At 39.2% G+C, this 134,837-nt stretch overlaps 3 protein-coding genes across 15 annotated transcripts; 2 read left to right on the forward strand and 1 right to left on the reverse strand.

Moving 5' to 3' along the window:
* Positions 1-934: 934 nt before the first annotated feature.
* On the reverse strand, positions 935-62,809 carry IDE (insulin degrading enzyme). Of its 10 annotated transcripts, none has more exons than XM_086899536.1 (26): positions 62,237-62,809; positions 55,936-56,131; positions 47,000-47,184; positions 45,396-45,603; positions 44,410-44,579; positions 42,141-42,263; positions 40,639-40,751; positions 40,079-40,241; positions 39,362-39,454; positions 38,740-38,831; positions 37,085-37,165; positions 34,957-35,060; positions 28,143-28,245; positions 27,047-27,169; positions 26,355-26,437; positions 21,507-21,651; positions 18,770-18,880; positions 17,375-17,495; positions 15,792-15,883; positions 13,383-13,494; positions 12,105-12,272; positions 9,118-9,390; positions 7,175-7,236; positions 5,728-5,800; positions 4,634-4,701; positions 935-3,620 (listed from the first exon to the last, which is right to left on the reverse strand). In XM_086899536.1, the coding sequence occupies exons 3-26, from the start codon at positions 47,157-47,159 to the stop codon at positions 3,525-3,527; spliced, it is 2,937 nt and encodes a 978-aa protein (XP_086755662.1). In that variant the 5' UTR covers positions 47,160-47,184; positions 55,936-56,131; positions 62,237-62,809; the 3' UTR covers positions 935-3,524. The 10 variants fall into 10 exon arrangements, with proteins under 10 accessions (XP_086755662.1, XP_023785426.1, XP_086755659.1 ...); XM_023929658.2 differs by lacking the exon at positions 21,507-21,651 and adding an exon at positions 20,842-20,986 and having other exon boundaries at positions 62,237-62,316; XM_086899533.1 differs by lacking the exons at positions 21,507-21,651; positions 62,237-62,809 and adding exons at positions 20,842-20,986; positions 61,677-61,899.
* On the forward strand, positions 55,639-80,867 carry KIF11 (kinesin family member 11). 4 transcript variants are annotated; one of them, XM_086899541.1, is made up of 26 exons: positions 55,639-55,775; positions 56,372-56,576; positions 57,001-57,144; positions 59,951-60,017; positions 60,592-60,744; positions 65,498-65,630; positions 65,740-65,837; positions 65,919-65,997; positions 66,306-66,491; positions 66,573-66,697; positions 69,228-69,318; positions 69,577-69,819; positions 69,930-70,025; positions 70,636-70,724; positions 71,243-71,330; positions 72,092-72,280; positions 73,473-73,680; positions 73,933-74,105; positions 74,394-74,516; positions 75,506-75,664; positions 76,059-76,198; positions 76,843-77,122; positions 78,239-78,461; positions 78,694-78,848; positions 79,164-79,280; positions 79,970-80,867. In XM_086899541.1, the coding sequence occupies exons 5-26, from the start codon at positions 60,611-60,613 to the stop codon at positions 80,090-80,092; spliced, it is 3,252 nt and encodes a 1,083-aa protein (XP_086755667.1). In that variant the 5' UTR covers positions 55,639-55,775; positions 56,372-56,576; positions 57,001-57,144; positions 59,951-60,017; positions 60,592-60,610; the 3' UTR covers positions 80,093-80,867. The 4 variants fall into 4 exon arrangements, with proteins under 4 accessions (XP_086755667.1, XP_023785422.2, XP_023785423.2 ...); XM_023929654.2 differs by lacking the exons at positions 56,372-56,576; positions 57,001-57,144 and having other exon boundaries at positions 55,693-55,775; XM_023929655.2 differs by lacking the exons at positions 55,639-55,775; positions 56,372-56,576; positions 57,001-57,144; positions 59,951-60,017; positions 60,592-60,744 and adding an exon at positions 62,295-62,519.
* A 17,746-nt stretch (positions 80,868-98,613) lies between these two features.
* On the forward strand, positions 98,614-104,001 carry HHEX (hematopoietically expressed homeobox). The gene is made up of 4 exons (XM_086900050.1): positions 98,614-99,091; positions 100,677-100,855; positions 101,082-101,132; positions 102,722-104,001. The coding sequence occupies exons 1-4, from the start codon at positions 98,713-98,715 to the stop codon at positions 102,953-102,955; spliced, it is 843 nt and encodes a 280-aa protein (XP_086756176.1). The 5' UTR covers positions 98,614-98,712; the 3' UTR covers positions 102,956-104,001.
* The last annotated feature ends 30,836 nt before the right edge of the window (positions 104,002-134,837 follow it).

Consider the following 134,837-nt stretch of genomic DNA (forward strand, 5'->3'; position numbering starts at 1 on the left):
TGTTTTAAAACAAGAGCTAGATAATAATAGAGTTTACAAGGTGTGTAATGCTTTCTCCAGATGCTATGATTGCACTGTAGAACACATTATCAATAAGGGCTGCTCACATCCAAGAACTTAAATAATCTGAATACGCTCAAGCAAGTTTTATGGCTAATAGTATTAGTTAAAGTAGATTAAGGATAACTTAATTTTTTGCAGGACAGTAAAGTCAGTAAGTCAAGATCTACACTGACCCCTAACAACTGGAAGTGGACAAAGCCTTGATGTTGGGGACAAGTAATTTTCCAGGTGGGCTGCTGGTGTTTTCTTTCTCCCCTGAGAGTACCAGCCACTCTTCCCAATGCCAAGGAGAAAACCTGTCTCTCTTAATGCTGCTCACTGTCAAGTATTACTTCAAGGAGCCCCCTCAGAAGAGTAAGAGGACCTGCTGACTTGCATCTTTATGCTGTCAGAATTGGCATTATTTACTACTTTAACAATAACACACTTCTAACCTTTTGAAAGGTAGTCTTTTGGTGTGCATAGAACAAAGAAAATGACCAGGCAAAGTAATTTTTCAAAAGCAACACTGTAAAGCTGCACTGGACAAGATTCAGTCTGGCTGCAGTCATGCCCTAAATGTACAGTTTCAGATTTGATAATTAAAATTCTGTCTTGTGCAAATATTTCTACCTTTATATTACTAAATTTTCATACACTTAAGAGGGCAACAGAGATGGATCTATATAAGAGAAGATCTTCCATGGGGAAGTCCTCTGAAACTTCCCAAGAAGTACCTGGTAGTGCTTCTGCAGCAATGCTATTTGGCCTAACTAGTCCAACTGGACAGCAGAAAATCACATTTAACATGTCTAATAAAAAACATGCACTGATAGATGTAACATTACCAGTATGCAAAAATTAAAATGAAACAAATTAAGAACTCCAAACATTAAATTCAGATTGTTTATTGTAAACAGAATAACTCTAGCACTCTGTCATACTGGCTGTGTCACATGCACCCAATTCCACATCAACTGCTTAAAATAGCACTTGCAAAAATTACAGTTATGTAATAATAATTTATGGTTTCTTACATAAACTAATTAACAAGCACTAAAATTGAATTACAGTGTATTCTAGGTAGTTCTTTATTGCTTGTAGACACTGCAGCTTTGGATCCATTAAAATGAACCCATTAGTATGCCTGAGTTTATCAAAATTTACTGCTATATCAAACTCAGAAACTGTAAAATGCTGGAGAACACTTAAAAGCAATTAAGGGTTGTTGGAAAACTACATGGGTTTCCACATCCAGTCACAGAACTTTGAAGGTATACATTTTTTCCCTCTGGAAAACATGATTTGTGAGCTTGTGTTAGATACACTGCTATTCCAATTTATTTATTTATATAATCTGTTAAGAGTTGATAGTACTTCCATGAATATATATATATATTTATTTTTACACACAATAGGAGCCATTTCATTGTATTCACCATAGGAGTGGTATGTTTAAATACTAAATCCCAAAATATATATTTTTATAATATGTTGACAAAACTTTTAATATATAATACAAATACTTTTATTAAAGGAAAACTATAAACAAAAGTGAAATGCAAGAGGGCAAAATGCCTCCTGTGAAGGATCCATCAAAAATGTGAGCAGAGACACCTTCTGACTGGTTTTGTTTAGACTGTATTTATTTCTTTCTCCTCTTCACCAGGCTAAAAAAAGATGCTAGTGGCCTTCCTTGGCAACAGGTTACATCACAAACTGTCATCAAATTTATTAAAGATACTGAAACATGTACCATTAACCTTTAAAAGACCTCTTAAATGCACCATATTTATTCAGTTAGAAGAGACTCTCAAATAAACCCAACTTAAGGCCCTTGCCCTGTCAAGCACTCCTTTAATTTGGCCTTAGAGCCAATATAAGAAAAACATTGATTCTAAGAACAGCCCCTACTGACTATACCAGGATTCTGATGCTTGCAACACATGCTTGTCACATCAGGGCATTACTTTCAGGCTCTTTTTAGTAAGAAGCAAATTTTCACTAACACCTCTGATGAGCAGATTTTATATCTTCAGTGCTTTACATACTCTCCTGTCTGAGTAAGTGCCATCTCCTCTATGTATCACAGAGGTAGGAGAACTTAATACTCCTTGCCTTTTGCTATTTGGGTGCTGTCCCAAGCAAAAGACCACTCTGCAGAAGTCAGTAAAGTTGGTGAGGATGAGCCACCTTATATTGTTTTATCATTTTACTACATAATGGAATATATATATATATATATGTATCTATACATATATAAACATTATTTCAGCAGAGTTCTTGATCCTTTTGAGTTCTGCACAGCCTTCTTCCCAGAAGTAGGAGCAAACACTTTGTGATGTAACCTGAAGCACGGGCTGTGCTGTGGCACTGCTACCCCAGCACTGCACTGTCCCAAACACCTTCCTGAAGGACAAGAAGGACCCATACACATATCAAAATAGTAAATGCATCTGACTCATCAGAGAGTCCCTATTTGACATGCACCTGTTCTTGAGAAAAGAACTAGTATGTGTTTAAAGTTATTTGCATTAATGAGTGCTTTGCTGGACTGAGACCCAACATAACAGGTGAGGCAAAACAGACCGAGTTCTCCATCAGCACATATGCAACTGAAAACAAAAAATGACACCAAATAAAGTATTTGGTATACCAAATGGACAGTTCACAGTAATGCTGTAAAACTGAACAGGATGTTGACAGTATCAAGAGACTGGGATGACACTTTTGGTAACAAAAATAAGATGCACTAATAAAGTGTTTCCAGCATTTTACTAGTTTTAATATAAAATGTCCCCAAATTTATATAGAAAGATTAAAATCATGCCCTTATCTTCAATTATTCTCATTAACACAATTCTCTCACCTATTACTGTGTTGTCAAATTTCCTTTTTTTCAGCCCCACTGGTCTTCATAAAACTTAAATAGAAAATATGTTGGTTGCATTAAGGATCAATTAAAAAAGTATCATTCAACACGTCACTTCAAAAAAATGTGAAAGTCTCTATTTTTAAGAAAAATTGTTGACCCCATCCCAAAAAGGACTTACATATCTCACCCCCTCCAACTCCCAATAAAATAATTATTGGGATACTAAACGGTGTTTTTCAGGAGAAACAAGCCCATTTCAAGCAACTTCGTTTGCTCTGGAGGGTTATTTCATCAAAATTAAAATCTGAAGGGATATGTTATTTTAAAAATATACTGCATCTACAAGTTTTTTATTATTATCATGTCAGTTGATTTTGGTTTTTAACAGGTTTTCTGTAATATAAATGATACATGACCACAACTGATTTTTATATACTCTATCCCTAACACACAGCTAATGTCAAATGAACCAAGAAGGAATTTCTTGGGACTTTCATAATGAACAGAACCATTTATCCCAATGATATTTAATAATTTTGTTCATCACGAAGTCCCCCGAAACCATGTCAGTACTGATCATTTGCATTTCTTCATCCATTGGGGTTCTTCACAGTTTTGCAGCCATGAAATTGATATGTGGTTTCACCAGTGGGAAGAGCGGTAGACTGCGCTTGAATTCTGTCATATTTTCAATCACACTTGGCTGCAAAGAAGCGCATGCAAGAAAAAGTCTGCTCAGTATCTTCAATCAGAAAAGTGACACATTCCTTGCTTTTAATTGTTGCAACATAAAAATACACCTGTCTTGCTCTTTTCTACAATATTAGTGATTCATACTTCATTATTACAGGAACCTCCAAAATACAATGTTATTTCTTATGAAACAACCAGTTTCACGTTTACATCATTTCTAACAGCTATAATGCAGTAACTGCATTGTTAATAATGTCAGAATCTCCAATAAATGCAGAGATGATCTTTCCATTTTCATTCTACTTCAGAGCACCCCAACTGTCCTTTGAACATCAGAGTAAGATCAGAACCACAACAGCTATTCTGTGCACTGTTATTTTTAGATGTAGTAACAAAGTAAGGTTCTACTACACCAGTAATAATGGCTAATATATCCCCATACCATTCATACAGAAATGTTTACCCATGCCAATTATTTCACCTGCAAGGTCTGATGAAGACAACACAGACCTACCACACTGTGAAAAGTTAATTAGCTGGGACAAACACTGCTATCTTTCAAGAAAATTCACTGAAGGTCCAGTAAGTGCTGTCCTATCTAACCACAGTGAACTATGCAATAATTGTATGAACAGAATTTTCCAAATTGTTTCCTCCACAATTAAACACATTGACAAGAATGTTCATTAATATCTGATCAAATACAATCAGTATTTTCAGACAATAATCATCTGTATATATTCCATATAGTGCAGATACCCAGTGGAGTTTACTACTACTAATAGCTTGTGTTTCAGGGGACTAAAAAGAATTGAGGTAAATGGACAAACTGACAAAAAGAAAAATCAGGAAAATCCCAGTTACTGAGGACAAAAATGCACATAGAAAAGAGCTAAAACATCAGCCCTATGACAGCAGGAATTTCCAGAGGTCTGTTTCTCCCTGTAAATTTGTATTTAATAATACAAAACCTCTAGATTAAGAATGCAGGTTAGGATTTTTTTATATACTGTGTTTTTTTACCTGTGGTAGTGGTGGTGCTGGTGCCAGGTTCACATCATTTTGGCATGGAAATTCTCCAACAACAGGGCCTATTTAACATCAGCAAAATTAATTTGGGACCATAATTTAATGACTATCTTTTAAATAACTGATTCACTGTTTTCTCTTGTAAGACTGATATCTAAATAAAGCACCTTGATTTAAATATTGAAAATTAAAAATCTTAAATATTTCAATTTTAGAGTATCACCAAATAAGGTTTTATAAACATTTTGCTTTTATATTCCACATCTGTCTTTAGAAATACAGATATTAGTCCATTATTTTATCTGAAAACATGAGCTGAGGCAGTGGCTTCTATTCATTTAACTTACACATAAAGAGAATGTAGAAATAAAAATTGCTAATCTGTTGATCAATCAATACTTAAAACTGCTTCTCAATACAAATTATGAGAACAGTAGCAAATGCCGGTGGTACATACAAGAGCAGTGCAAGAACAGCACATCATTTGATAAGGACATGCCTATAGAAGTGTAGAGGTTTCTACAGGTACCAAAAATCTGGACAGCAACCCCAAGTTTTCCCTTCCTATCACCATGAATGTCCTATTTCAATTTCTCCAGAACTTATTCTTGCACTTCTAATCTCTTTTTTTTTATCATGGCATAAGAGAGGCCAAATGGCAGATTAAAAATTACGGACTGGGCTGTTGTTTTAGGACTTACTATAATTTCTGTAAGTGACCATTTGTTAGGCTGTCTTGCAAGCTCACTCTTGTCTTGGGAAGATACAATTCCAAGCAAATAATACCCAATCTGGCAACACAGGTACTACATTTTAGGAAGTCTTCTCTAGATAGGAGAAGTTTTAGAACTATTTCTATTTAGCAATTACCAGTCATGAAAACTGGAAAGGTACTTTGAAGCAAGTCATCCTTACTCAGCTGCAAAGCTACAATTTCTACACTACCATAAAAATCAATCCTTCTGAGGCAGAAGGGAGTTTCATAACATGCATGCAGTATCTGCTTCTCTCTGTACTACAGACAAGCGTGTAACTATGACTTGCTGGAACAGGAATTGATTAAATGTTATATTCAGCACAATACTTACAGGAATCCATTTCCCTTGCAAGGACATGTACTGATACCTTGTGTCTTCTGGGAGCATCTATTGCCAACAGCACCTACAGTAAAAAATTAAAGTCCTTCAGGTGTAGGAAGTATTCCTTAGACAACATAAAATAGTAAAAGGAATGAGAGCATTTAAATTTTAATTTTAGCCCTAAAATGAGGGACAAATTTTGGGATGTGCCTTCAAATATTATTAAAAGTCATCCATACAGTACTTCTGAATTATTTTACAATCAAGTTAAGCAGTTAATGTACTGTTTGGAACTCAGAAAAACTGTGAGAAACAGAAATTTAGCCATTAACTATCATAGTATCAGTAATGCCACCTAAAATCTGCAGAATCTTCAATCCCTAGCAGCCTTCTGGAAGCACACCACCCTGAACACAATCATTAAATCCAGCTGGACTAGCACACCAATCCAGCCTGTTACTTCTGCTCTGGAATACTGGATCATCATGTATTGAGCACTGGTTTATGCAAAACAGTATAGATTCCTACAAACCCAGAATATGCATCTTCATTCAAGTTACCATTTATTAAACAACACGTACTGAAATTCCATTTACTAACTTTGCATTTGCTGCATAACTTCATGTATGCTATAGTACTATTAAAAAATTAAAAGTAACCAACCTCCTCTGCCCAAGAGAGGAAAAAACAAGACAGACACACATGCCCATGCTTCTTCATGGGCAGAATTTTTTCCATCCAATAATAAATTCTGAAGACATTAAGTTGATCTTATTTTCCAAAGAACTCCCTGAGCTGCCAGCTGTTCCATAAGTAATAAAGCTCCATGAGCACTTTGCAATATAGGGAAATACCAGAGTCTATTACACATCACAAAAAAGAAAGGATGGTGCCCAATATTTTTTTTTTAAACTGGTTGGGAGGTGACAGGGACAGGACAGGAACACTTCAATCACTTATACTGGATATCCGAGTTAAAATGTACAACTACTGCATCACTATGCTGTTCCTGTGCTCTGCCTAAGCATTAGAGGAAGAAAAAACCCTACTGATTTACAGTTAATAAAGCTTTAAAAATATCTGTTTCATTCACAATTCATACCCATAAAATAAGCTGAATCACTGACTGGTTGAGAAAAAGACAAAAGAACAAATGTGCAATTTTGGCCAGGTTTGGTCATAGAGCAGCATGTTTTATATCCATAAAGAAAAGATAAATGAAGCAAGAAGAAAAAGAGCTGGCAAGGAAAAAAACCACAACAAAACCCTATCATTCTGTGCAATTTTTGCAGTTGCTATTAAACTACATAATATTCAGGAAATAAAAGATATTTTCATCCATTTTAACATCTACCTAAAACAGGTGTCAGTATACCCCTTCAGAGCATGCACAAGTAAGATTCAGTTGTACCTTCATCTCATTCTAAGTAAAATTTTAGCTGCATGATTAACTCACCTTGTAGAACTGTATAATGTCATCCTTGGTCAGGGTCTTTAGATAAGCCACTTCAATGTTATCTGCACAACAATAGTACAAATTAGAGTAAGTCTGCAGATCACAGCTGGTTATTAGCACACTGCTTATACAAAGTATACTTCTTTCAAATTCAGATGCTGTAATTGACTGCAAATGAAAAGCTTTTCATTGTTATCTTCCAAGTTAATACTTGCTTCACTAAAAGTGTCAGTAGAACCTCTGCAGTAAATTATACTTCAATAAGTCTACTTGATTGGACTTACCAAAAAATGCATGCTTGAAGAATACTGATTGCACTGTCGGATATTCAGTAGCTAAAATAGATATGCCTACTCTTGTATATTATCTTCAAATCAGTTACACATTTTTAATGAAGATTGGTTATAGATGGCTTTTATTCACAGGGAACAGGATGGTAGGAGATACTTCTACAGAAATGTTAAGGAATGGTGCCTACATACTCCTTTAAGTAGTCACACCTTTTAAGATATCTGGGGACAACTGTTTCAGTTGCTACATTCCTTCATATTAATTAAACTGTCATGGACTAATCACCTAATATCATTGCTGCTTAAGCAGAAAGGTTTCTTGTAGGCGTGCTTGCTTTTCTAACGATTAGCAAGAAGATCAAGGAAGAAACGCGTGCAAGAGAACAGGCAGCAAACAAGACTAATGCAGGCTATAAGTAATATGAAGTTCTGTATGGAGGAAATTAAAAAATCAAAAATACAGTTTTCAAAACTAGGTAAGACTTGGGAGCAAACAGTAAAAGCAGTACTGTTAAAAATGTGCAAACAAAAAAATCCTTCCAACTTCTTAAGGCTTGAAAATGAATTTCTGATTTTGACAATTCTCAAATCATTAATGATATAAAATTACTAGTGGGCAGAGGGGAATTAAAGATATAGAAGTCAAGGGAAATAAGTGGATTTAGATATAAAAAATATGGTTACACTTAGCAGTAAAACATTCCAGAGAGATAATATTGATCCAATTGTGGTATAAACAGAAACACTTAATGCAGAGAAAGATCAGATTATTTTTATCAGACGCAAAACAAGAAGTTCTTGAAGTGGTAAGTTTCCATGCCACTTCCTATGCTCAGGCATGAAACCCTGTCAAAAGCTCTTATTTTCTCTAGACCAAGCTATATGACAAGTCAAAACTCTTCATTATTAAACAGCTCAGTGAGTCATCATGAAGGAAAAAGACTGTATTTGCTATAATGGAAAGCCAATACGGTGCACACAAAGCAGAAGAGAAGTCACAGAATACAAAATGAGTTTTATGGAGGAAGCATATTATGCATGAAGACGGAAAATTACAGCTGTAAGAGTCGAGACATGAAAATGTCAGGAAAAACTGATCTGTACCTAAACTAAAAATTTTATTTTTTTTTTTAATGTTAGAAACTGTATTACTAATGTATCTCAGTATATTTTTTTAAAAATTAAAATACATTTTAAAAGTACTTTAAAAAATACAATTCAAATATTATGTAGGACCACACAGTAAACAATTGTCAGTCCATTTTCAGTAATAACACTAGAAGCTGAATCTCATTTGTTTCTACAAACCTATAACCTTCAAAGCATCATAGATGAAAAACAAAAAAAAATTAGTATTTCTTCAAATCCACTCTAAGCTGATACAGACTGCAAATTAGTTAAGATACCTGCTATTGCCTCTGCCAGCACTCCCTCAAAACAACTACACAATGCAAAGAGAAACAGGGTTCATATGAATGTGTGTACTCTCAGGAATGGCAGTGTGTATCTGACTGCATCTCAGGGAAATAGACAGTAAATTATGTATAGGCTATGTGAAAGTTTAAGCTGTTCCCAAATGAATATGACACTCAACAGTCACAAATGCAGCCAAACTAGAGCATTCAGTTTTAAAGGAATTACCATTTGTCTTACCTCTGTCAAAGTTATACTGCTGGGAAATGATTTCTCCCCAGTATTTAGCACATTCTGCAGACAGCTTCTTTGGTTTGTCTAGACGACGAATTGCTAAAGCTTGGATGTGTTTTTGGAAGGCCTCTTCTGTCATGTCTTCTATGCATTTCTCCATAGTTTTTAAGAACGCTTCAACTCTGCTCTCTAAATAGTGTGGCGGCTTTTCAGATTGGATAATAAATCGCAGTCCTTGGATGCCATTTGCCCGACGTGGGCCACTGAACACAATGTAACCTTGGCAAAACAAGAACAGCCACAAATTAAAAGAAACCCTTTGTCACAGCACTGAACTCCCCAAATGTGGCATGTTTTAATTCTGTGTTATAAATAAAATAATGCAGGTTTTCAAAATGTGCCACTGTATTTTTTTATAACATCTTTATTACACTGAGGTCAGTATCAGTTTAGGGGAGGAGCAAGAAGAAGATGAGGAAGACAAAACAAAAGTAATTCTGTCATCAGGATCAGGCTACCAGAAATGAAGTTGTACTCTCATGCTTCATTAGACTCAACATTAGAAACTTACTATTTTTTCATAATGTCTAATCTGAATTCTTTTTGCTGCAATGTAAGATCACTACTTCCCATTTCATCAGTTAGATAAAAAGTATTACTCCCTTCCTTTTTGTTGCAGGGCCTTCTAATCTGAACAACTAATCCTTTCTTCTATTTTCCTCCATCCTTTTAATAACAAATCTATCACATTTCAGTTTTTGAAATGTTGTTTTATAGTTTTCTTATAGTTTCCTGATGCTCATGTCCAAACTGGTTACAGTATTTCAGAATTTTTATCTGAAAATTTAGGAATGTTTAGGAGTTTGCTGTATCTTGAATGCTTCCATTTATATATCCCAGCATTTTACACAGCAGCATGACACTGCTGATTTATATCCTACTTCTGATCCACTGTACCCTGCAGAGTTTTCTACAAAATTGCTACCTAGCCAGTTGCTTCTCGGCTTGTATCTGTGCCATTGGTTGTTCCTGCCAAACTGTTCCTAACAAATTGCATCTTATCTTCATTCAAGTCATGTTTCCAAAATGTCAAACTAATTTTAAATTCTAACTCTATCTTCCCACACACTTACAGCCTCTCCCAAATTAGTATTATCTGAAGATTCAGTGACTATCCTCACTCTTCTATCATCCAGGATTTACCATGAATATACCATGGAACGCTGGATCACAGGAGAGCTCTGTAGAACACCACTTTCCAAATCAACTATTCTCTCTTCTCCAGCCATGACCTTCAAAAGTCCTGTACCCAAATGTGTAGTTCTTCCACCTAGGTACTTCAGTAACAGTCTCAGAGTTACCTTCTACGAATTTAGAACTAGGATGAAAATTTATTCTGTATTTTCCTGGAATTAGAATTAAACTGACTGATCCACAATTTCCCTGCTTCTTCTCTTTCCTTTGTTTTTTAAGGAAACATGCAGCATTTAGCTGTGTCTATCCTTCCAGTACCTTATCATCCACAAATTTTCTATTATAAGACTTCTAATTGCAGGATTTTCTAATTTCATTATTTGGAAAAGGACGCAGAGTTCGCCACACTTTGAACTTTTTAAAAGCTTGTAATTTAATCTGATTAATCTGTTATTTTCCTGTTCAAAGGTAAGACATGAACTTTGATCACCAGTGTTTATTTTGGAAGTCATCTGGCCATAGCTGACATTTTAAGTGAAAACTAAGTAAGCCATCCTGAATTTTCTGATGAACATTCTGATTTTAAAGATTTGAACACTTTGATTTTACCCCATCATTTCCAACTTTTCTCCTGCAGTTTCTCATACAGCTTAACCAATCATTGAAACAATTCTTGTTGTACTACTTGTACTACTTCTACTGTTTAGCAAACTTCTAATTCTTGAGCTTCTTTTTCCCTAAGCTTTCTCAGAAATCTTACTAACAATTTCATGAAGTTTACTGGATTTTGATGGTACTTCTACAGTCTCCCCCATCTTAAGTCTTATGAGCTCTATTATTTGGCAATCATGAACTGCTGGACTAAACCAGTTCTTCCTCAGTTCCTCTCTTTCTCTTCAGCTGTTACTCCCAACTCCTATACAAAACCTGCCATCAGCACATTTCAAAAACCTGTTAAATAACCTGGGTTCTAGCCTATTTTCAGCAGGTGTACACACAGTTGAAATTCCTATGATGAATATTGTATGGCTGGTTCTGCCAGTTGCTCACGAAAAGCTTAATCTTGCCTGACATCCCTGGCAGTCATCACACTGAAATACTTGTCTGCTTCTCACCTTTGGAAAACCTTTACTTCTCCTCACCAGTATTTCAATCATGTGAGCTGTCACGCAAAGTCTCTGTCTCTCCTTCTTAGTCTGTTTGAAATAACCTTACCAGTCCTCAGCCTTACTGGTTCAGGTAACAATTATTTGTACTTACTGGTGAACAGCTATAGTCTTAAAAAGTCTGAAGTGTATTTAGGTGTTCACGAACATGGTAGCTTACCATTACCCACACAGCAGTATTTCTAAGACAGGGCTTATAATTTAACAGTTGGACTCAGTTAGAGGTCTTTTACAACCTAAGTGATTCTATGAATCATGAAGTGCACCTAGAAGTAGGATCAAAAGCAGGAAACATCAAACTACTACTGATTCTTTAGGAAGATCTAGAAATTTAGGGAACTGATCCAATTTCCTTTTGGTAAATTCTAATAAGAAGTTTTCTGTAGAGTAATAGCACTTTTTTGAGTTGGAGTTGATTTCAGATATCTTAAAAATCATGCCTGCTTGTTCTTATTTTAGACTCTGTGCACAGTAAAATTTCTTTGAGTCATCAGCAGTTAAGATGATTTACAATTATCAAATGCCCTTTAAGTGGCATTCACTAAAAAGGGAGAGAACACCTCCTCATGTCTCGTGTGAGCGCGTGACCATGACAGCTCGTGTGTACAGACACAACCACTCCTGAGATCTCACCTAGCTGCTCCTGGGTGCGCAGGGTATTGAAGCATGGCTCCGAGATAATCTGGCAAAAGAGCTCCAAAAACATATTCTCAGAAGTGCTCTGCATGTCTGTCTGGTAATATATTTCAATGCCACAATTGTTATGAACTTCATTTCGCTGTTGATATACAAACCAACCTCCTAAAAGACAAAGTTAAAACGCTTGAAATTTAATTTTAAATAAAATAAAATTTAAAATAAAATTTAAAAATAAGTTCATTTTTAAGACATTCTTACTGTCCACAATTAAAACAATAATGGTCTAAGGTTTGTGAAATGGAATTATAAGTGGTTTAGGACTGTTAAAGCAAAATTCCCACTAAGAGCATACTTTTCATGAGACAAGAAAAGAATGTATTATTTTACCATCAAAATGTTGCTACTTGGAAATATCAGCAACTAAATTGAAACTGGCTGCTTCTCTTCAAGCAAATATATTTTGGAACTGCAGTGAAATTCTGCATTGCCTCTACTGTGTAAACAGTTTCTAAAGACAATCTGCCAGAAATTATTATGAATATTAAAAATAATTCAGCACTGAATACCAACAACTTCTTTTGTACATGGTAGCTTCCACAGACGATCAGCTATGGGTAATTTATCTTGTCTGTATAGCTACATATGTCACCACTCCATGCAATACCTTGAACCTCCTTTCTTAGTTTTTTTTTTAGTTTTTTCACTTTGGAAGTAAAAGCATATAAGCACTACAAGACCAAAAGAATTTGTATAAGAAAAAAAAAGTTATTTGTGTAACAGTTTTTCGTTTTTCTAAAGAGTCATTACATGCAATTCTTAATGGTCAATTAATACTCAGAAATGCTCAAAGAATGGTGTTTATTCAAATGTATATACTATGTGTAGCAGAGAGTGGGACAGAGCTCTTATTTCCAAAAATTTTAACAAGTGACTTAGAACTGAAGTGCAGAATTGTATGATCATAGAAGGCTTTGGGTTGGCAGTCGCCAAAAGATCATCCAAGTCATCCCAAGAAGTCCAATTTACACACACAAATTTAAAAGGATATCACATTAATTGTCAAGTATCCTAGAAAGGTCATGTATTAGTACATAATCTTATTAGTAAAACTACATGCTGTTTTTCTGAATTTTAAGTTTAAAATAACTTGAAGTAAGTTTGACTCCAAAACACACTCCTTGCAACACAGTAATATGCATTTTAAAATGCTGTTAACTAAGAGAACCTCAATTTAATGTGCCTTAGATATCATAAATAAATAATTTAACTTACTGTCAGGAAGTTGCACTTCTCTGTACCTCACTAGCTGACTGGGAAGGAGTGGCTTTGTATGAGCATGCTCAATGAGAGTGTCCTCAACCATCTGTGTAATCCCTAATGCAGCCTAGAAAAGAATACATAAGAGGATCTTTAATGATCGCTAGTTACTCAGTATTTAACAGGAGCATAAGACTTCCCAATTATTGATGGCGCCATGAGAAAAAAGGAAAAAAAACCAGAAATAAAAAGTAAGGATATTGTAATTCAATACAAATACAGTAAAAGTAGATGAGAGGAAGTGGGAGTGTGGAGAGCAAGAAGTTTTTTTGTGTCTTCTTGATGTTTTAATTGTCTGCATGTTTAACTACTACATGTTTTACTACTTCTCCCCAGCACTTCTGAAATTAAAGCTCAATGGGCTTTTTTTTCCTTTCACCTTCCCCCCAACACTTGATGTGCTCATCTTTCAAAGTGAAAATGAGATACCTGAAACGTATGTCTGGCAAAGCAAATGGCATTTCAGTAGATGATAATTTTCAGAAAACAAAAATGGTTAAGGTCAAGGATGCATTTCATTGATGTGCTGGTAGTGTTAAGACTCAGTTCCAAAATACTTTCTTTTCTTTGATGGATTAGAGTAATAATTAAAAAATATATAAAGAATGAAAAAAAATCAAAAGTCATTACTTTCACTCAAGGATTTAACCTCAATATTTAAGCTCAATAGCTTCATTTCTTAAAGGTTATGTGTTCTTGTAGCCTGCACACTGGAAATTACAGGAACTTGCTACAAAGTAGTTTTGGCTGAAAGCTAAGATCTCTCACTCTGCACTGCTATAAACTCACCACACAAGTTATTTTATCAAAAACATGCAAAAGGTTTGAAAACTTAAGAAACATACACATGCTACCAACACCTCCCAAGCCCCCCTGAAGTATCAAAGACAAAAAGACTGAGGTCTAAAAACAACAGTTTAAAAAGCTAGAGAAAAAGACTATTTATTCTCTCAGTCAAGTCATCATATTAAAATATTGACAAGAGTGCTCAGACAGATGTTCTGAACAGGATTACTTCACTTTTCATCCACTTACAGCAGATAAATAAAAGAAATTGTCAAAAAAAACTTAAGTATCAGAATGAAACTAAAGAAAAACATAGCATTTTCAAGCAGCTTGATAAATCTGATTTAAAGTCCAGATCCACTGAATTTTTTTTTCATGATTGAAAGGTAACACAAGACAATGTATATTTTGATTTAATTTTAAATGGAAAAAATTTGTAGGTCCAGGTTAAAACTGCTGTGTTTTATCAGTGATTACCGCATCATGGGTAGTGAAAGACTGATGACTTTTTCTACTTGCATCTATTCAGGGAGGTTTGCAGATAATTTCTAAACATTATACAGCTATGGGTGTACAAGGACATCCTTCCCAGTTCTTTAGCTGTAGGACTTTCAACAGTCACTCATTATGCCAAGTAAAGAACACACTTGTCTGACACAACAGCATCATCATGGAAATCTAGAAAAATCTGCACATTCAGTTCTATTTCCAGCAGCAACTGACTTTCGTATACAAACATGGGAAGAAGTGAGGAAGGAAAAAGAGACTATTTTTTAATTTCTCTGCAAGAAGAACATAACATTTTTAACAAATACTTTAGAGACATTCTTGACGAAGAAAAGTTTGTGTCTCCATCCTATTAGCTCCTTCCCATCCTGTTTTTCCTTACAAGTTAACTTTCTCCTCCATACATTCAGCAGTCACTAGCAGTGTCTATAACAGCTGCTGCTAGTAAACTACCCCAGAACTGTTCTAACACAAAATATTGTAAACAAGCCTTATAAAAAAGGAATGCAAAAACATACAAGAAAAATACTGTTGTTTGTATTGGTACATATATTCAAGTATTTCTTAACATTTTGTATCCAAATACAAACTGTTAGTATTTTAATGGAAGACAAACCAAACATTTTTCTGAGTTTTACTCCCCTCAGAGCTGACAGTTGGCTTTTTATGGTTCACCATTCCTGTTTAGCTATGTAAAAACTACTTAATTTCGAAGGATACTGGATTCTTAATTCCTTGCTAGTTATTCTGAAAGTTTTCAATGGAAAAAAGCAAGGTTTGCAGCACATCATTCCTTCTGCAGCTTAATCACAGTAATGACATACAACACAGACTTTCAAATACTTAGATCCTAAATTGTTTTTATTAAATTTCCAAGAACAATATAGAGGCAGCACTTAGCCTAATAAAGTGAAAAAAATTGCACTCTCATACTCCTAAGATAAAAGAAGTACATAGTTAAATTATGAAATCACATTCGGCAAAACTGTTTCAAGATCTGCAAAAATTAAACAAGTGCTCCATTTTTATGCTGCTTTTAAATAAAAAATGTTTTAATAACAACAGACCAACCTGTTTTGTTATATTGCCATGGAGAAGAGCTTCGATGTGTAACCGTGACAACAGCTGTGCTATGAAGGCCTTGAGACGGGGAAGGGTGACATCTACAATAGATATTTAGACAGTTAAATCACTCAAATACATTTTTAAATTATGAAGGACCTAAGCCTAAGTCATCATTAGATACAGTGCATTTCTCAGAGGAGGAGAAATTTGTCATTATGAAGAAGTGAATCTCTCCTTAAAAATGCAACATTGGAATTCTTCCAGGTCTAAATAGCAGCACTCATCATATAGCTTATTTCATTTAGAATTCACATGCTGTCTTGACCCAGATTCAAAAAAAAAAAAAAAAGCTGACTTTCCAATCATGCTGAACAAACACTCATTCTCTAGAGAAAACACTTGAAATCATTCAGGTGGTGTTCCAAGGAAAAGCCTTAGCTATATACTAAACAAGCAGCATGTAGTTTATAATGCTCAAGACATTGTGCATTTACCATCCAGACTGAAAAAAGAACCTCAACTCAAATATAGTGTTTTGATACTAACTTTGGAACAAATGATACACAAAAACAGTATTTTGGCAATATATCCTAGAGGACACATGCACAACACATACACACACATTCTATCCAGCCTGTCCTTGCAAAGCAGTTTTCATATACAGTGCAAAATACACTGTAACATATAGAATCAATGGAGGTTGGCTTGATGGGGTGTTCATGGATATGTGTTCTGAATCAAACCCCTCAAATAAATACAAAAGCCATGTATTATTCTTGAAAAGAATGTTGATGCATTCCAAGAAGCTATTACAAGACATTAACTGTCCCAGCAACAGACTTTCAATACAACACTGTAAAATACAAGTAGGGAAGAGTCTTTCAGCTATTACTCTATTACTACAAACAGAGAATTACTACAGAATGGCTTGGGTTGAAAGGGACCTTAAAGATCACCTAGTTCCAACATCCCTGCCATGGGCAGGGACACCTTCCACTAGGCTGGCTGCTCAGAACCCCACTCCATCTGGACTTGAAAAATCACTTAAATCTCTTCAATTTCTTCTTTCTTTCAAATATACTGGGGCAACTACTTTGTGCTAAGAGCCAAAATGTTCTTTATTATTGTTGTCATTATCTACAGAAAGTCCATCTTTCTTCTTTATTAGATACAGTTCTTTACTATCTACAGAAATATAAGCTAAGATTCCCCAATAACAGAAAAAACAAAATAGTTTGCACATTAAGAAGTACAATGCAGATACACTCCACTGGGCCTGTAAGATGTCAGCTAGAGCCAAATGATTTTACCAGTGTTGATTAAGTATTGGATTCACCATATCCATGTTCATATATCCCCATACTTAGTAAAGTTTTGCCTGAACTTTTACCTGCAGGTTTTGCCATTTGAGGCTTTTTCCATGAACTACTCTACTTTATTGAAACTGGAGGGCAAGTGCAGCATGACCAGCATCAGCTCAGGCCTGGCACTGCAGGGGCTTCCCTTGAATAGTGAGCAGAGTTCAAAACAGGTATCCTCAATAGTTAAGTAACATAAGAAAAAAAAATAATAAAATGGCAGAACATTACCATCTAGAGCTTCTTTTAATTCATCTTTGGTCCAAGCAACTTCTGTCATCAGGAGTCGGAGATAATACATTGCATGCTGGTGAGGCTGTTCAGCCCTGAAGTTGTTAAGTGACCGCATGTACTAAACCAAAATAATCATGTTCAAGTTAGAAATTTAGAAATAGAGTTCTAAACATGTTAACATTGTACTCTCAACTTTGTATCAAAAAGATACAGTTCAGATACTGAGAACACTCTCTTGCTTGTTAGGACTCTTAAAAAAATTGTGCTACAAGACTTTAGTAATAATGTGGGCTTCTGAGCCTTGGATTAAGCAGAAACTGTTAAGATGGCTGAAATGTGCATGAAATCAAACTTGTCCATAAAATTAATGCCTAGAAAAGAAATTATTGCAGTTAAATAAGAATTTGGATCAAGTTGCTCTACCCAGGAAATCTGCATTCTATGATGACTAACCAGGGGTGAGGGAACACTGCTAATAGAAAATGTATTTTTCTCCCTGTCGCCTCCTTTGGCTGACTTGGTGAGACAAAATCTGGAGCATCTGGAAAACTCTCTGCATGTTTTGCATGGATAAAGGAGGTATGAGAGAAGAATCAAAGAGCTTCTTCAAAAAAACTACTTTCTAGTCCAGCTGCTCTTTTACAAAATAAGCAAAACCTTTTTCCTTTACCAGAGAAACTGGAAAGTGCACACTAATAGTTTTGGTAAGCTGGAAGCACTTCCAGTGCAGGAAAAAAGTAACTCATTTCAGGGCACATGACTGACTAACAGCAAGGCTCAGGTTGTTGAGGATGTATCCTTCTGTCTGCTCCAAACAGAAGCCAGAAGTTGGGATCTCCCTTATGTGTTTGGCATAAACATGTGGAGAAAACTGCAATCTCCAGCTGATATAACTTCTAGAATTCAGCATGTACTAAACCAGGTGGTTACCTCTGCACCAAAGGGTCACAGCCCAGAAGCCAAGACAAATCTGGGGAAAAGAAATGTTGCAAATATTTTCAACACTTCCTTTCCCCCTTCATCCATCTCCCACTTATTTTATGGCTAGGTCCTACTGAAGCCTTTCCAAATTGCGAAACAGGATATAAAGTTAAGATATTCCCCTCCATCCCCCTACTTCGATTTCTACTCCTACCAAAGCAAGCTGTGCTTCCTTGATACATCATAAGAAAGACTGACTAAAAAAAGATTCCAGGACCAGTTACTTTTAACCAAAGAATGTTATGTACACAACTCTGAGAAACTCACAGCCACAAAAAAGAAAAAAAGCATCTGAAGTGCCACAAACGCAGAATTTCACTCTATTTCCATGGACAGTCAGCCCTCAGATCTATCAGGTCAATGAATTCAAGTTTCAATTACTCCAGAATGTGAATTTCTCATGTAGCTTACCGCTTCCTTGATAATTTCAAATCGCTTTTCATCGATCTCAAAAGTAGCCATTTTCTCAATGATCTTCTTGAGCAAGATATGTTGCTTGTCATTATAACCTTTTACGGAGAGCTATGGAAAAAACGCATAAGTTGCTTTAAATGTGGAAGATAAAAGAATAAAACCATTACCAAGTCTTGTACAAGTCAATGAGCAATGCACTTTTCAATACTTACACTAAATTCACCATTACAGAACATTTAATCATTCTTAAGTTAAATTCCTTTACCCATCAAAAGGTAACTAACTGACAGGGATAGTATTGTGTATTTGCACAGGAGTTCTAAATGCACACAATTAATGTAATTTCATGCTGGTGTAAGTATACTGTACTCAGAATACAGATTTCTAATAATTACAGTAGTGAGTCTTGGAGTACTGAAATTGTTTTCATCTAGGTTTCTCACTTTAGTAATGAAGTCTGGATTCACAACCTTCTAAAATACTCTCTCCAATTTACTTTTATCCTTGGTTCACATCTATGTTGTTGACCAAAGAATATTTAAGTGGAAGTAAGCAATACCATAAAAAAAGGGTGCTATAAACAGCAGCATACTTTATAATCAGGATGCTACTGAGGTGAAATATCAAGGTACTCATCCTGGAATTGTAATGATATCTTGATCAGATCATACATATTTTTGAGAGTATAAATGAAATGCTCATTTAAAAAATAACATAAAACTTAGAAATTACTGTATGATTTCATCAAGCTACAAAAAATTTCTCTGGCAAAGAACGGCATTAAAAAGTGGTTTTTTTTTCAGGGAAAAACTTCAAAATTTGGTATCTTGAACCAGGAATTTGATTGGATTTGTGCAGTTTAATTAGGAGTAAAACTAAACTTTAGAACACAAACCAACATACAGAATTCCTGCTTTTCAGTAGGAAGAATTTTTTTGTTTTGTAGTTGCTGAAACATAGCTGAACAATGAATTTGACGAAAAAGTTATCATAAATGGATTTATGACAAAGGCTGGTATCCTAAATTAGCATAGGAACCCAAAGTGTTTAACAACCACCAAGGATGACTTCTCAGAGTAGCATCTGCCCTTGCTCAAAGCACCAATATAGTCATTAGTAAGTCACACTTATTAATTATAAAACTTCTCACAATATGGAAAGTAATATTACAAGTTCTCAAATAATATTTAAAATAATGGTGACTAAAAATGAAGAAAATAACACAATTTTTTTTTTAAAAAGGAATTAACCCTGATCATAGAAACATCAGCAAGTTTTGAAACTGAGGATAAGGGTGTTTACACAGTAAGTCACTTGAATGCAACCAGGAAATTAGATTTGTGTTGGATTGAAAAAAAAAAATGCAGCACTCTCTCATATAGAAAATGTAAAGACAATATACAGTACATTCTTCTACTAAAATGCTTTGGAAAATAGCACTTCTAGAGGAAATTTCAAAACATGCTCTCGTATAAGGGTGGTTAACAAAAGCTTTTAACCAAACTTCAAGAGAGACTACTAAAATCTCCTGTCATAAATCTCATAGAAGCTGAATGAGAAATAAGCATTTATCATAATACCAGTATTTATCAAGTATTGTCAGCCCTCTGTAGCAGATTACAAAACATGTGATAAAAACAAAAGAAAAAGCCATAAATATCCAGCATTGCATTCTAACGAACACATGCACAATCCATCTCCACAGCTCACGACAGCAGAATTAGAGAATTATAACAAAATCTGTAAAGTTGGGGATTCATTCAACAGAAAAGTTAATCTTTTTATACAGAAACCAGCAATAGTACTTTCCAGATTATCATGCAAGCAAGTAAAAATGTGAACCAGAATGCAACAATTGCACTACACACAAGTTCACAAGACACTGCACTCTTAAACAGGTCACTCAGTACTGATTAAAATACAGTCTTGCATTGCCTTTAATTCATGAGATATATGCAAAGGAAAAAAACATTAACCATCTCATTTAGAAATGCAGAAGTCAAATGTTTTCTCCAAGCTCAACAACTCCCAAGCTGTTTCATTTCCTCCTGTGTTCTTTTCTTACTTACAAGTATTGCATTCATTCCTGATGCAATGCCATAGACCAAACCTGAGAGGCGTGCTGCATATGTATACTCTTTTAAATCATCCTTCAATAACCTGATAAACAGGTATGTCATGTTGCAATGGAGAGGATCAGCATAAATGTAGCGACTAACAAAAAGAAAAACAAAAGAAATGCTTTGATACCTCAGGCAGTGACAAGGTAATGGATGAAGAAACATGACTGAAGAGTATGTATATGCAGCCTCATGATCAGTAGTTCTTGAACAGGAAAGCAGAAGTATACTATTTATTTAATAGCATGAAAAGGGGATCTTTTACCCCATCAGTCAGAAAGCTTTTAGTAGGTATCTGACCAATAAATATGTAAGCTTGGATTAGGGTTGTGGTTTTTTAATGGAGGAAAAAAATCTTACAAACTAATTAATTTCATGAATGATACAAAAATAAAGAAGAAAATTTGCTTGATGTGAACTAGAAGACTGTTGAAGACTTTTAACAAAATTCAACTTAAAGTTCAAATCAAAGAAAGGATGGCTAATAACCAAGATCAAAAGGACTAACAGCCTTTATTTTTGATTTAAAAGTCCTTCCAGCAAATCAATATAAAAATGTTGATGAGTGGAAGTAGTTTTAAGGCTCTAAGCTTTTGCTTGATTTGGGTACTTACATACATCCCATAGATGGTATTTTGGAGATCATAGTTCAAGCCAGCTAGTTCTGCTGCATATGCATACTCGTTGAGGGAGTCTTTGAGTAGTTCAAGGTACAAATAGGCCATGTTACAATGCAAGGGATCCACGTAAGCAAATGGGCTGGAAGAAAATGTTGAAAGTAAAATATGCAGTTTAAAATTGTTTCTCTGTTTCTTTTGGCCTTTCAAGTTTGATCTGAAGGAAACAGTATTTTCTGTGTTTTTATGCTGATGGATCCCATTCTGAAGGACTCCTATTTCAAAGTCAAATATGAACACATCTGAAAAGAGTTACTTAGCTTGCATATGGCATAATGACTAAATATACTCAAGACCCCAGAGATATTCTATTTGTGCTCATAAATCAAGACATGCTTTATTTACTTGGCTGCATAGTCAGAATTCACCAGGAGCAAAAGAAACTATATATATCAACATAAATTAATAGACCAAAATGAAGTCCATGTACTGAACATTAAATTAATTAATACTCATACTTTACCAGTTTCTATTACAAAACTTAGGAGATCAACAATTTGTGGTATGACAAGATGCAGCACATGCCACGGTCAGGTCAGAAGAGAAGTCTGGCATATCAATTTTCTTACTGCTGTAATTTTTTGTGTTATTTTATCCAGTTATTTTTGTAAAGGCAACAACTCTCCAAAACCTACTGTTGCATTAGGAGCACATGTTCACACACAACACCGTTGCAAATTTTTCAAAAAGAGAAATGCAACTCAAAGACTCAAGCCATGTTTCAACCATGCCAATTGTTAAATACCTTTCTGCTTTAAAGATTTCAAAAGGCAAGTTATTTGTACTGTATGTATTACTAAAAACTCTGAAGCGCATGTAAATTCATTACCAATTACGCAGAAATGATCAGCAGTATCTGAAGCATTTGCTGTCAGGATCTGGCTTACAATTCAAACCTGACTTTTTCCTGAAGCAGTCAGATGTTCAGGCTATTACATATGTTTACACCTACACTGCAGGGTATTTCACTGTGTATCAACATTAATGTAGTAAAACATGACCACAACATGCAAACTGATAACTGAAACAAATTGCAAAGATATTTTTAAGAAGGTTCCTTGTAGCTTTTAACTTCTCCTTCCTTTTAGATTAAGAAAAGGATACACAGAAAGATGTTTTAATAAACTAAATTAATAATTTCAAATACATATATGTTTGAGAAGCAGAGCCTGCTACAGTCTGAAATCTTGGCCCTGATTAAACAAACAGGTCAGTAAAAAAGACAAAAGAAATGGTATTTGCATTTCTCCCTGCAATGAGAATTACCCTAAACTGAGCTATTTCAACATGCCAAATGATATAAATCCAATTACTATTGAATTTTTTAATTAAGACCAAATTCAAAGCCAGATGTAGGTCAATCCTATAAACCTTTCTCCAGACTCATTATATTCTTTCCCACTTTGACACTAGAATACAGACTTAATCAGTTTGAGTGATTACTATGTCTGTATCAGTTTTAAATTCTGTACTCTCACTCAGCTGGAAAAGGCCAACTGGGAGTTTCCAAAAAAATCACAACTACTAGATCATTAATCCTTACGTGTAAAGTAACAGAACTATTACAAAAGTGTTCTGGGAGTTGCTTCCTCTCATTGACAATTTTGTAAACAAATGCTTATTTCTAGTTTACCTTTTTTTTTTTTTTGACTAGACTCAAAGAAGCAGAACAACTTATTCACAAATGGTGCATTTTAAAAAAACTGTAATGTATTTTTTCCCCCTTTCAAACATCTGTGACATAGCTGGAATTGACACTGAAGTCTTGAGCTGCTAACTACCTTTAAAGAATTTCAAAGCATCACCACACTACATGGTTGTTTTACTTCCTTTTAAAAAAGGATATTTTTTGAACTCTTAAGTCACAATTTATACAAATGCAAAAGCTTATCATCCTCTTTTAGGCTGGGCAATGAATCAGATATTTTTACTGTAATGTTTCTTTAACACAAGGATGCCTGTAAGGATTTTCAGTTTTGGAACAAGGTGATTTCAAGAGATTTATACACATATTGTTCCTGTGTGATTTGCATATTTAAGGAAGATCTCATCAACTTCCTCTTAATTTATCTACACACCAATTGCAGATTAGAATCTGGACCAGAATTCTTTCTATGCTTCATGTTGATAAGAGCTGCAGGCAGAAGAAATCCTCCTAGTTTTTTTAATCACACTGAAGCAGTCTGTCATGTGAACAAACTTCTAATCCCCTACAAGGCAGTGCAGGCTTCATACTCTGATCTAGAGCTCAGAAAGGCTCAGACTTTTTATGAACACCCCCGTCATAAAGATGGCTTTATTCACCAATTCACTAGGTCCCATGAGATATGAATGATTCTATCAAGTCTCATGAATAAACACTATATTTCAAGATTTCCTCCAATGACGATCAGCATGATCAAATAGAGACAAATTCTCCAAGAACCTTATAAGTATCAAAACTAGACAAACCTGCTTACAACATCTTTTAAAGGTGATGCACCCAATATTGTCAAAATCTCCTTGCTCCTGCTCACATACAATTACCATCTCATTTTTAAGTAAAAGGAAAACCTTGCTCCCAACCCTAAGAAAAAAGACAGCTCTCACATGGAACTGTTCCTAGGAGGAAAGAGGCAAATCATTCCATTACAGTGGTCAGCAAAGCTCAAGTACTTCTGTCTTTTTATAAGGGCTCTCTGAGATGAAAACACAAATCTAAGTGAGAAATGCCATCTCCACAGACCTAGATAAGATATCCCTGCTTCCTGCAGGAGGGCTGGACTAGACCTTTAAAGGTCGCTTCCAGCACAAGTGATTCTGATATTGTGTGTATTGCATACACTTACACCTTTGTGTGCTCTTCTGTCCTAAGGTGACTTTATGATGCCTGCATCCCCAGTTGCCTGTTCTGCTTATGCTGGATATTAAGTTCTGCACCTTAAAGACTGGTTCTGAGAGTGAAGCGGGGGAAGAAGCAGCATGCAGTTTGTCTGTAGAAACTGCACTTGCTGCCTGCCATTCCTTCTCACAGACTGTCTGCAGCACTGACAGTGACAGAGAGCTCTCCTTCTCTTTTAGTTAGTTTTTTTTCCAGTTAACTGAGGCCAGAAGGTTTTTGGAACTGCTCAGCTATTGTTCAGTCCAGGAACACCAGGACTATTGTCTGGGGGCCTCCAAGCCACACTGCGGCCGGGACACCGGACCAGAGCCCTGGAGAGACTGACAGAAAGCCCAGGACACACCCATGAAAAGGACTCTGACTGCAAGAGGACTTTCTGGATTTGCCATCTCTCCAGAACAACGAGACATTTCGTTATTTAATATTATTCATTTTTTCATGTTTGTGAGTACTCTGCTTGTCAAATAAACAGTTTTTTCCACTTTTCTCAAAGGAAATTTATGTCTCCCAAACTGGTGGGGGGAAAGGCTGATTGAATTTGCTTCTGGAGAGACCACTTCAGAAGTTTCCTCCCAAAATTTGCCCTAAACCAGGTCCATCTACATAAACCAAATCATTATTTTTTATTCACTCACGAACTGTTAGAGACTGAACCACTTATAGTTCACCTGAATTGATTTTAAAAACCACCACAACTGTGAACTCAGTGTCCATCAATGAAATCCTATTTTGGATTTTGGCCAAACATAGTACAAGGAAAAGCCACCAAGAATGAAAAAGAAGGGAAAGCACTGCAATTGTTGTTCTCTGAATAAGAGATAGGGAGTTCCCATTTTGATCCTCCATTTCCTGACACATCAAAGTTGAAACAGTTGTAACATCTAGCCTGTGGTTTCAAAAAGCAAAAAGAAAAAATGCCCAGGCAACCTATTTTCCCCAACTAGTATCAAAACCAGTATCAAGACATACATACTGAAAAAAAACTGCTGTATAATATCCTGCAAGAAAAATTTCAAGTGGTCTCTCAAAACAAGAATTCAACAGTGCATCTACAAGAGCCACCACAATGGCCCTTACAATAGTATTACCAAGTAACTTAATTAGGTAAAAGGAGAGTCCCTGAATGTTTTCTAGCTTTCAGTAATTCAGCACAGAAACAGCTGCACTTTAAAAATAGCAGTGTTTTTTTAATTCAAAAGTTAGAAATTTATTACTTAAAATAAACATTAAGAAGGTCCATCATTGTCATGCTCACTTAAAAAAGAAAGATTATCTTCCTATGATGAAAGTCATGCAAGACCAAAATTAACATTACATCATTTTATCATACATCTTGAGGTCAGAATCAAACATGCATTGATAATCTAGACAATGCTCTTCTAAAAAAAAGGTACAATCAGTTATGGGTGTCAGTTAAGTAAAACTCCAAAATTTTAAGCACTTTTTAAACTGATTTGCATTATGCAAACGAAATTGAATTTGAGCCTAAAACTATTATCAGAATAGCATTTCATAAAGAAAACACATATTAAAAGAGTGATTTAGCAATTAACTTTAAAGTACACAATTATTTTTAAAGAGGGATATTGCAAATATGTAGTGGGTTCTACTGGCAGGTGTAATCCAGGTATAGCAAACAAAATATAAAAGGAAATTTTTTAGAGTATTTTAAAGTAAAATTTTCCTTTTAATATAGAAAGAACACATTGAATTTCTTGCTACTCAATTACTGCAGATTTTTTACTGGGCCTTCCTGCACATAAGCCTTATTACATATTCAAAGTAAAGACAAAGATTCTAAAGTGCCAATACATGCAAAAAAGTGTTTGCCACACAAATGCAGATTCCCAATAAACAAGCAACTTTTGGAGACAACTTTATGTGATATATTTAACATTGCATACCTGAAAAATTCAAAGTTGAGACAGGCTTTTGGCAAAAAAAATTTGTCATCTTGCTTGAACCATAGTTTGCTCATAGCAGTGTCCTGTGTCAAGAGAAGATGTTTTGTTATGTGACTTTTAAGTGCAATATACGCCACTACTTTAAAAAAAGTCTTTTCACACTTCAAATCACTGCTTAGAATTATCCCCTTAAATTCATATTGCTTGAACTGCTATATTCAGCATATATACTAAATATAGATATATTCAATATATTAAGTATACATTCTCTATATTCTGAGATCACTAAATGACACTTCTCTCACTTTTTCCATGCAATCACAGGTGTTTTCTATACACAGTTACAAAACAATAGCCCTGCCTACACCCTCGACTTACTCAATAGTGGTCAAAAAAACATGAGTGGCAGTCACCCTTCAGCTGAAAACAGCTCTGTTGCTATTTTTATCAATTGCTGACACACTTTCAAAAGGGCAAAAAGAGTTCAAGCTGTACCTAGATTCATTTTCCTAGGAAGACAAATTGTCATAATCCAAAGTTCAGCAAGAATGAACTTTCTACTGCCTTTGCAGCAAAATACTGAAGTTATGTACTTTGGAATATGAGATGACCTGTATTTTTAAAAACAGAGGAATTGAATTCTAATTTCCCAGAAGGTTAGGCAGCAAACAGGACAAATACTGACAGTTTACCTTGATTAGGGCAGGGTACTGTGTTGCATCTTTTTCCAATGGTAAAATCTCAAAGTTTGTAGGAATAAACTCGTTCTTCATCGGAAGCTTGAATTTCCCATTCAGGTCAGCATTTTGCCATTTCTAGGCCAAGAGAAGAAACAATGAAGCTATGAAAATTTCTGCTTAATTAAAGCATATATGGGCTAATTTATTTTACCCTGAAACAAAAGATTTTAAAATGCATTCCACTACATTATGTATAAATATTATTAAGGTAACAGGGTAAGAGAGAAATAGATGGGAAAACCAGTTGGATTAGGCTATCAGCAGGATGAATTGCTCTTAGAAGGGCAGATAAAAAATTTTGAAAAGTTTACAGTAGAGAGGAAGGTGAGTTTAAATCTTATATTTTCTGCTACCATGAACTGCAAATGAAGATATTGAACTAAACACTTAACCAAGAATTTTAATCAAGAACATAGATATGGTCAATTGAGCTAAAGGAAGTGTTCCTATGCAATGTCTGTTCTGAGCACACTCAGAAGGTCAAATTCAGCCCTAAGGTAAATTTCACAGCCATCTCTTCTTAGAAGATTAGAACAATAACAAATTTCAACAGGATTTTCCCACTTATTTTTTTGAGTTTTGGTTTTCACAATCTCATTTAACTGGCAAAACATATTTGCTTTCTATGTTGCAAAAATCAACTTCAGAAACAATTACGTATGAGAGTTTTTAAAAATTCCTTCTTTAAGTACTGATCAGTTAATTAACATGTAATAGAGAGTTTTAAGTTTTTAAAAGTTAATGCTTACATTTTTACATAGCCACTGCATATTAGGGATCTTCTACAGAAAAAACAGTGTAACATTCCCTGTAGTCTCAACATGGTTTATAACCGTTAAAATATATCCAGCCTATAGAATTAATATTTGAAATCTAAAGACTAATATAACATTCTTACTTCCTTCAACATTAAACAGACTCATTGCAAAATTTTCATGCTATGAAGAGCAGTGGATTTAAGTTCCCCCTTCAACTATATGGAAATTAGACTAAGAATTTATCACTGACTTTATTTGCAGATGTTAGAACGTTAAAAATTTTAACATGCCTTAATAACTTCATCAGAAATTGCTTCTTGTTTGTACTGTGTTCCATACCACTCCTCTGTTCGATCAGTTTTTCCTTCAAAAGACTTGGAAACTATTGCAACTCTGAAAACAAAGAGATAAAGCACTTTGGCATGAATGTGTCTGAGAAAGACTGAGACATTATTCCAAGCACTGTTTCTGCTCCATCACCAGGATACCTTTATTTCTGCAAACAGTCCATAGACAATTACAGGGTACAAGAGTATGTAGAAGTACACTGAACTACATGCTAAGGTTAACCATGAAATCGGGTTACCACATCATTTAATGTCACAGTTTTTCCAAAGTGTTACAAGGTTTGGTTACACACCAGTAGTGCTGCATGCAATTTCTATTTTTAAGACTCCATTGTTGTTATAGAAAACAGTTCCTGCAGTTGTCTAGAAAACTGATGAAGCAATTACGTTTTATGTACCACCTATATGAACATCCAAATATGTGGAAATACTGATTATAGAAATTTTATTCCAGTCCTAGTGTCATAGAATCGTAGATAACCTCAAGCTGAAAGGGACTTATAAGGATCATCTCACATTCAACTCGCTGCTTCTTGCAGGACTACCTAAAACTAAACCATGTGACCAAGAGCATCATCCAGGCACTGCATGAATTAAAGAACACACCCGAAAAAGAGGAAATCCAGAATAAAGAAGATTAAAAACATACCAGTATTTTGTTAGTAGCCTACATGACAGGTATCAAGAAAATTCCCTTGATTGTATTGAACAACGCACAACACAAAAGACTATTCAATGGAATAGCTAGCTTCTAGAGTAAATGGATGTTTCTAAGAAATTTGAAATGGTCGAAAAAGGTAGCACAATCACCAGCTTGCCTGGACATGGTTGAACACCTGCCTGCTCTTAGGAAGCAGCAAATTGATACCTTGTTTTGCTTTTTCTTTTTGCTTTTGTTTTCCCTGTTAAACTGTCTGTATGTCACTCAACCCATGAGTTTTCCAGCTTTTGTCCTTGTGATTCTCTTCCAGATCCCACTGATAGGCAGGTGAACGAGTGGCTGTGTAGGGTTTGGCTGCTGGCGGTGATTAAACCACAACAGAGGTACAAAGTTGCTAAGAGACTTAGAAAGCATTAAAATTCTTTTAAAGTCTCTTAAAGTCTCTTTAGATAAAATCTCTTAGAATTTCAGAGCAACCTGCCAGGTCTTTTTGTGCAGTAAATAAATGAGAAGAAGAAAAAGAAGTAAGAGTCTTAAGTGAAAAAATTACCCTAATAAAATTCCAATAATCATATGGTTAGAGCAGCAAGACAAAGATGTTTTACGCTAGAATAGACTGTTAGAATATGTCTGTTATTCAACATCTCCTCCTCCTCCTACTGTTCTCCAACTTACTGATGCTCAAACAGTAGTGACAATCCAAGCGCCCAAACATTTCCTGCAGGAACATACTAAAATTCAAGAGCTAAAAATAACTGTCCACTCACTGTATAGAAAACAAAACTCTGGGTATCAACATTGTAATTCTTCAAGCAGTTCTGCTTCAAGAGATTCTCCTGCCTTCCCTTTATCCCAAATCACTACTGAAATGATTACTGACATTTTGAGCTGTCAGAAACATACCCACAACAGAAACAAATCAAAAGGCATTTTGTCTGCCCAAGAATTACAACTTAAGATCAAAAGGAATGAAGATCAGGACACAAAAAGAGGGGAAGAGAAGCACAGCAGGTAGAAATACTATGCCATGCAGGCATTTCAATATACTTCAATATCCATCTCTAAAGTCACCAATTATGTAACATTACTTTTGCTTTTCATTTCTCTGTTGTGCTGTATAATACTACGAACATCCGTATGTTTTAAGACAGTGTGGAAATGCACTGGAAAAGCAAGACAGACCAACAGGTAATCTTCACTAGGACCTGCTTAAAGTATATTTAAGCTTGAACCATTCATGGATATGGAACACAACAAATTATAAATGCTATTTACTTCTGTATATACATTCTTGTACATGCAAATTTCTGTGGTCCCCAATCTCAGAAACAACTCCAGTTTCTATCATGTGATACGTATTTACTAAATACTGTTTTTCACTCTACTGAAATCTAAATTGAAGCTGTGAGATATCCACAGGACAGTGTTACCTGGAAGAGAATGTGTGCTTTAAATGAATGTACCTCCACAAAAGATTATCGACTATTATACTCCAGATTTACATAACAAAACTCTAGGCTCTAAAGGTAGAAAAGTAATAGACTTAGAAAACTTCGTCAGTATTTGTGACATTAATAACAAATGTATCAAAGCAAATTTATTTTTATAAAGGATTTATTTTTTTTTGGACCTAATTTAAACATTGTCTTCCAAATTATGATATTGTCAAACAATGGAAGAAATTACTTTTATCTCATTCAAATGCATAACACAACATGACTGAGACAAAAATAAGAAAAGCCTACATTTGTTCATAAGTTCCCTCACAACCATCAGTAAAACTGATGTGAGGCAACCCATGCTACTCAAAGCCCCTCACTTATCAATCCCCTCAGAAACCAGAGAAGGGGAAACTACACACAGAGATGCTGCTGGGGTGCAGCACTCTGATCACTGCAGAAGCACAAGTTATTTCCTAGGATTCAGTAAAACTAAGTTGCTACCAAAGATTTGTGGGGGGAAATAACTGAACAAATTGCCATTTTCAAAATTGTTGCTCAGATCCAATGCAATTAAAAACAAACACAAACATTTCTAGCATGTTTAGCTTCTTGATGAAAAGGTAACCTGCACTGCACTGAGATAACTCTGCTGGGAGTCTGTGAAATTCCAGTAGTTAGAAATTTCTCTATCAATATTTTTTGTATTCATTTTCATTTTCTTCCCCCTAGGACAGAACTAGTGCTGCACTTCTGCTATCAACAGAGGAAAATAGCCCACTTACTATCCAAGGGAAAATGTTCTTTAGCTGCTTAATCTGGTGAGTCACTATCTTCTTAAATTTTAATAAGAGCATTTATTCTGCAGATGCTGAAAGGAAAAAAAGCCTTGGAAATGATAGGAAAATTACATTTTTCAGCTAAGTTTGAGACACCTGCCAAGTCTATTCCCTTATCTTCACAGATGGCTGGTAAAACCCAATACAGTTTGAACAAGTAAAAATGATACTCACATTTTAAAAAGTTTCTCTCTTAGGGAAATTAAGGCACTAAATGCAACAAGTAGTGTGCAGGGGTGGGAAGAGAATATGAACACTTTCTGCTATGGGTCAGTCAAATGGAAGAACATGCATACTTCCTACCATCTGTGAGTATGAATCTTTTTAGTACTTTTTAAACTCAAAGTTTGTTAAGAAAATAATAGTTGAAAAAATATTCTTTTGAAAAAGACACCGAATGCAGTTACTACAATACAGCTATGCCAAGAGGTCCTTAGTAGAGGTGAATGAAATTATAAATAAAACCATAATAAAAAGAAAAAATTCAAATCAATGCCAACTAAACCATCTCAAGACAGAATGTATGCAAGACACAAAAAGAAAAAAGAAATCAATAAAAACAGGAAAGAATTGCCAAACAACAGGCATAGTTAGCATGTGGCACTTAATAATTCTTTTATAAAAAGGGAGAACAGAAAGGTAAACATGAGCATACATATCAGTAAATGGGGGATAACCAAACAATACAGATATTTAAAGCAGATGTGCACAGGTTGTTTTTTTTTATTAGCATATAAAACTGCTCAAGAAAAGACAAAATAAGGGAGCAGGCTACTGAATTGGTAATTCATTTAGACACAGATGCAAATAAAAATAACATAAAGTAACATAAAGGAACCTTTTTATTAACATCATTAACATATTAACTCATTCTTTCATGAGAGCCCACTAAAAATAAAATCCACAATGGCTTTCTTTTGAATCTTTGTAATGTACCATGAAATCCCTTTTAGCAATATTCAAAGTTTCCCCTTCCCAAGATAATGTATCCTGCCAGCAGTAAAAGGTACTATAAAAGTATACCCCCTCTTATGTTATATTTTGAAGAATCTTAGCTAAGTAAAAGATTTTAAAAAATTGTAGTTCGTTTCCTTCTTCTTCTAATTTCACAGAGTAAATGCTTAAAATAGATCTAAAAGGAATACAGTACTATATATAAGTTAGTACCTTCTTTCAGTCAAACGAAAATAGAAAAGTCTGATCAGCTCAGATCTTTAAACATCTGATGCCCTGAATAAAAAATTTAATTCCCACTGAAACTGACTTATACTTTTAAATCTAAGAAACATCAGCTTCCAGTATTATAACAGAAGCTACACGGAAGCATAATCGTAACTTTTTAGTCTACACTGAAAAAAATGTATCTTCTAGAGCAGCAGGAAAAAGCAACATGACGCTTGGGAATCTAAATTTGGGCTGATGTTTTGCATTTCTTTTCGTAGTTATACTTCTTAAGAATACAAATACTCTGAACATGGAGAGAACTAAGAAGTGAGTGTACAGTTGCTGTGGCAAATACAGCACCAACACGGTCTCAGTCCACATGTAATAATACAGTTCTCATTACTCTGACCGTATACCATTCAAACTCATAGCATGCCTGCTGCTACATCATTACAGACCTCCTGCAGGTCTCATTCCATCCTCTTAGAACAGCACTGCTTTGCTGATTTTGGCTGCTAGAACTGCATTTGATCAGTCTCTGGACAGTCTCTAGTTTGTATGTATTTATATTTAAGCCTTAGTGGGACAGCTGTCAGTGTAGCTGTGGGCACTTAAACTTCAGAGAAGTAACCTGCTTATTTATCTTTAAGCCCTACTAAAATGTCTGCAACAAGGACAATAATAATTTCTTCAACAGTTAACTGAAGAGGCCATAAAACCAGGTTTATTTCAGCTCTGAAAGCCCTTTTCTTCTCCCAATATTTAGTACCTTTTTTATACAAAATTTTAAAATAACACATTTCTTCATCTATTAAATGATATCTATTTAAGTCAGGTAAAGTGAAGAGACCACATAATTAGTCCTGAAGGAAGATTAAACATAACATACAGCATCCAAAAAGCACCAGCTAGCAGAAAGCAAGGTGAGACACACAACATTTAAAGCCCATGATTACGGAGACCCACTGAAGTTACTAATGACCAATTCTGAAACACCTATCTCCATTATCTGAAGGATCAGACTATTATTAGTTGCTTAATATACTAAAGATCAACTTCAGTTCATATTTATTCCAGGTATGTTTCATCATAAAAAAAATCTATTTTTTATTTTAAATTAATCCACAATTACCAAGTGTGGACAAAATGTCCATTAACCAGAAATCACTTTGTCAAATGGGAGAAGACTGATGTAACCCTACAAAACTATTATAGGAAGATACATACCATAGTAAATTATCATCTTCTTTGGTTACTATTGTTTTAAGCATGCTACACCTAAATTCTGTATCTTTTTAGAATGACTTTTTCATCTCTAATCAGATTCTTGCTCATCTTGCTATTTTCTTGTCTGACCCCCTTTTATTTCAGCAATGGACAAAGAGGAATGCAGAACTGCAAAGTGCTGATATGGGCCTACATTACCTACAGCAAAAGAACATTTTTGCTAAGTAACTGAGAAAACCACATGACATTCTTCTAAAAACCATCAGCACTACTCTCATGCTTCTGGCCACATTCTACAGACTTGAATTTTCTCCCTCTACCAGTATTCTCTACACTTTGTCACACTAGTAACTTTTGAATTAGGTTCATTATGGCTGTCTTATGCTGAAGTACTGACAGCTGGAAAGGATGTCAAAAGACTGGCACAGGGAACAACAGGAGTAACACAGGAAAGTGGTGAGTGGTCTGTAGCACCCAACAGCATCTGACAAGCTAAAGAATCTATGAATGTAAGTACTTGTATTAATTTCCAATACCAATTTTTCAATTTTTAAGTAAGAACATGCTTTGGAAGTTCTCTGGGTAGTAACAAAGACACAATTTATATTATGAATTAGATAATATTGACTATTTTCTTGCAATGTTAAGAGCTAAACTTCAAAGCTATGTGAAGCTGTAATAAACATCACATCCCATTAGCACCTGCAGCTTCTTTAATAAATCAGCATCAGCTGAGCTTTACCTATTGCTTGTAAGCAATTCTAAAAACCAGTTAAAAGTTTGCATTCATGTGGAATTTGGTTAGGCTTTTTATAAAGAGCAAGTAATTACACATTCTCTATGTTAATTACTAAAAACTGCTTATATGTTAGAGGTATCAAATTTTCAAGAACTTGGATGTTAGAGTAACATGAAAATACATTCAAAATAGAGCAGTACTAAATACTTTAGGAAAGAGAACTGGAGATTTTCATTAAAGTATTGTTTGTTCAAAATATGATCTCTTGACATAGTCAAGCTTCAGTTGAAGTATCCCACACACATTACACACAGATGCACACCCACACACAAAGATAAAGGCCCTTCTTTAAAGGGCATTAATTACTATGGCAACTACTCTTGCTGATATAGGCAACTCCTTATTCTATCATTGCTTGCATACGCCTAGAAACACCAGAACCTCATAACATTTGCAAACACAGTTCATCATTCAAGTTTATCTGATTTTATCCAATAATTATTTGAAATATATCAACCTTTGAAAATAAATTAACATATATCTAACACTTTCTCATACAAAGAAATGTAGTTAAGATTTTTCAATCACATTTACTTTGGAGCTGCAAGAGACACCCAAGATTTCGTATTTCATTAGTTTACCTGCCTTCTGATAACTTGTGCTTGTGTTAAAACACAGTTTAACTTACCGAACATTTTCTGGTCTCAATTTATCCAGTACCATCTCTATTAAATCAGGCCTGAATTCTTCGAGCAAATATTCAGCAGCCAGTACTTCTTCTATAGGATAATACTAAAAAACAACAGCAAGGAATATGTAGATGAATTAAACAATACTAAGCATGAAAAAGCTATGGCTCAGTAGAGGAAACAAAAGCAAACACTTCTGGTCATTAAATCCATATTACCTCAGTAATTTCAAATTAGGAGAGTGTAGGATGTTTAAAAATATCTCCCAAAACTAAACAAGAGGGAGCAGCATTCTAACTGCAATCATATTTCTCAAGTATTAGGCAATTTTACATACTTTATACTTACCATTCTTCTCTCTCAGAATATTTTATGTCTCAGTATAAAAGTCACCCACCTTTAAATGGTATTTTGATTAAAGTAAAAATAATATGGTAAATGCTGACCCCTGCAGGATATTTCTCAAGATAAAAGAATATCAAGTACTCACTAGAGTGGATTTGGGGAAAACAAAACATAAATAAGCAAAATAAAACAAAGAAACAAAAAACCTAGATTTTTTTAGGACTTTCTAATAATTCAATTATTGTTTACAATAATTTAAAGGAAATTATATTTCAATATCTAAAAGCATAAGAAAAATTTAAGCACTTTTAATGCGAACATTTTTTGTTTAGGGTCAAACTGAAAATCTCTTAAGGTACATGGCAATTTAAGATTAAAATAAACTAAAACTCATCTGAAAATTAGTAACGTGGTTGACAGGAAAACTTTCTTGATAAACACCTCTTTACCAAGGGAAAATTACCAGGTGACACAAGCACCGAGTAATTCCACTTTGCCATACAGGAATACTTTTTCAACCAGAATTACTACAAAATGGCTTTCTGAATGTTATATACTATACAAAAAATTACAGTGGAATGATATCCAGAACAGAGAGTTAAGTCTCTGTAAAAAGGATTCTGGAAAAGAGAAAGGGCGGTGGTGGGTGGAGATCAAGGACAATGAACCAAACCTGTGTTACTAAAAATTCAAATGTGAATGCTAAAGATCCAGAATTTGATGCTCATTTAACTACTAAAGCAGAATGAAAAATACTATTCATACTGCAAAGGAAAGCAAAAGAAAGACAGTGGGGAAAAAAAAGAGTTCTGATTCAATACCATGCTCTTCGGAACACTGCAGGCAACTTCCTGGCCTGATTTTTGGAGATAGCAATTGTAACCAGAAATGCTCCAACAAACAGAAGCCACTGAAAGTCTGTTTCAGAAGTCAGAAGTCCATTTGTTAGAGATTTTAGGCATTTGACAGAACAAAAGCAAGAGACAGCATGCAAAGCAAGAGCTCTTTAAATATCCATTTACATGTTTTCAGCCAAGTATAATGCTTTTTAGCAAATGGAAAGAAAATTAGAAAATTAAACATAACTTTAGACTTTACAGATGAAAGGTCTATAACCAATAACAGTAATTCCTGAAAAGAAATCAAAAATTTCTCTGACTAGATGCAGACACTAGCTATGTAATGAAGAATGGCTGCCATGTATAAAAGCTGCATCATTTCACTAGACAAAAAAAAAAATTCAGCAAACACCCCTAAATCTTCCTTTAGCACAAAATGAGGGAATTTTGCAAGAACTATTAAAGACCAAGTAAAACCTACATGATGATTCTTTCAGTACCAATATGCAATCACGTAAGTAAAATCAAGCATGTGTAATTTGCAATCTTAATACAAACATTTCTGCTTCCTGCCATTATTTCAACACCATGAACTAAGGAACACAGTGTTTACGATCAAATATTATTTGTCAAGTATTTCCCTAAAGAACAGTTAGCTACCAGACAAACACAATGGCAAGGTACATATGTCTTAAGAAACACTGAAACAGATCAAATAGCACCTCCAGTTACTGTATAATCAATTCTACCAAGTAAAGAAATGTAAAATGGTAGAGTGAACAGAACTCGACTTATTGACTGCCAAAACTAAGGCCTATGCAGCACACAAGAAGCACAAAGGACCTTCATATATGCCTGTATTTATTAAGTGGCTAATCAAACACACTGCTAAATTCTTATTAGAAAAAACAATAGCCAAACAAAAACGACCCCCTCCACTTACATGCAACATTCCTCCAAGCTTTGATGTGTAACCTCGTGGTCGTTCCTTATCTTTAAATCTGAATGCCACAGCATTTAGATCCTAAAAAACAATGTATAAATTATTAAAGAGCATAAATTAAGAATTTTAAGAATATTTTAAGAATAATTACTAGCTACTTCATTCCTTCTTATAATGAAAGAAAATGAAGTACTTTTGCTGTACCCATGTTATAGCAGACAACTCTCTAACTTAAGTTTTCAGTAATACTCAAGTTGCATCAAACTCACAGGCAATTTATGATAGTTCATAATATGAAGTGTTATACAAGTCTTTTAAGTCAGATTTGACTCATCTATTTAAATTTCCTGATAATTTGAAAACACACCAGCTCTGATCCCACCAGTACACAGTGCTCCAGTGCAATGTTTGTCAGATATTAACAAACTGAATCCTCTCTCTCTTCCTTTTCTCTTTCTTTTGTTCAGTCAGCCGAGAGTAAGTTTAGAGACAGAAAAAGTGTGTTTCTTTTTACTGTCTCAGCCACATGAATAGAATACATCATTCTTAGGATACAATGGCAAGTGTGAATTAAAGAGATCTAAGACTTCTAAGCCAGTGAAAAGGACAGACCATCCTTCCATGAAACCATGCAGAGACTAATTAACAATTCAGCTGAAAGTAAACTCTGAAAGATTCTTTTCATAGTAGTTTGCCAGCTCTCTGACTCACTCCACAGTCTCAGGAGTGCTGGGGCTGAGAGAAGAGGAGCAAGGGAAAGGCACAGGGATGAGACAGAAGAATGGAATTGCCTTTTCCAGACCTTATATTTGCTTACTCTCTCAGTGAAACAAATACATGGGGACTTTCAGCAGAGGATAACAAGACCTGAGACTACTTTCACAGGTATATAGTGTCAAAATGTATGAAACAAAGCTAACCCAGCTACATAATTTCTACTTTCAGAGAAACTCCATAGCTTGGACCAAACAAAGCTGAGATAGTTTTTACCCAAGCATATGTACTGAACCAATGAGACTATATATACATAAATAACACTGGGGTTGTTTCCCACTGACACTGAGAAGACCAGTGCTATCTAACAGGACATTTTACATTTTTGCTCTGTGCACACAAAACTATCCAGACTTTTAAAAAGCACGAAGAGTTCAGCAGAGACTGATGTGTACTGCCAAAGTACTTCATGAAAAGCCTTTAGATGACTTTTCAAAAAGAAGAGGAGAACAAATAACAGATTCAATGTCCTATTGCCTTTACAATCTCAACTACACAATTTGACACATGAAAGAAGGGAGGGGTACAATTGCAGCCATTTCCATTTCCAATTCAATGTCACTCCTCACAGTAAATGTTTTTCCCCTTCTGCAATGAAGACTAAACAAAGTTATGTAAAATCCTTGTGGACAGAGCGAGATCCTTCTTCCTTCACCTCCATGATGCTATTGTAACTCCCAGCTCTATAAGAGCATTTCACACCTATGTTAAGACACTGTATTCTGAATGTACTTGCCATTGGTGTCATGTTGCATCTTAAAAATTAATAAGCTTAATTACCATGTGATTATTAAATGCTAGTAACAAAGTCAAATAATCTAATAATAAGAAAAGTTTGTAAAAAGACAACCACCACATATGGTACAGCCCCAATTACTTACCTTGCACTCTTGGAAAACCCATTCTTGAGGTCCTTCTGTACGTAGTTTTTGAATATATTGAAACATGTGCAAAATAATATCTTCAACATGCACTGAAAAGAAAAAAATACTAAATTCACTCAGATCTGCACAGAGAAGAAATTTAACAAACACAAACATGGTTTTATTTTCAATTACACTTTGATATATCAAGATCTTTAAGTACATCTGCAATCCCACCAACAAAGTTAAACTTGCTTTTCTCAAACATGAATTTAAGGTGTTTATGTCCCCAGCTAATTCCACAAACATGTCTTTATGTGAAAATATTGATTTAAAATACAATTTAACTCAGGTCTAAATAGCATGAATAAGTAGCACACAAAGGTATTAAAAGCTCTCCTTTTAAATAAGTTTATTTAAAGTATTTAATTAGCTAATTTAATATAACCTTAAATAAGTTGATTTCTTATGTTAGGGGAAGTGTGTTAGCATACTTAGAGGAACTAAACACAGAATAATAACAAGTTAATTAAAATAAACTGGCTTTCAAGCTATATAATAACAATTAGTCTCTTCAGATACAAACACAAAACCATCACATCAGCAATAACACGGAATACAGACAGAGTGCTTCACTTACAAAGTCCTTCTTCGGTCAAGTCCACATTAATGATGAAAAACATGAAACCTCTAGCACCTTCCTTCTGGCCTCCAACAAGTGTATTTACCCATCCTATGTCATTAAAAAGAAACCATTTTACATAAAAATATCTATAAAAATTTATGCAACTTTTTGCATGCTTCAACAACATCATTTTTTTAAATCCTCTTTTGATTAATTTATATGTTTTCCTTTATTTCCTTAATGTCTATACCAACAGTCCAAGTTAAACATAACACAAGTTAGGATCTATCTGATTTTGTACTCAGAGTGATATGACAAACTCAGGATCATTTGATTACTGGATAATTTACTTCTGTTTGGAACAGAATGATACAAAGTAAAACAGCAAAAGGTACACCATTGAAAACTTCCAGACACTAAGGGACCTGACAGTAATTTCAAAGTTAGTGACAGAATAGAAACAAGATCATTATGCCAAAGGTCATATAACTCTCTAAACATGGCGCATAAAGGGAAGTCCAAGAAATAATAGCCTCAGCAGCCTGAATGACTGATACCTGTTTATTCCTAGCTGCTGAGAAACATAAATAAAGCACAAAATTACTTAATAGTTCAAATCATTCAAACAGATGAAGGCTTTAACACAGAGGTCTATTCTAAGTGAAATGTAGCTAAACTTTAAAAAACTGTGTGATCAAATATTTTTCAATTCTCTACCTTCAAAGGACTTACCTTTGGCTTTAAGCTCTGATAGAAGACTCCCTGGGCCTTCATGCCCAATCAGATGGCCAAGGTAATGGCCAGGGTTTGATTTATAGTACTTCTGAAGGTCTGGTATAGGAAATGTGACATAGAGATTTCTAATGTCCTTAATGGGTACCACTTTGTAAAGTTGCTGAGGGGAAAAACAAACAAGAAGACCCATAAACAAAGGAAAACTCATTTACTGTATTCATCTCAGGAGCATGTATCATATTCCCTTCACACACACACATTACAAACACATCTCCCAAATCTCAAAACTTAGGGCAACAGTTCAGCCATTCATGATACAAACAAAGAAAATTAATTATCTCACAGTTGCTTACAACTGCAACCAAGTGTGCAACATTTACTATAAACTATACAAAACTATACTCAGCATGGAAAAGTGGGTGGAAAATAAATAAAGAAATAGGGAATTTAAAAGGGATATTGATAAAAGAGTAGTGAAGTGAGCAACATATTACTGAAACATAAAAATTAACATTTAAAATATACACTCTGGATGGGAGACATATCTCTATACGTACCCGGAGATGCTCTTCTTGGAAAGGATGTTCAGGAAACTCTGGTATAGGGACATTTTTATTTTCTACTTCTGAAAATAGCTTTACCACTAAGCAAGTCAGCTCATCCAAGGATTCTAGAACAAAGAAACATTAGGAAAAACACGGTCATTATACAAGGATTCTCACAAATTTTTTTTTATTGTTTGGGAGACTCATGAATTATACAGAAAAATGTTTTTAATGGTGTTACAGTTTTTAATTTCAGAAAGAAAATATTCACATTTAAATTCTGAACTGTAACATGCTTTAGAAGCACCATGCTTATTAAAGAAAGTCTTCAATCATTATTAATATAAGTCCTTTAACTGAAAATATATGTTTTGCAGATTAACCTAAGCTAAAACTGAAAGATACATGAGATATCAAACACTTAAAAAAATAAACATTCCACAAAAAGCTTAAGGGACATGGAATTACAGCTGCAAATTTTCTAGAGTGAAAGCAGCTTTGCCAAAACTTGAATTTTCTTTAGCCTCAGCTCATGCCCAGTACTTCAGGTACACTGTGAGCCAGGTCTATCCTTAGCACCCAAAACACACACACTTGTGACCTGTTCAAACACTTCTAATTTTACATGCATTCTAATTTCAGTCTGTGACTGCACTACTTTGCAAGAATGAGAGAAGACCTCTCACAGAAAGAATACAATGATGTACATTAACCCACCAAAATTGACCTAGACCATTTCTGTTGAAATTCTGCCTTCAAAATTGCTTTCTGCCTCAAAAATGCATTTTGGAGCACTTCTCAAAGTAAGCAAAAAGAAAGATACTACTGACAATTTTTTAGTGAAAGGCTTCCAAGGGTGGGCACTGGAAGAAACAAAACATCAGTTTCTTGGACGTCTCAAAGTACAACCTTAAATCCTGGAAGATTTATAAAAGCATTTACCTTGTTATCAAAACAATCCCAGTTAGACTGAGAAAGTAGAATCTTTCCTGCCCAATATACACATGCTCCTACAGTACACTAACAGAACTGTCCAGGGGAAAAAAACTAACAAAGCAATGGAAACTAAGAGGGTCCACTATACATTAAAATTTTGTGAACTGCAAGTTATTCTATTAAAAACCACCAATTTTTATGCATATCAGCAAAATAAACATTCATTTAATCTTGCAGGGACAGTTTTCCTTAGTACAGATTTACAGTCGCCAAGGTGATTCTTACTGAAAAAGTTCCCATGTAAAATTCCTCAGTGAACTTGCTTTTGATTACATTAAAAGCTTGTTTTCTTCCATTCGTACTCACCATCTCAACATTACTGTGAAACACCATACAAATACAAGTCTGACAGTGCATTTTCAAAAAGCAAACAGTTTTTAACACATTGTTATTAAGCTTTTGCCAAACCTATGCAAGATACCATCTCGACTGTGGAAGGTTCTAAGCAGCTGGAACCTCCATTTTATTTTCCTTAAGTATATATGTAAAGTCTTAACCAACCAACAGAACAAACTTACCTCTTCCTAAGACACAAATAGCCATTAAATTTGATGAATAATAAGTAGAATGGAACTTCAGTAGCTCTTGCCTTACATCTATTCCTTCTTGGGTTGGTCTAGTTTCCAGAGTGAATTTGTTCCCTGTAACAGAAAAACAATTAAAAATATTTGATGTTTAACAACATTTAATGTTCATTAACTTACAAATCAAAAAGAAATATATAAATTAGTCACTCTGCATTCCTTTAGATGGATAGCAATTTTAAAAATAATCAATATTCATAATAAGAAAACTAGATAAATATGGTCTTCTGTTTTAAATATTTTGTCTATATTCCTCACCATCTGCAGACAAATTAAATGGCTAAGTTCTAGACAACCTACTCTGTTTACTCCCACAGCATCAACACCTAAGTTAAAATAGAATAACATAGTTAAAGCTTCAGTCAATAACTCTACTGTTACAGTACTGGAGGACTTTAGGAAGCAACAGTCAGAAGACACCTTGCAAATGTAGGAAAACGGACAATAGCCAGTGCAGAAGTGCCTGGAAAATTACTTGACACTGAGGGTAATGATGGAGAAGAATCACCATCACAAGCATTAAATTCATGGAGATCAGTGAAGGATATCTGGGGAAAAATGCACACCCTTAAAAAGACAACTGGAAGGTGCATTTGTTTCTATGGACAGAGAAGGAATTATAGAAGGTTTGCTGACCAAACAGGGTGCATAGTAATGAGGAGTGATGTGAAGCATCAAATGGAGTAATTCCCACACTCTGCTAGATTAACATCTCAGCTGATCAAAAGGAAACAATAATGATGCCAAATGCATCACAGTTGCCATCCCTTTGGGTAAATAAAAACCAGCAAAGCTGAGCCCTACTTCTGCATAGTCATACTTACTGGAAGGCTATGTGCTGTAATTTTATTTTAGAATCAGAACCTAATCTAAGGAGATAGGAACATGACTATTACTGTTGAATTACTGTTGAATTTTGGGAAAAGTTTGGGTATTCTCCCCCTAAAACAGTTCACTTGTGTGAGCTAGACAACCTTCTTAAACTGCACAAAACTATTTCTGCAATTTCCGCTTATGTTTTCTGTGTGCTACATAAAAATTAAATAATGTCTTCAGCAGCAGAGATTACAGAATATACTTCGAACACCTGCCTACTAATTTACAGCTCCAAAGGTGTCATTTAAAAATTTACCTATTTGAAGAATGGCGTTATAGTTTCATTTTTACAGACAGCCTCTCTTTACTGGTCAACAGAGCAATACCTGCTCTTGCAGCAGGTGGCTACCAGACCCATAAATATGTTCTCCATCAACAGATGTAAAGATACATCTTGTCTTTTTAGAGACAGAGGAAGAAACCACTGCCTTAAAGCTCATTATCTGCTCTCCCATCCTCCTACTGCACACAATACTTGAGTTGATTATTCATAAAGCAAACTGACCCATCCACAAAACACATTTTTGAGCACATTATACTCAATGATTAAACAGTGCAGTCCTGTAACTTTGAAGGCTTCAAAAATAAATTCATGTAGAAAATCATGTCTATCAAAAAAACCACCCAATATTTAGACTTCTACCAAATCATCAAACATTTGTGGTTTTGTCCAGAACTATGGTATCTTAACATTAATGCTTTTTGAATTGAGGTTCTGTGGTGTTTATTTTAATTTGTTACTAAGCATTCTGTCAATAATTAAGTCCGAACAACAACAAAAAAATTAAATACAGTGGTAGGATTGGGATTTGTCCAAGATCATTTTATCTGTCCATCTTCTACTGTCATGCTCTATGGTTTAGATTTTGTTTCTATATTCCTACTCAATAATTTTCACAGTATTTTGCTGGTCTTTCTGATTTGACCTAGTCACTGTCATCTAGTCTAAATGCAATATTAAGTAACAAAAAGCATGCAGCTAACAGCAATTTAAACACAATTCATTCTCTTTGTTATACACAAAGACTCAGCAGTACCAAATTATGACAAACCCAGTAACTGGAAAACAGCACTCACTGCAGTAATTACCAGAACTGTACAGATTGATTCATCATTGTACTCACAAGTCTTGGATCACTCTTTTTCCTATGCTTTTGTCTAGCTCTGTTTAGTCTATGATGCGAAAAATGTGATAAAGCACCATAATAAACATTATGAGGAGAGGAAAATAAGAGAATTGCTGAAGTCTGTCTTTGGAAATTTCATATAAACAATAATACTATGTATGTTATACAGAACTCCACTGGATAATTATACTCTGACAAACCTGTTCCAAATTTACTGAAGGGATGGTTGGGGTTTCCAGTAGCCTTCTCCAATTGAAACAACCTCCAGGCATCATTCATCAGATTCTTCTCATGCTCAGAATCAACAGCATTCACTTCCCTATCTTTGCAACTTTCATCAAACAGGGGGCACAGGAAAAACTGGGCAAATCTAAAGAGAAAAAAATTTAGTTCAAGTCAAGAGTACTATACATAAATTGTAACAGAAAAGTATAAAGCTTGGTACCTCCTGAAAACAGATGAATACCTTATTTTTTAATGCAGAACTTACTAATTCTGTACGTTTTGATGCTAATTTAATATTATTTCTCAATTTCTTAGTTTATAAATGCAAACAACAACATGTTCATCATACAAGGTAGTACAAGAATCAGGAGCATCACAATTACCACAGTGAAAATTTCTCCTGTTCTTAGGTTTAGCTGCAAGAGGGTCTTAATTTCACCAATCAAATATATCTTGTCAGACATGCAGGGAGAAACCAAAGAGAGAACTCACTGTACTTCACTGACTATACACCTTTTAATTTCTGTCCCCTCCCCCAAAACACTGAGATTTCAGCAAGTTCTCCTTATTGAGCATCCTTAAATATTTCTAGATTTCACCCCTGTTTTGCTTTCAATAAGGATCCCATGGGATGCACAGCATTTGATTGCACCATCCCGTATTTGCACAATGTGTAAACTCATGATCATACTCTTTGTCCCACATTTCCAAAAATATTCAGTGTAAATACAACATTTAAACTTCCAAAATTGTGTCACAATGAAGAACTCTCCTAAATAAAACAAAAAATCTGAGTAAGACTTTCAAGCTGAGAAATATCTGGTTATCATATTTAACAAAAGATGGTTTTTACATTTTTTAAAATATCATAATGATAGAGTTATAAAAAAACTTTTACACTAATAAATTCAAGTAGAACCTCTGTGACAAAAAAATTAAATACTAAAAAAAATGTGTTTACCTATCCAGTGCACCTTCTAGATGTTCATGTGACACATCAAAGTAGTAGTTGGTATGTTCTCCACTCGTGAAAGCATTTGAGCTCCCGGCATGCTCACTTAGAAATTGGCTGTACTCATTTTCTTTCGGATATTTCTTGGTTCCCAGGAACAACATATGCTCACAAAAATGACTAAGCCCAGCAATGTTGGGGGGATCGGACAACGATCCTACAAGAGGAAAAATTTCATGTAACCATTCACAAAATGTAATACTAAAACATTAAATCTTTTAAAGTACTCTCTATTACAGTATGTTGCTTCAGGCAATTATATCAATTCTGTGGCTGTAAGAAGACACTTGTGCAACAACAGTCAACTAAACTTAATATTCAAAAAAATATTTTAAAAATCAGAATTAGCAACTGAACCAATTAGTGTATCAAACCGCCTCTCCAGTTCAGCTTCCAATTCCTTATACAGATGATTTTCAATTGAAGTACATGACTCATAATCTGTAAAGACCTGGCAAATCACACTGCTCTGAAATCTATACCTTGACTTTAATAAGTGCATTGTGTTAAGAGGCAGCAATTGCCAACCATAATTAAAGAGGTATTTATCCTATGGTTTATAGGACGAGTGATAACCTGTAATTGCCTGAACACATGCAGCTATGGATGACCAGCTAATAGGCATGAAGGCAAACAGATTAAAAGACAACAATGATTTGTAAGAATGGAAGACAAAGGCCGAAGTCTGAGAGTGGCAGTCCTGCCTTGGAGTGTGCAGCAATGTGTAGTGGGAGAGTGGAGATGAAGGCAACAGATACATCACCTCCAGCACACGTGCAGGAATCGGATGCTGCAGTTGGCTATCACTAACACAGGACCTAAACAAAACCACATTCAGGGTGCTCAGAACTACCTAATGATCTGGGACACCCATCTCCACAGCAAAAAAGAACAGAAGTTTTTGAAGTCCCTCTATTACTTCTGCCCTAACACAACCAGCAGCAAGAGCTCCCACTTACAGACATGGCAAGAGGGTGTTTAGATTATACACACATGAATTGTACTTTCCAATCAACTGAAAATCTACAGTTTGAGATATAGCTCAGATATAAGAAAAGACTTCCATTATTCCCAAGAGTCAAAGCAATTCCCTTCCCCTTCTATTTCCCATATTTCTGTTGCACACATAAGCACCACTAAAGTTAGGGAGTGCCTCTCTAACTTCCCTAGCACTACAGCATTTTCTCACCTCTACACATCAACAACTTAGCATGAAAAAAAAAAGTCTGACATGACAGATGGAGCTGTCTGAAATAATTGCACTTGCACCCGCCCCTTTTCTGCTTACAAAAGATCTTTCATAACATGAAACTTAATGGTTAAAGGCAGTCTTTCGACTGACTGAGCTACACTTGAGTAAACACAGAGCACAATAAGAGCATTTAGCTCTAATAATTTTCAATTTGATGTGCCAAAGAATTAAATAAACTATAAATTACAATAAAGGCTAGGCTGCCAACTGCATACCACTACTGTCAGTTTATTTGCATCAAGATACCAAAACCTGAAGCATTTTTATTAATGATGTAACGAACACAACATGAATTGAATACCTATGTGGACATCAAGTGCTGCTGAGGACTTATCTGTGGTGGGGTCACTAATGAGAAGAGCTTTAATGCCATTTGCCAGTTCCAGTCCACGATATTCTCGTTTATCTTCAGGTGATTTGATAATTTCATTTGTTATTCTCTTAATAGCTGGATTGTTCATTTTGTTGTTTGTCTCCTTTTGAAACCTTGAAGAAAACAGAAGAAATTTTTTACTATTTTCACTTAAGCCTTGCTAAAATTTTAATACTATGCTAGACAAAACAGGGTTATACGAATAGCCAGAAGTTCTATTATGCGCAAAATTCACTGAACTTGCCTAAAATTCAGATCCTGAAACATACTGCTGCTAAAACAAAAAAGAAACCTTGAAGACCAAGAAACACAATAAAGATGTATATAATTTAACTGAATGCTTCAAGTATCACATTAATTGTAATTTACACAACCCAAATTTAATAAATGTCATCCCCTTATTTGATTATTATAAAAAATAAATAAAATTAAACGTATCCTGCTATTTCAAGTATAATTTAAAATTTCAGGGAAGTATTTCACATATCTGAATTGCTGATTATATTACAAGTGTGGTAACTCTGATTGTCAAATAAACAACATTCCACTAACAAACCACTGGATTTGTACACTCAAGCAAGAAACGGTGACACTGTTTGCAATAGTGCCGTAATACGAAGACTGCAAAACTGCCATGATATACAGGAATAGATTGCCTCACATATTTAAACTTCCACCATTAGTTTAACAGATGCTACAAGACACCCTTCTTTAAAGGAATGATTCTGAAATGCTAAGGAATTAAGTGTGGCTGATTTAGAATCTGAATGTCTCCAAGCAAAAGCTATAAACAATATGAAGTAACTTTTTAAAATGTGTGGCTCAGTGCATTTTAGAAGGAAACATATAAACTAGTAAAACATGGTTTTCTCACCATTAAATTCTTTGAAAAACAGAAAGACAGTCAAATGTAATCACTAAACAGTAGCTGAAATGCTGAATTTAAATTCAAATTTGTACACTCTCATCTAAACTGGTCATTGATCCACTAGGTTAACCCTGTACTCAGGCTAATCCTGTTTGGAATATCCGTGGGTCTTCTTGCACCAAAAAAATGCAGATACCATTGAAATACAAAGATTACTCCAAGTACCACAATATCCCTGTTTCTCTGCATCAACAGCATGGATACAAACCATGCTGACAGTTAAAAGATGCCTCCATATTCAAAGTTCAGAGTCTTAACAAATACTCTACTAAAATTAATTTAAACACAATTCATTAATTGTGTTTAATTAATAAGCTACTGTGTAAAATTTGTGAAGTGAGAATAGATACTTTTCATATATGAAAATCAGTAACTAAACTGTTCCAAACTGTTTTTCACTTGCACACAAACTGGACTGACAACAAGTATGTGGGAGAACAAGATGTCCCTTAAGCTCCTGATTCTGTATCTGCTAATGAACACATATACCTTGGTATTCAGCTAGAATATTCTATCTCAATAAGATACTAGTTGCTTGTCAGAAGACACATATATATGATAAACTACTTGAGTTGTGGGGTTTTTTAAATGTTATACAATTTCCTTGTCATCTGATATTGCCTTGTTATTTCTATACCCCATCACTAAGTCACAGAAGTTTACTGTTTGTTCAGATGACTCATATTTCCAATGTGATTCATCAAATTATGTAGCTATGAAAGCTTATGAGATTTCAATTGATGTCTTATGAAGCTGTACACCTCCACTCCATTTTATTATGATTCCCTACTTCTGCCTCCTTCATAGTCTACTTCCAGCTTGGTAGTGAAATTCCAGTACAGGAGAAATCTACAATTTTCAAAAGGATGACATCAGTAATTAAGCCCTCAAATCAAGGACTGAAATTTGTATCTCCACCTTCACTGTTATTTCAATGGGCATAGTGAATATAACATTCTCTAACTTAAAATGGGTTTGCATGATTACCTACGATTATTTTGCTGCAAAGTGAATCATAGTACCAGACAACTCGAATAAAAGCAAGGGCTGATCAACTATGCAATACTCCTGGAAGGCAAATATGTCAAAAGGGCAAGACAACTCCTTTCTGCTTAAGTACTGTTCCTCCTGCTGATATGTTACTACAGTACAAAAGTGAAAAAACTTCACTTTAGAAAGAACTTTTATACCATTACGTTTTCTTAAGGAGTAAACTGTAGGACCCAATACTAAACATTCCCTCGTATGACTGTTTTCCTGTGCAGCTTTCAAGTAAGTGCAGACGCTTTATAAAAATATCACATTCCATTCCTTCACACCAGAATCCTGAAACTCTATAAATCAATTCCTGACAATAGAACTGCTTTTAACCACAGGAAAAAAAAAAAAAAAAAAAAAAAAGACAACCAGAAATTCTGTAGTTATTTTTTGAGAAGTAGCTTAATTTCTAAAGCCATGTTCAGAAGCTGTCCTAAAGTCCATGTGCTATAGCCACTTGCTGTACTGTCATTACACTGAGCACTGGATGCTGCTGCTCAGTAGCAAAACAATTCTTCCACAAAGGAGGTGCTATGTTTATTGCAGAGCTAATAGCCTAACAAAAACATTAAAAGAAATACTGCCATACTGCTTTCACAAAAGAGAAGCAACAGAGAATGATCTGATAAAAAGCTAAAATTGCATAACTATGGCAGTGGAAATTCTTCCACTCAAAAAATTACAGGTGGAAAGATGACAAAGGTAGAAAGAAAAAAATAGGGATGTCTGAACTGAGAACAGTGTCCTCAATGAATACAAAATATTCTTTCTTCTCATCAAAACTACTTCGCTTGTGCAAGAAAAGTGTCAGTTAAAACCAACACTGAATTTTCAATTACAGCACTTCTAGTGAAATTATATTCTATTCTTTGAGGTTCCATTTTTGTAATCATTTCCAGGCAGGCAGTCCCTTGGAACCAGCAAGGCTCTCTGGAGATGCCAGGTTTCACCTGCAAACAGAGTATTAGAGAGTGGGATTAAGTGATATATGAGTCTCCTTCACTATTTTAATCTCTCAGAGTTATTTTAGCAAAGTTACTTTAATTAAAAATTAGCCTGTGTAGTCAAATATAAGTCCAATGTTTGAACAATTAAAGGACCACGTTTGAAAACCAATTAACAGAAACTCCTGAGGGTTGTTTCAATGCAAGAATGTGACTAGCTAATAAAAATATGACCCCCAAGGCACAAACTCCAAAGTTCTTCTCAAGATAGTTTTTGTCATGACAGTATGCAAATACTGAAGTCAAGTGCTAGTACATAGGTCTGCTCCAGATGAAAGGCAAGTTACCATCTCAGCAGGTTTTGATGCTTGCATTCTATCAGTTGCCTTAACATTCACATGTGCTCAAAGTTTTTATGCAGCTAATTGCTTACCATTTACCAGAGTGAAGAAGTGAAACCTTCATTGAGTGAGAACCTCTATTCTGTCCTGCAAGGGAGTTACCATTGGTAACATGTTCTCTGTGTTGTTTACTAATCCAGCTTGGTTTACACGAAGGTTTCTCCAGCTGCCAAAGCGTGGAGTGAAAGAAGTGCTGTGTGCTTTGGCAGGAGGCCCAGTGCTGCAGAACTACCAGCCAGAGTTTTCTCACCTCTTACAAGGATGACAGCACCAAACTGAGCACTCTGGAGGAGTCCATGAACTTCTTTAGTTGCAAGCTCATGGCTTTGCAACAACCAAGTAAATCTGCATTCTTGCACAGCTGCACCCCTCCTCTTTGTCTCTTGCACCTAACTTCTGATCATGACAGCAATAGAATTATGTTACCAGTAAAACAACCAAGAATTTACCTACTCTCTTAGCATTTCCATTCACCTGTATGTTATAATAATAATGGGGTCTTTTAGACTAAACTGTAGGCAGGAAAGTTAAATCAATTCAGGTGAACATTACCAAAAGGGATTCTTTAAGAGACTATCCATACTCTTTCAGGTTACACATTCATCAATCGTTCTTTTAGGCACTTAGAGATTAAAATGCCTCATGATTCCACATCCATAAAACATCAATCTTGTGTGAATTTTCTTGTCATGAAGCTAGAGAACGTATGAGATCTCAACACATTCCTGATACTGATCTAAATAATTCTGATTGCATGCATAGGCAGACAGACTGCATAAGCAGACAAACTGCTAAAAATTTATCACTTTTAAACTCATCAGGAATTCAGTATACTACTTCATACACAAAAGATCCAACTACAAAGCCCCACAATGATTTAATCAGTGCTCCCAAGTTATTAAGAACAACTAATCATGCCAAATCAGGCAAGTTTGAAGATGATGAATATTTATAAGGTTTTGTTATGTAGTTCATTTTGAAGAAATTCTAAAGTCTCGCTACAATTAAAGCATTTTCAGAACCTCAGTCTGCAGCTTTTTGCCAAGTCTATAATTGACTCTGAAAATTCCCTCCTAATGATGGTGGCCAGGGCAGATGCCTGCCATGCTCTTGCCTCCCAGATTCCAGCTTATACAACTTCTAGATCACAGCAGTAAAACTTGGTCTGCCACAGGCTGCACTGCCAACGTGACAGCAGGAACACTGGTGTGTAACACCAGTGTACAGGAATTACCAGTAGCATTAATGAGACCATACCACCTTGGCAAAAACAAGCACCCTGGTAGTTTCACATATGAGATCAGGCCCCAGCTGAGTAACTCACCTGAGAAGTACAATGATGTGCTGGCCAAATGAGATGGGATATACAATCAAAACACTATAAAACTAATTTACTGCCCTAAATACAGTCCTTAATTTGACCACTTCACAGTTTCCAAAGCACTGAGTAAAAAAGTCAAACAAAAAGGCAGGACCTTATACAATTTGATGTTATTCAGAGCAATAAAGATAAGTTGTTTTTTTAATTCTAAATAACTTGAGCTTACTTTTCCTATGTCCTAAAAAATTGCCCGAACAATTCATCTAAACACAACCTCTAAAGTAAACAAGCTCTAACCACATTCACCAGAAACAGAACAATTAATCTTTCCCTAACAATTCTTTGCTTCAATATTTTACAAAATTCCAAAGGGGTTTTGAAGCCTTTGATTATTTGGAAGACCTAGGTGGGGGAACATTAAGTAAAATTATCTGGCTTTAATCTTGAGATGTCATTAATATATAGGATCATTAAAATTTCCACACATCTGGCATAGTAATTTGGCTTACATCAGTAAAATTTTCAAACTGCACGTTAATAACATGACTGATCAGACAGACTAGTTTCTGTGCTATGTGACCAACTGCTTCAAAGCATATTTTACACATTTTCTTAAGAAATATACTCATTACTTCAATTAATTACTTTATTCATTGAATACTCGCAGACCAGTGGTTCTTATTCTCTCTTCCTCCGCCCCTGACATCTTTGTTCCATCATCCTACAGTTGCAGGGCTTGCTCCACAACCCCAGGACTGTGGTGGTGTCTAGCGCATGGCCCTGCACACACTGAGGAAATGTTAAACTGGATGCTACAGGAGAGACCTCTGTGCTTTATTCAAACTGTGTTCTGATGTGCATTTCATAGACTTTATGTGCAAGTAGCACATCAGATTGCCCAAAACTCTTTGTAAAGCCAACTCACTTAATGCTTTATGCTACCATCTGTCTTACACCCTCAAAAACAAAAAACTTGTGAGGTTTGAATTAAAAAAAAAAACGAAAAACAAAACAAGATGAGACTAAAACTTCAGTTACACTGCATAACAACATGAAATTCACAGAAAGATGAGAGAACTGGCAAGAAAATCTGATCTAGCAACAAAAACACAGAGAACTTTAGAATTCTGAATCATTAAAAGTACTGTAATCCCACATTAAAAGCAACTGTTTATCCAACGCTTGAGCTTTGACATGAGCAACAAACCCATAACAATGAGCAGTTTAAAAGAGTCAGCGGTGTTTCAACAAAAGAAGTCCTGGCTGTTCACCTATTTTGTAGTTAAGTTTTTACGATTTTGGACAATTCAGTCCTGGTTCTACTGTTAAAATTATAAACAAACTCTCAGCTCTACAGCATTCTTTTCCATATCAATTGTTCAGGCAAGCTACTTCTGACTCATTCTAAAAACAAGATGTAGAAGGTAAGTTTTCAATAGAAAGCTAGAAAAGTAACTTTCAAACAGGATCCATCAAAAATTACCTTATTATATACACACAGTGCTATCTCATAAGAATATTCCAGCAACTTATGGGCATCATAAAAACTGAAAGCAAAGATACTCACTGACTGATTATGCATACACAAATACACAACCAGACACAAAACTGATTGAAGCAATTTCTCTAGATTTTTACTACGGACTTTTTCAATTCTATGCTGTTAAAAGATCAGACATCCAAAGTTCCTACAAAAGCATCTAATACAGTAAAATAATTATATCAAAAATATCAACCCCACATGCCATTTCTCAAATGGTCTGACTGCATTTTGTAGTAAATTACTTCTACAATAACACCTATAGCTAGGAGCCTAATACCTTCCTGCACAGTGAAACACCAGAGGTAATGCACTTCTTGCCCCTTCCCTCTTCTGGATCTAACAGGGGAGGGGAGTGCTTCTGTATTCACGTGCAAAGTAAGTTATATACATGACACTTTAATCCATTCCCAAGGTAACGTTTTATCCAAGGGATTAAACCACAGCCTTACACTGACTGAAGACAGAAAGAAAAAAAGCAAGCAAAAAAGGCAGGCAAACATATCAATCCCAAAAAGAATAAATAATTTTCATGTTGTACATCAGATAAAAAGGAGGTAAGTTGTAACTGAGAAATTATCTTGCTACTTGACATAGAGATGAAAGTTTAAAATGTTATGAAAAGAAAAAGTTCAAGCATGAACAAAATACAGAGATGGAAACAGGGAAGATGTAACTGAAAAAAGGATTCTTAATTTTCACATCTCAAAAAATCATCTCATGCCTGCTCTCATTTCATTATCATTTATGTAAATCCTAATTCACAATTAAAATTAAATGGATGATTAAATCATGGTTGTAGGCAGCATGAAAACATAACCGGCCTACTCACACATATAAAGTTAAGTCCAAATACTACATATATTCACACGCATAAAGAGGAGTAATCTAGCAGGAGAAACTACAGCCTGAGAAAAGCATTGACTCCGAATATACACTGTGGATTACCTTTACAATTCTGAAGCATAAATAGCAATAATGAACAGTAACAGTACATCCGAATTTTGACACACGAGCGCCGACAGTATGAGTCATCATAACTCACTTTTTTCCCCGTTAAGATGCTACTTTTGACGTCTCTAACTTATGCAGTATTAAAAATAGGTTTGGCTACTAAGGTAATAGATACACTGTTAATGAAAGAAAGAAAACAAATTAGCCTTTTCCCCTTACCCCCAGCTCCCTTCCCGGACAAACTCTGCCGAGTTTCTACGCAGTTTAAATTGCCCCTAAAAGTGAGCTATGCCAAGTCTCCCGCCCGCTCCTCCATTGATCGCGATTAGCTGCGCTCTCTGCACTGGAGCTGGTGACACTGGGAACACAAACACGCAGTAACAAGCCCCGCACAATGCCAGTGCCAGACAACTCGTCAGAAACTGAAAAGGCCACTCCCATCAAGTTTGGGTAACTGATAGCAGTTTCTTAAAGACTTTAAACTTTTTTCTTTTTTCCATAATTATGCCTTAGGAAGATATGGCAAGTTAAGTAACGCCACAATTCAAGAAGGTTTTTTGAGAGGGAAGTAGAACAACAAAGCAAGCCCCCGGGCAACGAAAGCCTGCTTTGTCAAGGGAGGTGCAGCTGCTAATACCGGAGCACGTCAGCCCGGGCTCTCCCGGCCGGCAGAGCAGACACAAGACAGGACACAAGGCATGGCTCAGGCCTCCTTGGCACACACGACCCCGCCGTCCCCATCTCGCCCACCGCCTCCCCGGAAGGCTCCGGCGCCAGCCCCGCTCCGCGGCCCGAGCTCCCCCGGCTCCCCGCCGCACTCGGGGCAGAGCGGGCGCTCCCCTGGACTCACAAGGTGCCCCCGCCCGGCCGCGCCGCCGCCTCTTACACAACACCGCCGGGGCTCTCCGGCCTCACGGCCCCGAACCACACGGCCCCGGGACCCGCGGCCCTGCCCCGGCCCCACCGCACTCGCACCGTACCCGAGAGAGCTGCGCCGCCGGCCCTGAGGGAAAGAGCGCGAGGCCGGAGCGGCCCAGGGGCGCGTCCAGCCCGGCAGAGCCCGGCTCAGCACAGGGAACAGCCACTGCCGCATATCCCTGGCGGCCCCGCCGCCAGCACTGGCCTTTCCCCGCCGCCGCCCGGCCCGGCTCCGCTCGCCTCAGCACGCGCCGCCCGCCGGCGCCATGTTCTCCGCCCGCCTCCCCCCGCCGCCCGGCCAATCCCTCCCGGCGCCCGCGGGGTCCCGTCCGCCCTCCGCGCCCGGGCCTGGCGGGACCCGTACCTGGGGGTGCCGGGAGCTGCCGCCTCTGCCGCCGGGAAGGCCGGGGCTGCGGCTGAGGAGGGGGCCGGGGGCCTCTGGGAGGAGGCGGAGGCGGTGGAGGGGGTGGGTGGCTGGGCGGGGAGCCGGGGCGACACTCGCCGCGGCGGGGGGGCCGCGCCCGGCGGAGGCGGACGGGGCTGCGGCGCGAAGGGCGGCGGGGCGGCCCCGGGCTGCACCCGCGGAGGGACCGTGTCGCGGCCCGCCCGCTTCCTGGTGGCCGCGCTCTGCGTCCCTGGCGGCGTCTGCCAAGACAAAAGGTAATTAGACTCCTCGTAATTTGAGCACAGTGGGTGCAGTGCCGTCCTGAGAGGCAGAGATTTCGGGTGTCAAAACCCTCCGTCCCCCAGGGAGAGGTCACCCTCCGGCAGCTCTCCCTGCTTTGGGCGCTCCCCTTGGAGCCCGCTGGCCACCGCTCACCTGCTGCGGAGCTCTGCGGCCTTGCCACGCCGGACACAGGATTCGCCTCGCAGGATGGGTTTACGATGTGTAGATGCTGGATAAGGTTGAACTTCTGTTATAAAACCATAGGTTTGGGGTACTAAGCCAATGGGTTTTTTTTTCTTGGTAGATTTCCTTGTGGGAAAGTCGTGGATGTGACTGGTTGCTTTAATTCCTTTATAGGAAAAAACAAAACCCCCAAATTAAAAACAAAAAACAAAACAACAACAACAAAACACAAAAACCAAAACGATCCCCCCCCCCCAAAAAAAAAAACCTAAAGAAATCACCACAAAAAGCAAACAACCAACAAGGTGTCCCCCTCAAAAAAAAAACCAAAAGAAACAACACTGTTTGTAGTTCTGGTAATAGGCTTTCTTCATGTGTATCTATTTTTCTCTGTCTTATCTTTCAGAGTTATGAAGGAGGAAAATAAAGTAAGACAAAAACAATGTGATACATTTAATGCCTGATTTTAGCTTCCCGACTGCTTGCCTTTTATAGAAGGTGGTGTCTCACAGCTGGAAATTCACAGAACCCTCCCGTCATAAAAGAGTAGAAAGTCGTGGCCAGATGAGTTACCTAAGGTTATTTCTGTACTCAAAGATGGAATTGAAGAGGTATCAGAAGTAACTTTAACCTTTAGTCAGCTTTGGTTAAAATTGGTGTTAAGAAGTGGCAGCACACAGCTTCATATGGTCAACAGAATCAAGAAAATCTGTCAGGGAATTTGGATAGACATTCATCTTCTGGTTTCCAGGGAGGTCTGTGCTGCTATAGAGATGCTTTTACCCCTACCTGAGCTACTCAGTTTAAAACATTTGTGCCTACATCAAGTACACCCACACTTCTGGCCTCAGTTTAGACATGGAACTGTCTCTCAAGTTAACTCATCCTGATTGGAGCAAGGCATTTGATAGTTTTCACCTCAATCAACTGTTTGGATTTAGAACTGTGTGGGTGCCTAATTTTAACACAGTATGTTAACTCCTGTGAAAATGTCCTCATGAGATTCTAGTTTGAGGCAGTCTGGGTTTTTTCCAGTTCCTAGTGCATGTAAAAGTGAAGACCAGGCTGGACAGAAAGAGGACAGGATAAATGGTGAGCTGTTAAATCTGAAATCCACCCTGTTGCTATTGCCATTACGTCAAAGGCTCATCCCATGGTGTCTGACAGAAGGACTGCCGGGTGAGTGCCCCTTCGCAATCTGTCTCCTTTCAGGAGCAGCTGGGGATTAAGAGTTTGTGAATTGGATTCGTTCTGTTAAATTGAATGTACAGTAGAAATACTTCTGCCTTTAGCGTTAATACAGTTATCACGTAGGGGTGAATGCTATAGAATTATACAGTTTCAGGAAATTTACTGGTTTTTTGGGTCCCAAACTTTGTTAGCCTAATGTAGTATATATTTAGCTAATGCTGGCCTGATCTATATTTAACTGCTCTAATAAATCCTGCCTTTTCCTATAAATCTTGCCTAGTGTATACAGGGGCAATCCTGGGGAATCAAGGTAGACTGTGCCAGCAAGACTGGTGGTCTGCTAAAATGTGAATCTAAAACAAGCACTTGTGTTTCTGTGATATGATGAAAGATCACACCTCCTCATGCATCTAACATAGTTAATGCAATAGTTGCAGAGGTATGCAATAGAGATCACGCCTACTGTACTCCTATGTTATCCACTGTAAGCTTATTTAGGCTATTCAGAGTCACTGGTGTGTCCTGGGTTAACTGGCAACTAAAGATCAGGCAGCCGTTTCCTCCCCTCCACCCATCCCGGTGTAATGGAGAGGAGAATCAAAGGTAGAACTTGACTGAAATACTTGACTGAAGAACTTGGCTGAAATAAAAAGAGTTTAGTCACTGAAACAAAATAAATTATAATGATATTAGTAAATAATGATAGTAATGATTAGGAAAAGAAAATCTCACCACCAGCTAACCAATGCCAGACCCTGCACCCAGGCCTGATCAGGCCCTTCTGGGTTACTGGTAATATTTATATTATATTTATATCCCAGTTTATATTCTGGGAATGATGTTTTATGGTGTGGAATATCCCTTTGTCCAGTTCAAGTCACCTGTCCTGGCTATGCTCCCTCCCAACTTTTTTTTCCCCTGCACCTCCTCACTGGCAGAGAATGAGACACAAGAAAGTCTCAGATGCAGGATAAGCATGACTTGGCAATAACCAAGACATGAGTGTGTTACCAGCATTCTTATGTTGAATCTTCAACATAGCACTGTGCCAGCTACTGAGAAGAAAAGAACTATTCCAGCCAAAACCAGGACACACTGGTGTTTATTCAAATCAGATTGTGTTCTTATACTCTGATACCCCTCCCTATGTCCATTTATACTAGCCAAAATTACAGTCATACACTGTTTTGGTTATCTTTTCTGTGTTTTAAAGATATTTTAATAGGACACCCTCAGCAAAAGTAGAGGACTTTTAGTAAAATTCCTTTCTCAGTCTGATCCTGCAACTAAGATTTCTTCCCCGTTAAACTTTAATTGGTGCTTTTGGTCCTGCCTTCTTCATCTGCCCTAGCAGAAAAATAGGTGTTGCCTAAAAGACCAATTGAGACTAAGTGTAATTTAGAGTAAGTGTGGAAATTATTCAAATGATCCCATGAAAAGAACTTACTTTTGAAGTAGCAGTGGAGAGATCCCGCTTCAGGATGTGTGACATAAATGTACAGTGAGGGAAAGTGATCTTCAAAGTAGGTAGGTTAAAAATAATTTAGAATAAACCAGTATTTTATGTATGGCCGGAAAGCTGAGAGACAGTAAGTGTGAAACTCTTTAAGTTCAGTCTTGTTAGGCTTATAATGGAAGCATGTCTTTTCCACATAGATAAAATTCTGGAATAAATTCAAATTGTAATTGTGTATAATAGAGCTTTGTAGCAAACTGGCCTCGGGCTGAAAAAGCCCCATAACTTAGGATTGTTATTTCCACTCCAAACTAAATAGCCACAATTTCATGAAAGACGGATTGTCTGTTGGTTGTTCCCAGTACAAAAATACTTAATTAATAAAATAAATTAATAAAATAAAATTAATTAATAAATATAAATAAATTAATATTACAACAATTAATTTAAAAGATAATGAGGCAAAAGAGACATTTCCTGTTGACTTCAGTCAGTGCTGTCAAGTCCGTACGCTTTAAATTTTCCCATTCATTGTTTCTTATTACGTGAAGGATGTCATCCAGCTGCACATCTTTACTGAAAATAGGTAACTGTAAGGAAAATTACTAGCTTAACTCTGAGCTATTCACACAAATGCATACATCCCCTTATGTTACTGCTAAATTTTTATTACAGTGACTATAAAAAGATTTAAAAGTGCTACCATCTGTATCGGACAATGATCTGGCACACATGCCTAAAAAATAGTCTATTATTCTGTGTATATTCCTGGTTAGTTGAAACCAGTTCTGGTTTTAATCCTGTTACATGCATTTAGTCCTTAATTTTTAACAATAAGGTAGTTATTGTATTGCATCTTCTCTTCCCTGTTAACAGTGACATAGTTATCCTTATACCTTGACTGAAGGAGAACCCTGTCCTTAGCTGACAATATACCAGTACTCTGTGTGTGTAAGTCCTTGTTGTTTAACTTACTGTACATGGACAACACAGAGTTTAGAATATTACTGGCCAACTGGTCAGGCTGTTCAAAGGCTAGAATTTGCTTAATGTTTATCTGAGGTGCAGGTGATTTCCCCTTTAATGTGAATATACAATTAATCAGCAAATTTTTACTATGTCACTGATAGTATTAAATATTAAATTCTCCACATGCTCAATACAGTTGATACATTGTGTACTATATTTGCAACCAAATTGGGTGTTACTAATCCTTGAAGAAGTCTCACTCAACCTTATAATTTGTATTAATTATATCTCTCCATTATTATACCTTTTATAACCTTTCTTCATTTGTAGGTAATTGTGTTCCATGTAAACAATTTTACTGCTTTTCAGGCCTCCATACCTACAATTCCCCAGGTGATCTGATACAAGCTCTAGGAAAACAGTGTTTGTTTTGTCTGTGAGTATCATTGTAATTCAACAACTTTTTGTTTGCAAGCCTTAGTTAAAAATTGTCTTTCTTGATCCATATGTGGGGATTAATACCCTCTTCTGAAATTGTTACATTTGTTATTCTGTGTATTATTATCTAATTTATCTAATCTAATTTATCTAATTTAGGTTTCTGTAATGTTTTTGTCTCTCTTTAAACAAAATAAAACATTTATCACAGATGAAGTGCCTGTCTTCTTAAAGGTCCTTCTCCCAACGACTGTTAAGACTGTGGCCTAAATATTCTTGTTTCCTTTTTCTCATATTTATTTTTATTGCTTGTGAAATGCTAGCTTCCTGTTACTCAGCTTGTGTTTATAGTGTATCATTATCATTAGGCTCTACCTAGTCTAAGAAAATGTACAACGTATGCTATAAACTGACCTTGTAAAACAAACTTGAAGCCATTAAACAGTAAGCTTTTTTAAGCTAGCTTGATATGCAGAAATACGTGTTTTCCACTTAGCACAGCTATAGCAAAGATAGCTATCAGCCAAATTTAACTTTCAGTAATCAAATAAATTCTTATTGTTTCAATGAAGGTTTGAATGATCTGTGTCTATGACAGATGTTAATATTTTGAGGAAAAATATGACTTTGATAGAAAAGAACAAACAAGCAGAAGTTGGAAGAATTCTTGTGTTCTGGTGCTGTCTTCTTTTGTGTGATCCATATGAAGGAGTACAGAGAAAAAGGTAAATATTTAGATTATTTGCATTCCTGCATTTGACTTTTCAGTCTAGCAGTAGCTACCACGCAATTGTCAGTACAAGTCATTTATGTTGTTAGCATAGGTGGAATACAAAAAAGCAAATAGTAAACGTGGTCTCAATGTTTGGCATGCATTATATTTATTTTCCTGCTTGGTTAAATCTTTAGTAAGCTGAAACAAAATGTGTTATTGTGATTTTTAGTGTTTATTGTTTGTTCATCATGCCTAATGTAAGATTGATTAGCTCTGACATTGCTCTAACTCTTCAGATAAATGGTGGGGGAGCATAATGGGATGTTGCTTCATGTCACTGTCAGGAAAATTACTGCAAGCCTTATGGGTTAGGATCCATTTGTTATTAACTTTAAGCACTCACAGGGGAGAGAAGTATAAGATTCAAAGCAGCTAACTTTAGGGGAAAAAAAGGGTGTGGACATCTGCAAAATTATAGATGGGTGATCAAAATTTCAGAAATTGAGGAGGCCCTAGAACAAGAGCAAAACACTGTAACACTGTAGGCCATAACAGGTAGATGACAGTCTGTAGGAGCCAGTACAAATTTAATAAAAAAAGCATATCAGACAAATTGAATCTCCTCTAGTATCTGCTACTGCCCAGAAGACCAGTTAACCTGTCCTAGATCTCCACCTAGCAAAGCATTTAATAGTGCCTCAAAGGAAGCTCTCACAGGGAAGTCAGGGTGACATAAATGGCAAAGTGGTTCACATTTTCAAAGTAAAAGGATGGATGTGGTGCAGCCCGTGATGCTTTGTGCTTAGCCTGTAACTACTTATTTCCATTCTTACATAGGACTTCCCCACTACTCGATAAGGCAATACCAACTTGTAAACCTGTAAAGCGGAAAGTTAGATGTGGAGTTCAGACTGACATAGACGAGTTGTGCTGGAGACCTGCCTGAGCTCAAGCCTACAGAAGGCGCAGAGGGACCAGAGCAGAGCTCTGCATGCATGGCCCGGAGCGCATAGGGTCGGTAGGGAGTGCCCTGTGCTGGGGCACCCCCGGCCGAGGGGACAGCAGGTTCCCTGCTGGGAACGGTGAGCGCTGTGCCTTGCTGTGTAAATAGAAACCTGATCATTGTTTCAAACAAGCGAAGGAACGTTTCAGTTCCACGAAGCATTGGCGAGCTGTGCTTATTTGTCGTGATGTTTAAGGAAGTGGTGGGCCAGCTGGAGAGCTACGAGAAGAACGGATGGCTGGAGGGCTTGACCTGTGAGAAAGGGTGGATGATTTGACTGTAGCAGACCGATGGCGGGTAGTTTGGCTGCCCTCAGACTCAGCGGCAGCCACAGAGGAGGCCAGACATTGGCCAGACATTGTCCTGCTGGCCTCTCACGGTACTGGCGGCACAGACGAGCGGTACGGCGGGTACGGGGGGACATCGGGTACCGCGTCACGGTTTAGCGGGATCAGCAGCCCAGGCGCTTGGGAAGGCCGGCCTGGTCTAACCCTCCTACCTCACGGTGCCGGGGCGGAGCAGCACCGCAGCTCCCAGCGCCGCCGCCGCCAGGATTTGAAATCCCGTCCCGTGGTGCCCCGGGGCCGCCGCTGATTGGCCGGGCCGGGCGGTGCGCGGTTCAAAGCGGCGCTGGCGGCGGCGCGCGCGGCCGACCCGAGCCGAGCTTCTGTGGCAGCGCTTCGGTCCCGTCACGGTCCCGCCATGGCTTCCTTCGGCTCCCAGGGCGGCAGCACCAAGAAGGAAGAGAAGGGCAAGAACATCCAAGTGGTGGTGCGATGCAGGTACGTGTGGCGGGCCTTCTCTGGGCGAGCGTTAGGGGCCGGTCCGCGGGCAAGCCCCAGGGAGGTCCCGCGTTGATGCCTCCGGGACCCGGGCCCAGACGGTGTCCGCACAGCACCTCGCACAGCCCGCGGGGCCGTGTGACAGGCGCTGTGCAGCCGTGGCTCTGCCGGGCCGCGGTGTCCGGCTGCGGATACGTGCTCCAGCGGATCGCTGTGTCTGCCCGCAGCGGTCGCTGCGAGGGAGCCTCCCGTGCCCCTCGGCACCGCGCTGGGAGCTGCCTGTCCCGGGCACCGGTCTGCGGTTGAGGCAGGCCCGTGTGTCCCGCGGGGAAGCGGCGCTTCCGCAGAAGTGTTTTGAGCGATTTCTTACAGCTCTAGAAGGCAAAAAGCTGCAGTTTCCGAACTTGATTCGGCGCACTCCCAGTATGAAGCTGCGTAGGAAGCTCAAGGAGAGCTACGTGGAATTAATATGACATTCAAGACGCACAAAAACTCAGGCTGAATTGTGTACTTTGTCAGCTCCTGTGGGAGGTCGTTAAGCTTTAACAGATAGATTGTTGCTACGCTCGCTGTGCCACATAACTTCATTGGTGCAGACTTTCAAGGGGACAGGCAATGGGATGGGAGTCTGCTGCTGAAGTAAAAATGACCAAATGTCTTGGTTGATGAGATGAATTTACTTTTTGGTATGAAGTGGTATATTTAATGTACCATAAAATTATGTTCTCTTTGTAATTCTGAGGTGGCTTTAAAAAGTTGCTTACTGCCACTAGATAATAATGTTAAGGCACCGTATGTTAAAACTGTAATACTGGTAATATATTATGCATGATGTTTGAAACACCTTTAGAACCTTGTTTTTTTTTTGAGCTAGATCTGCGAACATTAGTTTACATATTATGTTTTAATGTCTTTTGCAGTCATGTTCTCAAGCTTACGAGTTCTGCTTTTACAGAGGCACAATAAATATAGAAATTAAAATCAATTTAGCCTTATCTTTGCAATGCAACTACAAAGCTTCTGAAACAAATGTGGGATTGGTGAAAGTGTTGATGAGTCAAGGCTATTTCAAAAGAATAAGTTGATTTAAGCAACTGGATTTGAAATACTGTCAAGAGCAGAGCAGCTATTTTCTTTTTATGTGTGTCAATTATTCTGGAATAGCTTTATCAAGTATTTATTTTAACTAAATATAATGATCACTATGCTACTTTTAACATTAGGACTGTCCACGGTGGAATGTTCTGCTTTTGCTATAGTTCATAGACAAATTGCTATGTCAAGAGTTAGTTTCTAACCTCTTAAAACTTCCTTGCCCACTCTTGCCCTTTGTAAAGCTTGTTTGGTTTTTTTTTAATAGCTTCAGTTTATTTGAATTAGTGTTTCTTCTACGTTTCTTTTTTCTTCTACATCAAGTCTGATTCTCCTTATAGGTAGGAAGGTAGATGTAACTTTGTTCTTTGGTGTCCTAATTTGTTCCTAAAACCTGATCGGTCTGAGCATATTAAAAAAAAAAATCTTTTCAAGCAACACATTTACTGAGCTTTGGTAAAACAGAAATTTGGAAACTCAAAATGCATGCATTAGCATTGTTAATTATGTCCTTCATACCTAAGGGGCTGAACCCAAGATCAAATATCTCCGTGGCACACCAGGCAGCTGTTTGTGTAGTGGTGATGGTGATGATTTGTACTCCTGTTCCAGCCCAGCTAAATGGTTCTCCTAATATGACAGCTGTGGGGTCTTGCACCTCCTGCCATGGACTGGTTCAGTATTACATGGTTGCACAGCAGAATATGTTCACTGTTCTGTTACTTTAACAGTCATTAAACTGAAGCTGTAACTTGCTGCTGTGAACAAGGTTTTAGTGATCTTCTGTTGTCATCAGTTGATCTTGCACCCAGGTGTCCCATGGCCTGTTTAGAATCTGACAGTTCAGCCTTGGTGATGTATTGAGGGAGAAATGTTAGCCACAAGGTTCAGGAAACTCGAGGTGCTATGTGCTTGTGGTTTTCTTGTATTTTGTGGGTTTTTTTTCTTTAACATTATAATTCAAGGAGCATCTGAAGTGTCTCTAGTGTCAAGATACTTTCAAGAGTAAGTATGAAATATAGATTGTAGAAGGTATATTTTCAAGCTGACTGCACAGGTAAACTATATGGGTAGCATAGACATTCAGTGCAGTAGCACTAGTTAATGAAGAATAAAGTAGGATTTCATGCTTTTTAGGGAATTTCCATGCATTTCAGGAGAAATAGTGGCAAATATGCCTTTAAGGAAAGTGGTGTGCACCAAGTTTGAATTAACTTACTGGTGAAACAAGATGCTCACCATCAAGTTCAAAAATGTTGTTGTCCCTCTATTAAATGTTTTTACTATGATTGACTTTAAATTAATGTGGACTTCTCCCCCCCTGCCCCCCAATCTCATGTTTGGTCTGTCTTATTAAATATTACTCAGGTACATCAGTATTATAAAGGTTCTGGTATTGCTGCTTACTATGCTGCAATTAATGGGGTCTGTTGGTGTTTTTAGTGCTTTAGAGTGTTGTCATCCGCATTTGATTCACTGTTGCATTAACTTGCGTTTCTAGGTGGGTTTTTTTTGAAGCCTGTTATTTGGACAATTGTTTAATATGTTTCATATTCTACCCCCTGTAACTGAATATGTTCTAATGTTACCTATGTGTGCATCTATATGGTCTTGAAAGTGGTTAAAGGCTTGTTAAAAATATGTATGTAACAAACAGAAAGCTATGGATGCCTGAGTTGTCTCACAGTGGGTGAAAGTTAAAACAGGGCCAAATTGCGGTATTTTTTTCTTAAACAATTATTAAACAGATAAAGTTAAAAACTTCGTTCTTTTTGCCCAGTTATACTATTCTAGGTCCTTAACCGGAATGATATTACTGCTTCATCTCTTTTCTGTTCTTGTTAGCAATGATTTCAATCCAATATTCCTGACTTCTGTCCTTTTAGGCCTTTTAATGCCTCAGAACTTAAAGCGAGCTCCTACGCTGTCATAGACTGTGATCAAGCAAGAAAGGAAGTCAGTGTCCGCACTGGAGGAGTGACAGATAAGTCATCAAGGAAGACTTACACATTTGATATGGTTGGTAACTGCTTGTCAAGTTGGGGGCTTCTGGAAACAAGCTAATATTTAGTGTGACATTATACATTATTGTATAGATAAATGGGATGTGTTGTCTTTGTGTCAATAGGTTTTTGGAGCTCAGGCAAAGCAGATTGATGTGTACCGGAGTGTTGTGTGTCCCATTTTGGATGAAGTTATTATGGGCTATAACTGTACAGTGTTTGCGTAAGTAAGCCAATAATTGCTATTAGGAAATTTTATTTGTATTTTAGTTTCTTGTTTACGTTTTTATTTTTATTCTCACAGTTACGGCCAAACTGGTACTGGTAAGACCTTCACAATGGAAGGGGAGCGGTCACCCAATAAAGAATATACTTGGGAAGAGGTATGTTTTCATTCCTGAGATTGTTCTTGTCTGTAGTGTAGTTCAAAGCTGGAAACTGAAGAAGCCTAAAGAAAACCAAAAGTTGATGTCTTTCAAATTCTGAAGCTGACTTTCCTTAGAAATTTGTAGATTAACTGTCTTACTCATTTATATGAAAAGGACTACTTTACATCTTTAATGTATTGCATTCAACTCTTGTTGAGTTTTATATTCTTGTTTATATCCAGTCAGACTAGTTGAAACTCTACCCCTACCTCCAAATCTCTTTCAGTATATTTATAAATTAAATACTTCTTTTTAATTTATAGGATCCACTAGCAGGTATCATACCCCGTACATTGCATCAAATATTTGAAAAACTCACAGAGAATGGTACCGAATTTTCCGTGAAAGTCTCTCTTTTGGAAATCTATAATGAGGAGCTTTTTGATCTTCTGAATCCTACTCCTGATGTTGGGGAAAGACTACAGATGTTTGATGATCCTCGAAACAAGGTTAGTTCTACAAAATTTGTTATTTTGAGGTTTTCAGGATTGTTGAGAGACGTATAATAAGCATGTATTACTTTCTGACAGAGGGGTGTAATTATTAAAGGCTTGGAAGAAGTAACTGTACACAACAAAAATCAAGTTTACCAAATCCTGGAAAGGGGTGCAGCCAAAAGAACAACTGCAGCTACTTACATGAACGCATATTCCAGGTACAAATCTTCCCCATTTCAGAAACCTTGTTTTGTTCTTTCTTAAACAGACTCTTACTGAAGAAGAAAGAAGCTAGAGCAAACATGACATCGTCTTGAGATTGTCTGTCACAGTGCAGACTCTCAAACATGGGTTAGAAAGCTCTAGTTACAATTTCTTTCTTATCATGTGCTGTGGGATGATTGCAATAGGTGTATGAAGGGATAACATGGTTTAACCCCAGCCAGCAGCCAAGCCTATCTGGCCGCTCATTCACTCCCCCATCTGCAGGATTTAGGGAGAGAATTGGAAATGAAAAAGCTGGAAAACTCATGGGTTGAGATAAAGACAGTTTAATAGGGATAGCAAAGGCTGTGCACACCAGCAAAGCAAGAAATTAATTCACTGCTTCCTATGGTTAATACATCTCCATGAGGGCAGGGCCCCATCATGTGTAACAGTGATTTGGGAAGACAAATGCCATCACTCCAAATGTCCCCTCCGTTTTTCTTCCCTCTTCCCCCCAACTTTATATACTGAGCCTGATGCTATATGGTCTGGAATATCCCTTTGGTAGTTTGGGGTCACCTGTCCTGGCTGTGTCTCCTTCCAACTCCCTGTGCATTCTGAACCTCCTTGCCAGTGTTACAGCATCCAAAGCCCTGACAACAATGTCTCTGTATCAGCAGCCCTCTGTATGGCACAAATCCAAAACACAGCCCCATAACAGCCACTGTGAAGAAAACTAACTCCACACAAAAAAAACCATACAAAGCATCATAAAATCTGAATGCTTCTCAAGTCAAAAAAGGACAAGCTATTTCTCCCTGCATTGTTTTTAATACAAGCTTCTCCTCTTGTTTAGAGTTTGCCTGCTTTGTAATTATTATATTCTTTGTAAATATGTAGTGTCTGTTTGGAACAGTAGCCCTGGGATTCCACCTAACTCTAGCTGAGAGAAAAGCATCATAATGTTCTTAATTAAACTTTTAGAATATTGAAGTTTAAGTATAACTCAAAGTTATGAAGTTAAATTTTTCAAAGCTTTCTATGCCTATGAAAACAGAAGGGCTAAATCTGACAAATACATAAGTGAAATACATTGCAATTTACTAGTATGAGATAAATACTCCTTGCAGTGGATGCTGTACATTTTCAAAAAGAAGGTTCCTTTCAATTTTGGAAGATGTTTAGTTGATATACCTGTATCAGAGGGGTGGGTTGTCTTTATTCTAGCTGTTCTAGGTGGTTGGATGTTTTGGCCAGTCCCATTTACTAAATAAACTTGGTGTAAGAGTCTTGAATATCCTTTCCTCCCTGTACCAGCAGTAGGAAATTATACCTTAGGATTTGCTACTGAAGTTTGGTATTTCAAAATACTGCTAAGATCTGCTCTTTACAGATCCAACACAAGACCCTCATTTCAAAATCTGGTTTCTGTAAAATTTGCAAACTAGGTTGGGAATAAGATTGTATGGCAGTAAGGGCTGCTTCATATGGGTGCAGGTCATAGAATGTAATATAGGGGCACCTGGGTCAGAAATAGCATTCTTTTTATTGCTGCCTTCACATTCTTGAGCTGTAGATGTGATATCTGGACAAGTAGTTGCAATAGTATGGTATGTACTCTGCCTGTTTTGTGTTGTATTTTAATTTCAAGATATACTGACCATGTCTATCTACTGGTGGAAGGAAATGGGTATTTCCTACCACTGATTGGAACACAGAACTCATTTTGTCTGAGATTCCAGAGAATTTTGAGAATTTATTGTGCCTGATGTGTTTTTATGTATGGTCAAACTGGTGTATTTTGACATCTATGGCTTTCTATGTGTCAGCTTCCTGCAGTAAAAATTTATTAAAGGAATAAACTCAACCTAAAATCATCTTCACTATGAGAGTGGGGAAACACTGGAACATGTTGCCCAGAGAAATTGTAATGCTCCATCCCTAGAAGTGTCCAAGGTCATGTTGGATGGGGCTTTGAGCAGCCTGGTATAGTGGAAGGTGTCCTTGCCCATGGTAGGAGGGTTGGAGCTAGGTGAAACCATTCCATGATTCAGTGATCTTAAGCTATTACTATTTTTGATGGAAAAATTAATTTCACTTCTAAATTTTTGTTGGATTGAACTAGTTGCTGAATTTTCTTAGCCTGCATAAAGAAAGTTATGTTCCTTACTCACATTTTGTGAAACTGTTCTTAGCATAAGGACTGAAAAAAATCCTGCGATTCAGTTTCCATGAGACACTTGTGAATTGGGAATACACAAATGTAAGCAAAACCAAGGCATTTCTCTTGCTTCTCCTTGAAATAAGTTAAAATTTATAGGATTGAATGAGTCAAATGTCAACCAATTACTTCATCACTGGTTTTAAATACCATATTCATATGTACACACACAAAATAGCAGAATAACTTTGTGTCTTGAAAATGTAATTTGTAGTTCATGGGCTAAATGTATTCTCTATAAGGAGCACAGAACTTGTAGCAGTCATATAACAACTAGATATTTGGCTTTAATGGAACATCTGAAACTGATTTCTTTGCAGCCGTTCCCACTCTGTGTTTTCAATTACCATCCATATGAAAGAAACAACGCTAGATGGAGAAGAACTTGTTAAAATTGGAAAGCTAAACTTGGTAAGTATTTGAAATAAGTGTCATTGATAGATTTTTTTATCCATATACAGGAGTTGATTAGAGTTTTTTCCTGATAAGGGGAAAATTATTGTTTTCATAAAGTGATAGGACGTTTATTTGTTGCTATGAAAAATACCAGTCCCATTTGTCACCCCAGTGTCTCCTGAAAAACTGGTAAGCTCTTTTATGTGTTCTGCAAGACTTTGGGGCAAGCATTCTTCAGGGTGATTGAGACAGAAGCATACCCTGCCTTTTCAGGTTGATCTTGCTGGAAGTGAAAACATTGGTCGATCTGGGGCTGTTGACAAAAGAGCTCGTGAAGCTGGAAATATCAACCAGTCTCTGCTGACACTAGGAAGAGTGATTACTGCTCTAGTGGAAAGAGCCCCTCATATTCCATACAGGGAGTCTAAACTCACAAGAATCCTTCAAGACTCTCTTGGGGGACGGACAAAAACATCAATAATTGCCACAATTTCGCCTGCATCTGTAAATCTTGAGGTAAATTAAAATCTGAAAACCTATTCCTAAAATAAATAGTATATTTTACTAATGATACAAAAATGAGTTAATTCCTCAGTTTGACCTAGTCTTACATCTGTTTTTCACAGGAAACATTGAGTACACTGGAATATGCCCATAGAGCAAAGAATATAATGAACAAGCCTGAAGTTAATCAGAAGCTAACAAAAAAAGCTCTCATTAAGGTAACTAGACATGTATCTTAAAAAACGAAGTTACAGATTAGGCATGACTTTTTGTTAATGTAGTCTTTGCTGTTTGCAGGAGTATGGGAGAAGCTTTTCTGAAGTGATTCTAATTACTGAACTGATGCTTTTAAACTAGAGCTGCACTGATATAGCAATGGTCCCTGCAGATATTGGAACTGCTGATAAGACTAAAGTTGAAGGGAGAGTTATTGCTACTAGCTGTGACTGTGGGTGTTACATGTTTGCAATTTTGCACTTTCCCTAGAAAGTGCCTGAATTAAAGGGAACTTGTCAGTAAGTACAAGTGACGAGCCAGTGTAAAGTAGCCCTGCCCCTAAGGAAGCTGTGATTCCCATTGTAAGTTGCTAAATGCAATCAAGTATGACCTTCAAATGGAAGGTTTCAGTGCTCTACATATAGCCAATATATATCCAATGATATGAATTTAAATGGTGTTATACTGAATTTAGAGCAGAGTTTAAGTTCTTTGCTCTTGTGCTTATGCAAAACTTCTGTAGAGCACTACCTTTGTGAAGTACCTGTTAAGCTGAATATCAAAACCAAAATAGGAATTTTCAGGTTTACATGTGATTGTTTCTTTATGCAGGAATATACGGAAGAGATTGAGCGTCTGAAGCGAGACCTTGCTGCTGCTCGAGAGAAAAATGGAATCTATATTTCTGTTGAAAACTATGAGTATGTCTGCAAAATTTCTATAAAATAACTAGCAACAAATCTCAGATACTGGTACCTATCCTTATACAGATAAGTATGTACTTGCAGATCTATTTTTAGTCCAGAAAGTTGAAGATAGCTAGGAAAACTTAACTGTTTGGTCAGCTTGTTCTTTCAAAATTAATTATTATACAGATGAAATCCAATAGGCTTGCACTGAGGAATTTGTCTATGTGTAAAACTTACCATAAGCATTACTCAGCATGCAGATTTACACTTGCAATTTTTTTTTTTTTTTCAGTAGAAGTTAATACAGGAAAGTAAACTTGATATTGATATATTCACTTCTTAGAGGGCTAGTTTGCACAGAAAGTTTACAATGGAAAATTGTCTTAAATCTTTTCTGCCTTAAGTGAAAACTACCTGCTATTCATATAGAATTTAGCAATATTTATTTTTTGAAATTACTGAAAATGTAGTGTAAAATCTTAAAGCTGCCTCTTACTTGGCTAATTTGTTTATTTTTATTCTTGCTTGAGAGCCCTTAGTGGAAAGCTGACGGTCCAGGAAGAACAAATTACAGAGTATATTGACAAAATCAGTGTCATGGAGGAAGAAGTTAAAAGGGTGAGTGATGTTTTTCAACTGTGACTTAAATCTGCCAAAAAAATCTAAGAAATTCTCCTTTCAAAGTGAGGAAAAAAGTTTGAGGAAAGAACAGTCAGAATATTCTTCTTGTTGTCGTTGATATTAAAGTTCCCCAATTAGTCAAGAGTGGAAACTTCCTGGTCCTTGAAGTTAGGATTTTGAAATAATGTATATGAAATTGCAGCTTGCAATACTTATTTTTTAAAACTGCTTTTATGTCTAGTACTATAATTTGCTGAATTTTCAACAAAAAGTCTGTTTGTAAAATGGTATCATCTCAGTTGACAGGTATGCAAAGAATGAGGGGAGAGAGGTCATGAGCTTCCTTTAAGCAAATTACATGAAAATTTGAGCTGCTTGTTTAAGAGAAATGTAGAAATTAATTTGCTGGTATATGTACCTCCTCTATGTAATCAGCTTTACTGACTCTTTTCAGAATATCTGGTCATGTTTGTTTAGTGGGATTCTTTTCCTTGTGCTGTAGCAGTTGTTGGCTCTCGCTTTTCGAGAGGGGAAGTGGTTATTACAGTGAGAATGGTATTGGCTTGATATTTTCAGTGATTATAAAGACTATAGAAACCTATAGTTTAGGTTTAAGACCTGAATCCTAAAGCTAAAATTACATTGCTAGATGACAATTTGCCTTCTGTCATTGTCATGTAATTTGAGAGATGTGAAATTAGACTGTCAAATTTATAAAACGTGATGTTGCCTTATTTGATGATTGTCTTCCTATTTAGGTCACTGAACTATTCAGAGTCAGTAAAAATGAACTTGAACAGTGTAAAACAGATTTGCAAATCAAGGAGAAAGAACTGGAAGAAACGCAAAAAGACCTGCAAGAAACCAAGGTTCAGCTGGCTGAAGAGGAATATGTGGTTTCAGTTTTGGAAAATACTGAACAAAAACTTCATGGCACAGCTAGCAAGGTTGTCACAGTTGTACTTATTGTAAAACAGCTTCCTATGTTTGGGAGTTTCTTGGGCTATTCAAGGAAAACAATTGTTGCTAAAGCTTGATGTGAGTGAGACAAGACCTGGATTTAAGATGGGAAACTAGGATTAGATTGCAAGACTTTGTGGCAGTATTGACAGTTGACTGCTAAACACTTTGGTTGCTCTGGACCTAACTTTCCCTCAGGCCAGTTTGTCATGGAAGTTCCAGTGCTTTGCAGTATCTATTATTATGAGGTTTTTTGCAGAATAAGTAGTTTTCTTTCAAAATCTTATGACTGGTCCTGCAAAACAGTAAACTCTACATACCTGAAGGACCTGGTCTAGTGCAACATGTCCCTGCCCATGGTAGGAGACTTGGAAATAAATGCTCTTTAATGTTCCTTCCAACCCAAACCATTCTATGAACTGGGCTAGAAAAATAGCAAAAAGCTTTGAATGATGTTGCCCTGTCACCTCTGTGTTTTAGGATATGTTTTTGATGTGTTTGTAGATTAGTCATAATTATCAAAACAGACTTGAAGTAGAGTAGAGAGAGTGTCCTGCTATTTGAACTGCAAAATGAAGAAAGTTGTTTCTTCAGGCACTATGGCAATTTCTTTGTTTGGATTCCTGTATGATTAGGAGGGGATGACTGTTTTTTACGTGTGGGTTATGGGGTATTTGAGACAAATGGGTACAGAAATTACTTATGCTCACTATAAACCGGGACTCCACTGTTTGTATGAATTCTAAATTATGTATTGCAGGATTAGTACTAGAAACCTCTTGCTTGAGTACTATATTAAAGAATATATTGAAGTACTATATTAAAGAATATACTGTCACATTGTTCAGAAAACAGTAGAAGTGCTCAGGTATTTTTCAGTTAATACTCTGGAATAAATGATACCTTTATTCCTTATTATACTGAGGCAGTAATTTATTAATGCTTTGATTTTAAAGCCAGAACAAATGGTCTCTGGAAGGTAACTTTTTCTCATGTTCTAAAAGCATAAATGACATAACACCATGGTCTAGAACTGTTGTAATTTGATGATATAAAGGGAAATATCTGTCTTCCAAGAGAGATAACTTCTTTAACTCAGAGCTGTTGTTGCTTTTCCTTATATAATATGTGTTTGACTTGTTGTTTAAAGACTTACTAAAATAACTTTAAAAATTGTAGTTACTAAGTACAGTTGAAGAAACTACAAGAGATGTATCTGGGCTCCATGCAAAACTGGACCGTAAGAAGGCTGTTGATCAGCACAATGCTGTTGTCCAAAATACATTTGCAGGACAAATGAATGCTTTGTTCAGCAAAATACAAGATTCAATTACTGAAAACAGTTTGAAGCAGCAACAGATGCTGACATCTTACACAAATTTTATAGGTAAGTGTAATACCTGTATTAGTAGTTATCCTGTAGTAATCTTAATCTCAAAGACCACTTCCTAAAATGTATCTGTTTTAGGAAATAAGTGGTTTTATTTAAGTGACATAATTATTACAGTTGCACCAGTAATAATGTGTCTGGGATGATCCACAGCCTTCCTGTAATGGGCAATAAGGTGATGAGTAATAAAAAGTTCCTGTCTTACAGCAGAACTTTAAAAAAATTTTTAAATCTGGTTTTCTTTTGTAGGTGACCTCCTGTCTACCAGTTCTTCTACAGCAGATATTCTTGCATCAGTTGTATCAGCATCTTTTGCCTCTCTTAAAGAATTGGTGTCTGCTGAAGTTTCTCACATGTCTGAAAAAATAACACAGCAGGAGAATCTATCACTTGATTGTAAAGCAGAGCTGCTGAGATTAATTGTTAGTACATTTGCATCTTAAATATTAGAAAATGGTTTTGGTCAAAAGGGGTTCTGTATATGTATAGAATGTTTTCTAATGCTCTTTACCTGTATCTGCTTCACCACCTGACCATGATTGTCCCTCCCCACTTCCCCTCCCTTGTCACCACAGCACAAGCTGTAATGTACTATATATCATATACTGTCATAATAGAGTACGTGGATATGTACATAGTAGCTTTTTACAAATGTAGATGAAGGAACAGCCATGTTCTGGTTTAATTTTTTCTTTTTTTTTTCTTCCTAGGAGGAACATGAAACTGGATTAGGAAGAGCAGTAAATAGCTTGACACCAGTGGTAGAATTTGTCTTGGGGTTAAACTGTCAGTTCCAGAGTAACTTGGAGAAATATTCTGCTGTGGCTGACCAGGTAATACACATAGCCTGCCTCTTTGGCTTGTGCTTTGCTATTTTATTTAATTTACAGGTAATATGTTCTTTGTTTTTCTGTAGTATGTCAGAGTGTTTCCACTTTTTGTCTAGCATTTTATCCTTTATCTTGTCCCATGAGTTCTATCTTTTAACTTTCAGACCTTTTTCTTCTCCTGAGTGTGATAAATTTGCTTGTTCTCTATATTGGCATAGCTGCTTGCCTGAGTGCCACAGTAGAATTGTAAAACGAGGATGCTTAAATCTTTATTAGCAACAAATATTTGATATTTTTAATATATTCTTCCCCTGTATTTTAGAAATCTGAAAAAAAAGTTAGCTTAGGCAAGTCTTACCACTCCAAAATTTTTATGCTTTCCTATGAAACATTTTCTATAGCCCTTTTGATTCCTGGGGAAATGTGATGCTTTATCTTGTTAACAACCATAAGTGCAAGCAATACTGCACTTACTGAAGACCTTTGCTTCAAGTTATAGTTCTGTCTCATGATACTTCTGTAGAACTGCAGCATCTTTAATTTCTTTTTTTTTTTTTTTCCTTTTTTCCATTTTGTCAAAAACAAGTCTTTGTTTCTGGTCACTTGTTTCTTTTACTGAAACATTTTCCCCTCATGTCAACTACATTTCATGAGGAACCAACTCCCTTGTCTGGAAGGTTTTTATTGGTTTTCAGGCTTAGACAGCAGATAGTCCATGGCTTATGAGCTCTTGCTGTTCCTTGTCTGCTTTTCTATTTACCTTGCATGTCAAATTTTGTGTTTGGAATAGCCCCCACACTAAGTTCCAGTCTCAAACTTCAGATTGTTCCAAGTGTGACTTTTTGCCTTTTATGCACAGTACTTCATTAATGCCTTTTGACAATATTCTTGGGGTAGACTTTGTTTCTGTGTCAGTTATGCTAGGGAAAAATATCAGTTTCTTAAATAAAGATCTAAAAATCTAACTGTAAGTAAAACTTTTTTTCTTTAAGATGGAGTGCCATAAAAGGGAAATGGATACCTTCTTTGGAGATCTTTTTCTCACTCTGCAAAAAATACAAGAAGAAACAGCTGGTGGTTTTGCTCAGCTCCAGCATAATTGTGACAGTTTAAAAGAAGAAGTGGAAATGACGAGGTCGGCACATAGAAAGGTATCCTTAGAGTAAGAAAACACCCTAAAACCAAGTGTGATTACTTGCTTTGATTTAAATTATTATGTGGTAGTAAACCGTTATACTTATCTCAGAAAAAAATGTTAGGAGGACAGTAACTTGATCCTAATTCTATTGAACTTTTGTTAGGCTGCTTTAAGTAATTTATATAGGAATGTAGCAAAATCCCCTTCCCCTTGCTGTGAGTATATTCAATATAGTGCATTTACACATGTCTCCAAAAGCAAAGTGTCTGTGTCTCCACTACACAAAAATTGTACCTTCTGCTTTAGAAATGCAAAACTCTGCATTTCTAATCCAGGCATTCAGCTACCCTTTAAGAGTGTTAAAAAGTGCAGAATAACAGTGAAACTTGTGATATTTTTCTTGATAGAGCGCAGCCAAATTGATATCTGTACTGCAAAGCCAGCTCGACCTGTTTGCTCAGGAGACTCAGAAGAACTTAACTGATGTACTCACAAAAAATGGAAGCCTGAAGACTACCATCACTGCTATGCAAGAAAATGTTCACCTGTAAGGAGCAGGTTTTTTTGCTGTACATTTATGTAAGATAAACTATGTATGAAGAGAACTTCAAAATTGGATGCTCTTAATATTTATGTTCTTACAAAGCCTGCTGGGCATGACCTGTGTATTAGAGCTGTGCTCTGCCACTGAGTGTAGATCATAGTTGGCCTTTCCCCAGAGTAAACAGTAGTTCAAAAAAGCTTGGCCTTGAACTTGTTTCCTGAGCAAGTTGTGTGTGATAACAAAGTATCATTTTGGGTGTAATATGCCGAGGAGTGTCCCTCAGTATCTGGACTTCAGAACTCCATATTATAAAGGTTTACCTTGAAGCATAATAATGTATCTATTGCAGTATGTTTAATTCAATTGCAGACTGAATAACCAAGGTCTTGCTGAAGTTTTTAGTTTGTGGTTAGGGTCTTTTGGTTCTCTTTTCAGGTTTTTTGGTTGGTGGAGGTTTTGGGGTTTTTTTTTAGCAAACCTGCTGCTGCAAAGTGCTGTGAATTTGCTATGTAGAACAACAATATAATAATTAACTGGCTTGATAGAACTATGCTATTTCACTGGCTCTGGTCTCATGTTTCTAAAAGTGTACTGTGTTAAAATCTACCTTTCAAAATCTCTGAACTCTTACAAATATGTTGTTGCAGGAAAACTACAGACCTAGTCAGCAGTACAAATTCCAGTCACAGCAAATTTACTGCATCTCTGGATAATTTCTCTCAAGAGCTCAGGAATATAAATGCTGAAAACAAGACAATGCTAGAAGAATCCAATAACCACTGTCAACATCTTCTCAGCAATCTCAAAAATGTGTCTCAGGATACCAGTACATGGGGTGAATTTACAACTGCTCAGATGGTCAACTTTACTAATCAGCAGCTATTGTCATTCAAGGATGAGAAACAGCAATTTCAGTATTTACAAAAGGTACCTATAGTCATTTGTAGTCTAATGCAACATCCTGAGACAAACTGCACAGCAGAATTTGTAGAGGGGAGAAAAAAATTCTCTGTTATAGTCAAAACAAAACTATGTTTTTTTTGATAGCAGACTCATGTTACTGAGCTTAAGAAGAAGATGTAACTAGAGGAAAGCAAAAGACTAAATTAAGAGGATGACTTTGAACTTCAAGTGCCCCTAACCTCAAAAAATGGTGTCATGACTAATGCTATACAGCTAACTTGTAATCTGAGCATTTATATCATCTTAGTAGTGTTTAATTCTAAAGCTTTATCTACAGTACTGTCCTTGGGAGGGGCACAGTGATCAAATGTAGGCTGTTTCCTGGAGAATGCAAATGACTTTCTTAGTCAGATTGAATCAATATGGTAGAAAGCATCCTTTTAAGTATATACAAGTATATACTTGGCCTCTTATCTAAGAGTTTCTCTCTTACGTTTTTGATTTAATTTCCATCACAAGTTTCACATCCCAACCTTTTTTTTGTTGTTGTTGTAGTAGGCAATAAAATAGGCAAATCCAATATTTTGTGAACAGAAGGAAAAACTCAGCTAGAAATTTCCTTCACACAGAATATTCTGAATTGGAAGGGATCTCCAAGGATCAAGTCCAACTATAAACTAAAACCATTTGTGGTCTCAACACATCTGTTGTACCTGCTGAACACTTCACAAGTTCAATTTCAGTGGGAATGGCTGAAAACACATTTTCTTTTTCCTCTGCAAATGCATACAGTTTCTAGTTCTTGTAGGATGTTCATGTTCAGTTGAATATCCTAATTCTGTGCAGGGTTTGTGCATAGAAGCATGAGGAGTCTGGTCTGAGCCAGATGGCATCATCTTTATTCTTGAGACTAGCTTTCTAAAATGATCATACTTTCTAAGAAACTGACTCTCTTCTGAAGATAGCTCTCAAAATGAGAGTGTAAACCTGGCACTGAAACTTCTCAATTTGAGGTCTCAGTTGTTTCGTTTCAGGTCATGTCACTAATCGTGCACCACATCTTAGAAAAGAGGCCATAGTCTTACCTTTCCTGTTAGCTTGGTGTTTTTAGTTGGGTTGTTTTTTTTATTCCATTTTCAGAAAAATGAAGAAGACTGTGATAAAGCAATAGCTGAAACTGCTGACCACATTGGCAGACAAAAGGCTGCTGAGGGGAAGGTACTAAATGGCCTTCTGGATCAGATGAAGGTGGATCAGGAGATACTTGTGGAGCAGAAGCTGGCACTTAAAGAGGAAGTACATAATGGACTAACTCAGGTTAATAGTTTCCTGCAAGAGGAACTCAAAGTGGATGTTCCAACAGGTATTTAAGCAGGTTGGGGACAGAATGGTCTTACAGAAAACAGTTTGAGTTCCAGAATTCATAAGTGAAGGTTAATGGGGACATGATATAAACTGGGCAGCCTTACACCTTATTTTTAAGATGTATGCAAAGAAGGGTGATTGAACAAAGCATGATTTCTGTGATGAGCTGATGTAAAATTTAGGATCTGAATTTAAAGCAAACACTGAAAAGTGTATAATCTTCATTAAAGGGACAACTCCACAGAGAAAAGACTACTTGTATCCAGTCACTCTCGTGAGAACAGAGCCCCGGGAACTACTTCTGGAGCAATTAAGGCAAAATCAAACAAATCTTGATGCTATGCTAAGCAGTGTGGTAAATGAGGTGGAGGATAATGCAGGTCAGGTAAGTATATAAATGGCAAATTAGGCTCTTGAATGAAGTTTTCACATCTTTGAGAATTTTCCATGCCCCTGTGCAGAGCTGACTGGAACCCCAGGGCTGTTGTAGCCTTTGTGTTTTACAGTGTACTTGGACTGAAGTGTCCTAAGCTTTTGATAAAAGCAATCTCTTGAAAAATAAAGATATTAGTAACTTAGATTTCATTCCTGTTTTTCAAGAATTGAAGTGCCATATCTCGTATAAATCTTACCATGTTTAATACATTCATTGAGGAAATTCAGACATTAAATACATATTTCTGAAAAACTTGTGTTTTAGGACCTGTTGGACGAGGAAGGAGAGTTGCAAGAACCCAGTGAAAGCCTTGCTTGTGACAAATTCTTAATGGATAAAAATTTATATTGCCACACAAATGGTGGCATTCCTTTTTTCCAGGTAACTTCCACAGATAACAAAACAGTTATTCGAGTATTTGAGAGAAGAAATATCATTGTTCCATACAGTGCTGTAGGTAGTTTCAATTCACTTGTATTTTAGGGTAGCCTCACAACTTGTTCAAATCCTGTAGATACTGCTTTGTTAACTTAGTGCAACAGCAGTTAAAGTAACAACAGATTGTGATAGCAGTTAATGGTGGATAAAATAATGCAGATTTCCGACAAGCTGAACAGACAGTTGAAAACTGCTCAGCAAATAATTCTGCATAAAGAAAATTGTCATAATTTGCTAGATGTGTTAATGGACAAGTTGAAATGACATAGAGTATTTTCTTAGAGGCCTGACAGAAATATTTGCATTCTTAAATCTTCATGGGGTTGCATTTTTTTACTTACTTGCTTCTTACCCTTTTGTTCTACCAATGTATCAGTGTAAACTTCTTGGTATAGTAGTCTAGGGGTTTACTTGCTGAGGAGAGCATATTTTCTTGTTGTGCACCCTTTAAAAATAGCTGCTGAGTTTGTGTGTCTACAGTCAATCTCTTGAGTAAATGCAATATATTAGGAACCTTTCTCAGGAGTTACATCAACTTTTTTTTCTCAGAACACTGTGTACTGCATTGCACATGAGCAAGACTTTGATTTCTTCGTATTCTCTTAACATTGGGTATTTTCTTTAAATCCCAGCACAAAAGAAGTCTCAAAAAGGGTAAAGAGAACAAATCTGCAGCTCCAGTGGAGAACAAAATGGAGGATATGACAGAAGAATTTCTGCAGAAATCTAAGCATCCTTTAAGATTGCTGAACTAAGATATATCCTCTGAAGATTCCTGTTTTTATATATTTGTCTTACTGAGCCATAACTTTTTTTTTGGTTATTCTCAGTGTCTCTATATAGTGATACAAAGTTGAATCAAAAGATTTCCCTGCTCAATCTCATGCCTTGGTCCCATTTTTATATGTTGCAGCTTGCAAAGTTTTAAGGAAAAAAAGCCTGTAGATTATGGTGCTGTTATGTTAAATATATATGTACGTTGTCAAGTAAGAAATTTTGTTTCTCAGTAGATCTAAAATACAGAAAGGGATGTGGAAATATGCTTTGTCAGCATTATAAATTACATTTTTATGTATTAATTAGCTGTAAATAAGTGTTCTGGTTTTATACCTGCTTTTTATTCCAGTTGCTCTTTAATTACGATACTTCAAATAAATTAATACATGGAAAACAAATGTACAAGCACCTCACTCAGAGTAAAACATACTTACCTAACTAGGTAAGGTAAGGTTTGCTAGGTTTAAGTTAGCTAAAACATTATCAGCTATGTCATAAGTCTTGTGCTGTCAGAAGAGGATGGTTCTTCCCCTTGTTTCACAAAAGGCAATAATATTATTTCAGTGCCTCTTCATTCTGGGAAATTTTACTGCTGGGTCTTGGACTTTTTGTTTGAACCCCACTGTTCTTCCTCTTGCAGATGTGAGCTGTTGGTTGGGACACAATGTCTATCAGGTTCTGTTATCATAAGCTGGCAGCATTTCTTTAAGATCTAGGGTTCTTAACATTAAAACATGCAAACTTGGTTACAAATGCAGCTTCTGTGTTGTATAATGACAGTGAATTTCTTTTCATGCTCCTCCCCTGGAAATCTGAAGAAAACTTAAAGCCGCAACATGCCAAAGAAGTAGAAGAGTAAGATTATCATGGCAGTAGGGAGAGACACTGGAAGGCAACCTTAATTGCATTGAAGCACTATTCTTACATAATTGTCCAAACATTTTTTGGGAAATAGTTCACTTTTCTGTATTGAGCTTGCAGGCTTAACATTGATGTTTTTTCAGATAAGTGCATTTATTTGTCTTTGACCAAGTATGTAAATTAGTTGTACCCTTGACACCATTCAGACAGCACTTCACAGTCGTGCTAGAGTCAGAAGAACATAATTTGAAGTGACCCTTGCACTGATTCTCTGAACTGTAGGATGAGGGAGACCATTAATCAATTGTCTGTCTGAACACCTATCTTGCCTCTTATTATTTATCTTTTCTTTTACAGCTGTGGGCAAAGCTGATTGCTTTCCAGCAGTCTAATAGCAGGAGAAAAAGCATTAATTCCCTTTCAAGTGACTAAGAGGCACTAATACAGCCTTGTTTTAGGTTTCTTGGGTAAAGCAGGAGGCAGCTTAAGTACCTTCCATCTTGGTACCTACATATACTGAATCTTTCTCCAGCTGTAAGAGACTTGAAACACTGGAAGCTAGAAGACTCTTCAGTGTGTTTGGAGTATTGTCAAATTCTGGCACCTAAAACTTAATGGGCTTAGTTCTTCAGCCTCTAGGATCCATTTTCTTGCACCACATGCCTGTTAACACTGACTAGGTGTTAGCATAATCTTCCATGATGGTTCAAGAAATCATTTACTATCATCCCCAAGGGTTGATCTCACAGCTGTATTGAATAGCCTAAACCAAGTGGGGAGAGGCTTGCCACAAGCCTTTTACCCTACTACATTTTCCCTGTGGAGTTGACAGGGATTAGTATGAACAAACAAACTGGAATAGCCAGTAACTGAGTGGGCTTGCATCCACAAAATCATGCCATATTTTGTGGTCCCTGTCTTTATCCTCTTGAACCTCTCTACCTTGACTGCTTGGTTCCTGCAGTGCAGGCACAGCCTGCTTTCCTTAACAGCTGTATGAATTTCAGGGGCTGCTTCTCACTTTCTCTTTTTCTAAAGTAGCCTTCAAAGTCATGTCCTTTATTTACTATACTGGCAGTCATCTGCTGATCATTGTTCCTTTGGCCCAGGTATCCGGAGGCCACAGCAAAGCTGAATAAGATGAAAAATTCAGATGCAGAACATGTCCTGGCTTCCCTGTCTGTGCTCCTCTCCCACTAGATGGCCCTAACACTAAAGGTTGGTCTGAGCTCAGGTACTGGCTGCTAACCAGGACTTGAAAATAAGGGTTTTGCCAGGCTTTTCTTCAAGCATCTGTCAAAAAAACATTTCAGAATCTAATAATGAATTTATGCTTCCGTAGAGAGAATTCCATATCCAAGTTTCAGTAGGGGTTTGGTTTATGGAGAGCCACATTAGTGTAAAAGATGATCTAGTGTATGTCTTAGGCTTTACTGCCTAATAGACCTTTACTGTCAATAGACCCTCCTGATAACTAAATTCTTGTCCTGCCCTGCTGTCCCCCACCACATAAACACTGCCGAAAGCAGAAAGCAGTACTAATTTATTTTAGTGTACTGTATGATGTATGACAAAGAGAAAAGAAGGGTAAGAAAAAGAAACAGTTGTTTCTTGTGTTCACTCGTTGTAATCACAGATCTAACCCAGAGGGAGGAAATGGCACTGTCCAGACTAACTTGGTGATGGTTTGATTTTGTCCTGTGTAAAGCATCCTTTACAAGAAGGATACAAAGCCATTTACACAGAACAATTAGCCAGGTCACACCCACAATGACTCAAGCCAGCTGAGCATGAAGGGACCGTTGTAGTGACTGGGGCTTTAGTGTATGGCCATGTTCTAATTAATCTAATGAGTACTGTTTGGATTCTAGATTAGTGGTTAAGTGAGACAGCTCTTGATTTAACAACAATCTTAGATACAGTGAATGCAATGTGGGGAAATTAAATAAGGAAAAATAAGTTTAAATGCATGTCAAGGGTGAAATGCAGACAACAGTAAGAGGACCACAAGAAGCACTGATGATTAAGAGTCAGCAGCTTCCCTTTCAAGTGAAAAATGAGCTGCCAGGAGGAAAGCAAGGCATGGAAGCTTCCTGCTTCCTCCTGGAAATCAGGGAGCTGCAGCACTTGCTGCATCTGAGTTGTTGGGGGATGTAATGTTTATTTGAAGAGAGAAAAGAAGACTGAGCTGACTGGCTGCTATTGATGACTGCCTTTATTTTGGGTATCAAACAATTGCATGGGGCTGGAGCGGAGTGAGGAGAGGGCGCAGAGTTCCTAGACTGCTTTTCTTTTTTCTGTTAGGTGTCAGCATTGCAATTAGCTGTTAAAAGGGTAGAGGAAACAAGAGGAAGCCTTTAGCTCTTTGGAGTGATAAAAAATATTAGACCAGTAAGAACTGAAAAAATAGAGTTAACATTCCTTTTTCCTCAAAAAGAGATTTAAGGGGAAAAAATAAATTTCTAATGTTTGACAACATTAAATATAGGAAAATAAGTATATTTACTAACTATGTATTTTAAAATTTATGCATTTTAAACAAGTGTTTACAACCATTTGACTACTATTTTTTTTCTTTTTCTGTTACAAACTACTTTTTATGGTAGAGGGCAATGCTCTATAAACTGCACGCCCACCCATGCAGTTACTTTGTAAAGTTAAACAACAATAAATCATGCTATGCTTTGCATTCATAGGCTTTAAGTGACAGGGTTCCATAGGTGAGATGCAGACCACCTAGCAAAGCAGACTGTCCTTGGAGGGTGAGCACAAGCTCAACCCAGGCAGCGTTGCTGTGCTCAGTGAAACCCTTAAGAGTACGAGCACAGCGAATGCAGTGAAGTGAATGTTTACATTTCTATGCTGTATTTCTATACTTCTAATATATCCTTTGGCTCCTGAGAAAAGGCTCTAGCTACCAAGAGAAGGGCATGGTTAGAGAGCTACACAAGTGCTCTTCAGACAGATAAAAAGGAGCAAATGCTTGGTCTGACAGTCTCTCATCAGGGAAGGGGTTAGAAACAAGCTGCCTCTTTTATATTAGGTCTGAAAATTGTTCCATTTTTCCAGCTTTCTAGAGCTTTATGAGATAATCATCAGTTTCCAGGTGGCACAAAGTTAAATTCTGTAAAATAATGGATGTTAACTGGATTGCTTTGTTTTTCTCCAAAATATTAAACCTATATAAATATTCCCTTAAATTCTGTAGTTATTCTTGAAATGTTTTTGTCACTCGTGGTTTGTTTATAACCTAATCATTGTACTTCAGAGAACAAGGCACAATGACCAAAACTTTGAACTTGGTAAGTGCATTTCCTTTATTAAAAATTATCAAATAAAGGAATTAAATAAACAGAAATATCACATAAAAATACACTCAATTTTTTCAGAGCTTCTCAGTTCTTGTCAGCATGTATATGTGTGTGTATATACATATATATATATATAATTTTATTCTGAGAATGTCCAGAATACTAAAGCTACTTTTTTAATGTGATAGAGAATTTTCTTTTTGTTGCCAGAGGTTAATTTAAAAGATGTATTTTTCCCCTAATTATTATGGAGGTTTTGTAAAGCAAAAAATAACAATTAGCAGGAACTAATATATGCTTTTTTAGCCTTTTTAAAACATAAAATACACAGTAAGATACTTCTCTTTCTCCATTCAAGTAATAATAATGACTGATGCTTCTCCAAGGACTGATTGCCCACTGCACAAGTCCAGTCTTGCTAATTCTGCTACAGTCACTTGACTTATAGTAAAGTAGTAAGATGAATGATCAGAATCTCCATTTTCCAAAGTACACACAGAGTTAAAATGATGCCTAAAAACCCCACAAAACAATCAAAGGCCCTGTTAGGTCTCTACAGCCAAAAGACTCCATGGTATTTGGAAGGGTTTGTCTGGGCAAGGGGAGAAGTCGTTTTCATGCCTACTTCACTATGCTCTTTTACAGGTACTTCAAGCATATCTACTTCCCCTACTTTGTAAAATGACTTTGGGATCTCTCAGGATAGGTGTGAAGTTATTGTTCTGCTCTTAAAAACTAGACTGAAATTCAGCTGAAGCTTAGCACTGCCTGCAGTGGCCGCTGTATCACGCCAGTCCTTAGGCAAAGTGTGTATCTCTGGGAGGGCAGGGATATCTGTTTTATGGCACATAACCATGCTGAATCTGAGCACCAGTGCTCCCACTTTGGAAGTAGAAATTTGAACATGTTTCTAAGGGAGTAAATTCCAATTTGTGTGTTTTTTGGGGTATTGAGGGGTTTTTTTTGCTTTGGTGGTTGGGGTTTTTTTGGTGTGGTTTTTGGTTGGTTGGTTGGTTTTGGGGGGTTTGGTTGTTTGTTTTGTTGTTGTTTTGAGGGTGTTTTTGGTGACACAGAAGAGCTTAAGTAATCCATGTCTTATGTAAAGATTGTTTTGGGAAATTGGTTTTTCACATTTCAATTATCTTCCTCTAATGCTCAAACTAAAACCTAAGCAGCACTGTTATTATGTTCAGAAGGTAAAGGAAACAAAGAAGTGAATCACTTATCATTTGCTATAGCCACCATCTTCTCTGACTTAATTAAAATATGACATTAATTTGGAAACCGTTCAGCTACAGATACATATTTAAATGGTTATAATATAATAATGATAGGTGCCAAAATTTTATTCACTCACTCTAACAGTTTATTTTAGGAAACTCAGTCCAGAAGGATGAACCTTGAATATACAAATTATTGCAAGGAAGAAAATTTTATGATGTCTGTTAGTTAATACAGAAGCCAATCTTATTAATCATGGATTTACAGAGGGCTGTTTTATTAGATGTTAACCATAGCTTATGTTGACAATTGATTTTCATTGTAGGACAACTAAATTTATTATTTGTAAAAAGATAAAGATAATTAAATTGACTTTATAAAGGTTACTATCATAAATGTTAGTACCTGAGAATAGCAAACATAAAACTGCCTTAGCAGCAAAAATTCAGTTAAGTGATAGGTGGGTTTTTTCCATTACATTTAATAGTCCCTGAACATTTTTAGCCTTCATTTTATTTTCCTACTGCTACCACCTACTGCTGTAAAAAACTGTTTGGGTTGAAGCCTCACTTTTAGTTTATTTTCTTTCCAATAAAACAGGGTCAAAACATTTTTGAAGTTATAGAAGTAAAATAAAACATATTAAAGCTTTAAATACAAATGTGTTATGTTGTCTTGTCATTTCTCATATTTGTCCTGAAATTATTCAGACTCTGTTGAAAAAGATGTTGGATCTACAATAAAATTTGACACCTAGGGGGTTTTAAGAATTAAAAAGAGTATTATTAAGGAAGTTAATTTGGACCTTTGCTTCTTGCTCTAAGGGAAAGTACAAATCTTGCACGGTCAGGATCCAAGTATAACAAGTATTCCTCTTCTCTGTGGCATTTCTGCTGTGTGAAGAGCCCCTGACAGATGAGTACCCACTCCTGGTGAAAGTGAGGAGGGTGAGGACACAGGAGTGCTGGCAATTCATGCTGCTGTGCTTTGAGAGCTGCCTCCCTGGCCTGCCAACAAAAGCTGCTGTCAAAGCACAGCCCATGCTCCTCTTCCCATGCCACCACAGTTTGCTCTTGTATTTGTGGAGCTGCAAGCATTTGCACTTGTGTTTGCTGTGCTGAGGGGCCCAGTCTTAAATCCATATGGAGTTTGGTGTGACAGAGGATGGAGTTCAATCCTCACCACTTCTTCAACAGCTGTGGTTGATTTTGATGGGGCTCAGTAGTCCAGGTGAAGCTTTGTTGGACATTTTTCTCTTGTGGTCAAGCCACCTCTTGGTCACCAGTTCTCCTCCCAAGACAAAGTATGAGCTGAATTCAGCCTTTCATTTAGGCACTTGTACAGAGGTACCCACGGCAGAACCTTCGGTACCCTGATCTCTCCAGTGCCGGGGGAGACAGACAGGAGCCTCATTGGCTGATTCATTGCTAAGTGCCCTGTGTGTTTCTCCTCATCAACTGCATGGGAACCTAAGGAGGAAGTGATTTAACTTGGATGCTACAAGTGCATTGCTGAATCTGGGATAAGCATCACTCCCCTTAAATTTTCCTATTGTGATTTTTTTTTTTTTTAATGTTAAAGGCATTTATTGAAACATAAAATACAGATGCCTTGGCTGAATTTTAACTCTTCACAGCTACCTCACACTGTCCTGTTAGCCACCTTCAGGTCGTTATAAATAGCACCTTCTGATCCTCAGTGTGCACATTTGCCATGGAGGTCCTGAAGCCATTGCAAGAAACTGATATTGTCTGGTTTTAATACATTACTTAATCTGCTCAGGACTAAGCCAAGGCACACTTACTCTTCAGGCAGTTTCCATTTTGATGCAGTATTTACTTTAAATGAAAGGCCATGATCCTGTTCAAAGACATGATTTCCCCTCTCTCCTCTGCTGTCATTAGAGTCAGATAACAGGAAGAGACAGTAAGATAACTGCCACTTATTTAGATTTCACTGAAGCTTTCAGGCAGAAACAGGGACGCCAGCCAGAGCCAAATCAATTCATTTGAATGATTTGCTGATTATCCATGTTAGTTATTCCCTGATTATCTTGCCTGCTGTCCAGAACTAGTTCTTTGCCTTTGGGCTTGGGTTGGCTGTTTATTTTAACCTATTATTTATGGGGAATATTCTGCAGCATGAGCAGCGCACCCCAGCCTGAAGATACCAGAATAATTGGCACTGGAAAAACTGAGGATTGGTATTTTAATAACTGATTGACAGAAATAAAGCTTGATCATAATTTTTCATGGGGGCATCTGAACTTGTTAGCAAAGCAGGGTTAACAAATACTTTAGTAGTTCTTTTCATGACTTTGTCTTGAACATTTAGATCGCTGCTCTTGTGTTTTAATTAATGCTGAAATTATGGGCATTCCAAAAGCTTCCCATCACTGAATGGCAATCATACCAGTAGAAGAATTTAGTCTAAAAGTTGTGGAGCAAGTGAACATGCACAAGCAGGCATGGATGTGGTAACATGCACACCAACAGCAGCATAATGTGACAAAGGTAGGTGTCCAGGCCCCAGTTTCCAGTCCAGAGTTGCTGAACCACAGTCCTCTCATCTGGCAGCACAGTGCTGCTGTAGTCACTGCTGCATCCCTCCAGGGAGTTCATGCTCTCCATCCCAGAACCACTCAGCAAAAAAAGAGAATCAGTGCTGCACCTAAGACTTTGCTTGAATGTAAGCTTTCTTTCCACAGAGTCTGCAAGTTCATACTTCCAGGGGTCATACAAGATGATGAACTATAGCAAAGTTTAGGAAATTTGAGTAAATAACGTTGAGTTTCTAAAGTATGATGGGATGGAGCTACAGTAGCCGGTAACTAATTCAGTCAGATGATGCAGTCTGACCTCCTTCCTGAACCAAAGGATCTGAAATATTCTTCAAAATAAAAGGTAATGTTCTGTACTTTGGGGCTTCTGGTGACAAAGAGAAAATTAAGCCTCTGAATTTGATTCTCTTGCATTGTCATTACTTTCCAAGTGAGGCAGGCCCTCAGCCAACAGACTGTTTTCTGGCTTTTAACCATGTGTATTTTGACAACATAATGTAGATAAACACATACAGTTTTCTCAACAATAGAAATAAATCACTTCAGTCTATTCATTACCATGCCTAAGTGAGTTTTTCTGCAGTAACTAAGGTAATTACACATAGTATGAGCTAATGCAGGAGACATTTGGAAACAAGGCTGTGACCAAAATGAGATATTGCCATTCTAAATGATGACAGAAAGACATCTCCATGACAAAGCAATAGAGATAAAATCAGACAACATGTTCCGCAGCCAAACACAGAACAAGAAATTAAAGCAACTCATGATGCTATCAAAATTATGGGCCAGTTTTCCCTCCCTCATGGACTGGTGCAACAGGTGCAGCCTGTGGGGTGAGGCTCTTTGCCCAGACAAGAGTGGCAGCCAAACGGCCAGGGCTCACTCCCTCTCTCACCAGCCTGCCCTCCTCTCCTTCCTCACCAGCCTGCCCTCCCCCTCTTCCTCACTAGCCTGCCTTCCTGTCCTTTCTCTGGGTGCACATACAACTCTCTTCGTTTTGCTTGTCAGTCAGGACGAATTGAGAAGTCCGAGGAGGGACTGATAAATCAGCAATTACAGAGCAAAGTCCACAAGAAGAGATGGCACCAGGTTGGCCGGTGGGAGCATTTGTTCAGTGTGAGGAGAGAGCTCCAGGAGCAGATACAACTTTCACAGCACAGATAACAGGTTGCCTCTTGACATCAGTCCCCGGTGAAATTGATCCAACCCGTAATATCTGCAAAATCTAACTTTTGGCAGGGCAAATAAATCTAGCCATTCTGAAACCTTAAAAGCCTCCATTTCAGTCATACACTTCACTGTAAACAGCATGTATTAAAGTCAGCTGGACCAGATGTGATAAAAAAGTAAATTTTTGGCTTAAAGATCGCATTTTTTAAACTCACCGGGCACCTGTTGACATCTGTGTGTCTCATTATGAGAGGAGCACCAGAGCTGCTTTACTAACACCACTAACTCAAATGTCTTCTTCCTGCCAGTGACCAGAGGAGGCTACTGAGGGAAGCTGTGGGAGAAACAGGCACCAGCAGAAAAATCCTTTCCTGCTTTCATCAAGCAGCTCTGAAACGGCTTCCTGAGCCAAACACTGTGAACAAGCTATGTTTAATGCTCATCAATGTACCTATCCTCCATTAATTTCTCTTCTCTTTTTCTGAACCCATTTAGACTTTTGGCATCCAGCGCTTCCCATGGCAACAAGTTTCATAATTTAATTATGAACTGTGTGAAAAAGTACTTCCTTTTGTTTGTTTTAAATGTACTAGAAGAGAATTACAGGATGCACAACAGAATTGCATGAGCAGTCTTAAATGGGAAGATAATGTGGAACGACAATGGAAAATCAGTCTCAGCACAGAGAACTGGAAACCAGCTTTGTTTTTGCTTTACTCTGACCACAAGTACAGGGTTAGTTAATACTTCCTATCGTTCCTCTCCCTGTCATAAATAAGCCAATTCACGTGATTAGTGTAAAAAGTTAGAAAACAATCTGAGGTCTCTACAGAAATAGTAATGTTTGTTAGAAAGATGAGATCCGAGGTCTTCCTTTTCTCTTAGAGCAGAAAAGATATGGTGACTGCTGTGCTGAGCAAGGAGGGCCTCTGAATTTGCATTTGAATTTTCTAGGAGATGTGACAGTTAAAAACGTCAATATGATTTGGGGCTCTCATGGAGACACACCACAGGGAAAGAGCAAGTGAGTCTCTCTTCTTGGAACTGACGTGTGATAGCATCTGGAAAAGGTGAGTGCAGTTCTCTGCACCTCGTTACTGGGAAGCCAAGCTGGAGGAAGTTCAGAGAAGAAGAGCCAACTGTAGCTATATGCTTGGAAGAACTGCCTGATGAGAAAAAGTACAAAGAGCTGACAGCATAGTTTGCTAACCAGCACTTAGGGAGTAAGATGACATAATAACTGTCAAGTAATGTTTTAAGTGTAAACCTGCAGGAATGAGAGGAACTAGGTTAGTGTGTGACAAGAGAGTAGCGTAAGTAGTGACAGGCACAACAGAAAGAAAATGTAATAACAGAGCTTTATGACCCCTGGCCTTGCCCCAGGTGTGGTTTGACCTGGTTGTTCCTGGTCTCAGCATGTAATGTCTATAAGAAGCACACAGGTTGTGATGCTCTCACCCAGCAGAGAGAACTGTGGCCACAAATTCAGCAGCACCATTGCCCACACTGTGAAGAGGGGCTCAAGTGTTGCTTGCAAGTCCCAAAAGCAACAGAAGCACAGTTCATGTCCCCTTTGCATTATTGTCTCTGGCAATGCTGGCAGAACTTTGATTTAAGTGTTCTCTGGAGAATACACATCCCTGGGTCTAAGTTAGAGTATAAGCAGACATGGAAAGATTGGTCCTGTTTGGCCTTTATCGATAGTCCCTAAGAAACTATTTAAGTCATGAAACCCCCAGACAATGAGACTTAAGTATTCAAAGCCCATATGTGAACTAAATATGAAGAAAACTGTAGAAAATGCAGCAGGCAAAATTGAAACATTGTATTGCAAGTTTCAACTGCAGCAGGGTTTGAGGAGTGTGCACTGCAGGTGACAATTTCCTTTTGCTGCTTTCTGTGATTTAATGGTTATCTACAGCATCCTGACTCTTTAGGAATTTACCCTTCAGTGATACAGCCAGAGGCTGTGGTGCTCTCTCCCAGACAAACCCATTTATCTGTAGAACACACTTATCCTGGCTAACTGACTTTAACACACATTCTCACAGTTTAATATTTTACAGGTGTCAGATGGGTGCTATGAAGGCTACATAAGAGCAATGTCATGTCTACCAATAGATTCAGTCCTGTGGGGAAATGTAATGTGAAAGAGACAGAACCAATAGAAAAACTGTGGCAAGCCACAGAAATTGAATTATACAGAGGGCTTAGTTTAGACGCATTTTAATATTAAATTGTTTATTTATCTTCAAAAGTAGAGTACTATGACTTGATTCTGTAATCATGGTCCAATTAAACCCACCCTTATTTATGGCGAATACATCTGAGACTGAAGATCGCTTTTCTTCAGAACAAATCTCTTAGAAGATAATCTAATGGCAAAAGTCATTGAAAGAAAGTCATCAAAGGAAGAGCTCACACTCCCTGACTGGCAGATGTTCTTCAAAGAACAGATGTGAGCTACCTCTACCTTCAGTTTTAATTTGTTATATCATGTTAATTAATTCTAAAACTTTAATTTGCACTACCTTCTTAAGAAAATTACTGGAAAAGGTATAGATTTCACAAAAATTACACAAAATCAAAACACACAGCTACACAGAGAGCAGTGTAGAATCTGTTCTTCTAAATGAAGAATCTCTCCAGTTAATTTCTAGTACATGTTGGTAATATTGTACAAGGAATAATTTTGGTCCATTATGATGCTGTAATTAGTAGGTCTCTCCCACTATCTACAGGATTTCTGAAGTCTGTCCTGGTGAGCAGTCTGCATTCTGCATCTCCTTTCCAAATGTTCTATGACCCTGAACAGATTTTTAAAAAACCCTAACTCTCCTGACACCTCTGGCATGAACTAACAGAGTAATAGAGAGGATGAGGTCTCTGGATTCAGAGACTCGAGGCTGGGTACTGTCTGTGACTGATACTGCTGTTTTGTCAGTTGATTCTGGGCTAAGCAGTTTTCATTACAGGGACACCTCAGCTCAGGGGCAGGAGCAAGAAGGGGAGACATCCACCTTAGGGAAAAACTTTTCTTCCTTTCCTTTACGCTATTTAATATTGTACTTTATGAAATATTTCCCTGTGCAACCATCAAGGCATATTCTCTGTCTGTCATAAAAAATAAATAATTTGCCTACAAAAATCATCAGCTTCAATGGACTCCAAATCCACTGCATGAGTTCCAAATTTATCTCTAAGGCAATTCCTCCAGCCTTCCAGAGACAATTCTACCCAAGTACTTTGGCTTCTACTTGTGAAAATGAAGCCTTTTGAAGAGTTTCTGTACCTGAGAGTCTAGCAATCCATTTTTCAGATGAGGACAGATTTCAGATCCATCCTTCTAACCCCACTGTTAAACAACCATTAATAGTTGGCTGGTTGGTTATTGGAAGCTTTTGCATTTGACTGTTAACAGGAACTGCATATGTGTGTCTGCTCCATATAGAATAAACCTATCTAGGGATTGATTTTATGATGCCAAAATGATAAAGTTTGCGAAAAAAATGTAGAGTGAATGTGTAAGCTCTGGAAAACATTAACAAAAATAACTAAGTAACACTCCCTATTCATACCTAATTCCTACTGACATCAAATTTAGCTGTGTGTACTTTGGACTCATTGGAACTGTTACCATGAAAAATCTTGCTGCACAAGTCCTCTTTGAAACATATAATATTTGTGTTCTGATTGCTCTGTTTAAAAAAAAAAAAACAAAAAGGTTTTGTCATCACTGTAGTTTAGGCAGATTCTCCATTGTCTGGTGTCTTGTTATAGTCATTCATATCAACACAGAGTGGGTGTACAGTAGCCAGCAGTCTGTGTAAGCAACATTTTAGATTCAGTTTGCACTTACGTAAATGATTGTGCAAGATGTGAGAGGCAATCTAGCCCCTGGGAATTATATATGGTTTTGGGCGTAATCTTGATGTGTGTAGCCAACACATAAAAATATAGAGAAGTTTTAACATGTTACCGTTGCCATCACCCCAAATAAATATAATTAAACAAGCAGCTTTCAGTCACACTTATAGGCAGGATCCAGAAAAGCTCATGTTTTTGGTGGCAAATATATAGGAAATATGAGCCTATAAGGAACAATATATTGCTTTGTTTTTCATGGCATTGTTCACCACATTCTCATAATGGTCAGATAAGAAAGTTTTCAGACCAAGGAAGGGTTAGGAAAATGCATTTCAGAAAACTTATAATCTGTGTAGTTTAATAGGATGCATTTACTTTGCAATTGCCTTGCAATTCAGAAGAATTAAACTGGTTTAGAGGTACTGTATCACGATAATCACTAAGACAGCCCAGTCCAGAAAGAAAGTGGTATTAAACTATGTTTATAATGTGGGGCCATGTGTTCCTTCCTTTTACCACAGAGCCATAAATGTTGCATATTCCACTTTGCAAGTCAAGGTATCCCAGAAGAGATATTAATGATATTGGGGGCTACAGGAAATGGAAGCACCTTAACAATGTGTTCCCCTGAGGGTCTGGCATGTGCTGCCTTGGAAATCCTTGACAAGGCTCAAAAGCACCATTAAAGCTTTTCTGTAGCTTACTTTTCTTTTTTTTTCCATCAGAGCTGGTGACAGCATAGGTGAAAAGTGCTCTTGCTGGTGGCAGCACATCTCTCATACCCACCAATATTCATTTAACATTAACAAATTGCTTAAACATTCCTCAGATGTCTGTGTCTCTGTAGAAATTTGGGATCTTTATTTTGCCCGACTCTAAACCACAACCCCAAGTGAAGGAGCAAAGGAGGAGCTGAAGAGACAACCCCTGGCCGACTTTTTACCGGTTGCTTTCATCCCTTGAAGTTTTCCCTGTGATGGGGCTCTGCAGGTTTTCAGGGCAAGGCAAGGATGTGTAAATGCCAGTGAAAAAAAAAAATCTGCTTTCTTCTAACCCAATGCTCAGAAACAGCTGAACCCATTTTGCTGAGACCTTAAATGTACTCAGCGTGATGGAGATTCCTTCAATTCAATTCCTGAGAATTCAATTCCTGAGAATTCACAGAATTCTTTTCACTCAGATGTTTTAAATTTGGCAAACTCATAATGGTGTAGAACAAAAACCAAAAAAGCTCCGGCTAGCTCTGCCTAGAATAATAGTTTATCTATTGTCCACCCCTTTTTAGACCAAGATTTGTCTTGTTCTGTTATATCTAATGAACGTCTTTAAGACTGACTTGCCTTAATGTTTATTACAGTTGTAACTCATTTAATAAATCAAATCACGATGGTGAGGAGGAGGAAGTTGTAAGAAGTGAATATCTAACAGATGAGTTATCTGGAAGAAGGCAGCACCTACTGACATCACTCTGCAACGTGCAGTGCCTCTGTCTGGAGCAGTCTGGCTTCCATGATGCTAGGAAAATCAGAGAGGTGAACTCCCTCCTATTTCCTCCTTGGAAGGTGTTCAAGGCTATGGCCTCACCTCACTTGGAAGAGTCTTGAAATATTTTCAATAATGGGAAGGGGTGGAATGGCTGTGGGTTGGATCCTCTTGGAAAGTGCCCTGTAGCATTAGGGAATGACGCTGCTGGTAGCCTGCTCCAGCTGTTAAAAAGATGGAGTTTTGCTGAGTTGCTCACTAATTCTGTACAGCCAAACGCAGTTATTGCAGCTAGGAATGATCCATCTCTGGTGTAAGCTCACTGCCAAAGCCTGAAGTGTCACAGAGGGTGTGATTGTGGGTGAAACCCCAGTTTGGAGAGCAGAAACCGGCTAGGTACACGCTAGTGACAACAATCCGTGAGGCAAAGGAAAGTGTTCTGTGATTCCAGACACACTCACCTATAAATTGCTGACCGGTTTATGTATTGCCGATATAAGCACCCCAGGGATCAGGAATACTCTGCTTATCGGGGCGTTTATCACAGATAATCATGGGTGCGGTGGAAATACCGCCTGGCGTGTGTCGCTGGTTTTGGAAGCTTTCATTTCCTGATTTTCTGACACTGGTTGAGGGGGAATTGTGGTTTTGATTTTTTTATTATTTTCTTTTAACGCACCGGCCAGAGGACAGGCCGGCACAGCTCCGCGCCCTCCGCCGTGCGCGCCCGCGGTGCCGCCGTCCAGCTGTTTCGCGTTACCGCCGCCCCGTAAAAGCCGCTCACGAACACGGTGACACATAAACGCTAAATTAAAGCTGTGCTGCTCCCCCGCCCCGGGGCTGGGGCAGAGGGAGATCCGACCACCCGCAGCCGGGCCGCGGAGCTGCCGATTCCCCGCAGCGGCGGCTCGGAGGCGGGAGGCTGCAGAGCCCCACCGGAGCCCGTGGGGGCCGCTTCCTTCCTCCCGCAAACGCTTCTCCCATCGCCAGGCACCTGTGGAACGCCGGCCCTGGGGCAAGCTGTCCGGGGCTCCACGCAGGACGAGGGCTGGAAGGGGAGCAATCGGCTCAAAGCAGCCCCGGGCGCTCCGTCCTGCCGGGCCAGCGTGGCAGCATCACCCGTGGCGCGGCCGGCGGCAGCCGGGACCCCGCTGCTCCCCATGGGGAGCCCGCCCGACCCCTCCCCGCCAGCCCCAGACCAGAGGGGACACACGGAGCAGCTCATTCGCACCGGCTTCCTCCGGCCGGAGCCGCTCTCTCTGTCCGCCCCGCCAGGAGCGCGCCCGGGCGGCAGCGGCGGCCACGGCCCCGCCCGGCCCCGCCGTCGGGGCTGGCAGCGGGGCCGCCTGCCGCAAGTGGGGACCTTGGCTTTTATTGTTATTTTTTCCTTGAGCTCAGAACTCCTCGAAGGCGGGTGATTTCACGGAAAGTGAAGGGGAAGACAGGGCCCCGAAGTTATTACACAAAATAATGAGTTCTCCAGCCGATCCCTTCGGGCTGAGACCGTGCCAGTGCGGGGATGCACGCATCCCGCCCCGCCGCCCTCCACAAATCCCCAGATTAGCAGGAAAACTTGGTGGTGTTTCAAGTGCATACCAAGAAAATTAATGTGAAAGCATTCCTTTTTTTTAATCGGGAAAGGCGTATATTTTCTCTCTCTCGCAATGCTTCTCTCTCTATTCCCCCCTCCCTCCACCCCGCTCAGGGTTTTCCAGATAAATTGGAGAGCTTTCCAGAGAGAACCTGGAGAAGAAATAGTAGAAATACTCAAGCACTGTCTTCGTTGCCCTGATCTACAGCACCTTACTTTAAATGCCCGTTAGACTGTAAAATCCGGTCAAAACTGTATTCACTGCAACAATATTGGTAATAATGTATTTTGTGCAAAGTTGCATTATCTCCCTCACGACAGAAACTACAAACAAAATGTATGTTCCAAGAGAAAAGGAAAAGGTTTTATTTAATCCAGAAAATAATTAAAATCTCATGTATTTTTATTGGTTTTAGTATCCAGCAGAGTGAAAATATTGAAACTCCGAGACCCCTTGCATTAAAAAGTCACAACTGTTCTATTTTATTAGTTCTGACTGTGTGAAAAAAATTATAAGGACAACATTGAAAAAATCCGGGTTTTAGAGCCCCGAATGGCCATAAAAACAATAAAATCAACTATAAAACCTGCACTAGTGATATTAAAAAATTATGTAGTTCAATAAATGTGACATTTCATGAATGCGGATTTAATAGTCTCCAACCCGTGGAAGGAGGAAGGCTGAGGTCTAACAATTGAATTTGAAAGGGGTGGTTCTGTAGAACTGCAAAATTAAGTGCTTCATTTTTCTTGTTAGGGATTATGCAGGGGTAGTGGAATGTAATAACTGTGTCATTAAAACTTCCTTTTAACAAGGCCTATTGCTTGTATAAAAGTCAGAAAGGAATAATCTCTTCCTCTATTTATTTGTTTTCCAATAATACAGCAAAACATTTTTTTTTTTTTTTTCTTTTTGCATAAACTTGTTCTCAAGATTTGGAATCGACAGCTTGTAAAATATTGTGGGGGCCCTCCATTCTGCTGCCTCATATCATGCACGTCGTTATTCCAGAGGGCAACGGGTCATCGGTTTACTGTACATTTATTAAGTAAATCAAGCTGCAAATCCAACACTTCCAGATGAAAACATTAACTAAACCCCTTGGAAAGAGCAATGCCTGGGAGACTGAACACAGAGAAAAAATAATCAAAACTGTCAGCTCGCTTTACGTGTACCTGATATTTACAAGACACAAGACCACGCTTTAAAGGTGAGTTTTGGCGTTTGTTAACAATGTAAAGAAAAAGAAAACCCAACCTCTCTGTATTATTAAAATATTTTTTTGTTTTTCATTTCACCAACACCCTTTCGTCTCGCTCTGAGCCTCTTAGTTATTAAGATCTTCCTGGGTTTGAAGACTTTTTTTTTTTAAAGGGGGGGGGTGGGGTGGAAAGCAGAGTTATACCAGCACCTGCTATCCCTTAACAGCTTTCCGTGCTCGCTGTCAGCACGGGGCCGTGCGATGGAGCCGGGGCACGGCGGGCTCCGGGACTCGCAGGGTGCACCTGCCGCCTCCGCTCGCACGGACAGGGAGAGGCTGCGCCAGCCGCTGCCGTCGGGGCGAGGTCCCGGCTGCTTGAGGGGCGCGGGCAGAGCGGGGCTCGCTGCCCCTTCCTCACACCTCCCACCACCCCACAGCGGTGCTGGCTGGGGGCTGCGGGGCAGGGGGAATCACCCGGCGGGATCTTAAAAATGTAATCGATGGAGCCAGGTGGCGCTGCTCGGGCCGTCACACCGCCTTCCCCGCCCGGGCCGTCGGGCACTGGGTCCCCAGCCCCGCGCGGCCCCCATCGCCCCCGGCCTGCCGCCCGCTGCCGGCCGTCGGTGCCAGGCGGGACGCGAGCGGCGCGACTTCCTGCTTCGCCACGCCGTGCCCTCGGCCCTGTCCTGGGCACGGGGCAGGAGCCCGGGCGGCCCCACCGCCCACGCACTCCCCCCTCTCGTTGCCGGTCCACGCAGCCAGGCGGAGCGCCCGCGCGGAGATCCAAGCGAGAGATCGCCGGGCCGGGTGGGGGATGCCCGTCCGCTGCTTGCCTCCTCCCTCGGTCCGCGCCAGGGCCGCGCCGCAGGGCTCAGCGCGCAGCCCCGCGGGAAGCCCGAGAGCCCGAGAACCGGGTGACGCTGCGCCGTGCGCGGGCTCAGCAGCGGGAAGCGCTGCGGGGGGCGCCGGGCCCCCAAGTGCCGTCGGGGCCCGGCGGGCGGCAGATCGCGCCCCGCCGCCCCGGGTTCCCCCGCGCTGCTGCCGTGGTTGATTGGCGCCGCGGGGAGTTCGCTCGGGGAGGCGGGGGAGTGTTTGCCGGCGGGGGGTGGTTTCCCCCTTCCCTGGCCGGGCTCATTGGCCAGACGGCGCCGTGGCAGGAAGGGGACAGAGACCACGCGGGCTCCGCCCCGCGCCAATAGAAACCTATCGAAGGGTAACCCGAGCCCAGAGAAACCCGCGGCCGCGGTGCCAGCACCCAGCCGCCGCGGTCGGGGCCGGTTTTGCGCAGGGGCGGCTGGGGGCGCGGGGGTGCGCGGGCGGCGACCGCGCCATGCAGTACCAGCCGCCCGGCGCGGCGCCGGCCGCCCTGGGCGTCGGCGTCCCGCTGTACGCGCCCACGCCGCTGCTCCAGCCCGCGCACCCCACGCCCTTCTACATTGAAGACATCCTGGGCCGCGGCCCCGCCGCCGCCCCGGCCCCCCACTCCCTGCCCGCCCCGCCGCCGCCGACGCTGCCGTCGCCCAACTCCTCCTTCACCAGCCTGGTGTCCCCGTACCGGACCCCCATCTACGAGCCGACCCCCGTCCACCCGGCCTTCTCCCACCATCTCGCCGCCACCTATGGCACCGGCGCCTACGCCGGGCCCCTCTACTCCTTCCCCCGCGCCGTCGGCGACTACGCGCACGCCCTGATCCGGCAGGACCCCCTGGGTAAGCCATGTGCCTCCCCCCTCCGCCCTCCCTGGGCTGCCACGCTGCCCCCGTCCCGTCCCCATCCCGCCGTCGGGGCAGGGGTAAATGGGAAGTGCCCGAAAGCTGTCCCCTCACCCGCCCGCCCCGCCGCTTCTCTGCGTTCCCCCGGCTCCCTCCGGCCCCCGTCTGATTTACAGTAAATTAAAGACGTGCCGCGCTCCGGGTCTGTCAGCGAGACCACAGTGCGTGGCCGCGGTGACTCAGATTTGTTTTCCTTCAAACCAAGTGACTCTGAGAGTGTCCTTAGTAATGTCGCGTGTGGTTTTGGTGGGGAGTTTTAATTGTGCTTGGAGATCGCATGGCAGATCTCAGTCTTTCCTGCGGATGACTTGAAAAACAGTCGGGAGGCCGGCTCCGCTCGCTGGGGCCCCCGAGGTTCCTCCGCGGGTCGGCTCGGGCCGCGGCGGCTGCTTCGTGCCCTTGGCCGGGGTAAGCGACCCCTCTGCGGGGGCTGAGCCCCGTGCCCGGGCTGCAGCACTTGTTCTTAGTGATTGCAAAACTGGACCTGACTCACCGCATTTGTGCAGTGAAAGAGGCTGACCCTTTCCGTTCATACAGGAAACCTTGAGCTCTCGATAGGAGTAAATCTGGTTTCAGAAGCTGTTAAGTGTTTTCCTGGCCGCCTGAAGCAGGCTCTTCCCCGGGAGTCGTGCACATTGCTGATTACTTTATCGACATCCTCAATACAGACAAATTCAGGAAACACTCGACTTCTGATAGCCGGGATCCGTTTTTCTGATATTGTTCATTTCCTCTGTGTGGGATGTGACTTTATGACAGCTAAAATAACCAGTTGCTTCCTATTTTTTGAGTCTGTTTTGCACCAGAATTACTAAAGCCTGACGCAAGCAAAATCTCGAAAAACAATGCAGCAAACTGCAAAGGGTGCAGGCACAAAGACAAACAGCGTGACTCAGTGGCACCGGCCAGAGCCTCCTGTCCCGGGACGCGGCCGTGGCTCCGTAGCGGGGCTGCTCCCCCGACGTGTCGCTGCCTGCACCGCCTCGCCTCTCAGCCGGCCCGGGGCCGAGCCAGGCGGGCACCCCGCGGCCTCGGGAGGGCAAACCCCCAGCCGAGGATGGGGGACATGGGGGCTCTTCTTCCTAGAAGCCCAGTGCCGTCCTGTTGGCGCATCACCCCTGCCCAGCCCCGCGATGTCCCCGCTCTCCGCAGGGACCCGGCCACTGGCTCAGAGAAAGGGAGACAGTTTCTTTGGGGCATCGCGGTGAAAGAGCAGAAGGAAGCAAAGGTCTTTTTTTTTTTTTTTTTTTTTTTTTTTTTTTTTTTTTGGTCTCTTTCTGTGCGAGATAGACCAACAGGAAACACATTGACGGAAATGTTGCCAAAGCCCGTAGAGTGACTTTAACTGGTCTGTTTGGCGGAGGGGAAAAAATCAGAGAGGGGAAAGATCAGAGCAGGAACTGGGAGAAATAAAATCAGGCGAAGGAAATTAGCGAGCCCTGGGCCGGGGCAGGGCCGGGGTTCCCCAGTCACGGGTGTCCACGGCCGGCCAGTGACCCTCGGTCTGTGCCTCTCTTTGTAGGGAAGCCGCTGCTGTGGAGCCCCTTCATCCAGCGGCCGCTGCACAAGAGGAAGGGGGGGCAGGTCCGCTTCTCCAACGACCAGACCATCGAGTTGGAGAAGAAGTTCGAGACGCAGAAATACCTCTCCCCGCCGGAGAGGAAGCGCCTGGCCAAGATGCTGCAGCTCAGCGAGAGGCAGGTGAGGCCGTGCCCCCGCCCCGGGGAACCGCACCCCCTTGCCGGCCGCTCCGGGCCCTGCCGTGCAGCTGCTGTCGCTGCATCGCTCCCGGGGACCTGGCCGGCTCGGGCTCGGCACGGGAGGGGTGCTTGGCAGGTTCTTGCTTTTTGCTCGTGGCTTGGGTAGGGCTCCGGGCACTTACTGGCTCCGAGCCTACCCCGCACCTTTTCTCGTTGTCGTTGCTCAGGTCAAAACCTGGTTTCAGAATCGCAGAGCCAAATGGAGGCGTCTAAAGCAGGTACGTGGATGTTTCTGTTTCTATAGAAATAAGTATTTTAATTGTCTTATCTTACGCCGTGCTCACCTATTCCAGGTTGTATGCAGAAGTCATCTGAAAGGCTGTTTAACCTCTTCACCTTGATTAAAAAGACAAATAGTCATGCTGGAATCCATGAGGGCTCGTTCAGGCAGCACTAACGTTAAAAGCTTCTAATGCAGTTCCTATATCAATTATGCCCTTCTTTCACACACCACCTATTAAAACTCCACGCTAATTGTTTTGTAAACCCATATGTTGTTTAGCCAATTAATGTGGAGAAGATAAGTAATTGTCAGTAAATTACTTAGGCAGTTTTTTTGGAGAATATTAACTGGTGTTTTAAAATGCCCTCTCTTAATAAACACATGTCAATGTATTTTGCTAACATTGGGAGAAGGCAGGTACAAACACCTTGCTTGTCTAGAGGAGCTGCATGGAAAACTGAGTAGCTTTTACTTTCCTTTCACAAACAGTTATAGTGTATGAGGCTAAGAAATTAAAGGAGTTTCCCTTCCCTTAGAAATCATGATCAAGCAGATAATTATTTAGGGATTTTTATGGCACATAGGGGCTGTGCCTGGCTCGGCAAAACCGAGGTCCCTTGGCTCAAGTATTTTTGAAAAATTCCGATGTTTTGGCTTGAGTCTGGCTTCAGTAAGTGTGACATGGGCACACATGTTTTACTGGCAAATTAGCCTTTAATGTAAAAGTAAAGTACTGATCACAGTATCATGTTCTAGATGAATCTGTTCTGTGATATTCGCCTGAGTTTAACTCAGTCTTCAGTTGATTTTTTAATAAAGTCTTATTATTCTGGCAAGAGGCTGGCTAGGGCCCAACCCATGCCACAGTGTCCGGAGAGCTCGCTTGGGATCTCGGCCATTTTAAGTCATTTCCTCCTTTTCATTCAGTCACATCCATTTCTCCCAGCCTGCAAGGTTATATCATGGGTACGTGTCTCTGCCTGCTTTTTCTTTATAGTAGCATTTCATGCCCCCTTAGCGGACTGGGCTCTCCAGACAGGTGCCAGCATAGGGCTACTCTTGCCTTCACAAAAAGGGTTTTGGTTTGGTTTTAGTGGTTAGTGTTTTAATGTTAAGTTTTAGCTTAATTAGTATTTTTTTTTCCATATGTTTTTGGGCCAGTGATGGATTCAACCTCCCTCCTCTTGCTGCCGGGTGTAATTAAAGAAAGATCAGGGCAGGAGGAAGCTGTGTGTCGGTGTTTGTAGACTCATAATAAACATTTGCTTTGCTAAAGACAAAAGTTCAGAGGTTCCTGGGCTCCAGCAGCTCCTGACTCTTTTGAAGTGGCTGTGATAACCATCGCCAAGGAGCCTTATTCACGGCAGCAGCCCCTGTGGCTGTGAGGGAGCGGGATCAGAGCCCTTGCCTGGCCCTGTCCCACTCGGGCAGGTTTATGGGCAGGAGGCCCAGGGAGGTAGCAGGACACCTGCCTTTTTCTGCAAGAAACCCGAGGTGGCTTTCCCACACAGCACAGCTGGAATTCCTGGACCTCCTGTCTCTGTGGCTTGTAGTTCTGTGCCAAGCAGGATTCTTTCATTGCAGGAGAACCCCCAGGTCACCAAAAAAGAAGAAGTAGAAGGTGCTGACAGTCACAGTGACCAAAGGCCGGAGAGCTGCCAGAGCCCCGAGCAGAAGGGTAAGGAGGTCTCTCTGGATGGCTCACAGTACACCCCCTCACCAGCCTCACAGGAGGACCTGGAGTCAGATGTCTCTGATGACTCTGATCAAGAAGTGGACATTGAAGGTGATAAAGGCTATTACACTGCTGCCCACTAACAGTCCTGTGCAGAGAGCAGACCCTAACTCGGCTTGCACTTTACCAGGGGCTGGTTTGAAAGAATATTGTACTACAGGAGAAAACTTTCACCGTTACACTGAAAGAAAAAAGCATCACCAAATAGACTAATTTTATAATAAGCAGAGGAAGAAGGATGTATTTTCTGCAAGCAGTTCAGTTTTGGTATTTCTCATTTGGTTAAAGGACCGTGGTTTGTATTTAATTATTTGTAAAATATGTTTGTACAATAATCAATGTTCTAAGTGGAATATAATCCTGCACCCTGTCCTTACTCATGATGGTGGAGAGGGTCTGAATCAGCTGCTGTTGGTGATCAGGCAAAACTCTAACTAGTGTGGAAGTGAGTATGGATTGCAGGACTAAGACCTTTATATGTGTAAACAAACATACTTTAAATAGATTAATTTAAACGCCCTTTGTAAGCAGAGAAACATGTTCTGTGAAATAGGGAGGGATTTGACAGTCCCGAGAAGTGCCTTATGCTCACACCCAGTGAGCATTTTATGTGCCATGGTGCTCTCTACTGAGACATCCCTTTGTCAGGTAGAGTTGTTGGACAGATTCCTTTTTCTTCTTGAAAGAGAGGAGATGTGCCTTCTCAGATTTTTGAGAATTTTGCCTCACAGTTTGGATGGTTCCATTTGCAAAAAAAAAAAAAAAAAAAAGAAAAGAAAAAAAGAAAAAAAAAGAAAAAAAAAATCATTTAAAATCTCAAGGACTTTTTTATGGATTTCATATTTGAGATGAAATTGCAGGGAGCAATAGGGCCCTGCTGCAGGACAGAAACTGGCATCAGCTGCAAGGGCATAAATGAGGCACACAGCCATGGGAAGACAATGCCTATCATACACATATCCGCTTCTGTACATACTAGTTTTCTTTAAAAGTCTTGTGGTTTTGTACCTCACATTGTTCATATTTTGTACATATTTGTTCAGTGTTAAAAAAAAAAAAAAAAGGCAAAACCTGGTATTTAATTTTTGATGGACATATCTGTGAAATAAACCTAAACTCTGTAACACTCGCCACTCTGGCCATCCAGTTTTCTGCCAGTGGCAGGAGAAAACCCAAACCTCTCCTCTGCCAGGTGTGTTGTAAGCAGCTTTTCCCTCAGTACTGTGCCAGTCACCAGCCACCCCGAGTTTTCAGCTCGGTTACAGGAGTCTCATGTGGGCTCTCTGCTGTGTTTTTTTGCTGTGTTTCAGCCTCCCACCCCGTGTTTCGGTTTTGCCCGTGCCCACATGGGAATGGGCTCTGTGTTGGGAGGAGGAAAACCTGGCTGGCCAGCCCAGGCTGGAAGCGTGGGTGTTTACCCCCGAGTCGCCCTGACCTTGGGGGGCCGGAGAGGGGGTGCGGGCTGGAGGAGGAGCGGGGCCGGCAGCGACTGCTCGGGGCCGGGCATCGACCCCAGTCGGGGCAGACGCTGACCCACCTGAGTCAACAGTGGTTATTCATCGGCCTTTCTCCGAAATTACGTCGACCCAGGGAAGGAGCACGGACCCTGGGGGATGAGAATTGCTCCCAGGAGCGGGCATCCTGGATGGGCACTCGCGTGGGTATTCAGCCCTTCCAGGTGCCACGGAGAGCACCCAGGGAAAAGGGATTTTCACCTGGCCAAGTGTCAAAGAGGCTTTTAATGCCAAGAAATGTTTTTAGATAGCAACAAGTGACTATTGTTACTGGCGAGGGAGGATGGCCCTTAGAGCAGATGAAATGTTGCTTCTAAGCGAGTTAATTCTTTAGAAACACCAGCTGAGTTTTCTGAATTAGTGACTTTAACTTTGGTTTATTCGAAAACCTCTTTCATGAACGGGGCCCGAAAAGACGGAGTGATGGGGAGGTTCTGTGCCCCCTGCCCGTGCACGCCGTGCTCAGCCTCCGGCCGCCCCCTGAGCTGCTCCGCTGGGGGCCGCGGCAGGGCCGAGCACGGCGGTGCCGGGGACGCGGGCACCGGCCCCGGGTTAACGCCGCCAGTGACAAAGGCAGCTTGGGGGCTCCCCAGGGCGTCCCGGGGCTCCTCTCGGCCTCTGCGGCGGGATCGAGCCCCAGCGCGGTGCGCACCCCGCGAGGAATCGGGGACGGACAGCTCAGTGGGGCTGAGATCGCTTCTCCATCCTTCGGCTTTTCCCTCGCTCGGTTCCCGCCGCGGGTCCCGACGGGGACAGCTCGCCGTGAGTGCCGGGAGCTGCGGCGGTGAAGGTGATGGGGCTTGTGAGGGCCGGAAACAGAGCAGGGACCGCTCGGGGAGATGCCGTCCGTGACTTTCTTTATCTGTTTTCTGTCCCGACCTCATCAAGGTGCACGAAACTGGCGTTACCTCTTCAACGCGACTTCGTGTTATGGCTGTGCTTCGGCGTGGGGATGGGAACACGCGTGGAGCAGAGCGGCCGTGCCGGGTGGGCAGCCGGCGGCGGCCCGTGAGAGTGGGCACCGGGCAAAGCCCATTTCCACGAGGGCTGATGGACAGGCCGGGAGAGCCAGCCGAGCCCCATGTGATGGGGGCGGGGGTCTCTGCCCGAGGAACTGCGCGGGGTGGCGTCCCGGGCGATGCAGGGGGGTGCAGGGAAGCCGGGCTCGCTAACCCAGGCGCTTTCCCCGCCGTGGCAGGGATTCATTCGGCGGCTCCCTGCAGGTGGGGAGCGCAGATGCAGGGGCCGTCTGCAGCCGCCTGGCCAGGGATGTGGATTTCCAGGGTGTCGCGACAGGTGACAAACAGCGCTGTGCAGTCGATATGTCCTTGCTCACCCGCCCACCCCGAGAGGGGGTTTAGGGAGGTGAAACACACCGGCGGGGCCGGCCGAGCTGCCGGTCAGAAACAACCCCCCCGCATCTGTCCCTAATTCTCCCAGCTCGTTCCCACGCGGGAGCCACCGACGTGGGCATGACCACGGTGGGGCGGACGAGTGTCCCTCTACGGGCAGTCTTCTCTTTGGCAGGAGAAAAACAGCCAAAGCACTTTACACCGTTCGGGAAAACCTTCGAGCCCCTTCCGTGCCACCCTGCTCTGTCCTGTTTGTTTGCCCCTTGGCTATTCCATGCCCAACTGGCACGTATGACCTTTCCAGCACAACTCCCGTCTTGTTTTCGACTTTTTTATCAGCCGATTCAACTTGAAAATGGTTATCATTTAGCAGAAAAACAAACAGAAAAGCACATTTTTGTAAGCAAAACGTTAATGATTGGAAGAATTGCACCAATTTCAGCCTGACAGTGTGTGATTAATCCTCCGGGTCAGGTACTTATATTTTTAGTCATTAGGTTCGTCGGCCTTTGATATGCAGAACTGTTTCTAGCCTAATAGGCTATCGACCGAGCCGCTGTGTACTTTGACTCCGTGCGCAGCGCGGTGCGGGGCGCAGCGCGGGATGCGCGGGCAGAGCCGGGCGGGCGGGCGGGGCGCGTCCCGCGGGGACAGCGGGGACAGCGGGGACAGCGCCGGAGCCGCCCCGGCCCGCACAGGGGACCCACGGGTGGGGCAGGCCGAGCCCGTCCCGCGGCCGGGACACGCGTGGGGCTGCGCGTTCGCGCCCGCCGCCGGTGCCCCGCGGGGGCGGGGAGAGGAGGAAGGCGGATACGCGATGTTTGCAAAGCAGGTCGCTTTAATCCTTCTCACTGAAATGTCCAGAGCCTCTTCTATTGCACAATAATAGGAAATAATAACTCAGGGCTGCTAATTGTTTGCTTTCGCTGAAAAGGACCTTCCTCTGGTCATATCGGATAAAAGGATTTTTATCCGTCCACTCGGTTTAGTGAATGACAATTAATGGTATTAGGCCTGGAAGACATCTGCTATTGAATGTCTCCTCAGAGGACAAAAAAAAAATAAAAAAGTCAGACAATAAAATCTGTGCATGGATATTATTGTCTTTTAGCTAGGTATTATATATATATATATATATATATATATATATCCAGACAAACAAAATGTTAGTTTTTGGAGACATTATTTTAGCACATGAGAAAGTTTCAAGACAGAACTATAAATCTGAAAGAAGCATAAACAGAAGTTCAGAGAATGCTGATCTGATTCAGATCAACTTCCTACTAATGTTTAGCAGTGGTTTGGGCTTATTAAGGACTTTGTCCAGGTCTTTGGTGGCAACAGTTTACCAAAAAAGCCTTTGCTGACAGTTGAGTCTCTGTCTTATTTTGAATCATGGACTGGCTCCAGGCCTCCTGAGCATGGGAGGTTTGCTTATTCCTATTTATCCAAAACAGGAAATCAATGTGTATTTCTAAAATATTTCAGATGGTCATGTCAAGGCCAAAAAAACTTTACACAATCATGTAAAGACCTTATCATGTTAACTTAAGTGGCTCCGCTTCACAGCTCCATTGTCTGAGAGCTATTGACAAATGACTGCTAAACTCCGGGAGTCTCAAGCACATCTAGGCTGTGTTATTTTGGTCACTTCGAGTTATAACAGCAAATTATTATTTGGTGGAATCTTTCAATTGAGTCGGTGACTTGTGAATTTTCCCCTGAATGTTAGATACCCACCCATGTTATAAAGACATAATCTCTAATGGGACTAATGGAGAAGTAGATCTTTTTTCCTATCAGATTGATACTCACCCATGTTGTTAATCCTTATTAATAAACAGAACTAATAGGTTTGCTAGGGTTTGTTGATTTTTTTGTTTTGTTTATTTGGTTTTGTTTCTGTTTGTTTCATTTTGTTGCTGTAGAGTTTTTTATTTCTCACGTAGCAAAAAGCTAGAGCTTTTTGAGCCTGATATTAAACAGTCTGGGAGGCTGTGCTTATGATTGTTTTAGAATTGTCATAGTGACTTTTTAATTTTTCATTCTTATTTTCTTTTCTTTCCTGAAAGTATTGTTCAAGATGTCAAAGGTACTAGCGCAATTCTGGGAAAACATGATTTTTTCACTCTCTGGCAAGCTTGGTAGGAGCAAACCAGTGTAAGGATATGTATTAATGACTAAGAATTTTTCTGCTGACTTTTTACAAGACAATTGTTAGAGTGGGTATGTGTGCAAGCATGTGGGCTGGACATTTTCAAGTAGCTGTTTAAAGGAGCAGATTTGATCAAGGGTTTTGTCTGAGTACATTTTGGGGAAAACAAAGTCGAAGTCAAAACAAATTGCTGTGGTGGCCTGTAGGAAATAAATTGGTGCTCACAGTCAGCTAGAAATACTGATGCTAAAGACAAACTGAACTCTGCATTTGTTGGTACAGTTTAGGCAAATGATTTTGGGTTAAAAGATTTTTGATTTGAAATCAAAAGATTGAAGATCCAAATGGGCATTAAAAATGAGCTGCCATCTCATCAGCCTTAGGGAAGGGGCCATTTCCAGAAGACCTAATTCAATCAAGCTTATTTAAGGGCTAAAAATCCCATCTGACAGACACATAGACCTCAAAACCTTTAACATCACTTTAGCAGGCTGAGTTGCAGTCAGCAAGGAGCCCAGAATATGACCTGCTAAAACTTGGCAATTGTATCAGTTGACTCTTAGTAGGTCTTGCTTTTGAAAAAAAGAAGTTCCTGACTGAACTAAATCTACTGAAAAAACCCAAAAAAAATCCTTTTTACCTTTTTGTCTAGACAAACCCTTCACCATTGCTTTGAAGACCTACGTGGAGAAAATCCATCCTGATCCTTTCCTATGCTATTACACTCCTTGGCTGTTGCAGTGGGCATGCCATTGTAAGGAGTATTCTGTCATTGTCTAGACAAGCTTTAAAGTTGTATTTTTAGAATGACTTAGCAAGCACTTTTAAGCACCTTTCAGCATTTGACTTGTCCTGTCTATGAAATGTTTCAAATCATGGTAGTCAAACCTTGTTAGCTAGTATCTTTAAAAACACAACTTTTATCCAAGTCTAGACAAACTGAGAGTTCTTGTCCTGGAATACACCCACGTGAGGGTGGAGCTGTCTTAAAATGAGTCAGGACTGCCCACTACCCTGCAATTGTATCTCAATGATTTACTGCAGCTATCAGGATAAAAATCACAGGTTAAAAGGGGAAGAAGTAACTTTTTTTAATACACATCAGTTCTGCCACTTCCTTCTCTGTGTAATAAGGAACCCTCTTACACAGCCAAAGACCAAATCTAGCACACGAAATCAAACAGAGACCTGTTGTAATCCCAGGGTACAGAAGGATCCAGTTCTGCAAAAGGATGGACCAGTGGCCAAGATTACTTTCCAGGGACTTATCCTGGAAGTTCTTCCCAAACGTACCTTGGAAATAGCCCAGGTTGCTGTAAGGGGTTTAGAGATGATAACCCTTTAAAGGAAAAGGTCTGCATTAATTTTTGGCTGGTGGGTGTTGAAACCCTGCCAGCACTTCAGAGAAAGTTTGGCTCATCAAGGGTGTTTCGTTGGTTGATTCTGGGCTCCATGGTAGTAAGAGACCAGATTAAATTTATCTCTGAGCATGTCAGTGCCAGTTAGATGTAGGCAGGAACTGCGAATGAGTTGCTCTGTTGGCTGAAAACAAACACGGGGCTGTATAAGCCAGGGTGAGAACAGCCAAGGGAGTTGAGCTGTAGTAGCAGAGGTTTCAGGGGCTCAGAGGCAAAAATAATGGGATGGGACAGTAGCTCTGCAGCCCCATGGCATCCTGATGCAGGCAGTGGGGGAAACCAAAAATTTCTTTTGAAGTTTGTCAGATAATGGAAAATTATTGTTTTGGGTAAAGGGCAGAGACTGATTTGACAGTCTGTCAGGGACCAGACTGAAATTTTCCATCCAAGTAAGATTTTGGAATAAGCTAGTGGTCGGTACAGTCCCTAGGAGATGAATTGGGTCAGCCCTGCAGAGCTAAAACCTTTTCTGTGTCTTTGGCCCTGGAGGCTCACACAGACATTGGCTTGGTCACCAGTAATGAAACTGGTACATTATTGTCTCCTTGGTGCAATACCCCCTGCAACTACATGAGCCTTTTACTCCAAGTGAAGCAGCCTATTTTGATTCAGTGGAATAGCAGCAATAGTGGCAGCACCAAAGAAGGCAGCTCTTGGCCGTCTCTGCCACCTGAACTCTGTTAGCAGGCAGGACAGCACTTCCCCAAAGTCCTTTCTCTTTATGGTAACTTTTTGGGGAGGACTGAACCCCATCAGATCACTAGTTACTTTTGAAAATCTCAGTCAGAACCATATACAGATAGTTTTTGTGCTGTTCACCACTTCCCATACTGTGGTACGGGAAGAGAATGACGACACTGAAATAGCTGAATAAAGGACACACATTTTCTGCCTGTGTTACTCTCATAATGAATACTGTTCATGCTTGGTGCTGGTTTGCTCCACAGCCTTTGGGGGTGTCTGTGCGGTCAGGGTGTACTCACAGAAAGTGTAGATGGTGAATATCAGCATACGTTAAAATATATTTATGTCTTAATTTTAAAAACTTACACAGAAAAGTACAGTGTTTTTTTTCCTTTTTAATCTTCATCTGATATTTTTGCTGTAGCAAAATATATGCTACTTGCATATGGAAACAAATGTTTTTTCTAGAGAAGAGAATTATGACACAGAGGCCTGTGGGTGACCAGAACTCTTCTGAAAGTAGTGTGTGGTAGGATGCAGCTGGTCAACTTCAGAGTCTTTTGCAAGACAGCAGAAGTTCCCCGTGCTTGAAGTAATAAATATTTTACATCCACAGTAGTGGTTGGGAAGGGTGGTTTATATTGATTCATCATCAACCACTCCAAAATGAGATTGCTGAGTTGTAATATAACCCTTAGAAGGGGTTTCCTGACAAAATTATTTTCTGTTATTTTGTATTATTTTTTTCAAAGATGATACTTTTGCCTGATACCTGTCTCCTGAACTGTCAGTCGCAGGATTCATTAACATAACCTGTACAATCTGATTTCCTATATATATATATATATATATATATGAGGAATAATCTAGCACTGGCAAATGAGGCACACACAGTGATACTTTAAAATGGATGTAGAGTATTAAGTTATTTGTTGGTTGCACCAGAACAAATGTAGGATAAATAATGCCATTAAATAACAAATGAATTAAGGCCTTATTTTTTCTTAGTTGATTACGGAATCTGCATTACTACATACTTTCCATTATTTGCAAATTACACCAGACAGATTGAATAAATGCTTTAAAATGGGTCCTGAACACTGGTTTAGAAGCACAGAGGAAATGGTTTCTTAGACAACTGCTACCCACATATTGATTTAATAACAGAGAGGTGGAGGGGCAAAGATGATTATGTTGATGTACTGAGCTGTTGATTGTTTAATTGAAGGTAAAATTTTTAGCTTCACTAGTCAATTACCTGATCTCATTAAGTTCTTAAAAATCACTAAAATACCATTCTGGCTGAAGCAGCTGCACTTTGCTACTATATTGTCTAAAGCATTAGGAAAATCATTTGCTAATGGTGATTTACAAGTGTAAACATGAGGTATTTTTAGTATCCGAATAAAGCTTTCTCCATGGGAGAGATTTTGAATGACTACTATGCACCAGGTATGTAAGGACAAAGAAGTATATGAAATGTGTTGCTTAAATGAACCTTAAACTTCTAAATATTTTAAGTTTTTTCCTATTCAAACCTTATCAACAGGGTGGAAAATAGAAGAAGAAAATAGTGGATTTTTAATATTAAAGCTGTTTCAAATATAAATGTAAGAAATTATTCAGTGCCTGTCACGTAACAGAGGTTGTTTTAAGGATAAATGCAAACTAAGACAGCATTTGGCTTCCCTGTGGAAGAAGAAGCCCTGTGGTGTGAAGATGCTGAGGACACCAGCATGGCAGCACAAGGTGATGATGCTCTGAGGACTCCAGAGCAGCAAGGACAACTCATCCTGGGCCTTGCTTTGCTACTTTGAAAGCTGCTGATAGAGGACTTTGCATAGCACCTCCTGGCTTCTGTATGCCATAGTGTGCAGAGTACTGACATGAGCACTGCTAGCAATCAAGGGCATTTTTTGTCTTTCCAAACATCATAGGAACACATTCTTTCTGGTTAACACATTTTCATTTTTACAGGATGCCTGTCCCAGAAAAGGTAAGTGATCAGCCAATGGTCATACAGTTATGTAGGAAACCTCTTTCAAAACCTGTGTGGCAAGGGTTCTGTCATTGTGTACTTCGTCTGGTTTTTAGATCAGTTCAGAGAAAGACAACTGGTTTCCATGCAGAAGGACTCTGGGATGAATTTCTTCATTCCTGCAAACAATGTGCTTTCAGTCACATGAACTTGATGAACTCTCAAAAAGGAGCTAGAGATGTTTTTCTCTCAGTACAAAGATGTAACAAGGTTATGAACAAGCCCCATAATGAGAGATGAAAGAAGACCTGGGCTGTATTTTTCCCCCTTCACAAAGGGTTAATGAGACATAGTAGTAGTAGACAAATAATTTAGAAGAAATTCAGTGACACTAAGATTTCCCAGTTTTTGAGGATATTCCTACTGATGTCTGATTCTGGTTCTATGCCAGTCCACGTGCCACTTAAAATCTCTTTGGAGTGAAAAATGACTGTCAAACTGTGAAAAGGGGACAAAAGCACACAGCCCTGATAAGGAAATGTTGCCAGTTCCCCAATCTTAGAGCACATGCCTCCAAACTTCTCAGGAAATACAATTATTTTCTTACAGTTACCTATTATTGTTTGCAGTTCCAATACATCAGCTGCTCCTGAACTACTGGCATGGTTGTTACTTAGGTTTTTAGGTACTCGAATTAAAGTGCGAAGTGCAAGGCAAATAAAACTTCCAGTGTTGCATTATGTTATGTAAATTGGCAATTACATTCTGCACAAGGCAGTGATATAAATTATGAGATCAACCCAAATTTGAAGACATTCACAGGGAGTCTTCCTTAGTATTAGGTAGGTGCCAGAAAGTATTTTGTGTTGTAACAGAAGACAGTGGGCATGAGAAGGACAAAACCCAGTTTTTAATAAAACAACATCGATTTAGGTCTTTCTGATGGCAAAACTACTCAGGGGCCGTAGTTTGGCTTTGTGTTCTATTTTTTTGAGTATTACCGTTTTAGGGTGTGGGAAGGGGGATGTTTTGGCCTTGTACTGTTCTTTATTGACTGTGGAATTGAGCAGGAAGAGTAGAAGCTGTGTAGAGCTGTTCCAAGACTCACTCATACTGTCTAGCCAGAGAAGTTTGTTGTGCCAGTGTTATTGTGGTCAGCCAGTCTGTCCAAAATGATGCTGCAACCTCTCTCAGGTTAAAATAGCACAAACTCATTTATGGATGGGGTAGAGCCTGTGTAACTTGGTTTACCATTGCAGTTTTTGGAATGATAGCAAATTTGGCTGTGTTTTTTTTACAGGAATAATTAAACCATTTTAAGCACTGATTCAAAGGTAATTCTTGGTGATAGCTGATATCAACAGTGGGTTCCTACTTGGTGAGTGGGCCAGGAAAACCATCCTGGTGGAAAGGAGAGCCTGGAAGATTTCCTGTGAGGAGAGCCCTGTGCGCCAGGAGATCCTGCAGAGAGAAGCTATAGGAGTAGCCAGCTCAGGAAAGTGCCTGTGACCAAATATTTGCAGAATTGTTCTGAAGTATTCTGCTTAGGGTCTTTGTTTTGAGATAAGAAAATGAGGAAACTGACTAAAATAACTACTCACCAAAAGGGTGAATTTTATGAGGGTACCACTTCTGTGTCCCATCTCCTTCCCCTTGCAGACCTGTGCACTGGCAGAGGCTGCCTTGCTACTCTTGGTAAAGAACTTTTGAGGTGTTTGACTGACACTGAAATTCATGCAGTTTCTTAGATGCCAAATACCTTGTGACCTGTACCCTGAAGATTACTGATACACAGACATCCATTTAATAATCCATTTAATTTCTATTTTCGAAGTAAAATAGAAGAATCAAGGTGTAATTTTCTTTAATATAATGAGTACTTAATTCTGAAGTCTATCTTTTAAAGTTTCCTTTGTATTTTAAGGTTTTTTGTGTGTTTATTTATTTTTATTCTGTTTTTAATTTCAATGAATTTTCATGTTCTTCAGAGTAGGAGGAATTATTTCTCTGGTAGCATGAGCTATACCAAATCCTGCAGGTTGCACTTAAAACTGATTTATGTGTCAAACTTAGCGAGGAGTGTCAGCCTAGAGAGACCTTTTCCCTAACAAATAAATCAACACATTTCCTAAAATGAAGGTGGCAGGTGTTTACTTCTTTTGTGTTTTTCATTAGTTTTTCAGTTGACTTGAGCTCATGCCAGCTTATACAGAGCTGGATTGCATTTAAGTTTTCTAAAACATATTCTCTAGAAAGGAAGCAACTCCAGTGAGTGTATGATGAAACTACAAGAGTCTGAGGTCATAGCACTAGCCTATAAAATAAATTTCTCAGACTTCTGTCTTCCAAGAATCAGCTAAAACATAATGCTGGGAATATAATGTATAATGAATAAAGATATTTCAGTGATTCATGAGGATTTGTCTCATTCTGTTTCTAGATATGAGTAGGTAATTTACTAGCCTATACATATGTGTACATTTAAAAGCAGAATTTTCTCTTGCCCACTAAGATCAGTAATATATGATACAAAACCACTGAAATGTTTCATCATACCTCAGCAGTAATCTTTTCTCTAACTAGGTACATCTTATTCCCAACATGATAAACTTTCTGAAAAACCTTTCCATGTGATCATTCACAAATACTAAGGCTTTTAATAGTCACATCACGCAATGCTTATATTGCCTAGCCAACATTTATTGTGAATCTAGTAATGCCCTGCTTTAAATTCCTAATGATACTAAAATTAAATTAGCTATAAACCCCCTTTCAACGTTTGTCTCCTGACCTGGAAGACTGTTTATACAAGCAATCAGGGAAGTTAGCTGCTCACTGGCAGGGCAAGTGTCTGCAAATAGTCTCTGCAATAACATATCAGCCACTGCAAATGGAGGAATATGAATTAAGCATATAGATTTTGCACTTGTTTCCTTTGTGCCTCCCGCTTTCCTTGACATGTTTACTAACACATTTATAATGTCAGAAAGAGCTCTGAATGTTGAGCATTAATTACATGTGGGAACTGGAGCATAAAATAACATCTACATTTTATCCTTTTTAATCAAGAGGAAATGTTCTAATGTTGGATTTAGATTTAATGCAAAACTAAATATTTGACTCACTATATATTATGTCAGTAGATTAGCTGGTATTTATCACACTTTTCAAAACTAGAGCTTTAATGCCTCATTTGACATGATTTTGTCAGTCCCTGACAGAAAGCAGATAAAATGTCCATTTATGCCATTACAGCTGCCTCTTGTAGCACTTGTGCTGCTATGGAGAGGGGTCCTAAAACCTTTGGTTTTGATAATTTTATAACAGGTTGATCTCTAAAGTTCATTTGGCTGTATTACAGTAGATAAGTTCTAGACTATAAATCAGGTTTTAATGGTACAAAAATAGCTTAAATTGACTGAGTGGCCAAAAGTTATCTAAATACTGCATTCTTTCTGTCAAGGTAGCTGAAACTGGAGTTAAAACTACCACTGGATTTCCATTTCTTCCCTTATTTTGTGTTTCTTCTTCAAAGGACCTTTTTTCCCCTTGCTTGGGGACACCTTGGGCATTTTAAAAAATTTCCTTTATGCACTGGTAGCAAGAAAAAAAGTTTTCCACAAAAAATGTAAAACTGAATGTCTCTTATATGGTCCCTGCTGACCAGACAAGATGATTCCAGAGAATTCTCCAGCTCTAAAACCCCTTCCAGGTGTGTGCTTTTACCCCAGCTGGGTTGTCAGTGTGGGCAACATATTACCCTGTACCCCAGCTCTTACATATAATATGGATATGCCAGTGCCAGGTATCCTGTGCCTGGGAGATCTGCATTTGGAATATTTTGTTATAAGGCAGCAGAACTATTTAACACTTATTTTTACTCCATCTCCATATTTTGTGGGCTTAGAAGTGGATGCTGTGTCACTCATCTGCTGACTGGGCTGCAGCACTGCTGGGACAGCTGGGACAGCCTGAGGAGCTAAAAACAAGACAGGGAGTTGTGTTTCTCCTGTGAAACCTTCCATTTCATCAGGCTCTGCTCACAGAATTAGAACTTTACTATTCTATCAAAATTGGTAAAAGAGCCATAGAAAGACAAATGTTATACCAGCAAGAAGGGCTACTCAAACATGCAGCGTTTGGTCCCTCACCTGCAATGACACCTGCGGGGCTGGCTCAGGCACTCTTGGATAATTACTGTGTTAATTGCACAACAGCCTCTGTGTCCAAGGCAGTAACACCTTTAGAAATACGATATGTGTGTCTATTTAGGAAGAGTAGCATATTTTTGCAATTATCTAAACAAAATGAATTGCAGAATTTCAGGCCAAGCCTGAACTTTGCCCTGTCTCCAGAAGTACAAGGACAGTCAAGTCACTGACTTATAAAGGGTACAACTCATCCTGCATATTTTCTTCCCTTTTTTTCCTGATTGACGCCATTGAAGCCAATGTCAGCATCTGCATGAGCTAAATGAGCATTTACCTTTGGTGGCTGGATTTTGGTAAGGAAAGTTTGTGGAATCACTACTCGGGATGTTGAAAACAGTGCTTTTCAACTTACTGGCATAAATTAATTTTCCCCCCACTAAAACGGAGGGAAAAATAGTTCCAACACTGACAGTTTATACTCTGTGGAGATGTCCAAAATCTGAGGAAACAACCTGCTTCAGGAAATTCAGGTGCCACTGATCTCCTCCTGGCCAGTCCTGTCCTTGCTGACAGTGTTCAGCCATGACTGAGGGCACAATAATCCTCCCCTGTGACCAGTGGCGATTTGGGCACCAGGGCTTTAGTTTCTCCTTCTGCTTTGGGAAGGGCAGAAGATGGGGAATGAAAACAATTTCTCCAGTAAGACCCACTAGAAGGTGGGAGGAGAGTCGTGCATATTTGTGCATACTTGCAGTCCACCCACTCCTTCCTTCCCTGGGCTCACCCTTCCGCCCTCTGCGCTGTCCCCAGGGGCGCAGTGGCTCTGCCTTTGCTGGATGCTGTGGCAGCATCGGGGGGTCTCAGAGAGCCTGTCCTCCCTGCAGGGCCTAGGAGGAGGGGCAGAGATGCTCTGGGGGCCGGGAGTCCTCCTCCAGCTAGGAAATGGAGTAATCTGTGTAGCTAAAAGCGATGAAGAGCTTCTCTTCTACCAACACCAACTCACATGGTATGTGTTTGACAAGCCCACGTAGCTGCTTTCCTCCTGTGCTCCAGGCCCAAATGGAGCTACAAATTCTCTAATATAACTTATGTTTCCGGGTCATCATCAAGACAAAATTATCTGTGTGGTAGGTTGAGGTCAGCACTTGTGCTAGCGTGGAGATTGACATTCTCATGGGAACCTGCAGAGGTGGCATCGGCCTCTGGGACCACTGGAACAGCACCTTTTGTTTGCTGACCTGGTGGAAAGGCAGCTCTTCCGTGCTCAGCAGTGCCAGTCAGCAGAGGCCTCAGAGCTTGTGGGATCAGCACTTTATTCACATGAAAGACCTGATGCCTTTGATTCAGTACTTCTGTCTTTCCAGGATGATGACACCAAAGCAAAGGTCTCTGTGATCTCACTGTCTCAGCAGCTTTCACGTGTGAGCTTGGTACACAGAGAGTTGCCCCTCTGGCATCTATTTACTCAGCGGAAAGGGAGCAAAAAGGCACAGGCTTGCCCAGGGTCACACAGCAAAGGTGTCGCCAGCTCTTCGCTGTGCACTCTTTATTGCACCAGGTTTTCGAGTTCAGTTTCTTGCTGTTGTGTGATAATCTGGTCCTTCATTTAAAAAAAAAAAAAAAAAAAAGTGCAAAGACCCTGTAACACTGCAAAAGAGAAATTAGAAAATGTACAACTAGGGATTAAAAATATCATAATGCAGATAGGAACCTATGTGATGTGTAAAACAAATATGCTGATCGCAATTTTCTGACTTTTCTGGAACAGGGCAACTCACAGTTTTAACATTGTTACTGGAAATGGTGAATGTTATGCTTTGAAGTCCTGTAATACGCTGAAGATGCTCCTGTTCACATGCACAGTTCTCAGGGTTGCCCTGGCCACAGCTGTAATGGGGTGATGATGTGGGTGGAGACAGTAAAAAAAAAAAAAAGACACAAACCAAGGGCAGGAAGAACTCACACAACTTCTTTTTTCACTTCTTGGCTCCTTTGATTTCCCACACGGTCCCTGCTGCTGGTGCCATACTCACTAGCTGATGGGCCAGCATGGTGGCTGGCCAGTATTATTTACGTAACCACCATTCAGATGGGGCAGGTGAAGTACCAAACCCTAAACTTCTGTGTTCTCATCTAACAGAGCAAAAAGAGGATGAAATAGCCTGACTAGGATGAGATTTTCAAAAGTATTTGGTTTTAACCTAACTGCCTCCACTGAATTTCTGAATAAAATCCCTCCTTGCCTATGTGGTGGACAAAGCCATCTTGGCCTCCTCCTGGAGATTTGACTGTCAGCAGTGTCTCATCCCAATACTAAAACAGCTCAGTCTTCTAGAGAAGAAACAGGCATTCTTAGGTTAAGGTTTAGAATAAACTTATAAATTATAAGTTTTGAATTATATATTAAAATTATAAAGATAGATTAAGAGTATGATCTCAAGTATACTCAGAAAGAATAAAGGAGCAGTCATCAGAATGTTTTACAGAATTCAATTTAAAACACACTTAGGTTTGTTCAAACTTTAAAGCCAGCGTATTTAATGCAGAAGAGTTATTTTTACTTAGTTTCTCCAATTAAACACTGAGAGACACTGTTGTCCACATGCCTTGGCCTTTTAAATGCTTACTGTTCACCCAGGCAACTGTCAGGATGAAGAAACAGATATGATTGTGTCCTTGCCATCTTAGGCTGAAATAAATGAAAGAAAACATTGGTTTTGTTACATGGTGAAGTCTATTATGGTTCTCTGATATGGCATTAAGTACCTCAAAACAGTGTAGATTTAAATCTGCAGGTCTAATTTCTGCTGTATTTAATTTTATAAATATCAGATGCAATGAATTCAGACATAGGATTAGGGTGAATAACTGTGCAAGGTGTGCAGAGTGATGGGAATTGGAATCTTTGTACTTGAAATCTGTCATGTCTGATATAAGAAACCAAAGACTTCTCTAAACTTTGCCAGCCAGAGGAGAAATAAAGTGAATAAAATCCCTCTTTAAAACAAAGAAATGTTCTATTAATTAAAAAAAAAAAGCACTTAATACTATATATAATACTACATACATATATATACATACATGCATGTGTATGTGTATATATATATATATATATATATACACATACATACATACATATATATATATATATATAAAAAACAAAAATTTGGAAAAATCAATAAACATGCTTTGTTTCCATTCATATTTCCATGACAGATTCAAGTCATCTTGTTGAGATGTGTTGGATAACTGTGTTATATGCTGGCTTGGAAGGGGAAAATTATGTGGATTTTAACCCATTAGGTAACATCAGAATTTTGTATTGGTTTGAAATTAAAGAATCATTAAAGACAACACTTTGCATTAACATGTGTGAGGTTAAAATCACATAGCTAGAAAATAAAATTGCTGAATATACAGTACAGGTGAAACGAGCATATAATAATCTCTTCCTGTTCCAGTGTAGAGGAGGGAAAAGCTAAGCTTAATAAATTTGCACCCCCAGGATTTCTTACAGGGTCTGAGTTTTGCTTCAGGAAATGACAATCCTACTACTCACCTGCCACAAGCAAAAATAAGAAACACCTTTTGTCTCTTTTTTCTTAATTTATTTCTTCTGGTCCTGTTTGCTCCCTTGCTTTCCTTCTGGAGACATTCTCTGAGGTCTAGTGCTTGGGTCCTTCTTGTCCTTTATCATTTCTGATTAAATAAGTAGGTAAATGTATGCAGTTGTAGGAAGTTATTTCACCTTGCTCTGTTTTGTTTAGTTTTATTTTTCTCCCATTGTTTTGTTCTTGCCCTCTTTATTAATTATCCAGCACAGTTGTAACTGCTGGAGGATACTTGCTTACGTGGAGTTTTGGTCTGACCCAATATGGCCATTTTTATTCCCCAGTTATTCCTGTCTTACAAAATTAGAAAGTCTAAACACCGGGGAAAACGTAACTGCTTGGTATTTTTTATCATCTTGCTGTACCAGTATATTTGTCATAAATTTCTCTTCTTTTTATGTCTGAGTCAAAAAAGGTCATGTAGATTCTCTATAATTGTGACAGCAGGATTATCAAACCCCTATGTCTTCAATCCTGTGACTGAATGTGTTTCAGCTAGTGACACATTGGCTGTTTCTTTTGAACAATCTGTTCAAGGTATTAAAATAAAGGGGGAAAGTTCTGTCCACTGTTCATCGTAGTTTTGCCGTAAAATAATTCAGCACCAATTTTAGAATGAGTAATACTTCCTGTTATGATAAAACTGGCTTAAGAAAAATGGAGCTAGCACGTATCTGTTTGTCCCTTCTGCGTGGAAAAACCCACCTGATTTGGCTGCTTTTCTTTTTTCAAAGAGAGCATTCACACATCCTAGTGGTCATGTAAAAGTCACTATAATTGTGTATAACTATATATTCTCTAGGCAGCAAGAACAAAGGCTTCTATATGCGCTAAATATTGTTTCATTCAGGAAGTTATTCTTATGTGTATGTTTCCACAACTATTATCAGTAGAATTGAAGGGTAGCAGCAATATCCACAAGCTGTCTGATTTCCTTCCCACACTATCAAAGATTGAAAGAACAAAGATGAAAATGTCGGGGAAATGCCTTTAACTATGACATAAATTTCTTTCCAGGAAAGGTTTTAGGAAGCTGCCTTTAATATATTGTTTATAGTATGGCACTCCTGCCTGAAAGGGTTTAGTTGTGTTGGATCTTCTAAGCATTTCCCAAGTCTGGCCTCAGGATGTCCTTCGCTGGGTTATGTTCTACCCTTGGTCATGGTACTGGAAGCTCAAAGTTCCTGCACTGTTTCTATGCTGTTTATTCTGAATCTGTACGGATGCATCTGAAATCAAGCTGTGGTAAATATCTGCAAAATGTCAGTTCAATCAGCTCCAGAAAGTTCTGAGGATAAAATGACATAGGAAATTATTACTCTTAGTGTTTATTTTATTTTATAAAGTTCCATGATTAGTACAGATTATTTATTATTGTCACTCCTCTCACAATGTTTGCTAGTGTCTGTGCCTGGGATATTATGCAGGGGGAAACTTAAAGAAAGAGGAGCTGCTAAACCTTATGGCACTGATGAGATGTTGGAGCCTACATTTCCAGCTCCTCTTCCCGTCTGGAACAGCTCTCCTAAAGTATGTCACTTTCAGTGCAAACCATGCCCAGTGAATGGTTTCACACATTGCTCAGCTCCTTTTTATGACTTTATTTTGTCTAAATGTCATGGGTCAGCTTCATGCACATCCTGGTGTAGGAACTGAAAGGAAGCACTTGGCATGCTAGCTAGTTGGGAAAGGCAGTAAAATTGAACATCCAGATGCTTCCTTGATTAAGATCTCCAGACTGGTATTGCCCTGGAGCCTGGGAAGTGATGAAGAACTGAACTGTTGTCTGCCAGGACACAGGTTACCTTTCTCCTCCAAAGAACTGCTGTCCCATCCTTGTCACTGCTCCCACTCCTGAGCTTCTGCCAAGGCAGAGCAAGAACAACTGCAGAGATGTGTGAGCCCCTGTGAATGAGCTGGACACAGAGACCCTGAAGCAATGTCACCAGCCACTCAGGTTTGTTGTGTTCTAGTGTCCCCATCCCCTGTGGCTGCCATCACTGTTGTCCTGCTGCAAGGTCCTCACAGAAATACTTGATTCTGATGAGTCAGCTTTCTGGGTCAATATAGCAGCATTTCTATTAGTGGTTAAAAATCTTGTGAGGAGTAAAAAAAGTAAGCCCTCCTATAGCATCAGATAGAAAACTCATGAGGCAAGCTAAGACGTGTTGAGGTGGGCAACAGTGATCAGATTGGGAAAGGCCTGCCTGCTCATACACACAGCAAAGGGTCGATGCCAGGGAAATTAAATCTTCCTCCACTGTCAGGGGAAGGAGCTGCAATTACACACCTTTAAGTTTCAATGCCTCAGTTCTGCCCAAGTCCTTCTTGTGTGTGATATTTTTTTCAAAAATGAACAGTAGACATTGCCCAAAGTCTGGATGAATGAAATATAGCATATTTGGAACTACCTGAAAGAAGTGTTTGGACCTTTTTATTTTAATTAAGCATATTTTATAAATAACTTGCTCCTCAGCTGGAAATTTTTGAAAGGTGAAAAAAGAATTTTGTACATTAGGATGTTAAGATGACTTCTGAAAAAAGAAAAAAAATACTTACAAGTACCACTATTAATACTTAAAACGAGTGAAAATGAGCAGTGCACACCAAATCTTACTTGGTGGATACAGATGCTTTGTGCACATCAACTCTTGTTACCTCTCTGGTGCCACCTCAAAGGGCCACGTTATTTCTGCAATCTTCATGGTTTCAAGGGCAGAAGCATCTTGTTTGCTTGTTGTAGTGGCAGCTATAAAACCACAAGATAAAAATACTTAACAGCCGACTATCAACTCCCTTTTGAACAGGTGAGATCTGAATATCCATTACCCCACAGTGTGTGCCATCCTTCATGTCAATACAAAGTGGTATGAAAGAAAGGTGGAAGTGCAGGGTCAGAAACTATGATAAAGTGGGTGTTAATCTGATTTTTACCACTCTGTACAGAGCAGTAAAATATTGCTTTCTCAATTGCAATATTTATTTTTGCAAGTCTTCATACGGGCTTTAAAGCAATGACAAAGATTTTTTTGTACCCTTATGTAATGTATGTTTGTAAAATGAAATAAAATCAAATACTTCCTCCTCCTTCAGCAGCATTGTAGTTGTAGTTGTTTTCCCAGCTGGGAGTGGTATAATTTAACAACAGCCACGCAGGGCTGTGCACACTCCTCTTGACTTGTCAGGGGTGACAATACAGTGCCTCCCTCCTGTCTCATGAGCAGCAAGATCCAAGCAGGGTGCAGAGCCCCACCACGGACAGGACAAGGTTAAGACCAGCCAACAAACACCCTGCACCCTCAAGATGTGAACCTGATTCTGCCTGGGTCGTACCCACGTCTAAATCCTACCTTGTGCCTTTGCTGGGTTGCCTATCCTTGTTTGTTCCCCGCAGACTTAGAGGGGGCTCCTCAGGGAGGGTGCAGCGCCCCAGGGGTGCTGGTCCTGTGCGCTCTGCTCTCTCTGCCTGTGCAGCAGAGCAAGCCCCACTGTGGCCATGCAGCTGCTCATTTGCCTAGCCTGCTGGTAAACGCTCAGGGGGCATTTCTCAACCTCCTGCATATTGGTCGCAATCGATTTATTAATTAACACAGAGGTGGGAATCAAGGATCAGCGGTTTGTTTTTCTGTCTCACTCCCACTAACTTGCTTTTTGCTTCAGGCAAACGATCCAAGCTCTGTCCACATCCTCAATCCTGTAAAACAGGAGTGATGATACCTACCAAGGAGCTGTTTGTGAGCTTTGCTGAGCTCTTTAGCATCCGCAGCAGGAGGCAGCATAGAAACATATGGCAAACATACTATTTCAAAACAACCCGGTTTGAAGCCATTGCAAAGAGCTCCAGCTAAACCTGGGCATAGCTCTCAGTCCCTTCCTGATGGTACCACCATTCCTTTAGGAAGTTGCAGCCAAAATAGTTTTTCTGGCCCTTTTCTCCCCCGTCATTGTTCCCACACACTTTGTGAAAATTCACACTAGTGAAAACTAACCACTTTATTTGTATTTTTTCAGGTTAACTTTCAGCAGAAGTTCCCTGAGCTAATTGACTGCAAAGTTTCCTGACTGCTCATACTCAGAAGAGGCAGGCTAAGAACACTGAGCAGGTTCAGGGCTGCATCTTTCAGTCACGACAGACATTCAGCTCAGCTTAAATTTGCTGGGAAATCTTATTTTCAGCAAAGCTTCTCCAGGTCATTACCTGGAGCAAGCCCCCTGGAGGCACGTAACCTCACAATGTTTGTTAAACATGCATCTTAACCTTCAGCACAGGTGAAAATTTGATGTTGTGGGTTAGCTGAAAGTCAGTGATCCACCACGTTTAGGAAACGATGATATACACAAATCATATAGTCAGCCTTTTCCTGGCTGTCTGGCTAAAGGGAGAAGGGAAGCAGGACTGGCTCATGCTCTGACACAGTTGTCTTTGTACCCCTGTCTGAGCCATGGCCTTGCAGAGGAGGAGCAATCCTGATATCTCAGCCCTGTGCTCTGGGTAAGCTCATTAAAAGCTGTGACTCAGCTGAGGTTTTCTATAATCCCCAGGTGAATTGGAAGATAAATAGGTTATATACGTTTGTGAAAGCCACAGAGTTAAGGAACTTCACTGGGACAGTGACAGACTTCACTTAACACCTTGGAGACACAGTAAAGTAAGTTAAATAGAGTATCAAGAATGTCTCACATAGTTTTCTGTACTGTTGAAGACCCCACTCCTAGATAAGAGGATAATATAAGCAAAGAACTTGAATCAGCATTCCTGGCTGCTAAGGTAAAGATCTAGCAATAGTGCCCATTATTCAAAGTGGTATTTCTATCATAAAAGATGGGAAAATAATTGAGTTATCCCTTTTTTTTAATTACAGAAGTATTTTTTTCAGAATTACTTTCTTTTTTTTTTTGTTTGTTTAGAAGTGTATGTATCCCAATAGCAATGGATGACCTGCATCATTAAGTAGTACACCATTAAACAAATGTAAATGTGGAGAAATGTAGACAAATGCTGGGGGACTTCTGAAAATTAAATTGATAAAATGGGTTTAGTAACTAAGTGTTCTAATCCATACAAGGTGTGTTCCCTCATAAAGTAAGAGAGAGCAGTAAGGGTTTTTGGTGCCTGTTTCTGTGCAGCTTTCTCGCTTTTGTTCAGCTCTGAACACAACTGCCTACAATAATGGCAGCAGGAAAGAAACAGTCCACATGTGATTAAAAAGAAAGTACTGCAAATGCTATTCCTGCTAAAACGGGTCCTGGGTAGTGATGGCTGTTTTCTCATAGCTAGTGTGTCCATTAGCGTGCATAATGAGCAGCTAAAGGCATTAAATTACACTGTTGAAGGCCTAACCTTCTGTGACGGACTAATGTGTGCTTGACCAAGAATTGATTCACTTCAGGTTCTCTTCAGGTTTCAAAATAAGTACTACAAGATGACAGTTGGTAGCTTTTTCCTGAAGCTTAAAGAAATTGCACTCGAGTGACTAATGTCCAGAGAATCCCAGGACTTTTCAAGTAGGCATGGAAAACAAATTTTGCCACTACTCTTGGCTTTACCAGAACAAGTCTATGATAACATTACAAAGGTCACTGAGTAGGAAGCATAGACAAATACATCAGTTTTGGGATATGCTTTTTGCATTGTGCTGAACAGTTCTTTAAACCCAGTGGAATTACATGGTCCTAGAAGCCTAGTCTACTTCAAGAAAAAAGTTCAAAATTATCTTTTACTATGCAGTTATTAGGAGATCCTGCCATGTCTCCCAAAGTATGTGAATATTATTCTGACCTATTTTTATATTTTGTTCTTTTTTCTGTATGTATATGATGGAAAGAAGGTACCTACAACTCATGGGTCATGTTAAATAATAACTTTTGGAAAAGTTTGAGATGCTTTCTTTTCTTTGGTGTGACGTAATTAGGTTTTAGTCCTGAACAGAGATACTGAAAAGCTGAGTTGTATCACAGTAGTTTGCATTATTCTTTTAGCTTCTTGATGGTTTTCTTGATTAGGAAACTATGTCTCCCCTGGGAGCTTCAGACAGAGGCTGCTCTGACAGAAAAATATACTGAATCCTGTAGATCACTGGTTTTTGCACAGATAAAACTCTGCAGAGAGATGAATTGCTAGAGAAGCTGATGACTTTTTTCGTACCGATGATGACTTATACTTGTACACAAGACACAGGTTTTCTGGCTTGTTTTTTTTGTCTTTTTTTTTTTTTCCTCTTTTTTTAGATAAACTTATTCATCTGTAAAGATTTGGGTTTGCTGCTTAATTAGCTGTTTAGAATTGTACATTTTGCATAATCGCTATTTGACTACACTTTGAAAAAAAAGGAAGTTCAGTCTATTTGCTGCTCAATTAAACAACCTAAAAGGCCAACCATACTTTATGATTTATCTTCATTGCGATGGAATTTTGAGGCAACTAATTCTTTTAGTCAAAGACACTGTGACTTCTGCCTGATCACTATTATTTCATTCTTGTGCATGGTCTTATCTTTCAAGTAAAATTTTCCATAAAGGAAAGTCAAAATATTTCAAGATACTGGGACATGAATAGTTTACTTGACTTGGGGGGTTGTGTTGGAAATAGCAAACTGTTCTAAGGTGTTCAATGTGAAAAATCAAAACACAAACTGATATGCAAGTATGTGTGTGAGTTCTTTTCTGAGATTTTTCCATTTATGCATACAAGTATGTATATTGAGGTACATAAAAACCTCTTTAAAACGTACAGCTTGCTTTTCACACTGCAGGAGGATCTGAGCACACCTGCAAAAGTTCTTATTCTATCATATTAGAACAGAAAACTAGTAATATTTTCCCCCAAATTTTTAAACATGTACATATCTTTTGTAATTGGTAGCATAGCTGGCTTAATGTTATCCGTGTTTCTGTGGCATTTTCAGCGGCTCTGAAGATCTGAAATGTGCAGTGAAGATTAGTAGGACAGTTACAGTCCATTCTGAAATCCTCTGTCCAATTATATTTGAAAGAACCACCTACACAACTGTAAATGCTGACCAAAACTGGGCTGGGGTGTGAGACAGACATCCCAAGAGCATTTTAGCAGAGCCCTTTCTCCGCCATCCTTGCACTGATTCCCGCTCCTGTCCTTCCCACTTCTCTTTGTCCTTCCACTTGTGGATGCAGTCGGTGCCTCCTGCCCAGCCCTTGCCCCTCCCAGAGGGGCAGCAGCAGCAGTGTTTGGGTCTGGGGGCTCTCTGCTTTCTCTCAGGGGAATTTAGGGTACTGCCACTGGCTGAAGACATGGGCTGAGGGGGGATGTAGGGGTGGGACTGGAGCTCAGGCACTTCCAGGCAGGTGCTCGTAAAGTTTGCAGCAGTATTCCTGAATTCCTGTTATGACTCTTGTCTATATTGATGAAAAGTGCCTTTCATGACAAAGGCAGGAAACTTTTTACATGAAAACGGTCAAACCGTTGTCACAATTCAAAGCAAATATGAAATCTGGATAGAAACACAATATAAACATTCCCAGGAGAGCTTTTTGAGACTTGTTATGTCTCAGCTGGCACAGTGTTTCATTTGCAAAACTAAAAATCAAATGGGTTTTTGTTTGTTGTTTTTACAACATTTAAGTGACATTTTATTTATTTTAAGGATCAGTTGCTGACGCATAATATTCCTCTGTCCACTGATTCACATCAGATGAGCACTCTTTCTGTAGCCACAAGTGTCTGCATGGCAGGCTTGTATTTGCAGTTGAAAAATCAATAATTAATTCATAGCCAAGATAAAGAACTCAAGCCCATTAAGAGATTACCACGGATGTGAAGATTTTCAGTTGTATTCATAGTAAAGGAGGAGGAGACTGAGAATGTTTGCCACTTACAGTTCAGTCACTGCCTATTTTTGTTCTTTCTAAGGTGCCTATCACTGGGCTATCTAAGTAACAATAAGCTAGGCACTCAAGTGTTATACTAAATATTGGTTTCAAGATAACTTAGTATGATGAAAATGAAACTTGTTTTGACAATGATAAAAATGTTTGTTCAATAATTTTTACCACAATTCCCAAGTGAATAAGCAGCCTTTGAGTTCCCTAATAAAAGTAATTTTTTTTTTAATTCAGAAGCAACTTGCACCTGAAACATATAAATTTTTATCTAACTGATTTGATTAATATATCTGCAAGAGAAATCTCTCCAGGGAAGGGAATGTACAAGAGCTCAGAATAAAATTACCAAGTATGCAAGGTGAAAGGGAAAGCAATCAATTTTGAATTAGATTAAAAATGAGTGAGTTTCTATATTTCTAATATAATGAAGAGACCATAGAAAAAGGCCTAAATTGACAAGCACTTGTGTATTTTATTATTTATTTTAATTTTTTTAACTTATTGCTGCCACTATCATAGTTACTGTCTCATAAATCACGGGAAGCCTGCAGTCATCCATAGCATTTGTTTCTCTGCTCAGGTGTGTGGCTAAGAGGCTATCAGAGAAAGAATCATTAGACTGCCATTTTCTGCAGCCCCATACCCCGACAGCAGAGTTATCAGCAATCACTGGGCCGTGCTTTCATTTACCATTTCTCCAGAGTCAAATCTGATTCTCCTCCTCTCCTCCCTGCCTGGCGCACAGATTACTGCCAGGGCTGTGCCCCATTGGTGTGGCTCTGCTCTAACCCAGCCTTCTGAAATGGGACAAACAAAAAGGCTGCTGAAAAGGTGCTTTGTTTTTAATAACTTTGTGTTTCACAGGCTGAAAGCCCTGTATAGCTCTGCCTTGGTTTGCCTGGGCTCAGCGTGGTTGTGCCGCAAGCATCTTCAGCCCTGCTCTGACTGTAGCTGGCTGAATGCACCCTGGTAAGGTGCAGACCCAGCCAGCAGCATGTGGGGTACAAAAGGGACCAGAAGAAATGATGATATTATGGCTCTTCATGTGTCAAGAAACTCTTTACAGGGCAAATCCTTGAGAATATTACCAGAAAGCTGTCACATTAATTTAATCAGTCATTGTGCTTCCCTTATTACTTATCAAACTTTTTTTAATGTTTCAAAAATAGGTGGCATTTGATTGATTTTTATTATATTGCAGTTGGTTCTCTCACTTGTAACACGGGCTGAACTTCTCAAAGAAAACTAATGTAAACAGAAGGTTAAAAACAAATGCACAGAACTGATGAATGTTGGCAAAGATACAAAGAGCAGGTTGTAATGGCCAGAGTCTGGAGCCTTCTGGTGCCTCAGAAGGAGGACTCAATGTCAAGCCTCTAGGACATCCCCCTGTGAGGTGAGAGTAGATCTCTGCATAGTAGCTGAGCTGTTGTAGAAGCACCTGTGGAGTATCTCCCAGGCTTCAGTGATTTCTCTGTGCTTTTGATAATGTGTTTTCAAGTGTTGGTTCACCCTTGAGGAGTTTATTATGAATTCTTGATACTTTGTGTTAGAAATTGCATGTGCTTCAGACCTTTAACTTCCATGGGTTTTTATTTTGTGCTCTAGTTAGTTTGCATAGGAAGAAATACCTCCACATTTCAAACATTTTCTAAATTCTAATAGAAAACCCAAACAACTTCTGGTGTATTTGAAGCTCATTTCCCCCACAATTTTCAGTGTGCGGAAAACTTGGCTGCTCAAACAATCACAAAATGAATTCAAAGTAATTATAAATATATTAAATTTCTTGGAGTTTGAGGTGACATTGATGCAAAATTGAGAGGAAATTCCATGAGAAAGAATTTATCCTATTTCCTACAGGATTTTTCCCTCATAGAAGACAAATCTAACCTTATTCTTTAAACAATCCCTCCTTATTTCTCCATTTGACTCAAGTTTGTAGTTTAGTTTTCTTTAAAACTTTCTTTAAAATGTAAGTAAAAATATTAACTAGGAAGGTTTCTGAATTGCAGGGCTGCAGCTGCAGCACAGAAGCCTTTGGTAGAACATGGATCTGGAGCTCAGAATTAAGTGTAGTTGCTCAAAGAATCATTTCAGCAATGTGTGAGTAGAATTGCTTCGCGGCTTACTGAATCTTAGTCACTTGTGCTTTGGCTTTTGCAACAGCCACGTGAAAAAGAAAGGGTTATTTATTAAGAGCAGAACAGTTCCCTTTTAGTTCTGTAGCAATCATGTCTCTTTTTTTCCAGTCCATGGAAAGTGTTATCTCAGGCAGCTTTGTGCAGGAAGTTCTGTTTATCACTTCCTCACAGTTGCAGTTTGTCTAGGACTTAAATATATGATATCAGATTGCATCAAAATGTGGGCCTTTGTGTGCTTAACTCATCAAAGGAGTGGACCCTCAGGACTTGCTATCACTTCACTGCATATGCAGTCATGTAACAAAACAAAGTCTATCTAAACAGGACAGGACTATTTCTGTTGGTAGTGTAGCAAAGCTACCAGAATTGGTGTAGTTTCAGGTATCTGCACTGTTTCACTTCTTGTTTTTAAATTTATCGCTTTTTTAAACAGTGATATGGTTTGCCTGTTTTTACTATGTAAACTACAACGAAAACAAAAATATTTCTTTTACAATCAAAAAAACCCGTAAAAAGCCTGGACTCAGATGGGGTTTACTTGCTGTACACTGTTGGGGCGTCTGCTTATGTTTCAAAAGAAAAAAAAGGAATTCTAAAGTTTTGAACCCTTGTATTTTCAGCTGGCTGTTGTTCCCACAAATCTGAAATGGTAGATGGTTATCTAGACAACTATGTGTCAAATAAGCTTAATGAGGCTGTAACAAATAACAACAGTTACTGTAGGAGGTTGAGTACAGGTTACGAACCTGCTCTTCCACCTTCGTGGTTATGTTTCTATTTTCTCTAGGCTTGCCGGAGGAGTTCCCTTTCCAGCACAGCAGGCTGCACTGCCAGATGTTGTCTCAGGGCAGCCACAGGAAGTCTATTCAAACTGTGTAGCAATACTTCTGCTCCAAGCTGCAGCTCCTCTGCGCTGACTCTGGTGTTTAACACCACCCTGTCCCACGCCCCTTGCAGTATCTTGCTCAACTGTATTGGCCCTTCTGCCCCACACGAGTTGGCTTCACGTTGGCTGATAAATGTCCGGGCATTGCACAGCCCCATACCCGCTTGCCAGCCTGGGAAACTCCAGCTTCAGGTCTGTTTCTGCTCCTTCCCACACACTTCTGGTGCGTGTTTTAACTATGTGATAAAAGCAAACCTGAGAATATTAAATTAAGATCGTGTCCACCCTCAGGTCTGTGATGTAACACGACCTCTCATTAGCAAAATCTAGTACTGTACAAGGGAGGAAAAAAATTTAAGTTACTCAGCAGTAAAAGACAAAGTAAAAGTCTCTCTTATCTTCATGTCTCTTTTGTTACCTGTGAAAGAAAAAGAAATTGTCATTATTAGATAGGCGGACACAGAAACTGATTGAGGGCTTTTTCCTTCTCCTTTTTCCAATTACTTTAACTGTGTATTAGTTGATGAACATGGTCAGAAGATTACTCCAAATCCCATCAAGCAACTGCTGGGGGAGCCAGTCAGCAATGTGACCTGAGCGGAGCCATCCCCTCTGAACAAAGGGGCCCCAGAGCCCCAACCTGCAGGGATGATCCATCTCCTGGCAGACACTGGTGGAATCCTGTCAGTCCTTGAATAGCTGGGAAATAATCGAGTTTTCTAATTCTACTGAGTTCCTCTCTGCCTTGCTATGCCAAGGAAACCCCGAGAGGCATTTTGTTTTGACTTCTTGCCTTTGGTTGCTGCCTCCTACCACTTTTTCCACAGAAGGGGTGGTGTGGGCCTTGGCACTCAGTGGAGCTAAGGAAATTTTGGAAAAACGTAGGACGTGCTGCTGTGTGCTGTGATTCTGAGCCTTGTCAGTCTTTTGTGAGGAATGAACTCTCGCTGCTGGCCAGAAAGCAGGAAAGTGGATAAAACCAAGGACTTTTTTTAAAGAAGTTGAACTTTTCTCCCCTTTCAGTTAGATTATGTAGCAAAAGTGAAAGTCAGGAACCTACCTCAAAAACACTTGTCCTACTCTTCAAAATAGTTTTACTTCGAAAATAACAGTACTTTGCAGGAAGTAAATGTGCTCTGTTGCATCATGAAGAGTACGTCCATTTTCACTGGTGCTGAGGGAAACACGGCTTTTGTTAGTCAATATGGATAATCAGTGCTGTGAAAAAGACTTTACAGCTACTAATCAGCCATGTAGTTTTTCACACACACACATTTGCACAGTGAAAACTGGAAGTTTTGTGTAGTTCTGCTTTGTGGAACCTCACACTACCTTACAACTGCACTCTACAACTCTACTGCCCCATCTTTAAATACTTTTTTTCTGGTATTCATGAAGTCTTAAATGTTTAAATAGGTCATGGTATCCTATGAGTCACTGAGGATGTATAGCAGGTCCATGTCTCTGGAGAATTTATAGCTTGTGGACTCACAGACTCAAGTGGGTACAAAAGGTCTAAACAGCTGAATTACTAATTAATCTTTCAAATTAAGCGGATGCATTTAAATATAAATCCTTTGGTTGTTTTTTAAAAAGTTATTTAATTTTATTTTTGGAGGTGGTGGTTTGGTTTTTTTCCGGGGGGGTGGGGCATTAGTGTCATCCAGTTTGGAGTTTTTTGGTCCTGATTTACAGTCCCATATCTCGGCTTGGAAAAGCATGTAAGGTGATGTCAACTTTGCTTACATCCAACCAAGGTTAGCCAGGAGGAAGAAGAGCCAGCTTAATGATTTCTCGGCTTGGGGATGCTGTAGGACTTCGAGAGATGCTAATGAATGTTAATTTAAACTTCTTATCACTACACTAGCAAGACCGTTCACACATTTTCCAGAGCCACCACAGGATTTAGGCTGTTGTCCTAATTGTCATTGTTCTGGCTGCTAGCTATTATATTTACCACAAGCTGTTTTCATCTTGTTGGGAGCCTGGTGCTAAACTGAAAAACACCTATTTTAGCAATTTGCTGCCTTCTAGAAGCTGAAGCAATTACAGTGGAGTATGCAGACAGTCTTCTTACAATGTGTGTAAATTTCTGTCTGTGGTTCCAATAGACAAATTTGAGTTCCTGGAACCTTGTACCCGTTTAGAAATGTAGGCTCGGTAACATAAAGCACAGCACACAGTCTTTCTGTAAATGTTAGAGTTCTTTTTATTTTATTATTTTTAAAAAATTAAATATAACATATTTACCAAGATATGGTTACCAAGCTTATGGTAAACCATCATGCCTGAACAGGTCTGAACTTATCCTACAAGACTGTCTAGTGGTGGACCCACAACCTCAGTTTGTGTCTGTTTTCACTCAATGACCCTGTTAGACATGGATTTCTCTATCCCACAGAAGTTGTAGCTGTCAGAAGACCACAACATTTGTACAGTCGTGGTGGTACCAGTTTGGAAAAATACTTCAGGCAAGTAAGTGCAAAGGAGAGAAGCCCTTCTTCACCTCAGTCCAAAAGAAATGTCTACCTTAATGTGGGACCAAATTTTTCTCACATCATTGAGTTTGGTGTTAGATTAGCTACTTGTGGCAGCTACATGATATGACAAAGCACAGTCCCCTTTCAATCTTTGTGCCACAATTTTCTGCTGCTTTTCATGTACCAGGAGCAATAGCTGTCTGACCCAGCAGCCAGCCAGCTAAGAGAGGGGCAAACAAAAGAAAAGCAGTTGCATCCAATATATTTTCTGCTCTTCTCATTCCTTGATCCAGTTGATAGAGAGGCCAGGAAATTTTTGCCCTGGGCAACAGATGCTCCATAGGATTATGCTCAGCAGTAAGTTAAGATTGAACCTCAAATGTCTGACTTCCTAAATTGCTTTCTTCTCTTTCATATTTTTAGGTATGGTTATTAACTTGCTTTAGAAAAGAAAATCATATCACAAGTCATAGACTTTTATTTAGAGATTACTTTGTCCTGGAAAAAAAACTTTCTAAGTTTAAACAAAGCTTAAAGTTACCAAATAAGTTTGGTTACACGTGTGTTTGTTTCATTTTTCATACTCATCTCCACTTCCTTCTTTTGCTGGAATATTTCCAGCCTCATCAGAACCCAAAAGTACCAGAAATAAATCAGAGGCAACCACTTTTGCAAAGCATAGGTCTTCTTGTGCTGAGAATCCTGGGCTAGGACTTGTGAAATCTGAGTTTAGTCTTTTTTAGGCTTTGCCACTCATTTGCAGTTTGATATTGGGTAAGGTATTTAATACAATCAGTCTATGCTTCAGGCACCCATCTGTGAAACTTAAGGAGCAGTAAGCTGGTTGGAGCAGGATGCTCCCAATGCCAAGATCACAGGTTTAATCCACATACAGGCCAATCACTAAAGAGTTGGACTCAATGATCCTTGTGGGCCCCTTCCAACTCAGAATATTCTGTGATTCAAGGTAGTTAATCTGTGGTTCCACACTGCTGTGGTGATTGAAGCTGTTTGTGAGCACAGAGAGGCTCTTTAAGAACAACAACAAAATGCTGTCACATTTAAATAAACACAGGATTAGTTTTGTTTCCCAAATCATTATTTTAATCTTGTTTCAACCTGCTGGAGAACAAGCTGTAGTGTTTGTTTCTGGAGACATATTATCCCAGTCCTAAGCAGCTCTGTGTGTGTGTGCTGTGACAGTGTCACTCCTGGCCAGGTGACCTGGAGTGGGATGTGCTACATGGCCCATCTTCAGTGGGGCTTTTATAGGGACTCACTGAAGATGTACTGTCTTCAGTAAGACATTTGTATTTTAATTCTTCTTTAAGATCTAAAAGTTAGCAAATCTTGAGTAATGAGTATATTCACGTTCGTATTCAGCAGTGTGACTTGCTGGGCAGTGCATCTATCAGCTAAATGTCTGGCTCTGAATTCAAGCAGGGAAGGGATAATCTGACCCTAAAATTAGAGATCCTGGCTCTGTAGATCAACTTGTCATCTCACCTACTCAGTTTCTGATGACCCAGTCTGAGTGTTCTGCACTAAGAGAGCTGTATTCTCAAATACACAGGAGAATAGTGCATTTGAAAAGTGAGACATAACTGAATGTCTAACAGGTAGCCACAACTTCTCATCGACCTTGACTCCAGTTAATCATCTGAAGAATGTGCTCGTTACCTTGGGGAATGGTGAATCAATTGCCCTGCCAGTTTTAATCAAAGTTTTGCTCTTT

This window comes from Cyanistes caeruleus, chromosome 8 (assembly GCF_971803275.1).
Source record: "Cyanistes caeruleus chromosome 8, bCyaCae1.hap1.1, whole genome shotgun sequence".
Taxonomy (NCBI): Eukaryota; Metazoa; Chordata; class Aves; order Passeriformes; family Paridae; genus Cyanistes; species Cyanistes caeruleus.

Excerpts from the sequence above, each read along its gene's own strand:
- KIF11 (XM_086899541.1), top strand. The coding sequence starts at position 60,611 with ATGACAGATGTTAATATTTTGAGGAAAAATATGACTTTGATAGAAAAG. Across the intron at positions 69,319-69,576 it reads AAATTGGAAAGCTAAACTTG|GTTGATCTTGCTGGAAGTGA; the intron begins GTAAGTATTTGA and ends CTGCCTTTTCAG. Across the intron at positions 78,849-79,163 it reads TGGAGGATAATGCAGGTCAG|GACCTGTTGGACGAGGAAGG; the intron begins GTAAGTATATAA and ends CTTGTGTTTTAG.
- IDE (XM_086899533.1), bottom strand. The coding sequence starts at position 61,899 with ATGCTTCGTGGAACTGAAACGTTCCTTCGCTTGTTTGAAACAATGATC. Across the intron at positions 39,455-40,078 it reads ATCAGAGCTTAAAGCCAAAG|GATGGGTAAATACACTTGTT; the intron begins GTAAGTCCTTTG and ends TTAATGACATAG. Across the intron at positions 9,391-12,104 it reads GCGCACCCAGGAGCAGCTAG|GTTACATTGTGTTCAGTGGC; the intron begins GTGAGATCTCAG and ends TGTTTTGCCAAG.
- HHEX (XM_086900050.1), top strand. The coding sequence starts at position 98,713 with ATGCAGTACCAGCCGCCCGGCGCGGCGCCGGCCGCCCTGGGCGTCGGC. Across the intron at positions 99,092-100,676 it reads GATCCGGCAGGACCCCCTGG|GGAAGCCGCTGCTGTGGAGC; the intron begins GTAAGCCATGTG and ends CTCTCTTTGTAG. Across the intron at positions 101,133-102,721 it reads AATGGAGGCGTCTAAAGCAG|GAGAACCCCCAGGTCACCAA; the intron begins GTACGTGGATGT and ends CTTTCATTGCAG.